The 144,179-nt window shown below is 32.3% G+C and overlaps 2 protein-coding genes across 7 annotated transcripts; both read right to left on the minus strand.

The window, feature by feature from the left end:
* Window positions 1-1,348: 1,348 nt before the first annotated feature.
* Window positions 1,349-11,216, minus strand: LOC127727897 (uncharacterized). The gene is made up of 9 exons (XM_052235060.1): window positions 10,994-11,216; window positions 9,105-9,222; window positions 8,637-8,737; window positions 7,054-7,195; window positions 6,318-6,412; window positions 5,359-5,464; window positions 4,925-5,009; window positions 3,316-3,517; window positions 1,349-1,568 (listed from the first exon to the last, which is right to left on the minus strand). The coding sequence occupies exons 1-9, from the start codon at window positions 11,129-11,131 to the stop codon at window positions 1,452-1,454; spliced, it is 1,104 nt and encodes a 367-aa protein (XP_052091020.1). The 5' UTR covers window positions 11,132-11,216; the 3' UTR covers window positions 1,349-1,451.
* Window positions 11,217-17,141: 5,925 nt separating this feature from the next.
* LOC127729219 (retinoic acid receptor RXR-like) lies at window positions 17,142-77,892 on the minus strand. Of its 6 annotated transcripts, none has more exons than XM_052236926.1 (8): window positions 77,767-77,892; window positions 43,330-43,720; window positions 35,994-36,151; window positions 34,029-34,079; window positions 29,263-29,411; window positions 27,321-27,447; window positions 25,994-26,218; window positions 17,142-24,805 (listed from the first exon to the last, which is right to left on the minus strand). In XM_052236926.1, exons 1-8 carry the CDS (start codon window positions 77,849-77,851, stop codon window positions 24,555-24,557), a joined length of 1,437 nt encoding a protein of 478 aa, XP_052092886.1. In that variant the 5' UTR covers window positions 77,852-77,892; the 3' UTR covers window positions 17,142-24,554. The 6 variants fall into 6 exon arrangements, with proteins under 6 accessions (XP_052092886.1, XP_052092885.1, XP_052092889.1 ...); XM_052236925.1 differs by lacking the exon at window positions 77,767-77,892 and adding an exon at window positions 56,905-57,088; XM_052236929.1 differs by lacking the exon at window positions 77,767-77,892 and adding an exon at window positions 46,624-46,726.
* Between the last annotated feature and the right edge of the window lie 66,287 nt (window positions 77,893-144,179).

Here is a 144,179-nt window from a genome sequence, read left to right on the forward strand (position 1 = left end):
AACAATTCGAAAAGGAAGACATGATATATGCTTTACAATAAATGTACAACCTATATGACAGACAGCAACAAACGTCAATCACTGAATTACAAGCTCCTGACCTAAGACAGGCACATTAATATTTGTACGGTGTTAAACATGTTTGTTTTGCACATAAATCAGGCCGTTGGTTTTCTCAGTTGAATTGTTTTACATTTTGTTAAGTCAAGGCATTTTATAGCTTGCTATGTGGTGTAATTTTTCTCGTTGTTGAAGGCCGTACGACGACCTATATTTATTTAAATCTACGTCATTTGGTCTCTGGTGGATAGTTGTCTCATTGACAATCATACCACATCTCCTTATTTTTGATTATAAGAGCTGAAACCTCCCCTTACATAAAACAGTGTTGTAACAGCACAAGATTAGAAAAAAAATATTGAAATGAAATATAAAAATCAGTTGGAAAAGTCTGTACTCATCATATCAGCACTAAGCATACCGACGACCCTAACAAAAAGACAGAAAACACCTTGTTTTAAATTACGGAATACATCTCCCTCATGCAAAGCTCTGATTCCTTTCCCGGCGTTGGCTATACTTTTTGTCATTGTTTGGTTTATAAGCTTTTCAGTTTTGGATTTGAAATATTTAGGTCTCGAGCATGACGAGACTTGTATTGTCGAAATACGTATCTGGTGCACCCAACTTGGTACCGTTAATGTAATTACATGGATCGTCTCTAACTTTCTCTGTAAACAGAATCACCGTGAAAATAAGAATGTGATATGCCGTTTGTATTTGTTTTATGTATTTTTGTCATATAGCTCTTCAACTGTTTCGGTACTTATACATTCCTCGGATTTCAGATGTTCGGCTTTGAGCGTTCCTGAAGAAGGTAAATCCAGAAAAGCGCTTCGGACGCATGAAATTATTAAACGTGTTGTTTTCAATTTTTTGTAATTGTTAATACAAGTTTGCTGAGACCTTGAAATATCTTTTGGTTTGGTATTGTTTGCTTTCCGTCTCATTGACGATTACCCAACATCTTCTTTTATTCAAAATGTGTTAAAGAAACTAATACTTTATTAATTCCGTGCGTAACTAAATCTACTAATGGAAAGCTCAAAATAAAAATAAGGAGATGTGGTTTGATTGCCAAAAGAGACAACTTTCCACCCAAGCTCAAATGAAGTGGATGTAAGCAGCTATAGGTATAGGCAACCGTACGGCCTTCAAAAAAGAGAAAAACCCATACCGTATAGTTGGCTATAAAAGGCCCCGTCAAAGCCAATTTATCAACTAAAAGATATATGTGTCGAATTTATCAACTATACTCAAGTTTGTTTGATATAAAAGTTTACTAGTATTTATGGCAACACCCTTTTATTGTTCTGTGTTTTACAAATTTAGTTTTTTCATATATACGCATGATTACACCTTTGCATTATACAGTTCCTATAGATATGTTGTTAGCTTTTTGTTCTCTCTACTTCTTCATGTTTATCCGTATGGGCATTCATATGAACTATTTCCCATTTTTTCATCCATGGCCCCTGAATAGTTGTATCAAACTCATCGTCTGGAACCTTCAAAACAATAATTCATTTATAGATAAAGAAAATATAAACATTTGCAGGTCAAGGTAATTGCAATCAAAGCATGGCAGTAAGACATATTTGACGTATGTTAACCCAACAACACCCTTGGATATATACCCATAGAGTGAGCGTGAGCTATTGTTTTTGGGATCCGTCGTTCGTCCGTTGTCGTCCGTCAGTATACGTTTTAAAAATATTTAATGAAACTTAACTTGGTCACGCTCATCTTAAGGAACCATATTTAAAATTAGTTCCTGATATTATCTGATCATTCAACATGGCCGTTGTCACTAGCAATAATACCTTTGGGAGGTTAAAACGAATAAAATGGCCCTTTTAATGGATTTCAATGTAAAGATTAAGTTTTTATCATATAGTTACTTGTTTATAATGAAGTATAAATAAACTGCCTATGTGTTGGCTAATTTCTAGTATAACCCTTGGACTTGGATATTTTGTAAAGATGAAATTTCACCCCAGCTTTCCGTATTGTTTTATGCATTGAGCTTATACTGGGTTGATGATTGTATAGTGATCATTTCCAGATCAGCTTTAGATTTCGTTCTGTTTGAACATACTTTCACCTTATTATGGCTATTGGACCTAACAAATTCATTTAAAGATCAGTAAACAAGTTCTCTACAAAGATAATAAAAATGTGACATTTGGTATATCTAAGCTGAAAGAAAATAAGTTTTCTGCTACGTGGTGAACCTTTACGACAAAAGAGATGATTTCAGCTTCCCAATTGTGAATTTTCCATTTCTATGTAGCAACATTCCAGCAGCGCCTGCATACGGAGTATATATCTCCCTATTGATACGATATTCCCGGGCTTGTATTTCCTATCATGATTTCCTTGATAGAGGATTGCTGCTCACAAGGAAGCTATTAAACCAAGAGTTCCAAATGGTGAAATCATCCCTTCGTAAATTTTACGGACGCCATCACGAGTTGGTTGACCGTTATAGAATAACCGTTTCACAGATGATATCGGATATGTTCCTTATGTCGTAACTATAATACCCTTCCCTTTTCACGAATGTGAACTAGCGAATTAGACTATTTACCGGATTTGTAATAACATAAGCAACACGACAGGTGCCACATGTGGAGCAGGATCTGCCTACCCTTCCGGAGCACCTGAGATCACCCCCAGTTTTTGGTGGGGTTCGTATTGCTTAGTCTTTAGTTTTCTATGTTGTGTCAACTGTACTATTATTTGTCTGTTTGTCTTTTTATTTTTGGCAATGGTGTTGTCAGTTTGTTTTCGATCTATGAGTTTGACTGTCCCTCTAGTATCTTTCGTCCCTCTTTTATAGCAGAACTAGATCTGATTCTTTGGAAATAATATGTAATGAGAAGTTTCAGATCTATTACGAGCGTCAGAATGGTTAAGCTGGAATTGACCTTGTCACAGAGAAGACTGGACCATCTTTTTTAAAAGGCTTTTTGAATTTATTGGGATCAAACAGTTGCAAATTAGTTTGATCGGCTGAATACATTTATCGAACCGGTTTAGGCTACGAAACCACTTCTAAATCAATTTGTTCACAAAGGTTCAAAAGGGTTTTTTTCGCAGTGAAGTTTCTTTATTTTAAAGTCCCTTTTCAGCTTCCAAATCAGCCTTCTCTGTATAAGATCAAACGAAACAATACACTAGTTGATATCATGAAATAGATATCAAATTAGAATAAAGGCTTATTGGAATCTGAAGCTTAAGCATTTCTCTTACCTCTACAAAATCTTTAATAGACTCTTTTTGTGCTGCTGTTCTATCTATAGAACAAAACGTGTCCCAGTCTGGTTTCAGTTTCGGATCAGTCGATGATCTCATAACGACCCCTGGTTTTAAATTCCATAGCCCAAAAGGTGCATCAGGTCGCTGCCAACGTAAATCCAAACTCCATCTTATATCGGTTGATACATTTGGAAGGCTAGATGAGAAGACACTTTACATTAAAAACAGAATTGTAGTTGGTCCCTAGTATGTCCATCAATAAGTAGCCGTTTTTATGCCATGAACTAGAAATTCATAGTGTGAAAAATTAGTGTTGACAGTAGAAGGTTTTAAATATCCTCTTTTCCGTCGTACGGCCTTTACGAATATCAGTTAATACGTTACTCTCGTGAATGTTCACCATATATGCGGACTCCGTTAGGGATGTAATCTTTACAATAATACAACAGATTAACAAGGAAGAACTTTGAAATTGACAATACATAAGTTTTATGGTATTGATTGACCCCATACGATGTGTATATATCTCATCTCACTAGCGGCTTTCGCGGTTTTAGATGTTTATATACCAGTAACGTCGTCTGATATATAAGATACCAGTAACGTCGTCTGATATATAAGATACCAGTAACGTCGTCTGATATATAAGATACCAGTAACGTCGTCTGATATATAAGATACCAGTAACGTCGTCTGGTATATAATAATACCGATTGTGTCCTATTTCCGATTGTGGTATTTTGATTGAGTATGGTTTAGCATGGATTAGCATGGCGGTTGATGCAAGCATAGAAGGAGATGCTTATCCTGTTGACGAACTGGACTCCCTCCTTTTGAAGTTCATGCGATTCACTCAGTTTTGTCTGTTATCTATTACTCGATTTACGATATTTAACATCGGTAAACTACTTGTGCCTTAATTTACCACAGGTAAATGAATTGCGACAAATCATGAGCGTCCTATACATTTTTGTCATTCTATGATTTTTTTTAATTTTTTTTTCCTTGAGAAGATATATCTAGAAAACATTTCACATCAGTAAATCTGTATTTTGTTTTCCATTCCCAGCATTTTTTTGGTCATAATTCATTTTTTACAGATTTCTTTTGTCATTTTTATCAGTACTATATTCGGAAGGATATGAATATTCATCAAATAAAGTTAAGACTATTTTGCAATAGACAAATGGGTGATCGGGAGTAAATATTTTCAAAAGAAATCTTTGGGAGTCGCAAATGTTTTTTTTTAATTTTTTGTAACTAACAACATATTTCTCTACACATAAACCAGATTTTTAATGTATAATATTTCATTTTTCACCCTGATCTAGTGTAGTTCAGTGTATTGTTTGAAGATTACATAAATGGTGGGAATGTTGTTTTTCATTAAAATTCTTTATGGTTGCTACTTATTTTCTTGAATATTCTGAATTGAAAGTATATTAAATTTAATACATCTGTCTTGTATAACAATGTGCAATCAGTATTCGGAATGACTCAATTATATAAAGTACACGTGGAAACATAAATATAAAACTACATGAGAATGAAAAGACTTCCTAATTTATGCTGGTTACAAAAATGTAGCTAGACAAACATTTACCTGCGATGAGGAGTCATATTGTTAAAAAGTATTATTCCACCATAAGGTACTTCGCATTTCTGCGACTCTTTTTCTATATTAACATCTGTTAAAATATTATATTTTGTCAATAATAATAAAAAAGAAGTTCAGCATCATTATATGTTTCTATAACCCGTTATCGTTGCACGAATTTTTGTGACTTTATAATGGTAATATAGTTTTATTCTAGGGTTGAAATGAATGTTTTATATTCGACTCATTGTACACTTTTCTTAAATGTGCTTCAACGATTTTTTTCAAACGTGTTTTCTTTCACCTAAAAGATTGAAAGATGCAAGCATTAGAACCAATATTCAACCGTATACAGCTAGATGTATTGGACTCTCTTAACATTTAGAACACAAAACATTATGAGTCTTAATAAACATGGCTATTCAAGAACTCGTTCTAACCAAGTGTCTTTGACATTTCTTCTTCATCCATCATCACATACCACGTGTTTCCATAGCAACACTGATGATTTCCTACTTTGCCTTTAGCATGTGCCTTCTTTACCATCTGAAAGGTAATTCGAAAAATGTTTAAGTCCAGCCTTTACTCTTTTCTATGTCCCGGATCCTTAAAATAAGTCTCTATCTAAGTGCCTAGCAGTCAGCCCTTCTGTGTTGACATGAATTATCATTAATTAATTGTCATAATTATAAGTTAAATGTTTACATAACTTTGAATTTTTCGAAATACTAAGGATTTTCTACCGTAGGAATAGATTACTTTAGCTGTACTTGGCAAAATCTTTCGGAATTTTGGATCCTCAATGTTCTTCAATTTCGTACTTTATTTGGCCTTTTTAACTTTTTTTTTATTTGAGCGTCACTGATGATTCGTTTGTAGACGAAACGCACATTTAGCATACAAAATTTTCATCTTTAATCCTGGTATCTATGATGAGTTAATTTCTCTCATTTATGTTTTGATAGTCTTGATTAATATCACAACTGACAAGACGGTAGAATACCAGATTTAACCAACAGGATCAGACGCATGCTATATTTGTCCAATTCAATTAGTTTTAACATGGGATCTACCATTTCATCATACCAGAATCAATATAGCATGAAGTCATTATCAATTTTTTATCATATACTGTGAAAATATTTAAGTTTCTCTGTTTGATTGTTTGGTAAAAGAACAGAGCCCATTATCATTGCTTGATCCTGTGATGTGTTAATGTGATAAATTCTAAAGGTGATCTCGAGTATAGGTTTGGAAAGTTTACTTATTAAAATAATTTAGAGGATGGGATCAAAAGGTGCTTCTAAACAGAAGGTCCTTGACAATTCAGCAAAGATAATTAGGCTCTGATATTTATACACATTTTCTTGAATGGTTTAATACCATAGTAAAAATTTACCTCCATGCCTCCATTAAATTGATTAGTATCCAGAAGAGGTATCCAAGCTGAAGGTATCAACACTTTGTACGAGTCATTGTCAAAGTAAGCACTATCTGAATAGGTAAGAAAATACTTAGATTTTTCAAGAATCATATAAATAAGTATATAAATAAGTAGTTATAGGTTTTCGATCTTTGTTTGTTTTATGATGTGAACGTAAACGTGATCGCACTGAATTAGGTGTGCGTTTGAATGAATTACCAACCAGGATGAGATTAGTCGTCGATATGGTAAGCATCCACAGAAATGAATTAATCGCGTATCATGCCATGCATGTTACATCTTATTTTGTAAAATCGTTTTTTCCGAAATCGTCTCGGTTGACTCGTAATAGCGTGCTCGCCTCCAACGCTCTTCAACTTTGTACTTGTTTGGCTTTATAACTTTTTTTATCTGAGCGTCACTGATGAGTCTTATGTAGACGAAACGCGCGTCTTCTGGCGTATTAAATTATAATCCTGGTACCTTTGATAACTATTGTAGCATGTCGTGGGTTAGATCCCTGGCCTGTTCAAACCAAATGCCTGGTAATATGTATTTGCTGCTTCTCCGCTAAGATCGCGGCATTTAACAGTAAGAACTTCATCATTATTATCATCATCATCATCTTTTTCTGAGATCATATACTAACAGCAACATTATTTTTTCTTACATAATAATATTCAAAACCAATTGTTCTTAAATCTTAAATAACCTTGATGCCAAGGAACAAGCGTTGCTTCATTCTTCGGCGTCTTTGTCCTGAGGTTCCACACCGGGGAACCAGCAATGTCTGGACCAATCAACTGCTCTATTATATTGAGTAAGCGTTCATTGGACCATAAGTCTCGGAAAGCCTGGAAATAATATATTTCTACAAGTTACTATTTTAAATAGTAGTACCATTTGACAAACTACCGTGCTGGAGCTTAACTTGAGACATGATATACTAACATAATCAGATATTTGCAGTAGGAGTTCGTACATAGACATTGCTCAAACTTTTCAAAGAGTTTAATGTTCGTATGCATGCCTGTTTCCTTCCATTTTGAGAAATGGTCTCCTACTTGCATTATCTATATGTTAATATTTGATGTTCTCTCATTACAGTTTTTAGATATATTTCAATACTAGTATTTGTATGACTTTTTTTCTGAAAAGAGATAGAAAACCCGTATTGAATGTTTACTACAACTATAAAGACATAAAAAATCTTAATTTTCTTAGAAAATCTGTGGTACTAGTACAGTTTCGTCAATGCAGCTGCTACTCAGACTTTATAAAACATCGCCAGTGTCTGTGCAAAAATTTGATGAAGCAGGGTTATGTCAAAGAACGTCTCGTCCTTTTTCTAAAAAAAATGTTCATTGGAAGATACCAAAACCTTGTTGGTAAATATTTCGTATCAACTTCACACATATTAAATGCTGGCCTTGAAGTATAGATTCTAGCTACTGACGTTGTTTATCATCTGAATTACGTGTTATAGTGTTCTTTTTATTTATCTTTATATATCTTTAACCATTACTGTTTAGTCCATTTTTTGGTAATATCCTTTTGGCATGGCTTGGTATCTATACATCCCGCCATTGGTTTATTGTGCTATGGTCATTTTTTGTATTCTTGTCTTTCATTTTTGCTTATTAGCTTTGTCTGTAGATTGTCTATATGCCTTTTTTTTCTTTGTTGACACAGTTGTTTTTTTTTATAGTGATTAAGATTATAACACAATGTTGACTGCTGTATCCCAATTTTTGACATTTTTACTTATTATGTCAAACATTGTTGTCAGTATAATGGACCATGTCAGGAATATGATGTATTTGAGCATTTGATTTTGGCATTTGACAAGGGACTTTCTGTTTTGAATTTTCCTTGGAGTTCGGTATTTTTGTTATTTTACTTTTTTCTGTGTCTGTTGTTTTGGATTTACATTCTTATTTTGTTGCTTGGTATTTTTGGAAATGTTTTGGTCAGTTGTTCCATCTTCGCGGTGGATAATCTGCTATATCATCTATATCCAATATGTTACTGTCACTGTTTATTAAAATTTCTTTTGAATTTTTTTAGTGTTGCCATTTACAAGTTTCAAGGGATATGTAGCGGAATTAAATCCTATTTTACCTGTTATTGGAGCTATTGGGATATTATTCATCAACATTATATCATGACAGAATATCTTCATGGATTTGCTGATAATCCTATGTCATTTTATCTCTGGTGGAGAGTTGTCTCACTGGCAATCATGCCACATCTTATAGATTTGCTATGTATGATTTGTATACAAAATAAGTTTACCTGAGGAAGGTTGCCTGTTTTGTGAAGAATAATATTTGCACCAGGGAAAGCCTCGTCTATTTTTATAAGACGCTGGAATAATCCATATTCACTGAATAATTCTACAAAACAAGACAACGGCAACATGGAATAATCCATATTCACTGAAAAATTCTACAAACAACGGCAATTTTTCTATACACATGTCAAATTGTTTTCGTGTATTTTGAAGCAAGGAAAAATTTGTTAATAAAACAACACTGTCCTTTAAGAGAATTATTGACCATTGTACTCAAATTATAAATCTTTGAAATGGAAAACATGTACTTAAATATCATTTGATGCGTTGAGTTGGAATCATTTGAGATTTAAATAAAATTAATTGACACATTCTGTAAATCTTGAACTAGTATTATAGTTTGATAACTAAATATAGCAAACATTTTTATTTCAAAATTAACATGTGTATTTATATATATATATCCAAACCTTTTATTTTGCCTGCTTTGTAGAGTTTTTGTGCTAGACCTTCAACAAGCTCATCTATTGCATCCCTGACTGGATTTAATTCTTCTGGCTTAAAAAAGTCTTTTATAATTATAAAGCCCTGGAAAAAATAAATAACACATGTAAGTTTTATTACAACTTAGGCTCGTTGAATTATATCTGAAAATCGGAAAAATAATGCATTTATCTCTTTTATTGTCTGAAATATTACTGATTGAATTCTTTCAAAATAGGTGAACATTTGTATAGAAAGCATATAAAATCCGCGAAAAACCTTCACAAATTTGTCTTAAAATCTTTAAATTTCCAATTTTTACTACATAGATTTTTCTTTAAAAACTATATGGTACATAAATTTCCTTTTTAATGATATAAAATAATCATATGGTCACCGACTTAGTTTTTGGTGTATTTACCAATCTGTTACCTTGTTGGCAGTGAATAACGTCAAAAATCGAAGTTTTACGGCCAACAACGCGACGACGGTACGACTATTTCGACGTTTTGTGGTATTTTTTCACCTACTACACCAATTTGAATGGTGACCCTATTATTATTTTGCATCATTTAAAAGGAAATTTGTGTACCAACGACATATAGTTTTTTAAGAATAATCTATGTATTTAAAAAATGGAAATTTGATGAATTTTAGACAAATTTAAGAACGTTTTTCGCCGATTTTATGTGCTTTCTATACAAATATTCACCTATTTTGAAAGAATTCAATCAGTGGTATTTCAGAAAATAAAAGAGATAAATGCATTATTTTTTCGATCTTTAATTGAAGTTCAACGAGTCAACGTTGTATGCAATATTTTAAGTAAATCTGTGACATAGCCCATTTACTGTGACTTGACCTTAAAACCATCAAGACTTCGCGATTAAGTACGTTCTGTTATTTGTCTTGGTTCAAGTAAGTATCCTATGTACCACATGTGGAGCATGATCTGCCTACCCTTCCGGCTCACCTGAGATCATGCACTCCCGGTTTTTCGTGTGACTTGTGTTGCTCAGTCTTTAGTTTTCTATGTTGTGTTTTGTGTACTGTCGTTTGTCTGTTGGTCTTTTTCTTTTTTAGCCATGTCGTTGTCAGTTTATTTTCGACTTATGAGTTTGAATGTCCCTTTGGTATCTTTCGCCTCTCTTTTTGATGACTCCTTTTGTATTTCTTTGTTCCAACAAGGAAGATGTACAGGGGCGGATCCAGACATTTTTATGGGGGTTGTCACAAATACAAATTATTTTAAAATGTTTAATTTGTTTCTTTCAATGTGTAGGTCAAGAAGGTCCATGTAGCTTCAAAACAAATAGTTACATGTGAAATATTAAAATGCCAATTTCATTTTTCTTGAATGTGATTGTGCGAAAAGTGTCAACATGATCTAAGTATAAACCATAATGCACGTGCATCAGTGCCAATCTATTGGGTAGATCTGACCAATTGTTGCACGTAAAAATATTTTCATTAACATGTGCTTATTATTTGAACGCTTACATTCGCAGCTGGCTATATTCATCATAATTTAAGAATGACAAAGATTAGTGGATGGTCAAATACCTTTCTTGACTCCTGTAAGTAAGTTCTATTGCACATGTATTTGTTTACTCCAACATGCAAGATCTTATGCATTTCTTGTCTCAAATAGGTATGTTCTATCGCTCCAGGGATTTAGCATTTTGGGTGACTCCACTAAGCAATATATATTGCAGTCCTTAACTCCAGTAAGTAAGATGCATTGCATTTCCTGGTTTCAGTAAGTTTGATATTGCATTCTTATTAAAAAAAAAGAACAACAAATTAATTTGTCATTGAATGTTTGCATCTATCACCTCAAACCAGAAATAAATACTATTCTACACTTATTACTTACGTCTTCAAAGAATCGTTTTATAGTCTCTGCAGGAAGCTGACCTAATTTTAGCTCCGTTGGTTGTGGTGGCATCGCCCGAATGTCAAATAATTCTGGATTTTCTTCATCAACATAGCCATAATAAGATTTAGACGACATATTTTACTGTGTTACGTGCTGGATGATTTATACGTGTATATATTTAATAGTTATCGAGATAAAATTTGTTTGTCCACCATGTCCTATGAACTAAATATAGATAAATAAAATACGATTGTCTTTGTTTACTTTAAAACGATCTCGTATTCTAAATAACTAAATATAGAAAATAAAACTTAACATAACGGAAAACTGCTGAATGATGTAATTTGTTGATAAAACTGAGAATGGAAATGGGGAATGTGTCAAAGTGACAACAACCCGACCATAGAGCAGACAACAGCCAAAGTCTTTTCATTTGCCCTCTTCAATGGCTAATTTTTATTTTATCATTAATTACTTGTTCAGAATGTAGCTCCTGTTCTTTATCTAATCTTTCGAAGAAATTTGTATCTGAGGCCCTTATTTATTCTTTAGAAGAAGAACGTATCTGCTGCCCTTATCACTTTAAACTACTATGAAAACTGTCATAATTTAAAGTTATCTTTCTATATATTTTTTTTAAATTGCAGAGTAAGGGCCCTAATTTGATGTAAATTAGAGATACTAATTTACTGTAAAAACAGATTAAATGCTCTTAGGATTACAATGATTTTTCAATGACATCAAATTAACAGATGAATGTTGTCTATTACAAATGTCAGTCGAGTAAAACAAATTGGTGGGGTTGATGAAAGATTTTCATGTGACCTATGTAACATAGTAAAATAAGTGTATTATCTATGGTCAGAAAATATAACTGCGAATTAGCGAGGTGATTCCTCCCATTCAGATAGACTTGTTAACATTTCAATGATTCTGCAGACTGAATGTAGTTACACTATTTCTCATAGTGACTAAGAAACTGACTTTAGCCAGAAAATTTAACTGAAAATGCGGTCAAGGTCACCCAGAGACATACAATACATTAGTATGTAGTATATGTCTCTGGATCAGCTAACCAATAATCCGTTATCCAAATATTATCGAACCAGTATTTGGGAGAGTTGCATGTCATGGCATTGTCAGTTTTTTCGACTAATGAGCGCGAATGTCCCTTTGATATCTTTCGCCTCTCTTTAATATAAGCACCAAGACCTTAAATTGATCATAAAACCATGAGAAGTCAGGGTCAAGAGACTCATGTCAGACGAACATGGACACCTTGAATAACGCGTCTGGCATTCTGAATTATAAGCCTTGTATCTAGTGTTTTACAAAGATTTAGGCTATAGATTGAGTTATTGTTGATAGTTCAATTTCATCAAAGATACCAGGCTTTTAACTTTTGGAAAGTGCGGCGCGCTTTTCGTCAACATTAAACTTAGTGGCGCTTGAATAAAAAAGTTGGAAGGCCAAATCAATATTTAAGAGTTAAAAAAGGCAAGCAATATAAAAATTACATACTGGCTACTTTAAAAGACCCCCCCCCCCATTTAAAGGAAAAACTCTTTAAACCATCCTCATGGAAACAATTGATGATTGTCTTGATCTGGTAAAGCTCTATCCTAATGAAAATGGTGTCAGGTTGTTTTAAAGTTCGAACTCCGTATTTGGTTTAGTCATTTCCTGTATTAATTCTTTAATGCATCTACGATAAAAACCATAACATTGATAAGGTTAAATAATTTTAAATGGAAGAAAGTATCTCCCTCGTGTATAACTCTGATTCCTTATCCGGTTTTCCAAATATTCTAGCCTCGAGTATCACTGAGATATTAAGTGTCGAAATTCGTATCTGGTGCAGTAAAATTTGTACCATTAGTGTTATTACCATTGCTGCGTCAACTGTTAGTCCCCGAAGGTATCACTACTATTGGCATGAAAATGTGGATATTGCATCTTTGAACTTTTCTGTTATGAAACGGGAAATTACTTTAAAGCAATTAATCTGTCTCCTTACTGCATAGCTATGATTCCTTTCCGATGTTGGTTATATTTTTTTTTGTCCTTTTTCGTTATGTCAACTCTCCGACGTTTGTTTGAGTTAACATCTCCAATTAGACAGACAAAACAGTGTATCTGTACACTCCTACTGCCATAACAAAAAAAAAACACACACCAAACATAACATCACACAAAAGTTGTTTTTTTTTGTCATTCCAAGTGGCTGGACGCATTCCTGCACATGTATTGTAAGTAACATACTGAATCAGATCAGAAGTAATAACATGATTGGTACCACAGCACAAGATTTACATTTCGACAATAAATATCTCTTCAGTGTTATTCACAGCCAAAGTATTTAAAAGTTAATTACCTACTAGTTATACAAACGTTTGAAGACCTGAAAAAAGGACCAAAAATAAAGCCAATCACAAACAAGGAATATGAGCTTTGCACGAAGGAGATACACTCCTTAATTTAAAATCATTTCATAACAGCAAATTTGAAAAAATAAATGGGGAATGTGTCCATGGGACACAGATGATGCCCCCGTTTGCATATAACGTTATAAAGGGCCATAACTCAAGAACGGTAAAAGTGACACTACCCAAATTTGAACTTGATTTGAGTTTTGTTGTAATAAGCATTGTATATAAGTTTCATAATATTTAGTTGACGTAAACTTAAATTAGAGAACAGAAACAAATATTTCAGCAATTTTGAGATTTGTAAAGGGGCATAACTCTAGAACGGTAAAAGTGACGCCAACAAAGTTCATACTTGATTTGTCACAGTGTATTGTGGTAATTAGCATTGTGCATAAGTTTCATAACATTTGGTTGAGGCAAACTAAAGTTAGAGAACTAAAACTAATATTTCAGCAATTTTTCCATTTGTAAAGGGGCATTACTTTAGAACGGTGAAAGTGACACCACCAAATTCAAACTTGATCTGTGTTTTGTGGTTATAAACATTGTGGATAAGTTTCATAACATTTGGTTGAGGCAAACTCAAGTTTAAGAATGGAACAAAAAAATCAGCAATTTTTTCATTTGTAAAGGGGCATAACTCTAGAACGGTGAAAGTGACGCCACCAAAATTCAAACAACATCTGTGTTTTGTGGTAATAAACATTGTGGTTAAGTTTCATAACATTTGGTTGAGGCAAACTAAAGTTAGAGAACGGAAACGAAAAAATCAGCAATTTTTCCATTTATAAAGGGGCATAACTCTCGAACGGTAAAAGTGATGCCACCAAAATTCAAACTCGATCTGTGTTTTGTGGTAATAAGCATTGTGGATAAGTTTCATAACATTTGGTTGAGGCAAACTAAAGTTAGAGAACGGAAACCAACTTTGGGACATACGTACGTACAGACGGACAAGGGTAAAACTTAATGCTCCCTCCACTACCGCGGGGGCATAAAACAAATAATCATCCGAACCAAAAAAAATTCATACTTGATCTGTAACTTGTCATGGTAAAACTATATACCAAATATCATATCAATATCTTCCAAGCATAACAAAAAAAGTGTGGAAAACTGATTATTTCCATGAATTTTCTAAGTCCAAGGACCATAATTCTGCACAAAGTCATCAGGCTGGAACAAAATTTAAACTTGATCTGTAACTGGTCATGATAATACAAAACAACAATTATCGAAAAAATATCTTCAAGCAGGAAGAAAAAAAGTGTGGAAAACTGATTTGCCAGGAAGGTTGGCAAATACTGGTCAATACTAGTATTGACCATGCCGGCGGTAAATACCGGCAAATACCGGCAAATACTGGCCAATACTGGCACATACTGGTCAATTGAAATTTTGATATGACTTTACTATAACAAGAGTGCACACGCTGAAATGTCTAGCCTTCTTTACTAACCATTGATTTTATGTTGATAGTCCTAAATACAAAGCTTTACTACAAGTAACACATAAACTTAACATGATCCAAGAAAATGAGGTCAAGGTCAGATAAACCAAACGAGAAATACATGTACACCTTAAAATCATTCAATAAACCAAACATAGTTGACCTATTGCTTATTGTTTCTAAGAAACAGTCTAAAATAAGAAAACTTAACATTGACCAATGAACCATGAAAAGGAGGTCAAGTTCAGATGAACCATGCCAGACAGACATGTACACCTTACAATCAATTTAGGCATTAAATATAGTTGACCTATTGCTTATTGTATCTAAGAAACAAACTTAACCATGAAAACTTAACATTGACCAATGAACCATGAAAATGAGGTCAAGGTCAGATGATACCTGCCAGACAGACATAAAAACCTTACAATCCTTCCATACATCAAATATAGTTGATCTTTTGTTTATAGTTGACGAAAAACAGACCAAAACACAAAAACTTAACACCGAGAAATGAACCGTGAAAATGAGGTCAAGGTCAAATAAAACCTGTGAGACTGACATGTACATCATAAAATATTTCCATACACCATTTATAGTTGACCTATTGCATATAGTATTAGAAAAAAAGACCAAAACTCAAAAACTTAACTTTGACCACTGAACCATGAAAATGAGGTCAAGGTCAGATGACACCTACCAGCTGGACATGTACACCTTACAATCATTCCATATACTAAATATAGTAGACCTACTGCTTATAGTATCTGATATATGGACTTGACCACGAAAACTTAACCTTGTTCACTGATCCATGAAATGAGGTCGAGGTCAAATGAAAATTGCCTGACGGGCATGAGGACCTTGCAAGGTACGCACATACTAATATCCTATTACTCATAATAAGAAAGAAATTAACATTACAAAACATGTTGACTTTTTTTCAAGTAGTCACTGAACCATAAAAATGAGGTCAAGGACAATGGACATATGACAGACTGAAACTTCGTAACATAAGGCATCTATATACAAAGTATGAAGCATCCAGGTCTTCTAGCTTCTAAAATATAAAGCTTTTAAGAAGTTAGCTAACGCCGCCGCCATCGTATCCGCCTCCGCCAGATCACTATCCCTATGTCGAGCTTTCTGCGACAAAAGTCGTAGGCTCGACAAAATCTAGTCCTTACCTCAGGTGAATTACTTGGTAAATGGATAGATATAGTCACAAGGCAGAAAGTCCCTTATTTACTATTGTACTAGGACAAAAAGTCACAATTAGTTAGTTCATGAACATGGTTTAATGAAGATTTATCAAATATTAATTTAATCATACAACAGATATAGTCATTAACACCATGAAGTTAGTCATTTAAAAGAGACTATATAACATCTGGTTTTCTTAACTGTTATTTTGAAAGATGCAATTAAAAAAATTTTAAAAATTGTTTTATATATATGTTATATATTTATTAAAAAAAAACCAATTTCCTGCATTTAGAAGATTTTTATCATGCTGTTGAACAGTCAGGAATTAATTCATTGTTTAAAACAATATTCATAAATCACTTTTATGACTTTTTTTTTTCCTGTTATGTCAACATTTATTAAGGGACAGTTGTTATAGTAATTAAACTTTTGACACCTGTTAGCCATATAATAGGTAATGCTCTGATAATCTATATTGCTAGTCACTTGTTATTCTATTTACCTGTAAAATTCAAATCTTTTCAAGAAAAAATAAAACTATCTTGATTTATACATGTTAAAATAACTGATATTGCAATTTTTTATGTATACCAAAAGTATGCAATATCACCCCTAAGAACTAAATTAGTCATTTTTAATGTTTTATTAATTAATAACATACCAATATCATTCATTTTTATAAACTGAATCATGTCAAAGGAAGTTTTCCCTCATCAACCAATTTTTTACTAAAATTGATAGATAAGTCAGTCATAAGAAGCATGAAAATTTCAATTGACCAGTATTTGCCAGTATTGACCACTTGGGGAGTATTGTCCAGGACGATAAATGCCGGTAAATACCACTGGTAAATACCGGGGGTGGTAAATACCGCCTAACCTTGTTTGCCGGACTGACGGATGGACAGACAGACAGAGGGACTGAGTGCAAACCTCAAGTCCCCTTCGACTTCATCGGTAGGAGACTTACAAAATGTAAATTCTTCTATTGTGTATTCTTTCAGATGTTGCCAGTGTTATGACGCTTGGTATCAGATGAAGACTATATAAAAAACTAAACGTAAATTCTTGTATCGTTTATTCTAGCAATGTCTGATATATATATATATTTTACTGGATTCCTGACATAAGACAAATATAGCACTCCCCAACAGTTGATGAATTAAGCCTACCACAATAAAACCAACATTTTATGATATATATACAATGATAAAATATATATTTCTACAATTGTGTAAAATAATTCTTTCTCAACATACATTATACATTTTATGTACATAGCACTGGACTATCAAAGCAATGAACAAGGCTTCAATAGAATCACTAACAATATCTATAATGTTTCATTTGGGATATGCCATTATTTGTGTAGTGGTGTTTGAACTAAGAAAATATGTCAGCTGTCTTTCCTTAATCAAAAAGGAGATGATAAATATCATTTGTATATCTTATTCGATACACTAAATAGTGGAATTCAATTTAATTAAGGAATGACCGTAATATTTTTTCTGTCTATGAAGAAATAACTTAAAAAATGTGGTGCACACTGAATAACTGGTGTAGCGGGTTATTTAAAAGTGTGCACCACATTTTTTACATTTATTTCGAATAGACAGAAAAAATATTACAGTCATTCCTTATAATTTAATTCTAAATTCCATTTTTAAAGAGTAAATTTTGAAAAAAACCTTGGTGACGTCAATTCACATGACAAAATTATGTCTATGAGCTGATAGACAAAACACTTTCAGCCAATCAGAAGACATGTTATATCCAAAATTAAATTATGATGAAATAATATTACATTCCCCCCTTAATTTAGAGCTATATTAATATGTGCCAATGAAACAACTGTGTATTAATTTATTTTCATGATTTTGAAGTAAAAGTTTTTTTGTGAGTATACCAGCCTATAGGAAGTTAGTAGTAGTTGAATACTAACAATTTTTAGGATTTGCCTTTAACCCTGAAATCCCTGCCATAACAGTAATATCAATCCATAAAAGTACTAAAACAATCGGATATTTAGAATAAGTCAATAATGAGGACATTATGTGGTTAATTTTAGACGATTCATAGTTTAAACTGACAACTTTCAACCAGGTCAGGTATTTTATTCAGGTAAGGCTGATAAATAATTTAGGGTTGGTTTTTTTCTTCACTATATTTATGTGAAATACATTTAAAACAGCTTTTACATTCAGATTTTTTGTTTGAAACTGGTTAAATAAATTTCTAATTTACAGTACAATAAAGAGAGTCAACCCCTGATGATTTTCATATGTGCCTGTAAAATTATATACATGGTAATGTCAAAACAAACTAGAAATCCATATACATGTAGCAAGTTCTGGTACCTAGCAACCAATCTACAACCATAAATTTACAATTCACACTTCATTTATGAATCACAACTGAAAATTCAAATATATACAGAAACCATACATAGAAAGGTACCCACTGGTCAGTAAAAACCATACAAATAAAGATACCCACTGGTCAGTAAAAACTATACAAATAAAGGTACCAACTGGTCAGTAAAAACCATGCAAATAAAGATACCCACTGGTCAGTTGAAACCATACAAATAAAGATACCCACTAGTCAGTTATACAGAAACCATACAAATAAAGATACCCACTGGTCATTTATACAGAAACCATACAAATAAAGATACCCACTGGTCAGTTGAGGCAAAAGAAAATATGAACAGATTTCAAACTGCAACATCAAAACAGAATAGTTCAATTTTCAAATAAAAATCTTAAAATTATTTTGTAATTTGTTAGTCTTCAAAAGTAAAATTTGTCTGATAATCTATTTTTAACATAAAAAAAAACAACATATGTACAGCTGAGTATGATGTTTTACACTGATATATTTCTAATTGATAATGTCATTTTTATTTCTCAAAGAAAACATTGTTTTTAAATGACATGTTTCCACATTGTAGTAACAGATGGGAAATTCTTTGCAATAATTTGACATATTGTAATGTCATGGAATTTTCTACTATCCCTACAGGAACAACTTTAAATATGCAAATAAGTGAAATCACAGTGGATACTGTATCTGTACAATAAAACCAAAGTGGATACTGTATCTGTACAGTGAAATCACAGTGGATACTGAATCTGTACAGTGAAATAAAAGTGGATACTGTATCTGTACAGTGAAATCGAAGTGGATACTGTATCTGTACAGTGAAATCACAGTGGATACTGTATCTGTACAGTGAAATCAAAGTGGATACTGTATCTGTACAGTGAAATCACAGTGGATACTGTATCTGTACAGTGAAATAAAAGTGGATACTGTATCTCTACAGTGAAATATAAAATGCTTCGCTGAGTGCAGCCTGATACGACCGCAGAGGTCGAACCCTGAACAGTTTGGGCAAATTTGAACACAATATTCAAGCTTGATACTGTCTGAATTTGGATTGTGATCAAATTTTTGACATAATATAGGTTTCTGACACAAAATAAATGTGGTCAAAGATCTTACAAATCTATTGCACAATACTGTGCAATTGAAGTTTTCTTCTTGAAACTTTTAAAAAATTCGAAATTTGAAAAATTATGAATCCCTTAAAAAAATTGGGGAAAAAAATCCCCCCCCCCCCCCAACTTTTTGAAACCCCCCTTGGAGAAATAACCCCAAAACTCAATCCCAGCCTTTCCTTTGTAGTATGGAACATTGTGGTACAATTTCAGAGAGATCCATACACTGAAACACAAGTTATTGTCTGGAAACTAGAAAAATGCTTGTTTTTAGCCCTTTTTTGGCCCCTAATTCCTACATGTTTGGGGCAATTAACCCCAAACTCAATCACAGCCTTCCCTTTGTTATATGGAACCTTGTGGTACAATGTCAGAGAGATATCCATACACTTACACACAAGTTATTGTCTGGAAACTAGAAAAATGCTTGTTTTTGGCCCCTTTTTGGCCCTTAATTCCTAAACTGTTGGCCCCATAACCCCTAAAATGAATCCCAACCTTCTACTTGTGGTATTAAACATTGTGGTACAATTTCAGAGCAATCGAAATACTTGTACACAAGTTATTATCCTGAAACTAGAAAAATGCTTGTTTTGGGACCCTTTTGGGCCCCTAATTCCTAAACGGTTGGGACCATCATCCCCAAAATCAATCCCAACCTTCCTTTTGTGGTATTGAACCTTCTTAAAAAATTTCATAGAGATCCATTCACTTAAATTAAAGTTATTGTCCGGAAACCAATGTGTCTTCAGACAATGACGCAGACGACATCATACCATTATACGATCCCAAAATATTTTTTGCGGTCGTATAAAAAGTAGAAACTGTATCTGTAGAGTAAAATCACAGTGGATACTGTATCTGTACAGTGAAATAAAAGTAGATACTGTATCTGTACAGTGAAATCAAAGTGGATACTGTATCTGTACAGTATAATCAGTGGATACTGTATCTGTACAGTGAAATCACAGTGGATACTGAATCTTTTAAGTGAAATCAGTGGATACTGTATCTGTACAGTGAAATCACAGTGGATACTGAATCTGTACAGTGAAACCAGAGGATCCTGTATCTGTACAGTGAAATTGAGCATTAAATTCATATGAATCAATAGCTGCACTAACATCAATTAAATAAAAACAAGTTATTATCCTGAAACTAGAAAAATGCTTGTTTTGGGACCCTTTTGGGCCCCTAATTCCTAAACGGTTGGGACCATCATCCCCAAAATCAATCCCAACCTTCCTTTTGTGGTATTGAACCTTCTTAAAAAATTTCATAGAGATCCATTCACTTAAATTAAAGTTATTGTCCGGAAACCAATGTGTCTTCAGACAATGACGCAGACGACATCATACCATTATACGATCCCAAAATATTTTTTGCGGTCGTATAAAAAGTAGAAACTGTATCTGTAGAGTAAAATCACAGTGGATACTGTATCTGTACAGTGAAATAAAAGTAGATACTGTATCTGTACAGTGAAATCAAAGTGGATACTGTATCTGTACAGTATAATCAGTGGATACTGTATCTGTACAGTGAAATCACAGTGGATACTGAATCTTTTAAGTGAAATCAGTGGATACTGTATCTGTACAGTGAAATCACAGTGGATACTGAATCTGTACAGTGAAACCAGAGGATCCTGTATCTGTACAGTGAAATTGAGCATTAAATTCATATGAATCAATAGCTGCACTAACATCAATTAAATAAAAACATACACAAAGTTATATGTCGATTAGGTACGATTTTCAGTTTTTCTTTGATATAGATTTGTCTAAGCATGCAACCGCTGGATTTTTTCAGACATCTGTTACAATCTATTCATTTAAAAAAAACTAATATATACATTATTATAAATTTACTTTTAATTAATTGTCTATTCAAAAATTAAAACTGTTCACATTTTTTAAAAAAGCACTTATAAAACATGAGTCAATCACAAATTGACATATCAAAGTTGTAGTTGAAACAACATGAAAAAAAACAATAGAAGGAAAAACAGAACAAATATCATAGTGACAGATGTCTTGATAGATTGCCTCTCTTGATACTAAAAAGTGAACTTATGAGACATTTTGTGCCTAAAAAACACTCAATTATATTACATACATCAGGAAAACTGCAATTGTGTGCAATGGTGATCCAAATATAGGCCTATCAAGACAAGTCCCTCTGTTTTTTTTGTTTTTTTTACTATTTTCACAAATTTACAGGTCTTCCTTCAATGTAAACCAACAAGCTTAGAATGTTATCTGTTCTTCAAAATATTAACTTTATAAGAGTCTTTCATCACAATTAGCAATTTGTTTTCTCCCATCACATTTTCATCAACACTGTTATTTACCTATATCACTTCTGATCAATGCCATCAACAATAAAACAAATAAACAAATCCTTGCATACAATACATATTACCCAAGCACTTTATAATCATATCACAGTATTATACATAAAATAAGAAACATTAGTTATCTACACATAACTAAGTTACCTGGGGGAGACAATACAAATCCATCTGTAGATTCGGATGATCATTCCCTTGATTTTACATATCCGTACATATCAAAATTTACAAATTATCAATAGCCATAGCTATTGAATTTTAAACAATTAACTATGGGAGTGCTTTGTACATTCTTTCTAGAAATAGAATTTTTGATATAAATAAAACTTTATTGAGGAGTGTAATATAAAGGGATGTAAAAATGGTGGCACAAAATCTGGTTTTGATATTCTAAACATGTAACATGGAAAATATCTGAACAGGGTACCAGTCAGGCCAGTTCTGACAAAATTGTGTAATTATGTTCAAAGTTAAAAAAATAGCCATTTACTCATTGCAACAAATAGTATTTACATAATATAACAATAGGGACTACATTTTGCCAATGTGTATGATTCAATGAATTTACTAGATCCTCTTTTTCAACATATGATATATGTAAAATTAGACACTAGGGATAAAAATTGGAATCAAAAGTAGTAAGAGATTTAGCTCATCATCACAAAAAAAAAACAAACAAATATATTGTGCAAGATCTTTACATAATTTTACACTGACAGTAGGAAAATAATTTTTTGTAGATATTATAAATGCTTTTAAATGCCTAATGTCTGCAAATGGCTGATAATGTAGGTTTAGGTTTCCACAATAGGTGGCCTCCTATACATTTAAAACCTCTGATTTGGTGATTTCTTTTTCACAATACATAAGCTGTCTCCATGGTGTTAAGTTGACATAATGGTGTAGATAAACTCATCATAGATAACAGGACTAAAATTTTGTACTCAGACTAGCGTTTCGTTTTCATTCAAAAGACTCATCAGTGACGCTTGAATCAAAAAAGTTAAAAAGGCCAAAAAAATATCAAGTAGATATGTACTTTGTGTAGATATTTACAATGTAATTCCTATTAGGATAGTCATATAGCTTAGTGGATTTGGAAAATCATTTAACTTCTTATACATGATAAAGAAGTATAGCCATAGGTAATATAAAATCACCTTAATGCTGGGTATCATGGAAGTTCTAAGCATAAGTGAAATTAAATAGAAAATAAATATCCAAATTGTTGTTAAATCTACAGGGAAAATATCTGCCTAAAAAAGTTCTATCTCTGACTGAACTAAAAAGAGAAACCAAAGAGACATCTTTGAGAAGAGAGGTAAAACAAACCTGTTTGAATTTTTTCATGTAAAAGAATAACGTGCAAACAGGTGTAATAGATCTAGGCTATAATGCCTCACTAACTTATCATGGACAAAGGACAAATTAAAATATTCTCAACATAAAACAATCTAAATCCTTATATATCATATGCAGAAAAAATGAACAAAGTAAAGTAAGGGTACAGTATAATGAAACCAATATCAATGTGGATAAGAAATACCATCTTGAACATTCAACATGACTGCTTACATCTAGTCTGCCATAACAAAGTACAAATACCTATAAATGTTACATATAAAACTATAAACATTACAAAACCTTTTGAGGACATAATTACATCTGAATGAAAGTGTCATCTGCCAATAAATGTTTTAATTTCATGGCCTCAAACAAGACAAACAGGACTACTTTAAAATATGTCGAGAATCATTGAGACAAATTGAAATTAAGAAGGTTGTCACTCATTTAGAGGTATTTTGAGAAATGTTTTGTGTTTTTGATATAAAGTTTTATCACTGAAAGAAAGGATTATTATTTTTACTCATTTTGCTTTTAAGTTTAAACAGTAGTGAATTTTGAGCCTTACAAATTGATTTTTTGTGAAAGGAGATGAAATGCAATCCCCTTTTTTTCCTGAATAAGCTACTCTGGAAAAATTTCACAGTGGATCATTCAAAACTCTATATTACTGCCAAATTAAGTAAGCCATCACTTATCAGAAACAACATTGTACATATTCAAAAAACAGCAGCATAATAATATCCTGTTAAGTAAAAAATTACATTCACTAGGCCTACAAATTGATTGGTACCTTGAGGGGGCAGAGTATGATCTGAAAATTAAAGTACAAAAGTAACTTGTACTACTAGTCGACTTTGAACTTTATACACAAACTGCAATGATTGAACAGCAGACATTATTCTTTCTTTCTTTAGAAATTACCTAATAATTAAGAAAAAAATATCAGTTTACATGCCATTTTTGTTTTCTGCAGGACTTAATTTTTAGTCAAAGAATCGGGTATAATAACCATTACCATTTCATAACAATATAATTCAACTACAAACATAAACAATTTCAGCTGAACTGCAATCTGCAGGTGGTCTTATCACACAGGTTAGGTGGACATAATAAAACTAGAATTGTAACTGAAAAAATGAGGGGAAATGATGAATGTTTTATACAAGACCATCATGATACAGCCCAAATTGTAACCACACTGGGTCAAAGCCAGTCTTCATGTCAATCAAGTGTGACCGATACTGTTCCAATAAATGACACATATGTGGTTCTCAAGTATTCGTTGGGCTTTCTAACATTTCCATTAGGAACGTGTCTATTGGTGTATCACCAATCAATTTAAAGAAAAACAAATGTTCCAGGCACTTTAGTCCAATACTTCGTAAGGCAGGTAGTCTGAGCAGTAACTTGGCAAATCGTCCTGGTTCCTCTGGATATCGGGTTTTACAGTATTCCTCCAATGAAGCATAAACTTTCTCACGCAACTGTTCCACTTCATGAGTAGCAGTAAGTCCTTTAGCATCTATTAAACATAAATTTTTAATTTTTTAAAAATATTTCACTTTTAAAGTGTGTAAAACATATAGAAATAGAAATAGCTGGAGTAACTTATCATAAATTTGTAAGTTTCAGTAGGTAACAAAGCGTTTGGGCACCGAGGAGGTGAATATTGCTGTCCACCTGTATTCTCTTAACAGAGAAACATATTCGTTATATTTTGAATTGAGTTATTTCCCTTTGTCCATCCAATAGAAGTTAGAACAGAGATTCGTGTAATTTTCTTATAAAATGGTTGGCTCGACTATTATGGTAATATACACTATTTTGCAAACCTGATATTCAAGCATATATTTTTCATAAATCACTTGACATGGGCATAAATAGGTTTTAACTAAAGAATGTTCTCCTGACTGCACTTTGTTCTTTGTACAAACAAAACATGTTAGAGAAAGGTGAAAATCATAGCTAACCATCCAGTTACTATAGGAATTTGATTGCCCCAAAATGAAATAAAACTTTACAATCAATTTTCTTTGTTCTTATAACACAGTGATAATACACCACCCATGATATTCTTATAGAAATATTTATCCACATTTAATGCAAAAAGAAAATAGCAATTATTTCTTTACCACATTTTGGAAATATGTGTAGCTATACGAGTATTTACTTTACATGAAGAAAATCACATTCTGCTGTAATTCAGACATGTTCTTTTTAAACATGGCACAGAATATTTCTCTTCCTATGATTAGTCAAATTCTTTGTCCATGTACATTGCTTCAAATTAGTTCAGGCTTTTAGTCTGGATAACTGGGGGAACTTGAGGGTATTTTAAGTAACTAACTGTTAACAGACTCATTAAAGTGGATACTTAATTTTTCATTGCACCCTTTCCAGTTGACTTCACAGCTATTTGTTCTTTTGCAACATTTTAATTTTCTTGATGTTTTTATAAAAGGGAAAACCGAAGTTTTACATATTCTAGGCGATTTGTATAACCGTTATTCTTCTATTCACGGATATAAATCCCTAGAAGAATTTAGTTGGTTTTCAGTATCCTTAAAATTGGATTAAAAGAGAAAATTCATAAATTTTTATGGGGTATGGGATCTTGTCCCCTGAAGACCACAATGTCTCCAACCTTTGAGTTAAGTTGGCCCTATTATCACACCCCCTTTATAAGTTTTGTATAAAAACTGTGTAATACCTGGGTTGTACAGGACTATAGCCCTTAGACAGCCAACTTCTGTCTTGTCCATTTTCATTTCTCTCATTTTGGCCACTAATTCTGTGAGGACTCTATCAAATATGGTTCCTACTCCCGCCTGGTGAGCACTACTTCTATGTACATGTAAACCTGTAGCCAGTAATATACCATCCTTAACTACAGTAGATCGGTGGGAAAATGCAGCGATTAACAATTCATTCCAGCCTACAATGAGACAAAATAAATAAACATCAAAATGTTCCTACGTACAAATGGACAAAATAAAAACTAGAAATTCACATTTTGTTTCATCTTACAAAAAATACAATAAACAAACATTAGCTATTTCTTAATTTGAAATCATAATTAAAGACATCTATATGGCTAGACTTTATTTGTCACAGCCAATTTAAACCTTGTTATATGCATCAGTTTAAAAAATATGTATCAAGAAAAATCTCTTCAACCTTAAAAACTCATTTGTATATACATATGTATAATAGTTCTAATAAAATTGGGTTTTTTTATTTTGTTTATTTGTTGTTGTTTTTTTTTTTTGTGGGGAGGGGGTTGAATTTTATAAAGTGCAGATCAGTATTTCCTGGATATTATATTTTATTTTTATTTATCTTTTTTTTCCAAAGCAAACTTAATTTTTAAATACTATGACAATCACAAATTTGTTGATTGAAGCTTCCCATAAAATCAACCAAACTCCATAAATAAACCATAGTACAACTACACTTGTATTTGTGAATTCACAAATCATTTTGATTAATCACGGAGTTCAGTCGGAATTTTAAGCATGCTAGTTTGCAAGGTAATAGTCAGCAGGAAGACAGATCACCCTACCTGGACACATAACTCTGACTTTGAGCAGACCTGTCTTTGCTCTAACTCCTAAATTATGTGTGCTTAGCCGAAAAGTAGCAAATAGAAATTCTGAAGTCATTGGTTTGACCTGGCCAGGTATTGAGCCCACAATCTCCCACACTCGAGTCAAGCATGCTATCATCAGACTTCTAAGGCATTGTGTACATAGATGGTCTACCTCACAAATATATTTGGCAGCCCACACTAAGGGTAAAATATATTTGTATTTTTATGCATTTTTATAAAATATATTCTTATATAAAAGATGAATATTCTTTCTGTAATTGTTCACCCATTTAGACCGGTTTTTTTTCTAGTTTGATAAATCTTTTTATTATCAAAAAGCATAATTATGTTATCTAAATTTTTGTAAGTTGTCTTTTCAAGTAAAGATTGCCCCTCCCATTTATCTTGATTATTATTGATGGAGGCAGTGTAATGGTAGAAGGTATACCAGCTCTCAGCAGTATCACTTGATCCTCCAATGGTAGTTCTACAAAGTGTGGAATTCTCTTGGCCCATTCTACTAATGTAATCAGCTGTTTGTCTGCAGCCTGACATATGTTGGTAACAGCATCTTTCTGCAATCAAATTTAAAACATCATATATATTTTTGTTTGGATGCTCTCAAAAGTTCTTTATATATTATATATGGAGCCATATAACCAGGTTGGAATCTTCCATTTTTGAAAAAAAAAATAAGAGATTTTTATCAGTCAATATTTTGATGTCTTTTAAGGGTGTGTCAGGTGTTATAACATGAACTATGTGTGTTGTCATTCAGTCTTGTCAAGGAGTTAATTATTCATAAACCATATGTTGTCATATCTAATATTGTTTTTATAGTAGTAACAAAATGGCAAATTTATTAAACAGCCATGAAGTCACAAAATTTATTCATATTCCAATTCCTCTGTTTAAAGACAAAGTTATGATACACTATTATTTTAGAACAGGCGGATTTTTGCTTTTCTCCTCTGTTCAAAGTGGGAGGGGAATAAAGTGGAAATAACTCTGGCATGTTCAATGAGAACTTTTTATAGTAGACATCATTAAACACATATTAACAGCTTTATGGAAAAAAAAATTTCATCTGAGTAATATATCCTTAGAAACATTCCCAGTGTTTGCTGTTATAAATTAACACTCATGAATTAAGTTTTAATATGAAATTCATTATCCCATCCCTGTATGCACTAACATTCAGAAATCACACATTTTCAAGTACATTTACTATTTAAGTAAAAGTCTATTAGCACCTTTGTTTTCCAGAGAACTTTTTAAAAAGTCATCACAAATAAAGTCAATGCCCTTCATCAAGTGTAAAATGCCTTTTTCCAATGTCATCTAAGTCAATTATTAATCATACTATTATGACTGTAATGTCATCTAAGTCAATTATTAATCATACTATTATGACTGTAATGTCATCTAAGTCAATTATTAATCATACTGTTATGACTGTAATGTCATCTAAGTCAATTATTAATCATACTGTTATGACTGTAATGTCATCTAAGTCAATTATTAATCATACTATTATGACTGTAATGTCATCTAAGTCAATTATTAATCATACTATTATGACTGTAATGTCATCTAAGTCAATTATTAATCATACTGTTATGACTGTAATGTCATCTAAGTCAATTATTAATCATACTATTATGACTGTAATGTCATCTAAGTCAATTATTAATCATACTATTATGACTGTAATGTCATCTAAGTCAATTATTAATCATACTGTTATGACTGTAATGTCATCTAAGTCAATTATTAATCATACTATTATGACTGTAATGTCATCTAAGTCAATTATTAATCATACTATTATGACTGTATATTGTATGCTTTTACTTCATACTTTATTTGGTCTTTCTAATGTTTTTGATTCAAGTCACTGCAGGGCATGAAGAATTTTTTGGCAGGCCACTTACCCAAGGGAAAGTGATAAAAAAAAATTCACTTTCCCGTGTGTAAATCCACTATAACCGGTTGAGACCCGCAAAGAGGGGTGAATTTGCTAGGGGGGGTTTGGGGGCATGCCCCCCCAAGAAAATTTTGAAATTTTAAGATGCAAAATCCTGCATTCTGAGCATACTTTTAAGAGTTTAACATTTTCTGAGCATCCGCAATATTTACAAACTGGTCACTTTCCCGTGTAATAATTTACTTTCCACAGGAAAGGGGAAATGGTAATCTTCATGCCCTGAAGTGTCACTGATAAGTCTTTTGTAGACAATGCATGGCGTAGAAAATTATATGCCAGATATCTTAGATGAGTTTTTGAACAATTCCAACTCATCTGAGTATCATTAAAGGATATAAACTAAGTTTTCTTTTCAATTATTTTTTTTTACTTCCCACTTCTTGCATGAACTATACCAACACACCTGAGTATCAATATATGTATCAGTATTGGGATCAACGGCTAGCTCTGCCTCTAAGATCTTTTCTACTGGCATATCATTGTTAGCTCCACTAGTACTTTCTACTTCTCCCTCCCCTTTTTCTTTATTTCTTTGCCTTTCTTCCTGAACAGCTGGAAAATAAATAATTCATTTTAAATGTAAGGCCCACTAATTAATGATTCTCTTCAAACATTCAAATAAATCGTTAAACCTCTAAGTTTTCTCATTTCCATCTGCAAATAAAAAAAACAAATTAGATCTAAATTCTTGATTTCTGTGAGTATAAAAAATTAAGTTGCTCAAGCTTCATCAAACATTAGAATTGAAAGGAGAATTCATTTTTGTTTTTTTCATGAAAATATTTCAGTATTGAAGAGAGCTATCACTTTCTCCCTCAAATGAAAATACAGACAAATATACATGAGCTGCGTCGGATAGAAATCGACCTTATGCAACAAATATCAATACATCTGTTATCCTATTTCGGGTTGGAAAAATCTCTTTGCAAAGTCTGTAACTCTTTGAAAATTGAGTTGTTATAACAAACCTACAAAACAAATTAAAATTTATCTTTCATTTCGTATTTGAATGTTCCAAAATGAATCAAAGTCTTATACATGTACATGCACATAAGGTCGATTTCTATCCGACGCAGCTCACATGTAAATTAATGAAAGACATTCAGATTTGTTTTCCATAAAAAGATTTTTTTTCAGAAAACAAGGAACTACCGGTATGTTTTTTCATACAAAATTGAAAGGAAAGATAAAACTTGTGCATTCAAAAACATAAATACAGCATAGCAGCATTATCATACTTAAATAAATTAAAAATAGAAAATTTATACCCTTCAAAGAATGATCCCCAAAGAAACAGAAATTGTCCACTTTGACAATCAGAAGATAGGATTCAATACCCATGATACCATAGTTAATAATTCTAAATCCCCTTGGCTAGGTTTTCAAAATTCTACCTGTTAGTATGGTGTCACGTATGCTTATTTTTGAATCTGTATTAAGTTTCACCATAAATATTTCCATAAATACAGAACTTTTTACCCATGTTACCTACAGTTAAAAAAATTATAACTCAGTTACCACCTTTTGACCCATTAATTGCTTCCAGTAACATGAATTAATTTTTTTTTTTTCAAATTTTCTACCTGTGTACTTGATGTGTTACAAGTAAAATCAGCATCAACAACATAAGATGTTTTCTGTGATATCAGTAGGGTTTTATTTTTAACTTCAATGTTTCTTTTTTTGAAAAATGTCTTCATGGCTCAATAATTAAGGGAGTTTTTAATTTTATTTGCATAGCTCCATATTGCCTGTCATGAAAGTAAGAGCTTGGTGAATACTGCATGTTTTTACACGCCACACTGAAGCAAGATAGTTACATTGTTCGTCAAATGTTTGAATACTCTAGAAAATATTTTGAATCTCTTTTTTCAAAATCATGACAACTGACCAATACCAAAACTTCAAAATGTTTAACTTTGTAACCATGGTAACAAATTGAACAGAACTATAAAAATAAAAGCAACAATAATTATTACTATCTTCCTCCGAGTCGTCCTCATCCAGATAATACTGATAGAGTTCTGCGTCGACCTCTGAAAGTAAACAAATTGTATGGTTCTTCCTTTTTACTGAACCCAGAAATTGCTTGCTTGCTTGTTTTGGTATTTACATGCAGTAAATTAAAAAATGAATGATAGTGTATGTTTATTATTTTGTGAAAATACAATATTTGTAATTTGAATAAAAGCTTCTTTATGCATTTTAGACTCTGATTTGTCCATCATGTTGACTTAAGTTCAAACAAAGCTTACAATGTCCTTTTTAGAAGTTTTAAAAAAATTGAAAAAAACCTTTTATCAAGAAAAAAAAACTCAACACTTCAACACTGAATATACATGAACATAAATTTGTTTTATATAGAGCAGCATGGTTAATTAATTTTCATGTTGAAGCCTTAAGTAAGACTAGAAAATCAATTTAGAATAACTTTCTGTAGACACTAGTCATGACATTATAGCATAAAGTTGGATTTGTAGAAGAAACTCATTTTTTAGTCTGGTAGTTATTTTTGGAGTTTTTGTGATGCAAAGTCAGTTCTGTAGATGCTTAACAATGGGAAATATGTATTGTGATCTTGACATTTGAGGGCCTTGTTCTTCCCAATGGACATTCTCAAGCAAAGTTAGTTGAATGTTGGACATATGATTCAACAGATATAACCTTAAAGTCAACACTTTAACCCTATTTGAGACTATCAATTGGTTATGTGACCTTGACCTTACTGACCCAAAATCAATATAGGTCTTTTTCATCCAATGGGACATAACTGATGTTTGGTTAAAATCTGCTTGCTTTTTTTTTACCAATCCAAGTTTTACTTATGTTAGTTTTTCAGCTTTTAATAATCTTGTTTATTATGGAAACTTCAAGTGTGTGTTAATTTTCTAATATTTAGAGGTAACCAATTTGATTTTCTTTTTTTTTAATGTTATCATCAATTGCACATAAAGACTTCTTTTACACTTTGTATGTTTTTAGACATATAAATATAAAATCATTAGAGAAAGAAAGCAGACAATATATATCCTACCAGTCACATCTCTGACATCTCGTTTCATAATAACATTTTAGTAATCTAATTAATAAGTTGGTGTATTCTCAGATTTGAAATCAATATTTACAATTGACAATATAAATAATTCTGTTATCGATATTGATTATACTGGACTATGACAGCTGAATGAATATTTCTACAAACAAATACAAATCAAAAACCTAATTAACAATATACAACACTGGCAGAGATGCTTCGTCTTCATTACATCGAGAAATTTACAGCTTTTAAAGATCAATTACATCTTTTCTGTGCAGAACTAAAAAAAAATGGAAAAAATCGTTAATTTCTTCCTTAAAAAAACTAAGAAACAAATACAGTGAACTATTAAGTGAACAATCAATGATAAGAGTTAGCAAGCTTTGATCTCTACAGAATAGTACACATTGTCTTGCCAAGTTGATCTAATTATAAAAGCAATGCTACATGCCAATCAATTAGCATGCAATCGTAAACTTTTTAAAATTCAATTCCAAATTCATTTCATTTCACTTATAAAAGAAACAAAATCAAAATTTCTTTATTTAAACAGAAAATTCTGATGATTGAACTTGATTTGTAATTTTCATCCTAGTGGAATGTCAAATTTGTCCATCTTAGTTAAATGTCAAACAGTGTAATAATAAACAATAAAGTTAGAAGAGACACAATTGTTATACACAGGAGGGACAGAAAGTCTAGAGGTTTGACTTCACAAACAGTGAAACCTGTAATTGATTATCAAAGCTTGCTATTCTTATTTCAAATCTTGCTTTTATCCTTCCCTATCTCCTGCTAAATCCCTTGATATTATATGGTACGGTTAGAATCCAATTGACAGTGAAAGAGTATTACAAATCTTTGTTTTTTTCATTTTCTTTAACAAACTGATTCCTTTATTCCCACCCAACTGAAAATTAGCAGCTGGTCATTCTAACCAAAGAGAACAAGGAAACTTCAAAGACAAAAGTCTTAATACATTCACTTATTCTCTGAAATTGAAATGAGGACTAAAAAAATTACCAAGTTATAAATCTAAATCTGAATAACATGAAATGTATCAAAATTGTGAGTGTACACCATTTACAAGCAGTACACTATTAAGTAATTAATCAAAAGCTGTAATTATTTTTTTTTACCATCAAATATTTGGAAAGAATAAAAATGTATTTCATCAATGTACATGTAGTCCATGTAGTCGGAAGACGACTGTAAACAACAGTAAAAATAATAATTAATTTACTTAATTAATGACTGAAATAAAGCATGACCTATTTGATTAAATTGTTAATCACAAAAATAGCCACATATGAGGAGGTAAATAAAAGACCATCTTGATAATCAAATTAGGAAACACTGATTGAGTTGTCATGGTAACCCTTTCCCAGATGTAAAAAAAATCCAGAAAATGTTAAAAAGTCTAACTTCTTAATGAAGCAGATATACAAAATAATTTGAATCTAGATATGTGTGGATTGATTTCTGATTAAAAGGGTTACCCAAGAAATCTAATATAACTAGCAATAGAAAATATTTCACTCTCAAATGCTTTCTAATGAGCTATTTATTATATACACAATTTTTGTACAATATATGAAACAGTAAAGAGTATCTAATTCTTCCTTATAAACTCACTTATTAAAAGGAAATATTGTCATGAAATTAACTACGTCGACTTTTTTTATACAAAGAGTTTTTCCATTCTAAAAATTTACATACATGTAATACTATTTATAAAATATTTTTTGAATTGATTTGATATTCTAATTTCTATAAAAATTCTAGAAGTCTGCATGATATATCATGTATATGTATACATTAAAAAGAAATATTGAATTTATAAATGTTCTATTAATAAACTTAAGTGTATAGAAAACATTCTACATGCATGTTTTTAAGCTACATTTGTAGTTAAATATGTATAATGTACTTCAACATTTTGAAGAAAAAAATTAAATTGTACTAAAACAAAACTTATTGGATAATTTTCACTGATATTCAATTTTGGTTTTCAAGGCAAAGCAATCTAAAAGCCAAGCCTGAGGCAGGTATAGGAATAACTAAATACTCGATACTATTTGCAGACCATGCCATTTTTGTGTGAAATATTTAGATTTATTGGTCCTATTTACCACCCCATGATGATCCGCTGTTATCTGCAGGAGGAGCAACACTTTTCACATCTGTAAATGATAAACAGTATTCTGAATGCTAACAATATACAACATTTGGACCACTGTGAACTTGTGCATGAGTCAATAATTCATCAACTGACAACAGTAAATCCTCGTTTCAGCTTGTGATTTTAATTTGCTTTATCACTAATTTCTTCCCTAATCAATCTGTTTAATCATTCTTATTAATCAAACTTGAAGTTTTGCTGGTTTGATAATTTTTCATTTTCTCTGACCAACTATACCTGAAGACTGTCAAGCTACAAGTACATGTACCTGGACAATTATCCTCCTGAGCTCCGTTCTATATGCATCAGTTCACTTACATTTATCAATCATTTATTTCAGTAACTGACTGTCTTATCTTTTAACATGAATGTGATGGAATGAAGCATTCCAGGAAGTGTTCAGCATCATCAACCACAAGTTTCATGGAAATATTTTTAAGTATATATGTCATCAATAATTTAAACTTGATTGATTTGACAGGAAATTTGAATATAAAGAAAACTGATCTGTCAGAATAATGTCAATTTCATATAAAAAGACATATGCATGCACACATCTGTTTTCGTTAAAAAAAAACACAAAGAAAAACTACAGTTAATATCAATTACATCTTATAAACAGCAAATAACTGTCACAAATTGATTTTTCCAAAGGCATTTACATCAAAAACATTGCTGAGCTTTCTCAAAATCAATTTAAATTTCTAACTTTCTGAACTGAAACAAATCAATTATGTTTTCTTTTAGTTTCTGAAATGTAACATTTATTGAATAAAATCAAGCCTAGGCAGAAAACAAGCATTAAACCAGGACAATTAATCATTTTTAATCGTATAAATGTGCATATATTATTGTGTCTATATATATTTTGCGTATACAACATTGTAGAGAACGTTTTAAAAGGTATCTTTGTCTAGATCTGCACAATTACTGAAATCCAGGATATCAATATGAATTGACTCTTGGTAAATGTATGTCAATGTATGTGCATCATGTGAGGTGGAAAAAATGACATTTTCTTTTATCGGACAGGGGATAAACCAAAAGCTGTAAAAGTTAACTTAAAAGTCAAAGGAGCTGTCATCCATATAAATTTGTACACTGTTTATCTAGTGTACATGTAGATCACCGTTTCTTTAGTTTCACAATTGTGCAATGCATGCATGTTCATTTGTTTCACACATTGTGTGTTCATTTGAAATTGTATCACACATGTATGTTCATTTGTACCACATCGCACACTGCTTCAACTCTTCAGTAAAATTAATTCCAATGAAACAGAACAATTCTAATCATCTTTTTTCTTTTCTTCTGATCTGTTTTGTCCTCAGGTTTTCAGATTTAATTTTAGGTAAAATCCAAAATAAATTAATGCAGATCTAGAAACCAAAAATTCCAATGTGACAGCAACCCAAGTTCACAGGTGAATTAAACAATAAACAGGCCTTCAAGGTCATTAAAAAATTCAAAAGGGTTTACTGACCAACTTCTTTGCCTACTGCATTAAACTTGCATTTTTTAACATAAGATTTTTTTAAATGAAACTGTTGGTAATTCAATATATGCACAAGTTTATATATATGTGGGTAAACTTTTAGCAAATGAAGTGTTCTAACACACATTTTCATTTTACTGGTTACACAACCAGTTATCTCAGGACAACATACTGTGTGACTATCTTTAATCTTTGAAAAATATTGGATCATGTCAAAATTTTCAGGTGTACCAAAGCTGAAGCACTTTAGTAGCCCTGCGCAAAATTTGATAAAATAACATGAAATGTGTACATAAACAGTTATTTCAGTTTATGTTTGATACTAAGTCCTAAGTAATTTTAATCAAAATCAATTTTAAAGTAATAGCGTTCAAATATAAACAATAATGACAGTGCTACAGAAAATGTTGAGGAATTTACCTTCTCGCTTCATTCCCATGGTTAAACATTTCATGTAGCGGCAGTACTGACATCGGTTTCGCTGTCGTTTATCGATGATACAATTTCTGTCATCTCGGCAGGCATATGTCAGATCTTTCCTCACTGTTCTTTTGAAAAATCCTTTACAACCTTCACAACTGTAAATGTAAAAAATACAGAACTTGTTAAAGTCCAACATATTTCTGAAGATTAAAAAAATAAAAATATGTGGTTATCTCATACATATGTGTTATTGGTCCATACATATGTGGTCCATCAGATTAAACAAGTTCTTTGGCTTTCTTTTACAAATGACACAAACTGTACATGTATTTTACTAAAGTGTGTATACTACTGATCTATATCAGTTCTGAAAAAGAATTTTCTTAATTGTAGACATATATGTGAGAAAGCCACAGGTCAGATGTTTTCAAATGGGAACAATAACAGCTACTTTTTCAGCACACACATCTGAAATACTAATGTAAAAACTCTTTAAATTAGTGGATCAAAGGAGCCTGAAAAGCAAAATAACAACAAACCTGGTTTTTATTATATTTATTAATATTAGTCAATTTTGTTTCATTGTAAAAGCAATGAAGGAGCATAACACCTGAACAGAAAAGGTGAAAATCGTCCATTTAGTTTTTGACCTCAATTTTGTCATCAGCAACAACATATATATATATATATATATATATATATATATATATATATACTAAAATTTAAAAAGTATTGGTTGAACCGTTTATAAGTTATTGAATAGAAACAACTGGAGCCGCCCCCAGGCCTGTTGTACAAACCAAAATCAATAACCAGATGTCCATTGGAAAACTGATTATAAACCATATATTTTGCATGTCAGACATACACGTTGTATAATATTTGAATGCACTATGCACCAATGTTTACCCCAGGCATGCTTAGCATGGATAGACGCCATGCCCTTTTTCTGTCCTAATAAATTACGCCATGCTCCCTTTTCACTTCTTTGAATGATGCCATGGTCTCGTAAATGATTGAATACATGAAAGTGGATGTTTAAAGTCCAGAATTGGCTTGGGTGTGTTTCTCTACTTATTTCTTCTTTATTATTTTCACTTGATGATATTTATTTCAATATCATAATTCTCCTCAACCTTAATTGAACGATTAAAAGATTAAAAGATGGATTCATATGGTGATCCAAATCTTTCAACAATGTAAACTAGTTAAAATTATCGTACTTATTTGAACAAAAAATTTGTAAGCATTTCTAAGTACCGCCGATTATTAATTTCACCTTTATTATAAATCGACATCCTTTTACTTTGTTTAATAAACATAAATTGCTTCGCCGAACGCAGCTGGATACGACCGCAGAGGTCCAACCCTGAAAAATGGACACAATATTCGCGCTTGAGACATGTCTGAATTTGGATTGTAATTAAATATTTGACACATAATAGGTTTCTGACACAGAATAACTGTAGTCAAAGAACTTAGAATTGGTTATATGATTTGGATCTATATTCAATTTTTTGCTTTTGTGCAATACACTATGCTGTTGCGAATTGACCCCCCCCCCCCAAAAAAACAACTTTTTTTGCACCTCCCCCCCCCCCTTCCCCCCTTTTTCCCCCCAAAAAAAATTCTTTCCCTCAAGATATGGTCATGATCTCAATTCAAATTTCCAATGGAGTTTGCAACCATAATTACCCATTTAAATACATCATAAAAGTCTTAAAATAGAAAATGACATACATAATCATGGCTAAAATTAATATTCCTTAATCAGCATTTTCAAATAGTAACTTCTAAAAATAAATTGACAACTAATCACCTCAAGACAATACAACATTTCTTTATACATAATTTAAAAGCATTGTAAGGGAGGTAATCCAAACATGACATTGTACTTTTTTTTAATTGTCAATTAACCAGTAAACCCTTGTTTTTCCCCCTTTGAGCCATAACCCCCAAAGCCAATCCTAATCATCCCTTTGTGGTATGGAAACTTGTGGTATAATTTCAGAGAGATCCATACACCATTCCACAAGTTATTTTTTTTGAAACTAGAAAAAAGCTTATTTGGGCCCCTTTTTTGCCCCTAATTCCTAAACTGTTAGGACTATAACCTCCAAAATCAATCCCAACCTTCCTTTTGTGGTTATAAACCTTGTGTTTTCATAGATTTCTATTTACATTTACTAAAAGTTATTGTCCAGCAACCAAATGTCTTCGGACGACTACAACGTGATACCAATATACAACCGCAAAATTTTTTGCGGTGGTATAAAAATCAATGGAAATACTAAGTTCCTTTATTTGATTGTTTAGATTTTGACAAGACGCAATTTTGTGAAAAGATTTTAAACTGGTACTTCAACTAATGTCCTTTTAACCTTTGAATGCATTCAAAAATAGTAAATCAGTAAACCGGAAGTAAACTTGTTTTTCTTAGTATAAGCCTCCTTTAATTAGGAGCACCTCCATATGGAATTTTACCTTAACTTAAAAATTTTAAGAAAAACATTTATCCAACATATGTACAGCAAATATGAAAATAAACGATAAATGCGTCATGGATGGCATATTTACAGGGACCTTTTTAATACAAAAACAGGAGGGGAAATTTAATAAAATGCTCCGCTGGGGCGCAGCTTGATACGACCGCAGAGGTCGAACCCTGAACAGTTGGGGCAAGTATGGACACAACATTCAAGCTTGATACAGCACTGAATTTGGATTGTAATTAAATATTTGACACAGCATAGGTTTCTGACACAGAATGAAAGTGGTCTAAGAACTTAAAAATTTTCAATTTACCTATTCATACATGTGATGGACTGTGAAACTCAGATCAGGAGATTGGGAAATTTTGGTCAGGAGATTAGGACTCAGATCAGGAGGTTTTTAATCGACATTAATTTTGTTGTAAATGTAACCGTGTGCTGTAAAAATGGTCTTTTAAAGTGTGTTTTCTTTAACTTTCCATCCAATTTATTATGTTTATAGTACCCTTGTACTTATAAAGTTTCTCCATCTTTATATTCTACATGTTCAATCTAACATTGTATTTTTCCAGTATGTTCTTTAAATTTTTTACTTCATATTCTATAAAACAATCATTGCAACCAGAACATTTGTTTAGCTATCTGCAAATAGTTTTTATTTTTTTTTTTCTCTTGCAAATAGTTTTTATTTGCAAACTCAGAAAATCATTTTATCTGTAAAATTAGGGTCATAGTTATTATATAAATTTCAATTTAAGCCTTGAAAGGAAGTCTAGAATCCTCAAATAATTTTCAAATTATCATTTTTTTATTTGTCCTAAGACATTTAAAATCATTTAATAACCATCCTTTTATGATTATTTGTTCAATTTATATTTTATTTATATTCTTTTAAAAATTGTCATTATTAAAAGGAAAGTAACTCAAAACAGGATAAATCAAGGGAAGTAACCCAATAAATACACAGTTTTTGTTACACAACGGCAGTTAGCCTGAGGTAAAAATCGTTGATTACCTGTATGTTTAACACCCAAGCTGACAAGTGAAGCCATATAATTATGCATGTTAATTGATTTACAGGTAAAATATAACTTCAGGTAATGTCAGTTACACCAGATGCCTGAGATGATATGTTGGGCAGAAATTTTTCATTCATGAAAAATTTCATACACGGGATTTTTTCCTCTTCAACGGGAGGTCGGGAGGAGACCCCTGAAAACGGGATTATTGTACTCCCATCGGGAGGTTCACATGTATGCCTATTCAAACCATATCATTATTATTTGCTTTTATATATAAATCAGAAATAACCAATTTAAAATGGAAAATGTTAAAGAAAAAAAAGGAAAAAAAAATCCCCCCCCAATTTTTTGAACCCCCTTATGATTCATCACCCCCAAACTCAATCCCAGCTTTCCCTTTGTGGTATGGTACCTTGCAGTACAATTTCAGAGAGATTCATACACTTGAACACAAGTTATTGTCTGGAAACTAGAAAAATGCTTGTTTTTTGGCCCCTTTTTGGCCCCAAATTCCTAAACGTTTAGGGCAATTACCCCCAAACTCAATTCCAGCTTTCCCTTTGTGATATGGAAACTTGCAGTACAATTTCATAAAGATCCATACACTTACACACAAGTTATTGTCCTGAAACTAGAAAAATGCATGTTTTTTTTGCCCTTTTATGGCCCCTAATTACTAAAATTTTGAGGGAAAACCCCCAAAATCAATCCCAGCCTTCCCTTTGTGATATGGAACCTTGTAGTACAATTTCATAAAGATCCATACACTTACAAACAAGTTATTGTCATGAAACTAGAAAAATGCTTGTTTTTTGCCCCTTTTTGGCCCCTAATTCCTAAAATTTGGAGGAAATTACCCCAAAAATCAATCCCAGTATTCCTTTTGTGATATGGAACCTTGTAGTACAATTTCATAAAGATCCATACACTTACAAACAAGATATTGTCATGGTCGTATAAAAATGCTTGTTTTTTGCCCCTTTTTGGCCCCCAATTCCTAAAATTTGGAGGCAATTACCCCCAAAATCAATCCCAGCATTCCCTTTGTGATATGGAACCTTGTGGTACAATGTCAGAGAGATCCATACACTTACACACAAGTTATGTCTGGAAGTTACAAAAATGCTTATTTTTGGCCCCTTTTGGCCCCTAATTCCTTAACTGTTAGTACCATAACCCCCAAAATCAATCCCCACCTTCCTTTTGTGGTATTGAACCTTATGGTAAAATTTCATTGAGATCCATTTACTTAAACTAAAGTTAGAGTGCGAAAACTAATGTGTATTCGGACGACGACGCCGGACGACGACGACGACGCCAACGTCATACCAATATACGACCACAAAAATTTTTTTGCGGTCGTATAAAAACTTGAAATATTTTAAAGCATTGCACTTTTATCATGTTTATTGATTGCTATCTTGAGCTCTGATTCCATCAACAACTGTCAGTCCATACTTTTTTATCATTGCAATATAACCATTCATTGCCTTTTCTTTAATTCTTAGCATAATCTATGTGCTCTTTTGTTAATCTTTTGCGTTCTCTAGGTGCCCTTTTTTCTTGAAGTTACCATGCCCTTATTGTGTGAAACAGGAAACACTATGAACATGCAGAAAATTCACAGTTGGTCTTTTGAGGAGGAAGACATTCTTAACAGACTTATAATCATACAATTATAAATCATATACCTGCACACAATCTTTTATATTTGCCCTTGAGCATGTTGGGCAATAAGAGTCCAATATTTTGCGAAAATTTAAACTATTCTACATTGTATTTCTAGAATAAGACATACATGTACATGATCATTTGGTTAATATACTTGTCAAATTTTAACAAAAAAATACATTTTTTTAAATCTTATTAAAAACACTTGTAAATTGGTTTGATAAATTGGTTGTTCTTTGCATAAAGCTTTAAAATGGCAAATACATTCATGCAAATCCAGGTCAAGAACAAATTAACAAGTCTAATAGATTGATTCAAAGACTGCAGAGTTCCCGAAATCTTTTCTTTCCCTAGTGGTCCTCGAGGAAAATCTGCTGGCCCTCACTATTCTTTCTATTGCAAAATACCAAAATTGTGTCTGTCCTTTGAAAAATTTAAGTGGTTAAAACCTTCAGACCACCTATTTTCGAGAACTCCGCTGAAAATGAGTTGACCAAACTGAGGCCAAAACAAAATATATGTCTGTTTAAGGTTACATACTTTTAAAAAATAGGGTAGGTATGTAGGTATTTCCATTTTATTCTATTTTTTAATTTTATTTTTTGTGACATGATTTTGAGTCATGCGGTTTCGTCTTGTCCTGGTCCGAGTTGATCATGGGCCGAGTTTACCTGTATTTTTAATGATTGGATTATTTCCCTTGGTAATTGGTTGGAAAAAAATGGCGGCAAAGTGTTTATTTCTTCACACGAGTTGCAAATTTCCTTAAAACAGCTGTCATATTCACGATTGTGAACATTGGGATGTATCAGGCAATTGATTTATATTATTTGCAACACTAACTTTGCTTTTGACACGAGTTCAGTTTATTTTTCACTTTACGATGGAAATAAAATAACTTAGGGTCTGCGCTCAAAAATAGGGTCAGTCGGGTAACCTTAAACAGACATATATTTTTTTTTGGCCTGAATGGCAGGATATCTGGATATTACTGGAAAAAGAAGATACATGTATGTTGGTTAGGTGTAAAAATATAGCTTTGAAACAGACCACCTACATACAGTACATTGTACATACCCTTTGAATTGTTAATAAAAGGGTTTCATTTGCTTGCAGGGAAAAAGCACAAATTGGATTTTTTTTGGTAAATTTTTTCATGCACTTGCATCATCATTTTGATGGCAAACATGTATATACCCGATACTTTTACACCATGCTTACAAGTTTAACTTATATACATGACCATGATGTATTTAAGATTCCTGTAGCATGTTAGGATTTTATTTGTACAGGATGTGCAGTGTGACAACTTTCCACCCAAGGCTTCAATAAAAATCATGTAACTTGTCATTAAAACTACCCTGGATCACCCACGACTAATGTAGGAACATAAGGAAGGATTAAAAACCATCTCATTTTACAGCAAACATTTCTTTTATCAAATTTAATTGTGGTAAACAATAGGAATTATGAACTTTTGCAAGCTAAGTTTTCATGAAAAGTTGTCACGAGGAACTTTAATAAGGTCTAGATGCTATTCAGATTTTGAACTTGAGATAATTAAACCAAGAGCATCTATAATAACGATTATGAAGATGGTTAACTACAATGTTCTATAAAATGGTGTTCATAAATATCAAATTGTAGATCCTGAGAAAATTGCAAAAAAATTTCATGGGGCATATGAATGACACTTACCAGTATACTCCCTCCTTCTATATATATATTAAACTTTATAATGTTTACTGAAAGCTCTAGATCTGTCTCCACATATACAATGAACATGTATATTGTACAACTTACCTATAAACTCCATAATGTTTACTGAAAGCTCTTGTCTACACATATACAACTTACCTATAAATTGCATAATGTTTACCAGAAGCTCTGTCTCCACATGTACATTGTACAACTTACCTATAAAGTCCATTATGTTTTCCAGAAGCTCTGTCTCAACATATACAACTTACCTATAATCCGGATAATGTTTTACAGAAGTTCTGTCCTCACATAATTACATTGTACAACTTACTTAAACCCCATAATGTTTACCAGAAGCTGTCTCCACATAATTACATTGTACAACTTACCTAAACCCCATAATGTTTACCAGAAGCTGTCTCCACATAATTACATTGTACAACTTACCTATAAACTCCATAATGTTTTCCAGAAGCTCTGTCTCCACATATAGCACATATATGTTTAGTAGAAAAAGCATTGGTTGGAGATCCAATGGATCCAGGTGAGCCTACAGACATCATAGACGATGGAGAAGTAACTGACGATGATGGTGACAATAAACCTGGTGACTGCATGGGAGCAGATCCTGGTGATGGCTGAGTGGAAGGCATTGGCATCTGTAAACCTGGAGGAAATCCAGTAAAGAAGTTGTGACCAGGCATCTGTAGTTGTCCAATATCTGGTTTTATATCAGGAGGAGAATCTAACCCACCCATTGAGTTCATGGACCCCATCTGGGAAGGCATGCCCCCTGATGACATTCCAACAGAACTCCCAACACTGCTGTCAAGTGAATCTATAAAGAAAATAAAATGCTGAAGTTATTGATTGTCTGATCTCATAAAATGATTTTATTTTTATTGCCAATTAAATACATTTAACTAAGGGGATCTACCCAAATGTCTGTTAATGTGTATTTTTCACTTCTGAGATCATTTTCTTGTCGGCGGTGCCATTCATGCATCTGTAGTTATTTTCATAAGAATATGGATTTCCGTCATAGTTGTTTCACGTCCTATCTGTTGTTTGTATAAATATTTCATTTGCGGACAAAGAAAAAACTACAAAAAATAAACAAAGTTTGTCAAGCAATTTCCAAAGGAATAAAATATTTTTAATTGAATTAATGTTTGAAAAATTAATTACAGGCGACAGGCAATTTTCATCACATTCTAATGAAGTAACAAATTTATATTTAAGAAAATCAGAATATGTTGATGTACGCTCAAAAGTAACAAGTATTGGATCCCAGAAGTGAAAGAAAATACTTCATGAAAAGTTGTTTCTTTGAAATAACATTCAACGAATCTCTAAAGTCAATGATTTCACCATGTTTCTAAAGAAAGAAATTATTTATGTCTTTGATTATTGGATGTTTGACATTGTTATTGTCATTAGCTGATATTTTAGTTACAATTTGTATGACTGCATAAGTAAAATGCAAACCCGAAACAGACTGGAAGTAGCTATATATATATTGAAATGCTTTAATTCAGGAAAAGATACAACAAATGGTTTAACAAAATCCCAATCGACTGTCCACATCACTTAGACTGACCTACTGATTTCTGACTTATTCCAATCATAGGACTAAGGAACATTAATAACTGTTACATTAGCTGAATCCTATCATCAACAACATTATCTATTCGCTATTTATTTAAACAAAGAGATTGGTACTCATTTTAAGCACGATGAACGTGCTCCTTGTAAATATTTTTACCATAAATAGACTTTTGATTTGATTAATTGCTTGCAATAAAGGTAAAATCCAAGAGAGAATCGAAATAAATGATGATTGATATAATTGATCACTTGATTGTCTTACACCATGTACACTAATGCAATAAAACACGATTAAATCAAATTTTGTTTTACATTTTTTAGACACATGTTAAAGTTTGACCAGCAACTAAGTTGTCAAAAGAAGCCAATTAATTATCAAAGATTGGAAACACACATATTAAAATTGATAATTACCTTATGTTATGCACTGGTTATATATTGTAAACAACTGCAGATTAATTAGGGGATAAGGTCAACGTCTAATTCAATATATTAGGAACATTGATACTGATAGAGAAAATGTTGAAAACAAAGTCAAACTTGAAATAAAATAGGAAAATATAAAGTTAAAAAAACAAACTGCAAGTGATTTAATCTACACAAAACTTAATTACTTATACATTTTCATTGTTTGCATTTTGATTGGTTTATCATGTATATAAAAAAAAATACATTCCAATTGTTAGGTAGTTTGAAGTAATATTAAGGGACCTGAAGCGGCAGAAGAGTGATAAATATACAATTGAAAACAAAGTGTTTACAATTTAAAGCTGTGACAGAATAGTTTTGCTAACACATCTCTGAAATAAACAAGTACAATGTACAACAACTTAGCCATAAAATTACTTTTTTTCTGTCACACAAAAATCTTATTGGTCAGACATACATGTATATGACACGACTATCGACTGAATGTCACAGAAACTCTTGACAGTTTGGCATAGACTGAAACATACATCTACAAATGTACCGATGAGGAATTAAAAACAATTATTTAGGCAGTTTAAGTATCTTCTTTAATCTGGCATCAACGGCAATAAGTGATAGGCCAAAAGCAGTCGTTTAATAATAATTGTTACCATGGTATGGTGTGTTGGCACCTCTTTGAACAATTGAAACATTTACTGCTTCTGGAATATAATTTTATCTTATTGATGATTATAAATTGACATTAAAATAATTTTTTCTTTCAGTATTTTAAATTTTTATGCAAGCAACAACCTTGCTAAGTTTAGAAAGGCAGACCTTAAAACTATTTCAACATTTATAAGGCATATTTTAAAATATAATTCAACTGTTTTTTGCTTCAAAAACATTTTCATGATTTGGGCAATTAAAGTAAAACATATTATAATTAATAAATATGATTCATATATTATATAACAAAATGAAGAAAACAACTCACTTATCAAGGAAAAGTACCCTGAAATTTACACGTTATGAAATCAGAGGGAAATGACCCATAAAAGACTTTTACTAAATAGAATTTAGGTAATTGTACTACAACTGTTTTTATAACCAAGTCACAACTCCTTCAGTCAAAAAGTTGACCCCAGAAGATTTTAGTTAATAAATTCATGAAGGAATGATCCAAGGGGTGTATTCTTAAGCACCAGTAAGAATGTTTTATAATTACATATTCAATGCACATTGTATTTATGAAATTCTTATGTACAATTCCTTGAGTCCACTTTATTTTCTTTCCATTCTACAGCATGTTGACAATTACATATTTATAGTCAAATTAAGACATAAGTAATGAGACTTAAGTTATAAATGAAATTATCCGATCTATTATTATATCTATTATAATAGTGATAATTATTGTGTTCAATAATAAAGTTGTCCAATAAAGACTATTTTTCCTGTTAAAAAAAACTCCATTCTTTGTCGACAAGTAACTTTCTTACCTGCACTTCTTAATTACTATAAAAACCTCCCAATTTATTACAAAATCATGAAAGTACATGTAACTCCTCCGAAATGAACCCAATTTTCAGTACGTTCAACCTAACAAGATGGCGACCAATACACAACATGTTGAATTCAGTACGCATTCCATTGATTAACATACACTAAATAATCGAAATATGCATTAGTAGGGGACGATGAAAAATCATCTTTAGTCCTTACCCATCTCCGAATGGTCCATACTGGCTGTTTCACCATAAATGGTGCCAACGAGGTGATTTGTAAACACAGGGTTAGTTGCCCTACTTACAAAATTTTCACCTTTACGTAGATTTACCCACAATTCCTTGCGCAGAAATTTTTCTTCTTGTAGATTTTGAGCTGTACAAAGATGATTACAAACATTTAATATGTTTTTATTCTTTTCATTTATCTGACTTTTAAGAGAATGATATTTACTATTTCAGTACATATTTTTGTTTATTTCATTGAACAAGGATTGAGGTCAACAATTAAAAGGTCAAAAGTTCACAGACTTCAGATCAAGGACCGAGCGGCTAGTATTGTCTGACGTAGGGAATTATGACGTAACATGTCAATAAATAGATATTATTAATAGGCGACAAATTAACGGTCTGCATAATAAGACCAAACAATGTATTTGATAGAAAATTCATAAAGATAAACTAATGACTCAGTAATGAGTCAAAAAAAAAAGTAAAATCACAAAAATACTGAACTCCGAGGAAAATTCAAAACGGAAAGTCCCTAATCAAATGGCAAAATCAAATGATAAAACACATCAAAAGAATGGACAACAACTGCCATATTCCCATAGGCGGATCCAGGGGGGGGGGGGGGGGGGGGGGGGGGGGGGGGGCGGGCATGCTGAAAAGTTCTGGATCCGCCACTGTTAATTCCTGACTTGGTACAGGCATTTTCAAATGAAAAACATGGTGATCAAGTGAAGATCACAGATACCCACGCACACGGTGCAAAAATACTCTGACAGTAAATGGCAAAACAAAGATCAAATTGAGAATGACATTTATAATGTGTAACTGTTAAAATATAAAAATGAGTCACCTGAAAGAGGCAATGCTGCAAAGAACTTCGAAGCATTGAGTTAATTGATGTTTTTTTTTCTCGTTGTTTTTTTGTTTTTTTGTTTTTTTTGGGGGGGGGGGGGAGGCTATGGGAAGCTTGACGAGAGAAATGGGAAGCGTGAAAATTTCAAGATATTTTGTTTTTGTTTTTTCCCTTCTGTTTGTTGTTGTTGTTTTATTGTTATATCATGAATCAGTTTGTCATGTTTTATATAAATCTTTGGTTTTGGCAAGCAAGAATATTCCCGAGAAGTTCTGGTCATTTCGTCGTGCCAGATCACACTTATAACGTGACTTTCAAGTCCAATGTACAAACTGTTTAGTGCATTTAGTTTAGAAATAATATGAAATGGTGAAATTTATTGAATTTGTTTTAATTAGATAATGTATCACTTGTTTGCCAACTGATCGGGGTGATAAGACAATATGAAGTTCTAACAAAATAAATTAGTTTGACACTTACACGCGCTATATTAGTTGATTTATCTGGTGCCGGAAAACAAATCTCTGACATCGGCAGCAAATATTTTGGAAAGACATATGTCATCATACCAGATTGAGTAAGAATAACAATCAAATACACGCAAGGGACTCATTCGACATATCCTAGTATAATAATATAAGATACTTTTGTTCTACTTAAGGGGTCCATGAAAAGCAAACTAATATATGATTTACATGATTAATCTAAAACACTAAATTGATTGATTGATTGATTGGTGTTAAACACCACTTTCAGCACTATTGTGCTATTTCGTGGTGGTCAGTTTTTATTGGTGGAGGAAGCCGGAGAGCCCGGAGAGAACAACCGACCTTCGGTAAAAAAACTGACAATACTAGTCAATTAAGATTGTAGTCGAGCGCACCTAACACGTGCGGGATTCGAACCCACAACCTCAGTGTTGACAGTTTAGTGACACAGTAATTCGACTACGTAGACCACTCAGCCACCGAGGCCCCATCCGTTTTGAATAATACGATGGTATGGTCCAATAACTATTATATTGAAGTTACTTGGAATTAATTGTAAAAAATTCTAGACATGTTTGTACATATTTTTCACTCTCTCTGTACCTATGTATCTGGAATGGTTATGAGAATAAAGATATATATATATATTATGGATCGTTTAACAATTTTGAGAAGCATATCCAAACCAAGCTATCAACATTGATCATCATTTTTTTTTTTTTTTGGAAAAACAGATGGATAAATTTTATGAAGGTAAACTGAAGACATATCAATTATATAAATAAAATTTTGGTTTTGAGAACTGTCTCACATTGATAAGAATTTTGAGCTTGTATGAGAAGATGTTTTACAAGGGAACTTATTAGCACTAAGGTTACAAATAAAGTTGGCTAGATATCAATGCCTTCCCCGACACAGAAGAATATGTAATAAATGTACTTCCAGTGGTGTCGAAGATGAGACTAATTTTCTTTTTGATTGCAATACATTAAAGGATGACAGGAATGAAATGTTGTCTGCATTGCAAAAGTTAATATGCTTAGTTCGATAATTTGGACAGACAAAACAAAATCATTTTGCTATTTAGTAAAACAGGTAACTGGAATTTAACAACGGCAGACATACAAGCACCCGCAGAAGTACAGTCTGGTGCAACAACATGTAATGGGATTTCACAAAGGCAGGTATACAAGCATCCGCCGAAGTAAGGCTAATTGGTGCTACAGGTAAATGGGATTTCACAAAGGCAAGCATACAAACACTCGATGAAGTAAAGTCTGGTGCAACAGGAAACAGGGATTCCTTAAAGGCAAACATACAAGCACTAGCCGAAGTTAAGTCTGGTGCAACAAGTATCTGGGATTTCACAAAGGAAAGCATACAAGCACCCACAGAAGTAGAGTCAGAGGCAACAGGTATAAATGGGATTTCATAACGACAAACATACAAGCACCCTCAGAAGTAAAAGTCTGGTGCAACAGGTAACTGGGATTTCACAAAAGCAAATATATAAGCACCCGCTGAAGTAAAGTCTGGTGCAACTGGTAACTGTGATTTCACAACGGCAAACATACAAGCACCCTCATGGGTAAAGTCTGGTGCAACAGGTAACTTGGATTTCAAAAAAGCAAACATATAAGCACCCGCTGAAGTAAAGTCTGGTGCAACTGGTAACATTGATTTTACAAATGCAAGCATGCAGGCACTCGCGGAAGTAAAGTCTTAGGCAACAAGTAACTGGGATCTCTCAAAAGCAGACATACAAGTATCCCCGGAGGTAAGGTCTAGTGCAACAGGTAAATTGGATTTCACAAAGGCAGACATACAAAGCACCCACAGAAATAAAGTCTGGTGCAACAGATAACTGGGACCTCACAAAGGTAGGCATACAAGTATCCGCGGAAGTAAGGTCTGGTGCAACAGGTAACTGGGATCTCACAAAGGCAGGCATACAAGCATCCACGGAGATTTCACAATGACAGGCATACAAGTATTCGCGGAAGTAGAGTTTGTTGCAACAGCTAACTTGGATTTCACAAAGGCAGACATAATGGAATCCGTGGAAGTAATGTCTTGTTTAACACGATTACCGAGATTTAACCAAACAGGTATATAAATCTCAATGAAAACTAAATCATTGGCAATAGGTGCTTCGGACGGACAGTTGCCCTCAACCAGACTAGTGATTTAATAAATAAGGTCAGCAATTAAATTGTATATTGGGATGACAATTCGGAAGTACTCAATGTCTCCAAAAATAAACCAAACGCTAAAAAAGAAATGAGGATTATCGATGGAACAGAAGGCAAATTCATGTAATACTTATACGTATGGCATGATTTAAAGAAAAAGGAATACATGCAGTATATAAAAATATTCATTTCTTCAGTTTCTTTCTTTCTATAACATGTAATTGTGAAAAACTATCAAAGTTAACTGAATTGCAAAAAAATAAATTAATATACAATTAAATATCATGTTTCCTTTACCATAACATGAAAAGTAGAAAAAAAATAATAACAGGATAGATAAAGAAGAATGAAATAATACTAGTTACACATATTGTGAGTTAATTACTACTTTCAATTTCCAAACCTTTGTCCAGAGTAATAAAATTGATCCATCATCATTCCGACTTTTACCGGTATGATATACAGAAGAACTTTCGGACTCAAGATTACCGGTATGATATTCAGAAGAATTTTCGGAATTAAAGATCAGGAAATATTTACTTACCTTATATGAAATAACGCTATAGTTTTGTAACACTACATCATGTTTGACACTTGAAGGTCTCCCAGTACTTCCACTTGCTAATGACGGACATTAACCTACCCGTATGCGTGGGTTGTGTCCAGCAAATAAACACAACGGGAGGTCAGTGTCCTTTTACTAGTGATTATTGGGTAGTATTTGATGTACAATAGATCGATTATTTCGAAATAAAATGATAGAAAGCTTGAGGGGTTGTTTTTTTTTTTAATTATTTAAGTCCGTTTGAATTGTGATATTTATGATTTAAAAAGATACCCGCCTTTTGTATTTGAGTTTTGTCAGGGTTAACATACTTTTTACATACCTTTGCATTTCAGTATAATTTTGTATGTAGGTCAAATATTACAAGTCACTTGTAAGTGCATATTACGTATGTTTTAAACTGAACTATCCGGACTGATATGAGTTACGACATCCAATCGTAGTATTAATTTATCGTAGAACATGTAGAAAAATCCGTCCGTTCGGAACAAATATTAACTTAAGAAGCTTTATGCAGACAGTGATACGGGCCCTGATAATTAAAATTTGAAGACGGACGAACCCTATTTATAATAAACTAAAGGTAACAAAAACATCTCCACTGACCCGAGACGAGACTTATAGTAGAGGGTGGTAAAGGGTTATTTTCGTGCAACGTGTTTTGCCATTTTTATTTCACGTGCAGCCGTCACGAAAAAGGTTGTTATTCACCGTGTTTCGTGAAATTGGTAGAAGATCAACGTGCAAGAAATTTTTAATTTTTCGTTCATCGTGATATGGCAATTTTATTTCGCGTTCTTCCGTGCAGATACCCACCCCCGTACGCCCCTCTTAGTAGCTTTACTATGTTCTATTAATGTCCATAAAATTTCCTAAGGCATATTTTTAAAATGCCTTCAATAATGATTTCGGGTCAAAATTTTGTTTACAAATCGTTTTTAAAAAGAATATGACATCATAGCTTGCTACAATCCCTCGTAAGTAAACGGAGAGTGTGGATATGCTGTCACGTGATTGATAAGTAAAGTAAAGTCTCTTAGATAATACATAGAGATGGCAATTTTCTTACCAAAACCAACATTAATTAAGTGAGTATTTTTCAAGATTCTACAGCAGGGTTTGCCAAAACACAATTTAGAGCTATAGGATCATCGGATACCATCGGATACCATCGGCGTCATCTGAATCGGAGTCATTTGAATCGGATACCATCGTCGTCATTTGAATCGGATCCGCACACACCTTTGTGTCTTATTTTTTTCTAACCATAATACACGCAATCTGATTAAAATTCAGATCTATCGGACCTCGAGTGCTTGTCGAATGAACATAAACAAAATCAGAGATCTGTAAAAATTCAGATCTATCGGAACTCGCGTGCTTGCCGAGTGAACATAAACAAAATCAGAGATCTGTATTTCAATTACATTGTAACAGACATATAACCATGTGAATTTTGGTGTGCAAATGTATGCATCTTGGTAGGGATCATTAAATGTTGAATACGATTAAGCCATTAATTTTATAGGTGATAGTAAAGAAAATACTTATGATAGATACGTGCATTCTATATAAACTTCCATCATCTTCGGAATTTTAATTGTATTGAATGAAGGATAAATACATTATGATTTTGATGTTTAGTTAAAGTACATTGTATTGATCAAAAATACACAATCAGTGGTATGATATAACTGGACCTCCTTTAATTTACTTGAGTAACATAAGCATTAAAAATTAAGTTTTCCCATTGTTTTTTTTTCAAGGCACATGAACATGACTGGCGGGGTTGAACAAGATTTTTAAGGTTCCACCCCCTTTTTTAATGTTGATATGTGCAAAATAAAAAATTTACATTAAAAACGTGAAACAAAAATCAGAACTTGGAAACTGAACACTTATATCAATAATACGGGTATAATAAAAACCACAAGAGCACACACAACAAATATAAACAATACCGCATCAAACAATACAAAATCATTCCATACAAACACTAACATACTTTGCTTCATTATCAAAATGATTTTTTTTAAAAAGACATGTTGCCAACCATCTGGCTATATACATTCTTGATACATTTTACATGATTCGACGCAGTTTGCAATCGGTTTAAGTCCCCTTACTCTTCATTGAATTTGTCATAGAGTTGACCAAGATGATTGATACAGGACTTAATATAATGGACGATTAGAATTTAAATGGTTCAGGGGCAGAATAAAGAGTGTGCACCTTCAATTCGGTAAAAACATCATTTTCGGGGGCATGAAATCCGTTAAAATAGAGATTCGCTCTATCTATTCGCCCAAAACTACGAGGGTCGGGTCCATGACCATAAATCCTGGATCGGCCCATGGTATATACCTAAATTTTTATATCTTAAAAAATGCTTTAGATTCAGTTACTCATGATATGTTCATAATGGTGCTTAATTGCATACATTGTATTTTAATATTTTCTGACAAATAGTGTGTATGGTTTAGTTCTTATTTTGACAACATAATTCAAGTTGCAAAAGAGAAGCAAATATACCGATATGTATGCAGATAATTCATCACTGATCACACCTACCGAAAGTACAGAAGAGTTGCATTTTGTGTTCAAAACAATGTTTATACTATGAAAATGGAATGGCCCTAAGCATGTGTATCCAAGATTCTTAGATTTAGACAAAAAGTTGCTAACATGTCAAATTCTCTGTTGGTGTATTTTTTAATGATATTATTGAAATTGTTCAAAGTGAAGAACTTGTAGGTGATACAATATTCACAAAAGGTTGCGTTGGAATGAACAAGTAAATTAGACAGGCTCGCCTATTTCAACGAAGACTCAATTAAATGTGAAAAATGAAGGAGAAAAAAAAATCACATGAGATAGGATTGAGAATGGAAACCGGGAATGTGTCAAAGAGACAACAACCCGACTATCAAGTAAAAAGATAAAACTGCATGGCGTTAGACGTCCAGCGCTATCCGTCATTAGTTACACAACAAAAAACGTTAACTACCAAACCAGAGGACAAGACCAAAAGACACCTCAGGATAGCGCCTGACGTCTGACCAAATAGAAGAATGGAGCTGAATAGTGAAATATGAGTTTTAGATAAATATGCCTAAAGTAATGAACATAGAGAAGTTCTCGCCCGCACACACACACTCAATTATCTTGTATATTATAAGAGCACACGCCTTTTTTTTCTTATATATAACATATCATCCATATGCATATAGTTGTACTATTTTAGTGAATGTAGCTGACATCTTGTATTGACATATAAAAATATGACATATACCGAAAAGTTCAGCCAGGGAAGTTTTAGATGAAAAGGATTGTAGGACTCTGTCTCAATGTGCAACAGCTTATTATAATAGTTTACAAATCAACCGAAACAAAAGTGTATTAACATAAATAGTAGAACATTTTATATACGTTATACATTGTAAATATTACTTACGGTCTTAACAAAATAATTATACGTTATACATTGTAAATATTACTTACGGTCTTAAAAAAATAATGACTTAAAACTTCCAATACCAAAATAAAATTTTCTGAAACAAGATTCCTTTATTCAGGATCTATCAAAGTGTAAAAAGATGTATCAGAAGAAAGTGATTTATTTTCATAACTTATTGATATAGTTTAATACATCTACATGTATAATAGCATTACATATCAGAAAATGATTTATGTTGTTATGGCGTTTGATTTGAATATTAGTTCCGTCTGTCTGTATACATTTGTTTATGCCTTTTCGAGGACCTTATGAAAGAGTAGTTTATAACTATATATGTTGATTGATTGGTTGGTTGGTTGGTTGATTGATTGATTGATTGATTCGTTTATTCGTTTATTCATTTATTTATTTTTTTATTCAATATTAAGTTTAAGTAGACTATTAAAGATAATTACAAGACGTTGCCCGTTCAACGTTCATTGGCATTCGAATCAATTGAATTTCATTCCCACTACTCATGGTAAACTATTATATATATTATGTGTTTAAGAAATTGGGACGAGGCGTACTTTGTTATCGTACCTCTTACATATTGAGACGAAGGAATTGTTTCAGAAAAGGAAAAAAATATACCATGTGACCATCAAAAACAATATGTCAAAGAAAGTCATCAACATGACCAATAGATAAACACCAGTCAGTAAACAATATGTCAAAGAAGGACATCAACATGCCCAATAGATAAACACTAGTCAATAAACAATATGTCAAAGAAGGACATCAACATGCCCAATAGATAAACACCAGTCAATAAACATTATGTCAAAGAAGGACATCAACATGCCCAATAGATAAACCCCAGTAAATAAACAATATGTCAAAGAAGGACATCAACATGCCCAATAGATAAACCCCAGTCAATAAACAATATGTCAAAGAAGGACATCAACATGCCCAAAAGATGTCAAAGAAGGACATCAACATGCCCAATAGATAAACACTAGTCAATAAACAATATGTCAAAGAAGGACATCAACATGCCCAATAGATAAACACCAGTCAATAAACAATATGTCAAAGAAGGACATCAACATGCCCAATAGATAAACCCCAGTCAATAAACAATATGTCAAAGAAGGACATCAACATGCCCAATAGATAAACACCAGTCAATAAACAATATGTCAAAGAAGGACATAAACATGCCCAATAGATAAACACCAGTCAATAAACAATATGTCAAAGAAGGACATCAACATGCCCAATAGATAAACCCCAGTCAATAAACATTATGTCAAAGAAGGACATCAACATGCCCAATAGATAAACCCCAGTAAATAAACAATATGTCAAAGAAGGACATCAACATGCCCAATAGATAAACCCCAGTCAATAAACAATATGTCAAAGAAGGACATCAACATGCCCAAAAGATGTCAAAGAAGGACATCAACATGCTCAATAGATAAACACTAGTCAATAAACAATATGTCAAAGAAGGACATCAACATGCCCAATAGATAAACCCCAGTAAATAAACAATATGTCAAAGAAGGACATCAACATGCCCAATAGATAAACCCCAGTCAATAAACAATATGTCAAAGAAGGACATCAACATGCCCAATAGATAAACACCAGTCAATAAACAATATGTCAAAGAAGGACATAAACATGCCCAATAGATAAACACCAGTCAATAAACAATATGTCAAAGAAGGACATCAACATGCCCAATAGATAAACCACAGTCAATAAACAATATGTCAAAGAAGATCATCAACATGCCCAATAGATAAACACCAGTCAATAAATAATATGTCAAAGAAGGACATCAACATGCCCAATAGATAAACACCAGTCAATAAACAATATGTCAAAGAAGGACATCAACATGCCCAATAGATAAACCCCAGTCAATAAACAATATGTCAAAGAAGGACATCAACATGCCCAATAGATAAACACCAGTCAATAAACAATATGTCAAAGAAGGACATCAACATGCCCAAAAGATAAACACCAGTCAATAAACATTATGTCAAAGAAGGACATCAACATGCCCAGTAGATAAACCCCAGTCAAAAAACAATATGTCAAGGAAGGACATCAACATTCCCAATAGATAAACACCAGTCAATAAACAATACAAAGGAATCTTAAGATTGTGCAAAACTAAAACCAATTCAGTAAGGGTACGCAATTCCAGCCCCATTGCTGACACCAGTCATGTTGTTCTTTTAAGTATAAATCTCGTTTTGAGTGAAATCGATAATGTTACAAACGAGGAAAGGTTTGTGGAAACAAATACTTAAGTTTCACGAACACAACAAAAAACCCAATAAAACAAGAAGTAAATATTAAGGACAATAACTCCAATAAAGAATCGAGAATTAACAATTTCGGACAAATGGAAAGAGTGGTAGATAATGACGTCCTGGTTGTTTTGATGTGACAATTTTTGAGATAATACCTTAAACATTATTTGATATTTATATTTTATTTTTAGCTACATCGGCCATCTTGTTTTGGTTATCGAGCATACCTCAAGGATGTGGCCTTTTAGAGGAGACATTTGTTTTCTAACTCTGAACCAGAAAGTATTGCTCCTGTTGATACCGATAATTTTAACAGACTTTTTTAATCCAAAGTCTACAAAAAATATTAACAATAACAAAACTATATATTAAGACAATCTATGTAAGTACTCACAGTAATTTGTCATGTTTGAGATATCATTCACCTTTTCTGTAGACTCATCAACACATTTGATAGATAGGCCACATTTATTCTCTTGATCGGAAATCATAGCTGACTGAAATTTGAGGCGATTTGATATCCCCTTTATACAACAGAAATATACATAATCATGATTTCAAAACCAGAATATAAAATAACAGATAAAGAAATTTGTGGGACACTAGAAAAAGGAAACACGTGACAACTGTTTTCTAATTTACATTGCTTCTAAAATGCAAAAAGCAAAAAAATCCAGAATTTTATAAAGTAACATTATTATCGAAAGTTTGCACGGGTTATTAATTTAAAATAAAATTTTCAGTTTATTAATGCACAATATAAACTTGAAAATCCTAAAAGTTTTACATGGATGATTCTTTAAGTACAATAATTATATATTGCATTTTTGATTCATATTTGATATGTGTAAGAAATCGATCTTGATTTTATTTATGGTTGAGCCTTTCTAAAGAGGAGAAAGAAAGCAGGTGTGGAGGAGGGTTTACAGAATAGAGAATAATGGGCAAAAATTATAAAGAATAGAGAAAAATGGACTAAAAAAATAAAGAATAGAGAAAAATGAGGTGCAAAATATAAAGAATAGAGAATAATGGGTAAAAAGTATAAGGAGTAGAGAAAAATGGCATAAACAAATGGGAAATGTGTCCATGGGACACAGATGATGCCCCCGCTTGCATATAACGTTATAAAGGGACATAACTCAAGAACAGTAAAAGTGACACTACCCAAATGTGTACTTGATCTGAGTTTTGTGGTTATAAGCATTGTGTATAAGTTTCATAACATTTGGTTGAGGCAAACTTAAGTTAGAGAACGGAAACGAAAATTCAGCTATTTTTCCATTTGTAAAGGGGCATAACTCTAGAACGGTAAAAGTGACGCCACCAAAAAAAATCAAACTTGATCTGTGTTTTGTTGTCATAAGCATTGTGTATAAGTTTCATAACATTTGGTTGAGGCAAACTAAAGTTAGAGAACAGAAACGAAAAATTCAGCTATTTTTCCATTTGTAAAGGGGCATAACTCTAGAATGGTAAAAGCGACGCCACCAAAATTCAAACTTGATCTGTGTTTTGTGGTAATAAGCATTGTGTATATAGTTTAATAACATTTGGATGAGGCAAACTAAATTAAGAGAACGGAAACCAATTTTGGGACGAACGGACGTACAGACGGACGGACAGACGTACAGACGGACAAGGGTAAAACTTAATGCCCACTCCGCTACGGCGGGGGCATAAAAATGAAAGAATACAGAAATTGAGACCCCCCCCCCCCCCCCCCCCACCCCGAACCCAGACCCTCATGAAAGAATGACAATATATTATTTACCTAACAATTTGTTTCAAGTAAGTTTTTCATTGCAAACCTCTTCCATAATTTTAAAATACAATCGGACCGCGAATAACCTGCCTTCTAAGACTCAAATACGTGTAGTAAATATAAAAATGAAGAGATGTGGTTTGATTGCCAAACAAAACAACTATCCACAGGACACCAGACAGACGAGGATGTAAACAATTATAGGGATCTGTACGGCCTTTAACAACGAGCAAAACATATACTGTAGAGTAATCTATAAAGGCTCCAAAGTAATAATCAATTCAAAAGGGAAAACAAATGGCCTCATTTTTTCTAAAGCAACGAACGAAACACAAATAAGACAGACAGCAACCAACGACAACCATTTAAAAAACTGGCACATACAGAAAGTGTCAGGGTAAACATGTTTGGGAGTAACTATTCCCTTACCTTGCACAACATAGGAAAAAACAATAAAAATTGATTGGAAAAGCCTTGACGCAATAGATTGGAACTAAGAAAACAAAAACACGTTTCCATAATTGTATTAAAATGATCGTAAGATGACATTCTCACGATATGCATTATGAGAAGAGAGAAGAATTGTGAATTTGTAATTACGTTAAAAATTGAAAACAACACGTTTAATAATTTCATGCGTCCGAAGCGCTTTTCTGGATTTACCTTCATCAGGAACGCTCAAAGCCAAACATTTGAAATCCGAGGATGTATAAGTACCGAAACATTTGAAGAGCTATATGACAAAAATACCTAAAACAAATAGCCAAATTCATCTAAGGTCAACTTTGTTAAAATCTGCACATATTTGATCGCTTTTTAAATATACGAAGAAACGAAAGAATATGTGAGAATGCTCATCTAGCTGTGTTGGAAGATAAAAAACATTTCCTAACTTCATGTGACAAATTTAAATCTGATAGAATTGTTCTCTGATTTTTTTTTTATAAAAATAATTCAAAATTTTTCAATACTTGACAATCAACGAACACACATTCATTTATTTAGCAGTGAAGACAATAAGGTCCTAAATGAAGTAGGAAAATTTGTTAAAGATAATTTGGTTAAGGTTAATTACATTTTTTAACTATTATTATATGGCATTGTATCGTGTATTCCTGGGACATTGATACAGCCTATCTGTCGACGTTATAGGCATTGTATCGTGTATTCCTGGGACATTGATAGAGTCTATCTGTCGATGTATTAGGTATTGTATCGTGTATGCCTAAGACATTGATACAGTCTAACTGTCGATGTAATAGGCAATGTATCGTGTATGCCTGGGACATTGATACAGTCTATCTGTCGATGTAATAGGTATTGTATCGTGTATGCCTGGGATATCGATACAGTCTATCTGTCGATGTAATAGGTATTGTATCGTGTGTGCCTGGGATATCGATACAGTCTATCTGTCGATGGAATAGGTATTGTATCGTGTATGTCTTGGACATTGATATAGTCTAACTGTCGATGTAATAGGCATTGTATCGTGTATGCCTGGGACATTGAAACAGTCTAACTGTCGATGTAATAGGTATTGCATCGTGTGTGCCTGCGACATTGATACAGCCTATCTGTCGATGTAATAGGTATTGTATCGTGTATGCCTGAGACATTGATACAGTCTATCTGTCTGTGTAATAGGTATTGTATCGTGTGTGCCTGGTATATTGATACAGTCTATCTGTCGATGTAATATGTATTGTATTGTGTATGCCTGGGACATTGATACAGTCTAACTGTCGATGTAATAGGTATTGTATCGTGTTTGCCTGGGACATATATACAGTCCATCTGTCGATATTCTAGTAATAGGTATTGTATCGTGTGTGTCTGGGACATTGATACAGTCTAACTGTCGATGTAATAGGCATTGTATCGTGTATGCCTGGTACATTGATACAGCCTATCTGTCGATATAATAGGTATCGTATCGTGTGTGCCTGGGACATATATACAGTCTATCTGTCGATGTAATAGGTATTGTATCGTGTATGCCGGGACATTAATACAGTGTATCTGTCGATGTAATAGGTTATTGTATCGTGTTTACCTGGAACATTGAAAAAGTCTTTCTTTCGATGTAATAGGTATTGTATCGTGTATGCCTTGGACGTTGATACAGTCTATCTGTCGATGTAATAGGTATTGTATCGTGTTTGCCTGCGACATTGATACAGTCTAACTGTCGATGTAATAGGTATTGCATCGTGTGTGCCTGGGACATTGATACAGTTTATTTGTAGGTGTAATATGTATTGTATCGTGTATGCCTGGGACATTGATACAGTCTATCTGTCGGTGTAATAGGTATTGTATCGTATGTGCCTGGGACATTAATACAGTCTAACTGTCGATGTAATAGGTATTGTATCGTGTATGCCGGGACATTAATACAGTGTATCTGTCGATGTAATAGGTTATTGTATCGTGTTTACCTGGAACATTGAAAAAGTCTTTCTTTCGATGTAATAGGTATTGTATCGTGTATGCCTTGGACTTTGATACAGTCTATCTGTCGATGTAATAGGTATTGTATCGTGTTTGCCTGCGACATTGATACAGTCTAACTGTCGATGTAATAGGTATTGCATCGTGTGTGCCTGGGACATTGATACAGTTTATTTGTAGGTGTAATAGGTATTGTATCGTGTATGCCTGGGACATTGATACAGTCTATCTGTCGGTGTAATAGGTATTGTATCGTATGTGCCTGGGACATTAATACAGTCTAACTGTCGATGTAATAAGCATTGTATCGTGTATGCCTGGGACATTAATACAGTGTATCTGTCGATGTAATAGGTATTGTATCGTGTATGCATGGGACATTGATACAGTCTATATGTCGATGTAATAGGTATTGTATCGTGTGTGCCTGGGATATCGATACAGTCTAATTGTCGATGTAATAGGTATTGTATCGTGTGTGTCTGGTACATTGAAACAGTCTTTCTGTCGATGTAATAGGTATTGTATCGTGTATGCCTGGTACATTGATACAGTCAAACTTCGATGTAATAGGTATTGTATCGTGTGTGCCTGGGACATTGATGCAGTCTATCTGTCGGTGTAATAGTTATTGTATTGTGTATTCCTGGGACATTGATACAGTCTTTCTGTCGATGTAATAGTTATTGTATCGTGTATGCCTGGAATACTGTTTCAATGTCCCAGACATACACGATACAATACCTATTACTAGTACATCGACAGTTAGACTGTATCAATGTCCCAGGCATACACGATACAATGCCATATACTAATACTTAAAATGTAATTAAACTAAACCGTATTATGTTAACAAAATTTTCAAAATGTCTTTTTTGTTGGGGAATGTAAAGATACGCTGCCACGTCCGGTCTGTGTTTTCGTTAGGTATTTTCTGCTTTGTAACGATATGATGAGTTAAGAACTTTTCAACTGATTATTATAGTTTTTTCTTATGTTACACCATATTCCCAAGTTAGGGGAGGGTTTGGTGCCAGCAAACTAGTATAACACCGCCACATTCTATATGTGCCTGTCCCAAGTTAGGAGCCTGTAGTTCTGTAGTTGTCGTTGGTTCATGTCTGTCATATTTGTTTTTCGTAAATTGTTTTGTTATAAATAAGGCCATTAGTTTCCACAATTGAATTGTTTCATATTTTTCATGTCGGGGCCTTTTATAGCCGACTATACGATATGGGGTTTCTCTTTGTTGAAGGCCGTATGGTTGCCTATTATTGCATACATCCACTTTATTTGAACTTTGATGAATAGTTGTCTTATTGGCAATCATACAACATCTCCTTATTTTTATAGTAAACATTTACAAGTTTGTATCAGGAAGCACAAATATAACCCTTTAAACAGATACCATTTAATACTTTAACTTATCCTTTATGCTTTAAAATGAACACAAGTTTATTTTTAAGTGAATGATCAATTCGATAGATGTTAGAGTATTTGTAAAAATTGGTGATACCCGCTCAGTTTTCACCATTCTGGTCCTTAAAAAACCCAGACAATCCCGTAAGTACAATAGACTCCATTACAGAAAAAAGTCGTGTGGTAGTAAGACAATTTTAAGAGACTTCCTCAAATGACAATGCACATCTCATTGTATGTCCTACATTTGAGAAAAAGGTCATATAAAGTAACTAAACTAACTCGCATTTTTTTTTAAAAGCTCTCACAATAAAACATTCAAGACTCGCTGTTTTATAAATAATCAGCTACTTTGTGTTGTTAATTTTTAAGAAAAAAGTCTTTTCACAAAACAATAATTGTTAATTTTGGATGTTAAGATATTAAAGGGTGTTAATTGGGCTGTTTTCTGCTCTTTGGTCGGGTTGGTGTCTCTTTGACGCATTCCCAGTTTCCATTCTCAATTTTATAAATTTGTTCCCTGACATAACAATCCAACCCCCCCCCCCCCCCCCCCCCCAAAAAAAATCAACCCCGAAAATAAAACAATCATGAGAATCTTCATTGGAAAATTTCTTTCAGGTATTACAAGTGAAATATAATGTTATTTTTTGTTTTACACTAGATCCATTTGGATATTCATGTATATGTGAAAATGTCTCAAAATATATCAAACATCAATCAGACTATTTGGATTCAGATTCAACCTTAATTTCGCTTTGTTTCGTTATTTTTTTCTTTTTTTTTTATCTCCCCATTTTCTTTTTTCGTTTCAATTTGTTCTTTTTTCCCCCTTTTCCCCTTTTTAGTGCATGTACATATTTTTTATTATCCGGTAACACTTGTTTACCTTTTATGATATGACTTATATTTATAATGTCTGCTTATGGTAATATGCAAGACAGGTTTTAAAATGTTATCTAACCTATTTGCTCTGTTTATCATTTTATAGTTTTCCTATTTGTCAGTTTTCTTCATTGCATGTATATTTGCCAAAATATCTAAGAAACGAATAAAACCTGAACAACAATTATACAAGGCTACTAAGAGCTGCTAGAAATTGAAACATTAGGCAAAAACTTAAAAGTTAGTAAAATATTCATTATAAGGGAACCAGACAATAGTTTCTGTCATATTGGCATTCTTAAAGATCTTAAATACCAGTCGTTTTTGCTGTAGACAGGTTTTACGTATCAATTATATTTTAATTATGAAGATTAGCCGCAAATACTCGAAAATTGGTTCTTTTAAACAAATCGTCTATTAAGGGTAATAACTCCTAGACGGAGTCATCTGATAGCTAGGATCACTTATATATATATATATATATATATATATATATTATAAAGAATATGAGAAGGAATTTGCTGAATGTCACAAGCACTAAAGCATTGTCGTTTACATTTTTGTTGTTCACAGTTTCTACTTGTTATAGATTTCAAGGTAATAGGCAAAAACTCGTAAATTAGTCAAACATCGGCATTTAATGACAATAACTATTATCTGGGGTCATCCAATGTTTTCGGACACTGATTATTTTAAAAGGTCTTGTATTGATAATTTGTTTTGCTGTTTACAATTTCTATCTTTCTATTATAGTTTTCATGATAAAAGGCAAAAACTTGACAATTACCTATTATTATGTGGAAAATAATAATAGAGGGTAAAAATGTATAAACTACTGGTCTTGTAATACCGTATGGGAAAGAGCGAGAACACATTAAATAGTGAAAATAAGTTAAAATATATATGTATGATATTAACTAACTGAAAGAACAAAAAAATATTTAAAAAAAGGGGGGTCCACTCCCCAAGCGCCTGTGACTACGATTTTACAATTGATGACCTTAAGAATACGTTTATTCAATACACCAATAAGTTTACAAATCATCACTAGTATTTGATCAAAACAAAGAAATTCGGATATCTTTCCTTCAGTTTGAAACGTACCGAGGGAACGTCATGAATTTTCAAGTGGAAGAAGTACCTTCCTAACATTATTTTTACAGGAATCAAATAAAAGCTTCTAAATGTTATAATATATGTATTTGTTATCATAAGAGTAGTTGCACATTCACATAATTGCATATGATTGTCATATAAACAATCAAATGATGATGAAAATGAACACACTTACAAATAAACCCAATCTAATACAAATTATAAATTGAAATAAAATAAATAAATATAAAATGTTTTCTCATTGCATAGTGCTTTTATTGATTACATACTGCCGTTGAATGATGTGTTAATGACTACGTTTCAAACAGTTTTAACGTTAGTCAATTTGTATTTAATTTGTTTAAGGCATTTTTTTAACAAATGTATCAAGTGTTATACATACTTAAAGAAAGAGAGGGAGGGACGAGATTAGACGAGAAAGCAATATCAAATATAAACTGAAAGTATTTAAAAATTTGTTTAACATTTGATACAAAAGTTTTAAATAAACATGACGTGTATTAATGTATGCAACAGCTAAATATTGTTTTATGAATAAGGCAACTTGAGTTTCTCAATATCCATAAGAAATATCTGTCGCTTTGTAAGTCCTGGTTTTATCATATTATAATCTATAAATTTGCATATTTTTAATTAAATGTTCTTTAAGTACATCTCAACATGTTACATCTAAACTAAAGGTGCACCTGGGTACAGCAATTCTAAACTCAACAATAACTGTCATAAATATGAATATTTAAGATACCAATTGTTCGTACAAAAAATAAAACACTGTGGAGATATCGAGTTTTTGTGAGTTCTATTTGATCGGACCCATGGCGCCGACATGAACATAGTTGTAAAAAATCGAGTTTCTCTGCTGGTGTAAAATTCTACCATATCTCCTTATTACAAGACCTTATAGCGACAAGTCAGACACATACATTCTTTTCATTTATTAGACTAGAAAGAGATTGGGTAAACGTTATAACCCCCCCCCCCCCTCCCCAAAAAAAAAGCAAGGTTGAAAGCTGAGCCTGTTTTTAGACCGATAGTGATCCATATCGTATACCAATTGACGTATTCAACATCAAAAGAAACAAAAGCAAGGTTGGGAAGCTGGACCTGGACGTATTCAACTTCCAAAGAAACAAAAGCGAGTTGGGAAGTTGGATTTGTTTTAAGTACATAAATGAAACATGTTAGATAGCAATGGAAGTATTTACCTTAAAAGAACATACGCGAGTTGGAAAGTTTGGTTCGATTTAATTTGATGAAGTTATTCATGCTATATAGCAATTGAAGTATTCACTTTAAAAAGAAAATAAACATAAACAAGTTGGGAAGTTGGGTTCGTTTTAAGTAATTAAGTGATCCCTGTCATATAGAAATTGGAGCATTCAATTTCCAAAGAAATTGTGGTTTGTTTTAGGTACTTTAGTGATCTATGTTTAACAATTGAATTATTAAATTGCCAAAGAAAATAAGCAAGGTGTGAGTTTGTAATAGATATACCATTGATACCTATTGTAAACCAATTAAGGGTTCAATTTCCGAAGAACATAAGATACAACACGCCATTTAACATTTGTCTTATGTTTGTATTCGTATTTCAAATATTTAAAAGTCGTCTCGAATTAATGCATCAGTTTGTGCAGAGAAGTGAAATTCATAATAGCCGAATAGTATTTACATATTTATTAAGGTTAAGAAATCTCAGCAAAAATCAACAAAATGAGAATAACTGTACTAATTTATTCCTTGTTAACGGAAGACTGATTCAAGAACTTTTAAGAAAGGAAAAAAAAACTATAATGTAATGACAGACGAATAGCAATTCATCTGTGAAATCCTATATTAAAGAAATATCACTGCAATCTGTTGCATATAAAATAAACGGCGGACAAGTACAATACAGAATACAAAAGAGGATTAGCATCAGGTACATGGATGGATGCATTTAATAGTGATTACATTTATATGTTCATTGATGAAGAAGCGTAACAACTGAATTAATGTCAAGCAAAACAGAGACATTACCATGTTTTCCCTGCATTGTTTCAAATGATAGAATTTTGATAGTTGATAAAAACTTGTTTGGGTTGAGTGTATTAAATTGGAAAGGGGAAAAGGGGGGGGGGGGTAAACTGTTAAAAGCTTTTCGAGGAGTTTAAGGCTACATTTAAGCAATTTGCATATACTTTGGTTGCATGTTAAAATAGTAAATATTAGTAAAGAATTAAATCCTAACACTCAATTGAAATATATTGGTGAAAACTAGTAGGACGAAGAAACGAACAAACATCCAAAAGCAGGAACCATGAGAACTATGTACTTTAATTTCCAGTTGAAGATAAAACATAAAAGATATTTTCATTAATAATCATAAAATCTACTTTGATATATAAATTTGTCTAGAAACAGAAAAAACATAATCAAGGCCACCAACTATCTGAAGTGTGATATCAAACACATTAGGAAAACCGCTAGAGACCGCTGATCATATAGGCACAGGCAAAATCATGACCGTTATTAAACATTTGAGACCGCTGATCATACAAGCACAGACAAAACTATGACGGAGATCGCTGATCATATAGGCACAAACAAAATCATAACCGAATTCAAACATTATACCACTGATCATACAGGCACAGCCAAAATAATGACTGCAGTCAAACATTAGAGACAGATGATCATACAGGCACAGACAAAACTATGACCGTATTCAAACATTATACCACTGATCATAATTATAGGCACAGACAAAATCATGACTGCAGTCAAACATTAGACAATTGATCGTATAGGCACAGCCAAAATTATGATCGTTTTCAAACATTAGATACCGCTGATCTTACAAGCACAGACAAAATCATGACCGTAATCAAACATTGTAGACCTATAGTCATACAGGCACTGACAAAATCAATGACCGTAGTCAAACATTGTAGACCTATAGTCACACAGGCACTGACAAAATCAATGACCGTAGTCAAACATTGTAGACCTATAGTCATACAGGACAAAATCAATGACCGTAGTCAAACATTGTAGACCTATAGTCATACAGGACAAAATCAATGACCGTAGTCAAACATAATATACCGATGATCTTATAAGCACAGAATCATGACCAAAGTCAAACATTGAACCTTACATGAACTAAGCATGCTTAAAACATTATCTCCAAGTTAAAGAAAATGAAAAAAATATATATACTACATACCATATTTCATGTTGTCCCTTTCTTCTGCAATTAAATGGTTGGTGAATTGTAATTAATATTTTCTGTCAGGACTTTTGAAGACAGAAATATTTTCTTTGAAATCGTTACGATGAAAAACGTTTAGGGTAATTGCAATATAACTTGAGTGTAGAAGAACTATGAGGTTTTCAAAAGCAAATACTACGTCAAACGATTATTCTTTTGACCAAATATCGCCATAAAATGATATATATCAGAAATTTAGCTAATGTGATAATTTAAAATTATCAAAATCTTATGACGAGACGCGAAAATGATAGGAAAATGACATACATTGTAACTAACAAAGGTTAAGATAATGTATAAATATACATTATTGCCTTATGTCATTGTCTTTTAATCAACAGCGTTAATCAAATACACCCATGCAAGAATATTTCACCATATAAGGTTAATAGATAAAGTAGAGTTGTCACACTTCTGAAATATGTGATAAAAACTTCTCATGTTATTTGAAAAGACTCTTGCATTACCACAGTGTTAACTTCTCATGTTATTCGAAAAGACGCTTGCACTACCCTTAAACATTCCGCTACATAGTTCACGTTCTCTCACTGAATGATTCGAAAGTTGTCTATTGATTGGCTGCGTTAATCACACATATTCTACTGGACGTGCAAAAACATATATAATAAGTATGCCTTGCTTGTTATTCAGACATATATCCGAAAATTAACAGTGAGGGGCATTTGAGTATTAAACTTTACGACAAAATAGATGATTTAAATTCCCCGTTTACGGGATGCTGCTTGACAGCGGATATTTACTTGTCAGTAATCTTACCCATCGAAGCCCCAAAGTTGAACCCATTTAATTTTGTGTTTGTATATCTGCTTTGGATCCTGTTGCCCACTTTTAAGTTTAATGTATATTGTTTTATGTACTGTTGTCTTTCTGTGCTTTTTTCTTTTTCTTTTGTCATGGTGTTTCTGCCTATCTTCGATTATGATTTTTGAGTGGATTTTTTTTTTTAATCACTGGTTTATATTGGTTTGTCTTTAGTTTTTTGTCTTTCAAATTGAGTTACTTGTTTGTATAATAATCAAATTTGTAGTATTTCCAGTTAATCAAAGATCCACGGATTGGACTATTTACCTAACAAATTGATAGCTAAATAAAGCTAGGCATTGATAAGGATACATGATTGCATTTTGCATTTGCTATTTGGTATATTCCACCCTTTTCTATCTCCGACTCTCATCGGCACCTGTGCTATTTAAACGATTATAATATTGAAATTACGACCTATCAACCAAAGCCAACAATTCCTGAGCACTTGACCATTCCATCACAAGTATCTACATTTCTTGGCAAATCAAGAGGACTTGAGTAAAAAACAAAATTTATTTAAGATCCATTGTTTAGTTTTATCAGTGGTGCATACATGACAACTTATTGTGATATATTTGAAGCATGATTTGTTCTATATTAAAATTACTTAAATATCCGAATAAGAAATCATGTACTAGTATTCCAGTTTTACATAAATTCCTTGTAATGCAAAATGCACGGCCAACTGATAAAACTCCCAACCTCCATAGCCAAAAAAAAAGGAAACAGAAAATTTAAACAGAAATTCATTTTAGCGACTAAGCCCTACAGAAATTCGACGAAAACGAGTTTCTTGATATTCTGATTATCTTCCACAATATGCTTTACACACTCGGTGTATACAAACTTCGCAGAGATTGGATAATTGTGATAATAAGTTCTTATTTATTGAGTTCTATGTGCAGTCATAAAAAATTAAAATTTTTGGCCTTTTTTGCTCATTTTTCTCATCGGTCGTCTGGCTTTTCTTAAATATATTTTTGTCTTGATATTGTTAGATATGTTTCTGTTTATAAAATTTATAAACTATCAATTAGATCTTTAATATTAGATTGATTATGTCTAAATTAGCTGATACCCCTATTTTTTGCACTAATAAATGATTTTTTTGTTTGTTTACAAGTATCAATTTCTATTATAATTTTGGTGTCATCCTGGTTTGCCCACTTTTAATTACATGAATATGTAAACATAGGGGGAATTGTTGTTTTAACAATTATAGTTTATTTCTGAATTATAGTCAAATATTTTACCTATTTTTTTACCTGTAAAATTTTATAAAAGATACTATATTCTGCTAATAAATCAAGGAAAATGTGCCAAAATATTTTATATTTTATATAGTTTTGAGCAGGAAAATGTATTTAATTTGACAAATATAAAATAAAAAAAATAAACAAATATGTGTACAAAAATGTTTATTATTTTTACAAATTATCAATAAATAGTTTTAATTATTGGTAAATTCTGAAAAAATGTAAAATAATGAAACTAAAGATTAGAATAAATGTCATTAAAATTTCTTTTTATTTATTCAACTTATTTATTTTTTTAATTCTAATAAATATACTGTTCTTAAATTTAATATAAAAATATCCAATTAATTTTAACAAATAGAATAAAAATGCAACTGTTCAGAAGCCAAGCTTAACATTTGACACAACAACGTCAGTTACAACTTCCAACCAGAAACAGTATTTATTGATTACGAGACAGAAACCAATAACGCAGCACAGACAGTGTTCCCAGGGGTAACCGTGAAAGGATGCTTCTTTCACTTTACCCAGTGTATTTGGCGAAAGGCACAGAAATGTGGACTACAGTCGTATTATAAAGATAAAATGCTCTGTGGGCACAGCTTGATACGACCGCAGAGGTCGAACCCTGAACAGTTGGGGCAAGTATGGACACAACATTCAAGCTTGATACAGCTCTGAATTAGAATTGTGATTAAATATTTGACACAGCATAGGTTTCTGACACAGAATGAATGTGGTCTAAGAACTTAAAATTTTTTAATTTACCTATCATGGTTAGATTCAGCATATCAAAGAACTCCAAGAATTCAATTTTTGTTAAAATCAAACTAAGTTTAATTTTGGACCCTTTGAACCTCAATGTAGACCAATTTAAAAAACGGGACCCAAAATTAAAAATCTAAATACACGTTTAGATTTGGCATATCAAAGAACCCCAATAATTCAATTTTTGATGAAACAAACTAAGTTTAATTTTGGACCCTTTTGACCTCAATATGAACCAATTTGATAGCGGGGCCCACAAATGAAAAATCTAAATACATGGTTAGATTCAGCATATCAAAGAACCCCATATATTCAAATTTTGTTGTAATCAAAGAAAGTTTAATTTTGGACCCCAATTTGGACCAACTTGAAAACTGGGCCCAAAATCAAAAATCTAGATACATGTTTAGATTCAGCATATCAAAGAACCCCTAGAATTCATTTTTTGTTAAAATCAAACTAAGTTTTGTGACTTTTGAAATATATATATATATATATAAAAGATTGTATTTCCCATCATTATACATATGGTGCCCCATATGACTTATTTTACATTAGTGCTTAAAGTTTGTTTATTTCATTATGCAATAAAATTGAGAATGGAAATGGGGAATAATTATGTCAAAGAGACAACAACCCGATCAAAGAGCAGATAACAGCATTTATAAACTTGGTTATTATATTATTTAAATTATGTTTGCAATAAAAGACAACTTGTATTGGTGTATTTATATCATGAAAATCATTCAAAAACTAATGAATAATAAGACACTTTTATAACTGAATGTCATTGTTTTGTCATTACATGTAGTTGTACACATATGTATCGATGAATGAATCGATTGATTTGATATTAAGTTATTGAGAGAAAAGATATTTGATTTATTTATTATTTTTCCATATAAATGAAAATGGAATTACAAAATATAAAATACCTTATATATAGAAAACACTAATAAACTATATATACCTAAGTTGGAACAGACTATACAATTGTATGCTCATTAAACCTTTTGTCTTTTTTGTTTTCTTTACTAATAGATAATTGGTATAATTAAAAGTGGGCAAACCAGTAGTAAACCATAATTTTTTTATTGCTTGTGGACGTTTCGTCTCAAAGGGTATCACCAAATTATAAGCCTGATATCTTAGATGAGCTTTTACAACCACTGGGGTCGATTACACTGCTGATGGGTGTTTTTTCCCCAAAGGGTATCACCAGTACAGTAGTCGGCACTTTCGTGTTGACATTAAATATCATAGATATGTTCATTTCTGTTATTTACTGTTTATAAAATTGCAAATTATTCGAAACACTACGGTTTTCCTACCGCCTGGCGTAGATTGCATTAGCGGTATTTGACACAACTTTCCGGAATTTTCCGTTTTTATGCTGTTAAACTTCGTATTTGACTTAGCCTTCCAACTGTTTTGATTCGAGCGCCACTGATGAGATATTTGTAGACGAAACGCCCGTCTAGAATACCAAATTTTAAGCCTGGTATCTTTGCCGGATGAGATGCCTCGGTGGCCGAGTGGTCTAAGTAGTTCAGCTACTGTATCACACTGAGGTTGTGAGTTCGAAACCCGTACGTAGCCAGTGCGTTCGATTCCAATCTTAATTGACTAGGATTGCCAGTTTTCCTGCCGAAAGTCGGTGGTTCTCCCCGGGCACTCCTGTTTTCTCCACCAGCACAAAAAGGCCACCACGAAATAGCCAATAGTGCTGAAATGATTTTTTTTATTATTCGATAGAAAGCTCTTTAGTAGTTATTTTGCAAAGTTTGCATGATAAAATAAGGTGTTCTTATTTTTTTTACTTATGCTATTTTTAATTATAGACGGGCTTATATAAACAAATGCATGCAAAATCTCGGTTAAAATTACATTTTATGATAATGACAAAATATTAAAACAAAAAATGTTAACAAATCATTTGGATTTCCGCGTTAGTAAGAAAAATATATTATTTTTATGCAATATAAACAAGCTGTTGTATAAACTGCGTATAAGTTATTGCAGAAAATTTATGGGGATAAAATTTCATTCATTTTTCTATTTTAGGTATGAAATTGTTTAACATGGTTGATCAGTGGTTTTGAAACCAGAATTTAGTTCATATATTCACATATTTATTGGTTTGTAAGCAATTTTTACACAAAAATGTAGTTAAGTTAACCGATTTAAAATCGGAAATAGTCATCTACTGCAGCCCAAACACACGTAAATGGATAGTTTGCTTTAAAGATGGAAAGATAATAGGGACCATAAAAACCTTAAGTCAACGAAAAAAAAACCAACATCATAGCTACATGGTTTACAAAAACTACTTAAAGAGGACGTGGGTGCCCTGAACTTGACCGACTATATTGAAACCAGTCTTGTTACTACTGATAAAATCAGAAGATGAAAAATATCCGGTGGTAAGGCAACATCCTAAATCGGACTTGTATAAGTCTCATGTCTAACACTAACATTTAAATTTTCATTTTACACGACCGAAAATGATAGTTTTAATCAAAACAATGTTCTGGACAAGGAGAATGAATGTAGAAGCATTGCCGTTACCGGCAGAAAAAACACGGACTTTGGAAAATAAGATACACAACTACGGGTGAACAAAGGTGGCCTGAAAAGATCATCATTATCTGCTTTCTTGTGTTACCCGTCGTATTGATTACGTCAAGTAAAACCCCGCGTGACCGACAAATCGCATTCAGTGATATCAAAGAGAGGGGATAAGAAGATGGCTTTGTTAGGGATAATGCAAGCTTCTTTTTATTTTTCTTGAGAAGCGAATGTATGAAGTGTGCCTGGTACAACTAACAGGAGAAAAAGACAAAAAGAAATGCACAGTTAGTTCCAATAGGAACCCCGACTGTCTGCTGAAGGCTACGTCCACCAATCGAAACACGTAAGTTGTCATCAAAATCTCAAGCATATTAATGATGTTATTTTGTTGAAAACATAGCGGTTGTAATAATTTAAACATAAATTATATAATCATAATTACAGAATAATCCCAAAATATTTAGCATATCAGTTCACAAAAAAATCTAATAATGTTAAAAAGTAAATTAACAAAAATACCAAACTCCAAGGAAAATTCAAAACGGAAAGTCCCTTATAAAATGGCAAAATCAAAAGCTCAAACACATCAAACGAATGAAATACAACTGTCATATTCCTGATATTTCCTTATATAGAACATGGTGGATTAAACCTGGTTGTATAGCTAGCTAAACCTCTCTTAAGGTAAAAGACCTTATTATGTCTGAGACAACTAACTAAAGACAATGGCAGCACATCAAAGTAGTCATCAACCCTTAATAAACACTGAATCAGCTAACCAACGATATAAACTAAGAAACAGGTGACCAACGTAAGTCAATAACACACAGATGGAGAACCCTTTATATAAGCACTAAAACACAGAGAAGTCAACATATAACAGAATCTTAGATACAGACGATACATTCAACAATATACTAAGAAACACTTTAAATATATCCTCAGCTGTATTTGTCAAAACCTTCTAGAATCTTGGGTCCCAGATGCTCTTTATCTTCGTACTTCATTCGTGTGTCACTGACGAGTCTTTTGTAGACAAAACACACCTCTAACGGATGAAATTATAAGCCTGGTATCTTTGAGTAATATATATAGATAGACACTAAGACACAACTGATTCATGCCATAATATGCACTTACAAACACCGGAATCAACAAGAAATAGACATTGAGATACAGCTAAGGCAACCAACAAGGGGAGAAAGGGACACTCAGACAGCTCAATCAACCAATAATCATCACTAAGAGACAGATGAATCAATAACAGACCCTATGCAACAGCTGATTCAACTCATACCGGTAATAAACAATACGACACAGCAGAAAAACATAGTCAACAACCCATAATAGGTTCCATGACACATCTGATTCAAATCATAATAGACACTAAGACACAGCTGATCAAACCCATAATAGACACTAAGACACAACTGAACAAACCCATAATAGACACTAAGTCAGGAACCTGATGTTCAGTGGTTGTCGTTTGTTGATGTGGTTCATAAGTGTTTCTCGTTTCTAGTTTTTTATATAGATTAGACCGTTGGTTTTCCTGTTTGAATGGTTTTACAATAGTCATTTTGGGGCCCCTTATAGCTTGTTGTTCGGTATGAGCCTAGGCTCCGTGTTGAAGGCCGTACTTTGACCTATAATGGTTCTATACTTTTACAAATTGTGACTTGGCTGGAGAATTGTCTCATTCGCACTCATACCACATCTTCTTATATCTGTCTAAGACACTGCTGATCAAACCCATAATAGACAATAAGACAAAACTGATCAAATCCATAATAGACACTAAGACACAACTGATAAAAAATATAAAAAAGATACTAAGACCCAACTGATCAAATCCATAATAGACACTAAGACAAAACTGATCAAATCCATAATAGACACTTAAGACCAACTGATCTCATCCATAATAGACACTAAGACCCAACTGATCAAATCCATAATAGACACTAAGACCCAACTGATCAAATCAATAACGGACACTAAGACACAACTAATAAAACACATATAGACACTAAGACACAACTGATCAAACCCATAATAGACACTAAGACATTACTGATCAAATCCATAATAGACACGAAGACACAACTGATCAAACCCATTATAGACACTAAGACACAACTGATCAAACCCATAGTAGACACTAAGACACAGCTGATCAAATCCATAAAAGACACTAAGACATAACTGATCAAACCCATAATAGACACTAAACACAACTGATCAAATCCAAAATAGACACTAAGACACAACTAATCAAACCCATAGTAGACATTTAGACACAACTGATCAACCCCATAAAAGATACTAAGACACAACTGATCAAATCCATAATAGACACGAAGACACAACTGATCAAATCCATAATCGACACTAAGACAAAACTGATCAAATCCAAAATAGATACTAAGACACAACTGATCAAATCCACGATAGACATAAAGACACAACTGATTAAATCCATAATAGACACTAAGACACAACTGATCAAACACATAAAAGACATTAAGACACAACTGATCAAATCCACAATAAACACTAACACACAACTGATCAAATCCATAATCTACACTAAGACACAACTGATCAAATCCATAATAGACACTAAGACCCAACTGATAAAATCCATAATAGACACTAAGACACAACTAAAAAAACACATACTAGACACTAAGACACAACTGATCAAATCCATAACAGACACTAAGACATAACTGATCAAACCCATAATAGACAATAAGACGCAACTGAGTCAACCGAAGCTAAGAAACATTCTGAGACAACGCATAACAGACAACTGAAATAACCATTGCAGATACTAAGACAAATAATTTAACAGACATTAACACACTTTTCCGACCCCATTCCGACCGGACATGGCTGCGTATTTATACATCCCGTATAGCCAAACGGACGCCTCACTTTATCAAGGGTTTTACAGGCAGAAAGTGAGAAGTCATAGGATGACCATATTTCTATACCCCCAGCCAATCCTTGGGGACATTCGATTATTGAAGAGAAAACCGACAATAGACATAGACTTAGCTAAGAAAATCCGGTCTAAGTTGAGATATTAAGACCTAACTGACACATTCTAAAAATATGCTAAAAAAGGTTAACAAACAAATTGCATAGAAAACTAAAAGACATTTGGAACCATGAATTATTTATACTCAAAATAGTATTTGATCTGCTCCGCGAAGACCGTTATACTATTTCGTCTTCAAACGCTGTACACAGTTAAAGTTGAATAGAATCGGAATAATCAGCATCAATGTAACATAGAATATATATAATAATAGTATCTCAAAATCTAAATATGAAAGTTTTTCTTCGGCAGTTTCTATAAATATTATTGTTCAATTCTTCAAAACAGCAAACTACCAAACTCAGGATTCATTTTTATAAACTTTGCACTAACCAGAATTGTTTGGTTATGTTATATCACAAAGTTAAAGTACTTCAATAAATGATTTTTATCAATAATGTTTAATCCATAGGTCTTCTATAATTTTTAATAACTTCATTTCATCACGTGATTTTTAATTCTGTTTTCATAATATGATGATTCATAATATGAACAAAAAATTAAAACATTTATTTAAAAAATACGGAAATATCATGTTACCTAATATTTCATTAATTTTTGAAGCTGTAATGTGCAATAAAATCACGTATTTCCGACATGACTTCTCATTTGAAATTGCTACAAATGATGCGGTTCTTTATTTAATCAGCTTGCTCTTAACCGAGATATATTTTTAGATATATTTCAGTGAGCTCGTAAATCTGGTAAGCATTTTCTATTTTTAGATTTGGTGCGACAATCATATAAAGTTTATCGGAATTATGTAATAAGGGGTCGTTTTTTTTCTATTCCGCCAGAATTTTGTATTCTAATATTATTTGACAATACACCATTATTAATGCATGATTTTTTTTTAATATTAAATAAATAAATAAATAAATAAATAAATAAATAAATAAATAAATAAATAAATAAATAAAGAGGTTGCAGTATTTATGCAAAGGGGGGGTCAATGAACCCCTATCAACCAAACACACGAGGCTTATAATTTTGTACGCTAGACGCTCGTTTCGTCCATAAAAACTCATCAGTAACGCTCAAATAAAAAAAAATTAAAAGGCCAAATAAAGTACGAAGTTGAGGAGCAATGAAAATTATTACAATATTTTACATGATAATTAAATACCAGCCTAAATCTTTGTGAAATTCATGTTAAGACATCTAGAGCTTCATATATTACTTTATCAGGTTCTATTCGTTATAACTGACCTTTTCAATTAAAAAAATATAAGTCAAGCATTTTTATTATTGTCATAATTATTGTTATTATTATTATTATTATTATTATTAATTATTATCATTATTATTATTATTATTATTATTATTATCTAGAAGATAAAACTGTGAAATAATATTATTGTTTACACGGGTAAAGCTTACAATGTAATTGCGATCACATTTGAACATCCCGTGCATAAACTATAATATTTTTGAAATTGTAAAAACTTGGGTTTAAGTTTATGAAACATTAAATTGAAAACAATGTATATATGTGCATTATACACAATGAGAAAAATTTATGGGATCAACTGATTAACTTGTGTTTTGTTTTTCTTGCTATATCTTAAATTGGCACATAACCTACGTAACATCAACAAAGTAATATATTTATTATTGCATTTGAACTCGTAAGGGTTTTTATTTTTTGTTATAAAGTTTATTATTGAATATCTGGATAAATGCACACAATTTTAAATTGTTTCTTACTTTGTAAGTTGAATAAAAGTAAATTAATTTCATTATGCCATTCTGTGACATCTGGTGGCAGCTACAATATCAGGGTGTATCTAGTACAAAATATATATATATATATATGTATAAACAATGATGATACTGACCTGTGATCGAGGGGATATACAACCCGAACAAACTACTTTCAGTCTCGGTTGATTTAAAATTCGCCACCATACTTTGCGGTTTCATAAAACAACTACTCAAGTATTAACTATCATCCGAAAATTCACCGAATAGACAGAAGAAAAAAAAACAGTTAAGAAACATATCTTGATGTTTTCATTGGTTAGCATTGACTTGAGGTCACGCAGTACAAGTACTGTATGAAGTCGAATCTTGCTGTTTTCTATTTCGATCACAACAAAAAATTAGAATAAGAGAAGAACAAAAATAAATGTTGACATTTTAATACTTTGTTTCTGTTTGATTAGAAATAAAACATGCATTCTTGATAGGTAAGAAGCGCAAAAATGATATTTTAAAAGAAACTGCATGATATAGCGTGAGAAATCCTCTATACAGTTATATCATGTTACGAGCTAAGGCTGAGTCAGTACACATTCTTAGATATAAATACATCGAATGAGATGCACCCAATCACCCACAGAAGGCAATACAACACGCTTTACAATACACCGGTTTTACGCTATTCAACACAAATGCCAAAATCTAACCTAGAGGTCTCATACGCAATTGTTAAACAAATTATTATTGATAGAAAACCCTATGATATTCCCAAAAAGTGTGGTGAAGTTTGTTATTAAATGCTAAAAATATCAATTAAATATTTAAATCTGACACTTTAAAGAATTAATCATATCAAATTGAGTGTCTCGAATATAAACTCGTTTCTTTAGAATACCACATCTAAATGTCATCATCTATTTATTTATAAGGTAACAAATAAAGATAAAGATATTGTATTACATTTCATTTCCATTTTATAATTGTAAATTCATGACCATTTACTGTGTAAACATATCTGATGTTCACGCTTAAAGAAGTACTTAAACTTTGGGAACATCCTTTTTTGGATAATGATTGTATCTGCGGGATACATTCATGAAACTTGTTGTTAGACGCTCGTTGGGTTTAATCACGTGGTTTTAATTTTCCCTTTAATCTTTATACGATGAAAGCTATTCCATAAATATGTACGTGTCATACTTACTGAAATCAATTTATAGAACTTCTAGATTGTACTTGAGAATAAACAGGGACCTATTTCACTATTTTTTTCTTAATTACATACACATAACTAAGGGGAACTGAAGGTTGTTTCAAACATCTTGCATAATAATGACCCATCAGTTGATAGAAAATGTATCAACTGATGTAAAAATGTAAACCATGCAGTGACGTTGAAGCAGTATCTATGATATGCCATGATGTCAAAGACATCCAACACTGTAAATCAAGACTAATCATCTTATCGATCACCGAAATATATCATAGTCCTGGTTAGCAAATTACTCTACTGCAATTTATACAGAGGTTTGAATTTTTCTTGGCAAAATTCACCGCAACCATAACAGACTAGGGTTAATGATTAGAGCAGTTGATAATTTGGCCTTCTCAAATCGAAAATGTATTTATATGCAGATAGTATGTAGTTTTAACTATGTGATACACAGCTCTGCCATTGTCAACAACCAGTTTCCCGAGGATAACCAGTTCGCGTATCTTTGCCATACTCACTTACAATTTGAATGGTTATTTTGAAAACGAGGTCTTTTACAAAAAAAAAGGAGGCGGATGAAACACGTGAGACACACAAAAAATTCAAAAGTCGATGATAAACCGACAACTTTAAGGCAAAAAAAGAAAGATAAACAACCGTCTACAAAACACGCATAGAAACTGAAGACTGAGCAACACGAACCCAATCATTATCAATGGGTGATCTCAAGTGCTCCGAAAAGGTATTAGCAGGTCTAAAGTTTGTTCATAATTCCTTACGAAAGATTAGTTCCACCATGGAAGTATTATATTGACAATATAATACTTCCATGGTTCCATATGGTGGCGTTTTCGCGTTTTCGCGTTTTCTCCTTTCACTTTGCAAACGCGAAATCGAGAAATCGAGAAATCGGGAAATCGGGAAATCGAGAAAGCGAAATCGAGAAATCGGGAAATCGAGAAATCGGGAAATCGGGAAATCGAGAAAGCGAGAAAGCGAAATCGAGTAATTGGGAAATCGAGAAATCGAGAAAGCGCAAACGCGACATCCGACCAATTTTTAAAACTGGGTCAAAAATAAAAAAAATCTAAATACACGCTTAAATTAAGCATATCAAAGAACCCCACATATTCAATTTTAGTTGAAATCAAACAAAGTTTAGTTTTGGACCCTTTGGACCTTCATGTGGACCAATTTGTAAACCGGATCAACAATAAAAAATCTAAAAACACGCTTAGATTCAGCATTTCAAAGAACCACCATAATTCAATTTTTGATGAAATTAAACATAGTTTTATTTTGGACCCTTAGGACCTCAATGTGGACCAATTTAAGAACGGGCCAATTATCCTTAAGCCAAATGCACGGTTAGATTCAGCATATTAAAGAAGCCCAAGAATTCAAGACCTTGAATTAAACCCCACTGAAATTGGTTAAAAAATAAGCAATTCATACAAAGTATTAGAAAGTATTGTTTTTGACCTCTTATTCCTAAACGGTTAGGGCCATAACCCCCAAAATCAATCCCAACCTTCCTTTTTTTGTTTGGAACCTTGTGTTTCAATTTCATAGAAATCCGTAGACTTATATTGTTATAAGTTGTCCCAAAAACCAGAAAATCCTTGTCTTTTTCCCCTTCTTGGCCCCTAATTCATAAACGGTATTGGCCATCCCAAAATCAATCCCAACTTGTACTCATGTCTTCAATGAGACCTTAAACTTGTACTCGTGTCTTCGATGCGACCTTAACATTAATTCAAAAAAATATTGTATAATAGTGCATGCTTCTAAGTTACATTCCAATAAAAGTGAAACATTACACCAATCTTTTCTCCCTGCAACCATATGATTTAGCTATCAAATTGTCTTCCAGAAACCTGTCAAAATACCGAGAATAAACTGACTATATTTAGCACAGTGTTCCAAATATGGCACGTTGATTAAGGTTGGAAATCTGAAGAAATGATTCTGTGAAAATATTACAATCAGCAATATTACCAAATAGAGCTCAATTTCCCAGTTTAGATTTGTTTTTATTCATTTATTTGAACAAAACAAAAACAAGTGCATTTTTCCTTTTGTGTGAGAAAAAAGTGAAGCATATGGAAAATGTTAAATGTAATTAATAGCCATGAGATTAAAAAAAAGTAGAAAATTTATCACTCATCACTACTGCGGAATATATATGTTGGTTTCTTCAAAATTTCTGTATTTATTGTGAACTGAATTGAAAGCACCGGTTGTTTGAGAATAAATATGGTCATTAACCATATTTTTGTAAGGAAAAAATTCATTTATCAGTTACTCCGAACTCGACAATATTTTACAGTTTTCAGAATTTCCTAGATTTTTATTTGTTTGTTCAATTTTGATTTTTTTTAATGAAGAAATTTTTAGTGGCAATTCTGGACTTATAGACCATTAATGTACGACTCACTTAAAGCTTTGCTGACAGCTGTACGATTGTTACAGATTTCTATAACTTTTTTGATAGATTTCCCTTAATTTGTCCTTAAATATATTTTTTTTGAGACTTCGCATCGACCTTTACCTATATACAGCTGCGGTGTTAAACTACAACAACGAACTCATCAATATTCTTAGATTTAGCAGCTATATAATAAGTGGTAGAAAACCCGGATACAAATCAATTAAATGTGTTTGTGGTCAAGTTTGATTCGAATTGGTTTATGTGATTTTTCAACAATAAATTATAGATGGACAGACACCAGCTAAACACAAAATATTATGCTATTCCTTTAGACAAGAACAGGTAATTAACGCTGGCTACTAGTATCATCATCTGCAAGGTCTACCTATGTTCTTTACATATGGTAAGTTTAATGCAGATAATCATATCAAAAGAAAATGAAAAAGGGAAACAAGTGCAAGGACAAACAGACAGATACAGGTTTTACAACTTAATATGGAAGTTCTTAAAAAATCCAAAATTACATAACAAGCTTGCCCTGAAACCCATCCAAACGCGACACGACTTTTTCTGAATACTTGCTCCTGGCACACAGTATTTCGCTTTCTCGATGTACGGAAGATGACCAGGCAAGGTGAAAATTTATAAATTTCGGAACAACAGCAAACTAGAACTTGATGCTACGAATTACGGTTTAGCAATGGTTATATATTAACAGTTCATGTTCATTAGAAAAATCAAATATAGAAAATGCTAAGTAAAATCGAATATAATGGATAAGATCTTGCCAAAAAAAAAACATAAAAATAACAAAAAATAGACAAACTAGGGGTATATGCCAAAAAGAAGAAAGAACATTGAAAAAGATTACATGGACAAGCAGAAACAAATGGCAAAGAAAATATTGAATTTATAAGTGATATATTTTACTGAACTGAACTGTTTGGAGTTTTTTCAGTAGATTCCAATTAATAGGAACACTTTATAAGAAAAGTTTCCTAGTATAATATTAAGTATAAGATTGTTCTTAAGTCACGCTACATACAAAGAATTACAGACGAAGTTAGACAGCATCTGAAATATCTTATCAACTGAACATTCATTTTTTTTTTAAAGAATTTTGTTTTTTATTCAAACTTCAAATCAAATAGCTCAAGTGTGTGTGTTTAGTCCACCCAACCACGCATACAACGTGACACATTTTCCAAAATATGAAATCATGCAGTATAAATATCACCTCACCAATTCAGTGTGTTATAAGAGAGTATGTCACATAAGAGATAACCAATTATCTGTTTCATCCTCAGACTTAAAGTGCGATGAACACTTATCTCTATAGCAACTGTTTAACGCTAAGACATATTCATTAGATCAATTCATTACCTATTGCACAGGTGGCCATAGAAAAGAACAGATGTATTCCGAAAAGACAGTAGGCATTTCCGGTATTCCGAAATACTACAGCATCAATTAATATATATGCGTGAACTCGCTAGGGGCTCACGCAATAAACACAGAATGTATTATATCATAAGGTATGTTAAAAGAAATACACTCGTTTGTCTATTGTGTGTATGTTTTAATGTCTTTTACAGGGGGAGTAGCTGCCTGGTAATGTTTACCCAACATTTCCTTTAATCAGCGCGAGATCATTTCATGCCATACAGTGTGCCATATTTAATATGATAACGCGTTAAATAATGCACAGCCCTGTACTTATTTCGTAACAATAATATTGAAGCCTGGAAGTCTTGATATGTTTTTTTATATAAGGATTTGTTTTTAATATATATATTTTGTTAAAGAAAGGTGTTATGATAAGTCAATTGAAAGGTAAAGTTCGACGCGTAAGAATTTAAAGGGCCTAAACATCGAACATGTCGAAGATGTCTACTAATGTCGATTATTACGAGAGTATAATAGTTGCATGTGTTAGTTTTGGTTTTATATTATAGCGCCACTAAAGAATAACTTTGATTATAATGAAGTCCATGACATAAAACAGAAAAAAAAACATGTAGTGGGGGTCAACTCATTTTGGGGTAAATCACCTCTATATTTATCTCGATCAGTGGAATAACACAATGTATAAAAATAAATGTACTGTGGCATATTGCTCACTGATGAATTATCCCCACTATAAACGAAGTTGATGAGCAATGGTTGTGAAAACATATACTAGAATGTAGGATACTCCTACACATTAAGATTGAAACCTCTAATTTATAGTTCCTGAGAATAAATGATACATCAAATGCCGGAAAATTTACTATGTGTATTTCAGTTCCGATCAACTGTCATTAATTCATGCTCGTTTTATCATGCATATATTGCACACTGAAATTCAATATTGGAATATCAATTATTAATACGTGTTTATTTGCTTTGTTAATCTGCAATATGCACGATTTGTTTTGCTAAACAATGTTCCTATACAATGTTTACAAAAATGCATTATCTGTATTTTATAACTTCTGCCAATGTAGGCACACCTCCAGAGTCGTGTCTATTTGTAAATGTTTTAATTTTCAACAAGTAAAGTGAACAAAATTTTAAAAGCATAGGTGTATAACGCACACTGTTAAAGTAGAACAACATCATTTTCACTGAAACTAAATATTTATTGCTGTTTACAATTATATGTTATTGCTTCGCATTGCAAGCTGTATGGTAAATCAACAACCACATGCACACTTATTACCTTAAATTAGGATACAGCGAAGCACTCCACAGCTTTTTAGAAAGCTCAAACTTGTAATATATATTTTTAACCAGCATGAAGCGTTGAATATAAAATTGAGAATGGAAATGGGGAATGTGTCAAAGAGACAACAACCCGACCATAGAGCAGACAACAGCCGAAGGCCACCAATGGGTCTTCAATGCAGCGAGAAACTCCCGCACCCGGAAGCGTCCTTCAGCTGGCCCCTAAACAAATATGTATACTAGTTCAGTGATAATGGACGTCATACTAAACTCCAAATTATACACAGGAAACTAAAATTTAAAATGATACAAGACTAACAAAGGCCAGAGGCTCCTGACTTGGGACAGGCGCAAAAATGCGGCGGGGTTAAACATGTTTTTTGAGATCTCAACCCTCCCCTATACCTCTAGCCAATGTAGAAAAAACAAACGCACAACAGTACGCACAGTAAATCTCAGTATAAGAGAAGTCCGAGTCCGATGTCAGAATAGGGAACAAAAGAAAATAAACAAAATGACAATAATACATAAATAACAACAGACTACTAGCAGTTACTGACATGCCAGCTCCAGACCTCAATTAAACTGATTGAAAGATTATGTCTTCATCATATGAATATCAGGCACATCCCTCCTGTTAGGGGTTTAGTATTATACCGTCATAAAATATATGAGAAGAACATAACCCGTGTCATGCCAACAACTGGTTTTAAAACAAATGTGTTTAATTTCGATGCAAAGACCCTATAAGTGAATCAATATTAAAGCCAAAATTTGCAATCTTTAATGACCTGACAACAGTATCGTAACTATATCCCTTCTTAATAAGTCTGTTTAAAGGTTTTGTTAGCTTTTGAGGTGAATACTGACATTTTTGTGCTTTGTAAAGAATATTACCATAAAAGATTGGATGTGAAATACCCGAACGTATAAGATGTCTGCATGTTGAGTTATATTTACGAATGATGTCCTTATACTGATGATAAAATTTGGTAAATGTTTTGACTAGTTTATGATATCGAAAACCCTGATGTAATAATTTTTCAGTAATAAATAAATTTCTCTCGCTAAAATCTAATACGTTGTTACATACACGAGTGAATCGTACAAGTTGAGATATATAAACACCATATGATGGTGACCAGGGAACGTCACCATCTAAAAATGGATAATTAACGGTAGGAAATGAAAAATCATCTCTTTTATCATAAATTTTTGTATTAAGCTTCCCGTTAATGATATAGATATCAAGATCGAGGAAAGGACAGTGGTCATTGTTAGTATTAGCTTTATTTAAAGTAAGTTCAACAGGATAAATTTCTACTATTAGAATATACTACTATTATAACAATCAAATAATGATATTATCTGAAAAAACAGTATTGAAGTGTATTCAAATAATCTGAAAATACAGATTGGAACGGTACCATCTAACTAGTTCAACCCCGCCACTTTTTGTATGTGCCTGTCCCAAGTCAGGAGCCTGTAATTCAGTGGTTGTCGTTTGTTGCTGTGTAACATAATTGTTTTTCGTTCATTATTTTGTACATAGATTAGGCCGTTAGTTTTTATCGGTTGATTTGTTTTACATTTGTCATTTCGGGGCCTTTTATAGCTGACTATGCGGAATGAGCTTTGCTCATTGTTGAAGGCCGTACGGTGACCTGTGTCATTTGCTCTCTTGTAGAGAGTTGTTTCATTGACAATCATACCACATCTTCTTTTTTATAATTAATAACGAATAACGGGAACCCAAAGCAATAAATGAACTAAAATGCACACTTATTAGGAATCAATACCAGTATATTAAGTCTCAGTTTAATTTTTTTTAGGGTTGCATATATTTATCAATTTGCAGGTTCATTCAAGAAAAATCTAACCATAGAACGTAAGTATAAGGAAGATGCATTATATTTCAGCGTACTAAATTGTAGAAAAAAACCACACGGCTCGATAAAAATGGAAAACAAGAGGAATGAACAACATCCGTTATCTAACTAACAGGTACTTTTTGAGAGGTAAAGGTTTATGACGCCATTCATCTCTTCGCTTATCAGCCATATATGGTTTCAACCACATAAATCCTTTTAGAATGTAAAGAAACAAAATTTGGCCAAATTGCCGACAATGCAAATTTTTGAAATCGATATTTTCTGAAATGGTGCTTTAGATAAAATATCTAAGGAAACATTATTCTTAATTGAAATAAACTAATGATTTTCAACAACAACTAGCGGCTCCATGGAAATTTTGATCAGAACAGAAACAATGAATTTCAATAATATACTTTTATGGATAAATTTGATGAGTTTTCATGACCATACGCAGGAGAAAAAAGATGAAATGATAAGACAACTAATCACAGAGAGTCGGCTGCCACGTTCCCTTCACAAGATGGCTGCACCTATGACACGCTTTTGATTCATTGTAACAATGATACAACAATATGTTCATTTATTCACATTTTGTCTAGATTCCGGTCTATTTATACCTTAACATATATGGTGTAGACACTTTTTGTTATTTGATACCTTATATTATATGGTTTTATTTAATTGTCTGATTAGTATTTTATTGACGTTTTATTGACGTTTACTTAACATAAATTTCATTCATTCGTAACAATTCATAGAGTATAGGATTAATATAAGTGTTCTACATTTCAACCATACAAATATTGCAAGATATCATTGTTTGAATATCTTTTTAAACAAAGGTAGCAAACACGAAATGACTACTCAATATATTGTTATTGGTAGCAAAACATTGAATAATACTTCCATACATTAACTTGGAAAAAAAACATGCAATGATACGTCCATACATTTCTCTGAATATAAAATATGATAGAAATGTCCATACATTTCTATGGGTATCAACCATGGAATGATATGTCCATACATTTTTATGTGTAAGACATGAAATGATAATTTTGTACAATGAGTTGATAAGCAAAAAACAAAATAATACGTCCATTCATTGCTATGGGTACCAAACATGGAATAAAACGTCCATTCATTGCTATGGGTTTATAACACGAAATGATACGTCCATACATTTCTACGGGTATCAAACAATTAAGAAATAGTACGCCCATACATTGCTATGGGTATCAAACAAGAAATGATACGTCCATACATTTCTATAGGTATAAAAAAAGCACTGATACATCCATACATTTATGGGTACCAAGCATGAAATGATACGCCCAAATATTTTTATGGGTATCAAACCTGGAATAATACATCCATGCACTGATATGGGTATCAAACATAAAATGATACGTCCATACATTTCTATAGGTATGGAACATTAAATGATACGTCCTTAAATTGTTATGGGAATCAAACATGACACGATACGCCCATTCATTGCTATGGGTATCAAACAAGAAAAGATATGTCCATACATGTCTATGGATATCAACAAGAAATGATACGGTCATTCATGTCTATGGATATCAAACAAGAAATGATACGTCCATAAATTGTTTTGGGTACCAAGCATGGAATGCTATGTCAATACATGTCTATTGGTATCAAACATGAAATGATACGCTCATTCATTGCCATGGGTATCAAACAAGAAATGATACGTCCATACATGTCAATGGATATCAAACAACAAATGATTCGGTCACCCATTTCTATGGTTATCAAAAAAGAAATGATATGTCCATACATTGCTATTGGTATCAAACATGAAATGATACGTCCATACATGTCTACGGGTACCAAGCATGGAATGATACCGGTACGTCAATACATTTCTATGGGTATCGCACATGAAATGATACGTCCATTCATTGCTATGGGTATCAAACAAGAAAAGATATGTCCATACATGTCTCTGGATATCAAACAAGTAATGAAACGTCCATAAGTTACTATGGGTACCAAGCATGGAATAATACGTCGATACGTGTCTATGGGTATCAAACATGAAATGATACGATTATTCATTGCCATGGGTATCAAACAAGAAATGATACGTCCATACATGTCAATGGATATCAAACAACAAATTATACATTTCTATGGTTATCAAAAAAGAAATGATATGTCCATACATTGGTATCAAACATGCAATGATACGTCCATATATGTCTATGGGTACCAAGCATGGAATGATACGTCAATACATCCATACCTTGCTATGGATATCAAACATAAAAAGATACGTCCATTCATTGCTATGGGTATCAAACAAGAAAAGATATGTCCATACATGTCTATGGATATCAAACAAGAAATGATACGATCATACATGTCTATGGATATCAAACAAGAAATGATACGTCCATTCATGTCAATGGATATCAAACAACAAATTATACGGTCATACATTTCTATGGTTATCAAAAAAGAAATGATATGTCCATACATTGCTATTGGTATCAAACATGCAATGATACGTCCATAAATGTCTATGGGTACCAAGCATGGAATGATACTTCAATACATCCATACCTTGCTATGGATATCAAACATAAAAAGATACGTCCATTCATTGCTATGGGTATCAAACAAGAAAAGATATGTCCATACATGTCTATGGATATCAAATAAGAAATGATACGGTCATACATGTCTATGGATATCAAACAAGAAATGATACGTCCATTCATGTCAATGGATATCAAACAACAAATTATACGGTCATACATTTCTATGGTTATCAAAAAAGAAATGATATGTCCATACATTGCTATTGGTATCAAACATGAAATGATACGTCCATACATGTCTATGGATTACAAGCATGGAATGATACGTCAATATATTTCTATGGATATCAAACATGAAATGATACGCCATACATGTCTTAAGATATCAAAAAAGCAATGATACATCCATACATTGCTATGGGTATCAAACATGAAATGATACATTCATACATTTATGGGTATCAAACATGAAATGATACGTCCATACATTGCTATGGGTATCAAACATGAAATGATATGTCCATACGTTGCAATGGGTATCAAACATGAAATGATACGCCCATACACTGCTATGGGTATCAAACATGAAATGATACGTCCATACATTGTTATGGGTATCAAACATGAAATGATACGTCCATTTATTGCTATGGGTGTCAAACATGAAATGAAACATCCATACATTTATGGGTATCAAACATGAAATGATACGTCCATACATTGCTATGGATATCAAACATGAAATGATACGTCCATTCATTGCTATGGGTATCAAACATGAAATGATACGTACGTCAATACATGTCGTTAGGTATCAAAAAAGCAATGATACATCCATACATTTATGGGTACCAAACATGAAATGATATGTCCATACATTGCTATGGGTATCAAGCATGGAATGATATGTCAATACATTTCTATGGCTATCAAACATGAAATGATACGTCCATACATTCCTATTGGTATCAAACCTGAAATGATACGTCTATATATGTCTATTGGTATCAAACATGAAACGATATGTCCATATATGTCTATGAGTATCAAACATGAAATGATACGTCCATATATGTCTATGGGTATAAACATGAAATGATATGTCAATACACTGCTATGTGTATCAAACATGAAATGATACGTCCATAATCGCTATGGGTCCCAGACATGAAATGATATGTCCATACATTGCAATTGGTATCACACATGTAATGATACGTACATACATTGCTATGGGTATTAAACAAGAAATGATACGTACATACATGTATATGGGTATCAAACATGAAATGATACTTCCATTCATATCTATAGGTATCAAAAAAGCAATGCTACATCCATACATTATGGGTACCAAACAAGAAATGATATATATGGCCATTCATTGATACGGGTATCAAACAAAAAATGATACGTCCATACATTTATATGGGTATCAAACATTGAATGATACGTCCATACATTTCTATAAGTATGACATGAAATGATATATTTATACAATGAGTTGAGAAGCTAAAACGAAATTACGGTCCATACATTGTTATAGTTTAAACCATGGAATGAAACCTCTATATTTTGGTGTGATAATAAAACATGAAATGGTACGTTCATAAATTGATATGGGTATCAAACGTGAAATGATACGTCCATACGTGTCTATGGGGTTAAAACATGAAATGAAACGTCCATACATTTTTATGGGTATGACATGGAAGTGATTCCTTCAATTCAAAAGTTACCATTGTCTCAATATAATTTTAAACAAAGGTAGCAAACACGAAATGACTACTCAATATATTGTTATTGGTAGCAAAACATGGAATAATACTTCTGTTCACTGCTATGGGTATCAATATATAAATAACACATAGCTGAGAGGGTGATAGAGCAGATTGTAACCAAACATGCAATAATACTTTACTATAATGCGTTGAGAATCAAATATGAAATGAAAGTTTCACGTATAACAATAGAAATAAAACAATGATACTTTAGAACATTGTGTTGAGAAGCAAATTTGAAATGATTTCTTTTGTATATTGCGTTGAGAAGCATCCATGAAATGATATTTTAATACATTGCATTGAGAAACAAACATGAAATGCTAGTTTAAAACATTGATATAGATAGCAAAAATGAAAAGAGAGTTTCGATAAATTGCTTAGGTTATCGAACTTTGAATGATAGTTTCATACAAACATCAACGTTTAGTTGTTGATTATATGGCCATATTATTACAGGAGACCTAAACATCGTTCAGGACCGATAGGGTATAAACTTCCTTAACAAAAGACAAAAATATTGTCCTCTTTCGAACATAGATTGAAAAGAGTGTCTTCATGTCATTAAAGATGCTTTTTCATCCTATTGTAAAAATTGGTGTAAAAGAAAGAAAGTTCCATGGATACTATTTGAATGAATGTCTGAAAAATGGGAATATTCGCATACAATTTTTCAAACAAAATTTAGAAGTAAATAAAAGGGTTGGTAATACGCCCATTTCTTAGATTAAAAACTAATTTCAAGAACTGGCAAAGCATTTTGTTTTCTTACTGACCGGAAAAGCAGCTAACATTAGGGCTTTGGCATGACGTAAACACTACACGGTGGTTTTTAAGAATGACAGTTATTTTTTTTTTCTATATTTCTACATTCAAGGCTATGCCTTCCACAGAGAGTCAGCAAGTAATAATAATGTCACTAATACATCTCAGCTTAAGGCCTCCTTTGAACATTTGAAGGTTCATGAATTGGCTTCCTAAACTACACAAAAAACGCCAATGAAAGTAAAACTTTATTAATCTCGTGCGCTCAAAACCTCTTAATAATTTCTTAATTTATCAACGGAGAAATTTTGAAAAATTGTTTAAATATCATGTCAGTGCCTAAGCACGGACTACTGATTCAATATCGTTTTTTCTCAGATTATATATAAACAAGTCTAAATTGAAAACAACGTTCAAACCTATGATTGCGTTGGAAAAAAACCGCAATTTTTATACGTGTGCATGCAAAACAAATTTCTTGTTAGAGGGGTCTAAATACAGCACAAACAACATTTTCCAAAAGACCAAAAGAGTGAAAAAGTATATTTTAACAAAACGCATTTGACTAACAGGTCGAACAACAAATGTTCTTAAATCCTGCTGACTGCCATTGGCGATTGCCAAATAAACGGATCACAAGGTGTAATAAATGGATCTTAACTATAAATTTAATACCAAATAGAAAACAAAAAACTTGCGGCAAAGATGGTATACCGCAAACAAAGGTGCAAAGATTTTTTGTACACCATATCCGGATTTCGACAATTAATGTCTCTTCAGTGATGTTAGGAATCGAAACGGTTATTGGAAGGCCACATAATTTACCTCGATTTAGGATAGACTCTTGAATTTTGAGGAGTCAAAATAGGATGAACGGATCATATAAACCAGAAGGCAAATATAATACAAGCCCAAACGAAAAAATATAAACAAGTCTAAATTGAAAACAAAATTCAAACCTATGATTGCGTTGGATAAAAACTGCAATTTTTATACATGTGCATGCAAAACAAATTTCTTGTTAGAGGGGTCTAAATACAGCACAAACAACATTTTCCAAAAGACCAAAAGAGTGAAAAAGTATATTTTAACAAAACGCATTTGACTAACAGGTCGAACAACAAATGTTCTTAAATCCTGCTGACTGCCATTGGCGATTGCCAAATAAACGGATCACAAGGTGTAATAAATGGATCTTAACTATAAATTTAATACCAAATAGAAAACAAAAAACTTGCGGCAAAGATGGTATACCGCAAACAAAGGTGCAAAGATTTTTTGTACACCATATCCGGATTTCGACAATTAATGTCTCTTCAGTGATGTTAGGAATCGAAACGGTTATTGGAAGGCCACATAATTTACCTCGATTTAGGATAGACTCTTGAATTTTGAGGAGTCAAAATAGGATGAACGGATCATATAAACCCGAAGGCAAATATAATACAAGCCCAAACGAAAAAATATAAACAAGTCTAAATTGAAAACAAAATTCAAACCTATGATTGCGTTGGATAAAAACTGCAATTTTTATACATGTGCATGCAAAACAAATTTCTTGTTAGAGGGGTCTAAATACAGCACAAACAACATTTTCCAAAAGACCAAAAGAGTGAAAAAGTATATTTTAACAAAACGCATTTGACTAGCAGGTCGAACAACGGATGTTCTTAAATCCTGCTGACTGCCATTGGCGATTGCCAAATAAACGGATCACAAGTTGATGGTCCTTTCTATTCGGATGATTAAATCTGTAAATATCCACTTTGAATGTTTAAGAAATAAAGTTTATCCACATGTTGTTAGTATTCCTATGGGTACCAATTAGGGGTTGAATGCTCACAAACATTGTAAATTCCGCCACATTCTTAATGTACCTGTGTCCAAAGTTAGGATCCTGTCATTCAGTGAAAGAAGCCGGTTGCTGTCTGTCATATTGTTAGGAGCCTGTTATTCAGTGATAGAAGCCGGTTGCCGTATGTCATATTGTTAGGAGCCTGTCATTCAGTGATAGAAGCCGGTTGCTGTCTGTCATATTGTTAGGAGCCTGTCATTCAGTGATAGAAGCCGGTGGATGTCTGTCATATTGTTAGGAGCCTGTCATTCAGTGATAGAAGCCGGTTGCCGTATGTCATATTGTTAGGAGCCTGTCATTCAGTGATAGAAGCCGGTTGCTGTCTGTCATATTGTTAGGAGCCTGTCATTCAGTGATAGAAGCCGGTGGATGTCTGTCATATTGTTAGGAGACTGTCATTCAGTAATAGAAGCCGGTTGCCGTCTGTCATATTGTTAGGAGCCTGTCATTCAGTGATAGAAGCCGGTGGATGTCTGTCATATTGTTAGGAGCCTGTCATTCAGTGATAGAAGCCGGTTGATGTCTGTCATATTGTTAGGAGCCTGTCATTCAGTGATAGAAGCCAGTTGCTGTCTGTCATATTGTTAGGAGCCTGTCATTCAGGGATAGAAGCCGGTGGATGTCTGTCATATTGTTGTGAGCCTGTCATTCAGTGATAGAAGCCGGTTGATGTCTGTCATATTGTTAGGAGCCTGTCATTCAGTGATAGAAGCCAGTTGATGTCTGTCATATTGTTAGGAGCCTGTCATTCAGTGATAGAAGCCGGTGGATGTCTGTCATATTGTTGTGAGCCTGTCATTCAGTGATAGAAGCCGGTTGATGTCTGTCATATTGTTAGGAGCCTGTCATTCAGTGATAGAAGCCAGTTGATGTCTGTCATATTGTTGTGAGCCTGTCATTCAGTGATAGAAGCCGGTGGATGTCTGTCATATTGTTGTGAGCCTGTCATTCAGTGATAGAAGCCGGTGGATGTCTGTCATATTGTTGTGAGCCTGTCATTCAGTGATAGAAGCCGGTTGATGTCTGTCATATTGTTAGGAGCCTGTCATTCAGTGATAGAAGCCAGTTGCTGTCTGTCATATTGTTAGGAGCCTGTCATTCAGTGATAGAAGCCGGTGGATGTCTGTCATATTGTTGTGAGCCTGTCATTCAGTGATAGAAGCCAGTTGCTGTCTGTCATGTTGTTGTGAGCCTGTCATTCAGTGATAGAAGCCAGTTGATGTCTGTCATATTGTTGTTAGCCTGTCATTCAGTGATAGAAGCCGGTGGATGTCTGTCATATTGTTGTGAGCCTGTCATTCAGTGATAGAAGCCAGTTGCTGTCTGTCATGTTGTTGTGAGCCTGTCATTCAGTGATAGAAGCCAGTTGCTGTCTGTCATGTTGTTGTGAGCCTGTCATTCAGTGATAGAAGCCAGTTGCTGTCTGTCATATTGTTAGGAGCCTGTCATTCAGTGATAGAAGCCAGTTGCTGTCTGTCATGTTGTTGTGAGCCTGTCATTCAGTGATAGAAGCCGGTGGATGTCTGTCATATTGTTGTGAGCCTGTCATTCAGTGATAGAAGCCAGTTGCTGTCTGTCATATTGTTGTGAGCCTGTCATTCAGTGATAGAAGCCAGTTGCTGTCTGTCATGTTGTTGTGAGCCTGTCATTCAGTGATAGAAGCCAGTTGCTGTCTGTCATATTGTTAGGAGCCTGTCATTCAGTGATAGAAGCCAGCTGCTGTCTGTCATGTTGTTGTGAGCCTGTCATTCAGTGATAGAAGCCGGTTGCTGTCTGTCATATTGTTAGGAGCCTGTCATTCAGTGATAGAAGCCGGTTGCTGTCTGTCATATTGTTAGGAGCCTGTCATTCAGTGATAGAAGCCAGTTGATGTCTGTCATATTGTTAGGAGCCTGTCATTCAGTGATAGAAGCCGGTTGATGTCTGTTATATTGTTAGGAGCCTGTCATTCAGTGATAGAAGCCGGTTGATGTCTGTCATGTTGTTGTGAGCCTGTCATTCAGTGATAGAAGCCGGTTGCTGTCCGTCATATTGTTTTTCGTTAATTGTTTTGTCATACATCAGACCGTTGGGTTTTTTTTCATTTGAATTATTTCACATTTTATCCTGGTGGAGCATTAGTTGATGTTTGATGCCAAAGTCTTCTACAAACTATGGCGCGGGATCATGGTCAAAAATACTTATTTAAGCATGTTTGACAATGTTCTCGTGCCATAACAAACATAGGAGATCTGATAAAATATCAGTTTTATAATGTTTAAAAATACTACATAATTTTGTTGCAACAGTACATTCAAAAAGCGGTAATACCGTTGAAATTATCATAATGCGAAATAAATCCAGGGAAATTAGCCGTACTCTTTTGATAAAAATATGCTCAGCACACGATGAAATCTCCAATAAACCATTGGTTAACATAAATCATTTCTGAACCAAGTTTTTTCAATGCAGTAACACACTCATTTATCTTTTCTAAATCCTGTCTCGATGCATAGCGAAATGCCTGTCGACGTACAGTTGGTCTTGTCTGCAAATTAATGCGATAGTAAAGTCAATCTTTCTTTGCCGTCCCCCAAGGATTGAGTCATCACGAATTCTAAACACTTGAAACTGATTCCCTAGTTGAACAAAATATACCAGAAAACATTTTTGCAAAAATGAAATAATTCCTGAATACTGTTCGAATATGACAGGATTTTCTTTAAATTTTAGCATTTGTACTTAAGGGAGAAACAACAGACATTCGCGCATTTTGCTTTGAGCATGAGGGAGACGGTATAAGGAAGTCATCATGATAATTTACAGAATTCATGAAAGTATTAACTGTAATTTTATTTGCTGTTAACAAGAATCTTAATTTTAGTTCTTACATCTTAAGAAATGACACATAATCATCTCTATAACTATAGATAATTTAATATTCAGATATAATCCAATAAAACTGTATTTCTATAAACTTCTTCTGTCGCAAAATTTGAACGCTGATTGAATTAGTTCTTCAGGCAGTTAATTGTTACCATGGAAATTTAAAAGAAATTTCTTTATATCGTCAAATTGTGTTTCAGTTTCAATGGAGCAAAAATAAAATTTAACTTCATTTATATCTATGCCAATTGAAAATGTCACACTATTCAAGGGTTTTCTTTCCAATTGTATTGCCCTTAATTTCAGTTACACTATTATTTGTTATTTAAACATATTTTAAATATCTAGTTTTCTAGAAATTTTTGCGACTAATGAAATTTGTATTATTTCCAGCGTTAAAATTCTGTAAATAGATTAGATAAACTGATACAAAAATGTAGAATTTTCTCCTTGAAATAATACTATTAAAAATTGTCTTACTTCCCTGTTGTATACAGGTCCGAGTACACAGTTATTTCGTAGTGCATTTCTTTTAGACAATAAATGAAAATTAAAAAAATCCCACCTGCGCTTTCTCAATAATATTTTTACAGTGTGTTGTACTACTTTTGGGACAAATTATATCAAAATTATAGAAAACTTCATCGGCTCTAACTCAAAATATGGACAATTTCATGCTAAGGGGGTCTTCAAATCTTTTGACAGCCTCCGAAGTGCTAATTTTTAACATTTTTCAGCTGGACCAAATCACTACTTTACTTTAAAATTCATGACCCAAATTTTTTTACAGTGTCATTTCACCCCCCTACTTACTATTTGAGTCATAAAACATGGAGAAATAAATTCGGAAGGGGTATAAAAAAAATCGACAAGTAACACACTGTCCACACTAGGGACTATATTTGTGGACAACGAAAATCAAAGGACGATAACTGTGTACCCGGACCTATTGGGTAGAAAAAGTTGACCAATCTTAATGAAACTTGGTATGACCAAAGCTTATTAAATTATAAGACTGCTTACAAAGTTTCATGGCAATAGAATATATATTATAGACAATATGACTAATTCTATATTCAACTTTGAGTGTTAAATTTAGACGTTAAAATTGAAAATTTTCAACTATCAACATTTGGGGCTTAAAAAATTAAAATATTGCAAAAAAATACTTTTGAAATGCCTTAATATATAATATATTATGTATTAAAAGCAATAGAGTACTCATTTGATTTATCAGACTTATTATAATTATTAAAAAGTCAAATTTATATGAGCCTGTGGCTAAAAATGGAGGTTTTCCAATGAAGGGGGGCCTTACATGAAGATGTAATATTTTCCAGCAATTTTAAATTTGTAAAGCTTTTTGGTTATAAATAATCCTTACATATGTATTTAATGTACTTTAAATGGAAAGAAAACTTACAAATAACATATCACATTAGTTTAAAAGGGTCTTAGGCCAAGTAAGACTGAAAATAATTTAGGGTCAATTTAGGCCGTATCACATATTTACATTTAAAAATGCATATTGAAGCTATATGAAATAAAATTTTGTGTCTTTTCTATCATTTCTATACTCAGGTGACATGATACAATAAATCTGAGCACAAAAAGACTCTTGCATTCAACTTTTTTTGCAGACAGTATGGTCTGATACAAAGATTTTTCACTTTTTAGTGAAAAACATGCATGCAATTTTAGTCTCAACAGGCTTATATTTGAACCACTTGCTATCCTACAGAAGAAAAGAAAGATATTATGTGACATAAAACAGGCACAAAAGACATTGTTAAGTGCTTTTTATACAAATTTAGTGAGGTCTTTATAATGGACTTCAACTTTTATGTTCCAAGCTCCTCACATTTAACTTGATCCAAACAGGGCGTTAGACGAGGACCATATATACAACACATTTTGCACATATTGTCTGAGATAATCTTCTTTTCTGTAGATTCAGAGTTCACAAATGAGTAATACAACTGGATTGAAGCATAGAAACACAAATATTGACACATAAAAACCTGTCAGATAGAAAGTCAGAATGCCACTTATGCATCAAAATTGAAAAAGCTATGAAATGCTTATTTTGACCATAAAATGCCAAAATTGGTCATTTTTGCAGAAATTCTATCAAATAAAAGTTTAAATCCTTTAGTTTTATGCTATTTGATAAATTGACACCATCAAATCATTCAGGGAAGTTGCCAAAGTACAGATTCTATATTTCCAGATTTCACCTCTTAGGTCCGAGTACACAGTTATTTCGTAGTGCATTTCTTTTAGACAATAAATGAAAATTAAAAAAATCCCACCTGCGCTTTCTCAATAATATTTTTACAGTGTGTTGTACTACTTTTGGGACAAATTATATCAAAATTATAGAAAACTTCATCGGCTCTAACTCAAAATATGGACAATTTCATGCTAAGGGGGTCTTCAAATCTTTTGACAGCCTCCGAAGTGCTAATTTTTAACATTTTTCAGCTGGACCAAATCACTACTTTACTTTAAAATTCATGACCCAAATTTTTTTACAGTGTCATTTCACCCCCCTACTTACTATTTGAGTCATAAAACATGGAGAAATAAATTCGGAAGGGGTATAAAAAAAATCGACAAGTAACACACTGTCCACACTAGGGACTATATTTGTGGACAACGAAAATCAAAGGACGATAACTGTGTACCCGGACCTATTGGGTAGAAAAAGTTGACCAATCTTAATGAAACTTGGTATGACCAAAGCTTATTAAATTATAAGACTGCTTACAAAGTTTCATGGCAATAGAATATATATTATAGACAATATGACTAATTCTATATTCAACTTTGAGTGTTAAATTTAGACGTTAAAATTGAAAATTTTCAACTATCAACATTTGGGGCTTAAAAAATTAAAATATTGCAAAAAAATACTTTTGAAATGCCTTAATATATAATATATTATGTATTAAAAGCAATAGAGTACTCATTTGATTTATCAGACTTATTATAATTATTAAAAAGTCAAATTTATATGAGCCTGTGGCTAAAAATGGAGGTTTTCCAATGAAGGGGGGCCTTACATGAAGATGTAATATTTTCCAGCAATTTTAAATTTGTAAAGCTTTTTGGTTATAAATAATCCTTACATATGTATTTAATGTACTTTAAATGGAAAGAAAACTTACAAATAACATATCACATTAGTTTAAAAGGGTCTTAGGCCAAGTAAGACTGAAAATAATTTAGGGTCAATTTAGGCCGTATCACATATTTACATTTAAAAATGCATATTGAAGCTATATGAAATAAAATTTTGTGTCTTTTCTATCATTTCTATACTCAGGTGACATGATACAATAAATCTGAGCACAAAAAGACTCTTGCATTCAACTTTTTTTGCAGACAGTATGGTCTGATACAAAGATTTTTCACTTTTTAGTGAAAAACATGCATGCAATTTTAGTCTCAACAGGCTTATATTTGAACCACTTGCTATCCTACAGAAGAAAAGAAAGATATTATGTGACATAAAACAGGCACAAAAGACATTGTTAAGTGCTTTTTATACAAATTTAGTGAGGTCTTTATAATGGACTTCAACTTTTATGTTCCAAGCTCCTCACATTTAACTTGATCCAAACAGGGCGTTAGACGAGGACCATATATACAACACATTTTGCACATATTGTCTGAGATAATCTTCTTTTCTGTAGATTCAGAGTTCACAAATGAGTAATACAACTGGATTGAAGCATAGAAACACAAATATTGACACATAAAAACCTGTCAGATAGAAAGTCAGAATGCCACTTATGCATCAAAATTGAAAAAGCTATGAAATGCTTATTTTGACCATAAAATGCCAAAATTGGTCATTTTTGCAGAAATTCTATCAAATAAAAGTTTAAATCCTTTAGTTTTATGCTATTTGATAAATTGACACCATCAAATCATTCAGGGAAGTTGCCAAAGTACAGATTCTATATTTCCAGATTTCACCTCTTAGGTCCGAGTACACAGTTATTTCGTAGTGCATTTCTTTTAGACAATAAATGAAAATTAAAAAAATCCCACCTGCGCTTTCTCAATAATATTTTTACAGTGTGTTGTACTACTTTTGGGACAAATTATATCAAAATTATAGAAAACTTCATCGGCTCTAACTCAAAATATGGACAATTTCATGCTAAGGGGGTCTTCAAATCTTTTGACAGCCTCCGAAGTGCTAATTTTTAACATTTTTCAGCTGGACCAAATCACTACTTTACTTTAAAATTCATGACCCAAATTTTTTTACAGTGTCATTTCACCCCCCTACTTACTATTTGAGTCATAAAACATGGAGAAATAAATTCGGAAGGGGTATAAAAAAAATCGACAAGTAACACACTGTCCACACTAGGGACTATATTTGTGGACAACGAAAATCAAAGGACGATAACTGTGTACCCGGACCTATTGGGTAGAAAAAGTTGACCAATCTTAATGAAACTTGGTATGACCAAAGCTTATTAAATTATAAGACTGCTTACAAAGTTTCATGGCAATAGAATATATATTATAGACAATATGACTAATTCTATATTCAACTTTGAGTGTTAAATTTAGACGTTAAAATTGAAAATTTTCAACTATCAACATTTGGGGCTTAAAAAATTAAAATATTGCAAAAAAATACTTTTGAAATGCCTTAATATATAATATATTATGTATTAAAAGCAATAGAGTACTCATTTGATTTATCAGACTTATTATAATTATTAAAAAGTCAAATTTATATGAGCCTGTGGCTAAAAATGGAGGTTTTCCAATGAAGGGGGGCCTTACATGAAGATGTAATATTTTCCAGCAATTTTAAATTTGTAAAGCTTTTTGGTTATAAATAATCCTTACATATGTATTTAATGTACTTTAAATGGAAAGAAAACTTACAAATAACATATCACATTAGTTTAAAAGGGTCTTAGGCCAAGTAAGACTGAAAATAATTTAGGGTCAATTTAGGCCGTATCACATATTTACATTTAAAAATGCATATTGAAGCTATATGAAATAAAATTTTGTGTCTTTTCTATCATTTCTATACTCAGGTGACATGATACAATAAATCTGAGCACAAAAAGACTCTTGCATTCAACTTTTTTTGCAGACAGTATGGTCTGATACAAAGATTTTTCACTTTTTAGTGAAAAACATGCATGCAATTTTAGTCTCAACAGGCTTATATTTGAACCACTTGCTATCCTACAGAAGAAAAGAAAGATATTATGTGACATAAAACAGGCACAAAAGACATTGTTAAGTGCTTTTTATACAAATTTAGTGAGGTCTTTATAATGGACTTCAACTTTTATGTTCCAAGCTCCTCACATTTAACTTGATCCAAACAGGGCGTTAGACGAGGACCATATATACAACACATTTTGCACATATTGTCTGAGATAATCTTCTTTTCTGTAGATTCAGAGTTCACAAATGAGTAATACAACTGGATTGAAGCATAGAAACACAAATATTGACACATAAAAACCTGTCAGATAGAAAGTCAGAATGCCACTTATGCATCAAAATTGAAAAAGCTATGAAATGCTTATTTTGACCATAAAATGCCAAAATTGGTCATTTTTGCAGAAATTCTATCAAATAAAAGTTTAAATCCTTTAGTTTTATGCTATTTGATAAATTGACACCATCAAATCATTCAGGGAAGTTGCCAAAGTACAGATTCTATATTTCCAGATTTCACCTCTTAGGTCCGAGTACACAGTTATTTCGTAGTGCATTTCTTTTAGACAATAAATGAAAATTAAAAAAATCCCACCTGCGCTTTCTCAATAATATTTTTACAGTGTGTTGTACTACTTTTGGGACAAATTATATCAAAATTATGAAAACTTCATCGGCTCTAACTCAAAATATGGACAATTTCATGCTAAGGGTGTCTTCAAATCTTTTGACAGCCTCCGAAGTGCTAATTTTTAACATTTTTCAGCTGGACCAAATCACTACTTTACTTTAAAATTCATGACCCAAATTTTTTTACAGTGTCATTTCACCCCCCTACTTACTATTTGAGTCATAAAACATGGAGAAATAAATTCGGAAGGGGTATAAAAAAAATCGACAAGTAACACACTGTCCACACTAGGGACTATATTTGTGGACAACGAAAATCAAAGGACGATAACTGTGTACCCGGACCTATTGGGTAGAAAAAGTTGACCAATCTTAATGAAACTTGGTATGACCAAAGCTTATTAAATTATAAGACTGCTTACAAAGTTTCATGGCAATAGAATATATATTATAGACAATATGACTAATTCTATATTCAACTTTGAGTGTTAAATTTAGACGTTAAAATTGAAAATTTTCAACTATCAACATTTGGGGCTTAAAAAATTAAAATATTGCAAAAAAATACTTTTGAAATGCCTTAATATATAATATATTATGTATTAAAAGCAATAGAGTACTCATTTGATTTATCAGACTTATTATAATTATTAAAAAGTCAAATTTATATGAGCCTGTGGCTAAAAATGGAGGTTTTCCAATGAAGGGGGGCCTTACATGAAGATGTAATATTTTCCAGCAATTTTAAATTTGTAAAGCTTTTTGGTTATAAATAATCCTTACATATGTATTTAATGTACTTTAAATGGAAAGAAAACTTACAAATAACATATCACATTAGTTTAAAAGGGTCTTAGGCCAAGTAAGACTGAAAATAATTTAGGGTCAATTTAGGCCGTATCACATATTTACATTTAAAAATGCATATTGAAGCTATATGAAATAAAATTTTGTGTCTTTTCTATCATTTCTATACTCAGGTGACATGATACAATAAATCTGAGCACAAAAAGACTCTTGCATTCAACTTTTTTTGCAGACAGTATGGTCTGATACAAAGATTTTTCACTTTTTAGTGAAAAACATGCATGCAATTTTAGTCTCAACAGGCTTATATTTGAACCACTTGCTATCCTACAGAAGAAAAGAAAGATATTATGTGACATAAAACAGGCACAAAAGACATTGTTAAGTGCTTTTTATACAAATTTAGTGAGGTCTTTATAATGGACTTCAACTTTTATGTTCCAAGCTCCTCACATTTAACTTGATCCAAACAGGGCGTTAGACGAGGACCATATATACAACACATTTTGCACATATTGTCTGAGATAATCTTCTTTTCTGTAGATTCAGAGTTCACAAATGAGTAATACAACTGGATTGAAGCATAGAAACACAAATATTGACACATAAAAACCTGTCAGATAGAAAGTCAGAATGCCACTTATGCATCAAAATTGAAAAAGCTATGAAATGCTTATTTTGACCATAAAATGCCAAAATTGGTCATTTTTGCAGAAATTCTATCAAATAAAAGTTTAAATCCTTTAGTTTTATGCTATTTGATAAATTGACACCATCAAATCATTCAGGGAAGTTGCCAAAGTACAGATTCTATATTTCCAGATTTCACCTCTTAGGTCCGAGTACACAGTTATTTCGTAGTGCATTTCTTTTAGACAATAAATGAAAATTAAAAAAATCCCACCTGCGCTTTCTCAATAATATTTTTACAGTGTGTTGTACTACTTTTGGGACAAATTATATCAAAATTATAGAAAACTTCATCGGCTCTAACTCAAAATATGGACAATTTCATGCTAAGGGGGTCTTCAAATCTTTTGACAGCCTCCGAAGTGCTAATTTTTAACATTTTTCAGCTGGACCAAATCACTACTTTACTTTAAAATTCATGACCCAAATTTTTTTACAGTGTCATTTCACCCCCCTACTTACTATTTGAGTCATAAAACATGGAGAAATAAATTCGGAAGGGGTATAAAAAAAATCGACAAGTAACACACTGTCCACACTAGGGACTATATTTGTGGACAACGAAAATCAAAGGACGATAACTGTGTACCCGGACCTATTGGGTAGAAAAAGTTGACCAATCTTAATGAAACTTGGTATGACCAAAGCTTATTAAATTATAAGACTGCTTACAAAGTTTCATGGCAATAGAATATATATTATAGACAATATGACTAATTCTATATTCAACTTTGAGTGTTAAATTTAGACGTTAAAATTGAAAATTTTCAACTATCAACATTTGGGGCTTAAAAAATTAAAATATTGCAAAAAAATACTTTTGAAATGCCTTAATATATAATATATTATGTATTAAAAGCAATAGAGTACTCATTTGATTTATCAGACTTATTATAATTATTAAAAAGTCAAATTTATATGAGCCTGTGGCTAAAAATGGAGGTTTTCCAATGAAGGGGGGCCTTACATGAAGATGTAATATTTTCCAGCAATTTTAAATTTGTAAAGCTTTTTGGTTATAAATAATCCTTACATATGTATTTAATGTACTTTAAATGGAAAGAAAACTTACAAATAACATATCACATTAGTTTAAAAGGGTCTTAGGCCAAGTAAGACTGAAAATAATTTAGGGTCAATTTAGGCCGTATCACATATTTACATTTAAAAATGCATATTGAAGCTATATGAAATAAAATTTTGTGTCTTTTCTATCATTTCTATACTCAGGTGACATGATACAATAAATCTGAGCACAAAAAGACTCTTGCATTCAACTTTTTTTGCAGACAGTATGGTCTGATACAAAGATTTTTCACTTTTTAGTGAAAAACATGCATGCAATTTTAGTCTCAACAGGCTTATATTTGAACCACTTGCTATCCTACAGAAGAAAAGAAAGATATTATGTGACATAAAACAGGCACAAAAGACATTGTTAAGTGCTTTTTATACAAATTTAGTGAGGTCTTTATAATGGACTTCAACTTTTATGTTCCAAGCTCCTCACATTTAACTTGATCCAAACAGGGCGTTAGACGAGGACCATATATACAACACATTTTGCACATATTGTCTGAGATAATCTTCTTTTCTGTAGATTCAGAGTTCACAAATGAGTAATACAACTGGATTGAAGCATAGAAACACAAATATTGACACATAAAAACCTGTCAGATAGAAAGTCAGAATGCCACTTATGCATCAAAATTGAAAAAGCTATGAAATGCTTATTTTGACCATAAAATGCCAAAATTGGTCATTTTTGCAGAAATTCTATCAAATAAAAGTTTAAATCCTTTAGTTTTATGCTATTTGATAAATTGACACCATCAAATCATTCAGGGAAGTTGCCAAAGTACAGATTCTATATTTCCAGATTTCACCTCTTAGGTCCGAGTACACAGTTATTTCGTAGTGCATTTCTTTTAGACAATAAATGAAAATTAAAAAAATCCCACCTGCGCTTTCTCAATAATATTTTTACAGTGTGTTGTACTACTTTTGGGACAAATTATATCAAAATTATAGAAAACTTCATCGGCTCTAACTCAAAATATGGACAATTTCATGCTAAGGGGGTCTTCAAATCTTTTGACAGCCTCCGAAGTGCTAATTTTTAACATTTTTCAGCTGGACCAAATCACTACTTTACTTTAAAATTCATGACCCAAATTTTTTTACAGTGTCATTTCACCCCCCTACTTACTATTTGAGTCATAAAACATGGAGAAATAAATTCGGAAGGGGTATAAAAAAAATCGACAAGTAACACACTGTCCACACTAGGGACTATATTTGTGGACAACGAAAATCAAAGGACGATAACTGTGTACCCGGACCTATTGGGTAGAAAAAGTTGACCAATCTTAATGAAACTTGGTATGACCAAAGCTTATTAAATTATAAGACTGCTTACAAAGTTTCATGGCAATAGAATATATATTATAGACAATATGACTAATTCTATATTCAACTTTGAGTGTTAAATTTAGACGTTAAAATTGAAAATTTTCAACTATCAACATTTGGGGCTTAAAAAATTAAAATATTGCAAAAAAATACTTTTGAAATGCCTTAATATATAATATATTATGTATTAAAAGCAATAGAGTACTCATTTGATTTATCAGACTTATTATAATTATTAAAAAGTCAAATTTATATGAGCCTGTGGCTAAAAATGGAGGTTTTCCAATGAAGGGGGGCCTTACATGAAGATGTAATATTTTCCAGCAATTTTAAATTTGTAAAGCTTTTTGGTTATAAATAATCCTTACATATGTATTTAATGTACTTTAAATGGAAAGAAAACTTACAAATAACATATCACATTAGTTTAAAAGGGTCTTAGGCCAAGTAAGACTGAAAATAATTTAGGGTCAATTTAGGCCGTATCACATATTTACATTTAAAAATGCATATTGAAGCTATATGAAATAAAATTTTGTGTCTTTTCTATCATTTCTATACTCAGGTGACATGATACAATAAATCTGAGCACAAAAAGACTCTTGCATTCAACTTTTTTTGCAGACAGTATGGTCTGATACAAAGATTTTTCACTTTTTAGTGAAAAACATGCATGCAATTTTAGTCTCAACAGGCTTATATTTGAACCACTTGCTATCCTACAGAAGAAAAGAAAGATATTATGTGACATAAAACAGGCACAAAAGACATTGTTAAGTGCTTTTTATACAAATTTAGTGAGGTCTTTATAATGGACTTCAACTTTTATGTTCCAAGCTCCTCACATTTAACTTGATCCAAACAGGGCGTTAGACGAGGACCATATATACAACACATTTTGCACATATTGTCTGAGATAATCTTCTTTTCTGTAGATTCAGAGTTCACAAATGAGTAATACAACTGGATTGAAGCATAGAAACACAAATATTGACACATAAAAACCTGTCAGATAGAAAGTCAGAATGCCACTTATGCATCAAAATTGAAAAAGCTATGAAATGCTTATTTTGACCATAAAATGCCAAAATTGGTCATTTTTGCAGAAATTCTATCAAATAAAAGTTTAAATCCTTTAGTTTTATGCTATTTGATAAATTGACACCATCAAATCATTCAGGGAAGTTGCCAAAGTACAGATTCTATATTTCCAGATTTCACCTCTTAGGTCCGAGTACACAGTTATTTCGTAGTGCATTTCTTTTAGACAATAAATGAAAATTAAAAAAATCCCACCTGCGCTTTCTCAATAATATTTTTACAGTGTGTTGTACTACTTTTGGGACAAATTATATCAAAATTATAGAAAACTTCATCGGCTCTAACTCAAAATATGGACAATTTCATGCTAAGGGGGTCTTCAAATCTTTTGACAGCCTCCGAAGTGCTAATTTTTAACATTTTTCAGCTGGACCAAATCACTACTTTACTTTAAAATTCATGACCCAAATTTTTTTACAGTGTCATTTCACCCCCCTACTTACTATTTGAGTCATAAAACATGGAGAAATAAATTCGGAAGGGGTATAAAAAAAATCGACAAGTAACACACTGTCCACACTAGGGACTATATTTGTGGACAACGAAAATCAAAGGACGATAACTGTGTACCCGGACCTATTGGGTAGAAAAAGTTGACCAATCTTAATGAAACTTGGTATGACCAAAGCTTATTAAATTATAAGACTGCTTACAAAGTTTCATGGCAATAGAATATATATTATAGACAATATGACTAATTCTATATTCAACTTTGAGTGTTAAATTTAGACGTTAAAATTGAAAATTTTCAACTATCAACATTTGGGGCTTAAAAAATTAAAATATTGCAAAAAAATACTTTTGAAATGCCTTAATATATAATATATTATGTATTAAAAGCAATAGAGTACTCATTTGATTTATCAGACTTATTATAATTATTAAAAAGTCAAATTTATATGAGCCTGTGGCTAAAAATGGAGGTTTTCCAATGAAGGGGGGCCTTACATGAAGATGTAATATTTTCCAGCAATTTTAAATTTGTAAAGCTTTTTGGTTATAAATAATCCTTACATATGTATTTAATGTACTTTAAATGGAAAGAAAACTTACAAATAACATATCACATTAGTTTAAAAGGGTCTTAGGCCAAGTAAGACTGAAAATAATTTAGGGTCAATTTAGGCCGTATCACATATTTACATTTAAAAATGCATATTGAAGCTATATGAAATAAAATTTTGTGTCTTTTCTATCATTTCTATACTCAGGTGACATGATACAATAAATCTGAGCACAAAAAGACTCTTGCATTCAACTTTTTTTGCAGACAGTATGGTCTGATACAAAGATTTTTCACTTTTTAGTGAAAAACATGCATGCAATTTTAGTCTCAACAGGCTTATATTTGAACCACTTGCTATCCTACAGAAGAAAAGAAAGATATTATGTGACATAAAACAGGCACAAAAGACATTGTTAAGTGCTTTTTATACAAATTTAGTGAGGTCTTTATAATGGACTTCAACTTTTATGTTCCAAGCTCCTCACATTTAACTTGATCCAAACAGGGCGTTAGACGAGGACCATATATACAACACATTTTGCACATATTGTCTGAGATAATCTTCTTTTCTGTAGATTCAGAGTTCACAAATGAGTAATACAACTGGATTGAAGCATAGAAACACAAATATTGACACATAAAAACCTGTCAGATAGAAAGTCAGAATGCCACTTATGCATCAAAATTGAAAAAGCTATGAAATGCTTATTTTGACCATAAAATGCCAAAATTGGTCATTTTTGCAGAAATTCTATCAAATAAAAGTTTAAATCCTTTAGTTTTATGCTATTTGATAAATTGACACCATCAAATCATTCAGGGAAGTTGCCAAAGTACAGATTCTATATTTCCAGATTTCACCTCTTAGGTCCGAGTACACAGTTATTTCGTAGTGCATTTCTTTTAGACAATAAATGAAAATTAAAAAAATCCCACCTGCGCTTTCTCAATAATATTTTTACAGTGTGTTGTACTACTTTTGGGACAAATTATATCAAAATTATAGAAAACTTCATCGGCTCTAACTCAAAATATGGACAATTTCATGCTAAGGGGGTCTTCAAATCTTTTGACAGCCTCCGAAGTGCTAATTTTTAACATTTTTCAGCTGGACCAAATCACTACTTTACTTTAAAATTCATGACCCAAATTTTTTTACAGTGTCATTTCACCCCCCTACTTACTATTTGAGTCATAAAACATGGAGAAATAAATTCGGAAGGGGTATAAAAAAAATCGACAAGTAACACACTGTCCACACTAGGGACTATATTTGTGGACAACGAAAATCAAAGGACGATAACTGTGTACCCGGACCTATTGGGTAGAAAAAGTTGACCAATCTTAATGAAACTTGGTATGACCAAAGCTTATTAAATTATAAGACTGCTTACAAAGTTTCATGGCAATAGAATATATATTATAGACAATATGACTAATTCTATATTCAACTTTGAGTGTTAAATTTAGACGTTAAAATTGAAAATTTTCAACTATCAACATTTGGGGCTTAAAAAATTAAAATATTGCAAAAAAATACTTTTGAAATGCCTTAATATATAATATATTATGTATTAAAAGCAATAGAGTACTCATTTGATTTATCAGACTTATTATAATTATTAAAAAGTCAAATTTATATGAGCCTGTGGCTAAAAATGGAGGTTTTCCAATGAAGGGGGGCCTTACATGAAGATGTAATATTTTCCAGCAATTTTAAATTTGTAAAGCTTTTTGGTTATAAATAATCCTTACATATGTATTTAATGTACTTTAAATGGAAAGAAAACTTACAAATAACATATCACATTAGTTTAAAAGGGTCTTAGGCCAAGTAAGACTGAAAATAATTTAGGGTCAATTTAGGCCGTATCACATATTTACATTTAAAAATGCATATTGAAGCTATATGAAATAAAATTTTGTGTCTTTTCTATCATTTCTATACTCAGGTGACATGATACAATAAATCTGAGCACAAAAAGACTCTTGCATTCAACTTTTTTTGCAGACAGTATGGTCTGATACAAAGATTTTTCACTTTTTAGTGAAAAACATGCATGCAATTTTAGTCTCAACAGGCTTATATTTGAACCACTTGCTATCCTACAGAAGAAAAGAAAGATATTATGTGACATAAAACAGGCACAAAAGACATTGTTAAGTGCTTTTTATACAAATTTAGTGAGGTCTTTATAATGGACTTCAACTTTTATGTTCCAAGCTCCTCACATTTAACTTGATCCAAACAGGGCGTTAGACGAGGACCATATATACAACACATTTTGCACATATTGTCTGAGATAATCTTCTTTTCTGTAGATTCAGAGTTCACAAATGAGTAATACAACTGGATTGAAGCATAGAAACACAAATATTGACACATAAAAACCTGTCAGATAGAAAGTCAGAATGCCACTTATGCATCAAAATTGAAAAAGCTATGAAATGCTTATTTTGACCATAAAATGCCAAAATTGGTCATTTTTGCAGAAATTCTATCAAATAAAAGTTTAAATCCTTTAGTTTTATGCTATTTGATAAATTGACACCATCAAATCATTCAGGGAAGTTGCCAAAGTACAGATTCTATATTTCCAGATTTCACCTCTTAGGTCCGAGTACACAGTTATTTCGTAGTGCATTTCTTTTAGACAATAAATGAAAATTAAAAAAATCCCACCTGCGCTTTCTCAATAATATTTTTACAGTGTGTTGTACTACTTTTGGGACAAATTATATCAAAATTATAGAAAACTTCATCGGCTCTAACTCAAAATATGGACAATTTCATGCTAAGGGGGTCTTCAAATCTTTTGACAGCCTCCGAAGTGCTAATTTTTAACATTTTTCAGCTGGACCAAATCACTACTTTACTTTAAAATTCATGACCCAAATTTTTTTACAGTGTCATTTCACCCCCCTACTTACTATTTGAGTCATAAAACATGGAGAAATAAATTCGGAAGGGGTATAAAAAAAATCGACAAGTAACACACTGTCCACACTAGGGACTATATTTGTGGACAACGAAAATCAAAGGACGATAACTGTGTACCCGGACCTAATAACAGACACCTTTTTTTTTTACAAATATCATTTATATTTTATTCATCCATTTTCATTTTAAACCTTTGAAAAAAAACTGACCAAAGGTACCAGGCTTATAATTTTGTACGCCAGACGTGTATTTCTTCTACATAAGACATATCAGTGAAACTCGAATAAAAAAGAGTTTAAGGCCAAATAAATTACGAAATTGAAGAGCATTGAACTGATTTTTTTTTTTTTTTTTTTTTTTTTTTTTTTTTTTTTTTTTTTTTTTTTTTTTTTTTTTTATTTTTTTTTTTATTTTTTTTTTTTTTTTTTTTTTTTTTTTTTTTTTTTTTAAGCCTGTGGCTAAAAATGGAGGTTTTCCAATGAAGGGGGGCCTTACATGAAGATGTAATATTTTCCAGCAATTTTAAATTTGTAAAGCTTTTTGGTTATAAATAATCCTTACATATGTATTTAATGTACTTTAAATGGAAAGAAAACTTACAAATAACATATCACATTAGTTTAAAAGGGTCTTAGGCCAAGTAAGACTGAAAATAATTTAGGGTCAATTTAGGCCGTATCACATATTTACATTTAAAAATGCATATTGAAGCTATATGAAATAAAATTTTGTGTCTTTTCTATCATTTCTATACTCAGGTGACATGATACAATAAATCTGAGCACAAAAAGACTCTTGCATTCAACTTTTTTTGCAGACAGTATGGTCTGATACAAAGATTTTTCACTTTTTAGTGAAAAACATGCATGCAATTTTAGTCTCAACAGGCTTATATTTGAACCACTTGCTATCCTACAGAAGAAAAGAAAGATATTATGTGACATAAAACAGGCACAAAAGACATTGTTAAGTGCTTTTTATACAAATTTAGTGAGGTCTTTATAATGGACTTCAACTTTTATGTTCCAAGCTCCTCACATTTAACTTGATCCAAACAGGGCGTTAGACGAGGACCATATATACAACACATTTTGCACATATTGTCTGAGATAATCTTCTTTTCTGTAGATTCAGAGTTCACAAATGAGTAATACAACTGGATTGAAGCATAGAAACACAAATATTGACACATAAAAACCTGTCAGATAGAAAGTCAGAATGTCACTTATGCATCAAAATTGAAAAAGCTATGAAATGCTTATTTTGACCATAAAATGCCAAAATTGGTCATTTTTGCAGAAATTCTATCAAATAAAAGTTTAAATCCTTTAGTTTTATGCTATTTGATAAATTGACACCATCAAATCATTCAGGGAAGTTGCCAAAGTACAGATTCTATATTTCCAGATTTCACCTCTTAGGTCCGAGTACACAGTTATTTCGTAGTGCATTTCTTTTAGACAATAAATGAAAATTAAAAAAATCCCACCTGCGCTTTCTCAATAATATTTTTACAGTGTGTTGTACTACTTTTGGGACAAATTATATCAAAATTATAGAAAACTTCATCGGCTCTAACTCAAAATATGGACAATTTCATGCTAAGGGGGTCTTCAAATCTTTTGACAGCCTCCGAAGTGCTAATTTTTAACATTTTTCAGCTGGACCAAATCACTACTTTACTTTAAAATTCATGACCCAAATTTTTTTACAGTGTCATTTCACCCCCCTACTTACTATTTGAGTCATAAAACATGGAGAAATAAATTCGGAAGGGGTATAAAAAAAATCGACAAGTAACACACTGTCCACACTAGGGACTATATTTGTGGACAACGAAAATCAAAGGACGATAACTGTGTACCCGGACCTATTGGGTAGAAAAAGTTGACCAATCTTAATGAAACTTGGTATGACCAAAGCTTATTAAATTATAAGACTGCTTACAAAGTTTCATGGCAATAGAATATATATTATAGACAATATGACTAATTCTATATTCAACTTTGAGTGTTAAATTTAGACGTTAAAATTGAAAATTTTCAACTATCAACATTTGGGGCTTAAAAAATTAAAATATTGCAAAAAAATACTTTTGAAATGCCTTAATATATAATATATTATGTATTAAAAGCAATAGAGTACTCATTTGATTTATCAGACTTATTATAATTATTAAAAAGTCAAATTTATATGAGCCTGTGGCTAAAAATGGAGGTTTTCCAATGAAGGGGGGCCTTACATGAAGATGTAATATTTTCCAGCAATTTTAAATTTGTAAAGCTTTTTGGTTATAAATAATCCTTACATATGTATTTAATGTACTTTAAATGGAAAGAAAACTTACAAATAACATATCACATTAGTTTAAAAGGGTCTTAGGCCAAGTAAGACTGAAAATAATTTAGGGTCAATTTAGGCCGTATCACATATTTACATTTAAAAATGCATATTGAAGCTATATGAAATAAAATTTTGTGTCTTTTCTATCATTTCTATACTCAGGTGACATGATACAATAAATCTGAGCACAAAAAGACTCTTGCATTCAACTTTTTTTGCAGACAGTATGGTCTGATACAAAGATTTTTCACTTTTTAGTGAAAAACATGCATGCAATTTTAGTCTCAACAGGCTTATATTTGAACCACTTGCTATCCTACAGAAGAAAAGAAAGATATTATGTGACATAAAACAGGCACAAAAGACATTGTTAAGTGCTTTTTATACAAATTTAGTGAGGTCTTTATAATGGACTTCAACTTTTATGTTCCAAGCTCCTCACATTTAACTTGATCCAAACAGGGCGTTAGACGAGGACCATATATACAACACATTTTGCACATATTGTCTGAGATAATCTTCTTTTCTGTAGATTCAGAGTTCACAAATGAGTAATACAACTGGATTGAAGCATAGAAACACAAATATTGACACATAAAAACCTGTCAGATAGAAAGTCAGAATGCCACTTATGCATCAAAATTGAAAAAGCTATGAAATGCTTATTTTGACCATAAAATGCCAAAATTGGTCATTTTTGCAGAAATTCTATCAAATAAAAGTTTAAATCCTTTAGTTTTATGCTATTTGATAAATTGACACCATCAAATCATTCAGGGAAGTTGCCAAAGTACAGATTCTATATTTCCAGATTTCACCTCTTAGGTCCGAGTACACAGTTATTTCGTAGTGCATTTCTTTTAGACAATAAATGAAAATTAAAAAAATCCCACCTGCGCTTTCTCAATAATATTTTTACAGTGTGTTGTACTACTTTTGGGACAAATTATATCAAAATTATAGAAAACTTCATCGGCTCTAACTCAAAATATGGACAATTTCATGCTAAGGGGGTCTTCAAATCTTTTGACAGCCTCCGAAGTGCTAATTTTTAACATTTTTCAGCTGGACCAAATCACTACTTTACTTTAAAATTCATGACCCAAATTTTTTTACAGTGTCATTTCACCCCCCTACTTACTATTTGAGTCATAAAACATGGAGAAATAAATTCGGAAGGGGTATAAAAAAAATCGACAAGTAACACACTGTCCACACTAGGGACTATATTTGTGGACAACGAAAATCAAAGGACGATAACTGTGTACCCGGACCTATTGGGTAGAAAAAGTTGACCAATCTTAATGAAACTTGGTATGACCAAAGCTTATTAAATTATAAGACTGCTTACAAAGTTTCATGGCAATAGAATATATATTATAGACAATATGACTAATTCTATATTCAACTTTGAGTGTTAAATTTAGACGTTAAAATTGAAAATTTTCAACTATCAACATTTGGGGCTTAAAAAATTAAAATATTGCAAAAAAATACTTTTGAAATGCCTTAATATATAATATATTATGTATTAAAAGCAATAGAGTACTCATTTGATTTATCAGACTTATTATAATTATTAAAAAGTCAAATTTATATGAGCCTGTGGCTAAAAATGGAGGTTTTCCAATGAAGGGGGGCCTTACATGAAGATGTAATATTTTCCAGCAATTTTAAATTTGTAAAGCTTTTTGGTTATAAATAATCCTTACATATGTATTTAATGTACTTTAAATGGAAAGAAAACTTACAAATAACATATCACATTAGTTTAAAAGGGTCTTAGGCCAAGTAAGACTGAAAATAATTTAGGGTCAATTTAGGCCGTATCACATATTTACATTTAAAAATGCATATTGAAGCTATATGAAATAAAATTTTGTGTCTTTTCTATCATTTCTATACTCAGGTGACATGATACAATAAATCTGAGCACAAAAAGACTCTTGCATTCAACTTTTTTTGCAGACAGTATGGTCTGATACAAAGATTTTTCACTTTTTAGTGAAAAACATGCATGCAATTTTAGTCTCAACAGGCTTATATTTGAACCACTTGCTATCCTACAGAAGAAAAGAAAGATATTATGTGACATAAAACAGGCACAAAAGACATTGTTAAGTGCTTTTTATACAAATTTAGTGAGGTCTTTATAATGGACTTCAACTTTTATGTTCCAAGCTCCTCACATTTAACTTGATCCAAACAGGGCGTTAGACGAGGACCATATATACAACACATTTTGCACATATTGTCTGAGATAATCTTCTTTTCTGTAGATTCAGAGTTCACAAATGAGTAATACAACTGGATTGAAGCATAGAAACACAAATATTGACACATAAAAACCTGTCAGATAGAAAGTCAGAATGCCACTTATGCATCAAAATTGAAAAAGCTATGAAATGCTTATTTTGACCATAAAATGCCAAAATTGGTCATTTTTGCAGAAATTCTATCAAATAAAAGTTTAAATCCTTTAGTTTTATGCTATTTGATAAATTGACACCATCAAATCATTCAGGGAAGTTGCCAAAGTACAGATTCTATATTTCCAGATTTCACCTCTTAGGTCCGAGTACACAGTTATTTCGTAGTGCATTTCTTTTAGACAATAAATGAAAATTAAAAAAATCCCACCTGCGCTTTCTCAATAATATTTTTACAGTGTGTTGTACTACTTTTGGGACAAATTATATCAAAATTATAGAAAACTTCATCGGCTCTAACTCAAAATATGGACAATTTCATGCTAAGGGGGTCTTCAAATCTTTTGACAGCCTCCGAAGTGCTAATTTTTAACATTTTTCAGCTGGACCAAATCACTACTTTACTTTAAAATTCATGACCCAAATTTTTTTACAGTGTCATTTCACCCCCCTACTTACTATTTGAGTCATAAAACATGGAGAAATAAATTCGGAAGGGGTATAAAAAAAATCGACAAGTAACACACTGTCCACACTAGGGACTATATTTGTGGACAACGAAAATCAAAGGACGATAACTGTGTACCCGGACCTATTGGGTAGAAAAAGTTGACCAATCTTAATGAAACTTGGTATGACCAAAGCTTATTAAATTATAAGACTGCTTACAAAGTTTCATGGCAATAGAATATATATTATAGACAATATGACTAATTCTATATTCAACTTTGAGTGTTAAATTTAGACGTTAAAATTGAAAATTTTCAACTATCAACATTTGGGGCTTAAAAAATTAAAATATTGCAAAAAAATACTTTTGAAATGCCTTAATATATAATATATTATGTATTAAAAGCAATAGAGTACTCATTTGATTTATCAGACTTATTATAATTATTAAAAAGTCAAATTTATATGAGCCTGTGGCTAAAAATGGAGGTTTTCCAATGAAGGGGGGCCTTACATGAAGATGTAATATTTTCCAGCAATTTTAAATTTGTAAAGCTTTTTGGTTATAAATAATCCTTACATATGTATTTAATGTACTTTAAATGGAAAGAAAACTTACAAATAACATATCACATTAGTTTAAAAGGGTCTTAGGCCAAGTAAGACTGAAAATAATTTAGGGTCAATTTAGGCCGTATCACATATTTACATTTAAAAATGCATATTGAAGCTATATGAAATAAAATTTTGTGTCTTTTCTATCATTTCTATACTCAGGTGACATGATACAATAAATCTGAGCACAAAAAGACTCTTGCATTCAACTTTTTTTGCAGACAGTATGGTCTGATACAAAGATTTTTCACTTTTTAGTGAAAAACATGCATGCAATTTTAGTCTCAACAGGCTTATATTTGAACCACTTGCTATCCTACAGAAGAAAAGAAAGATATTATGTGACATAAAACAGGCACAAAAGACATTGTTAAGTGCTTTTTATACAAATTTAGTGAGGTCTTTATAATGGACTTCAACTTTTATGTTCCAAGCTCCTCACATTTAACTTGATCCAAACAGGGCGTTAGACGAGGACCATATATACAACACATTTTGCACATATTGTCTGAGATAATCTTCTTTTCTGTAGATTCAGAGTTCACAAATGAGTAATACAACTGGATTGAAGCATAGAAACACAAATATTGACACATAAAAACCTGTCAGATAGAAAGTCAGAATGCCACTTATGCATCAAAATTGAAAAAGCTATGAAATGCTTATTTTGACCATAAAATGCCAAAATTGGTCATTTTTGCAGAAATTCTATCAAATAAAAGTTTAAATCCTTTAGTTTTATGCTATTTGATAAATTGACACCATCAAATCATTCAGGGAAGTTGCCAAAGTACAGATTCTATATTTCCAGATTTCACCTCTTAGGTCCGAGTACACAGTTATTTCGTAGTGCATTTCTTTTAGACAATAAATGAAAATTAAAAAAATCCCACCTGCGCTTTCTCAATAATATTTTTACAGTGTGTTGTACTACTTTTGGGACAAATTATATCAAAATTATAGAAAACTTCATCGGCTCTAACTCAAAATATGGACAATTTCATGCTAAGGGGGTCTTCAAATCTTTTGACAGCCTCCGAAGTGCTAATTTTTAACATTTTTCAGCTGGACCAAATCACTACTTTACTTTAAAATTCATGACCCAAATTTTTTTACAGTGTCATTTCACCCCCCTACTTACTATTTGAGTCATAAAACATGGAGAAATAAATTCGGAAGGGGTATAAAAAAAATCGACAAGTAACACACTGTCCACACTAGGGACTATATTTGTGGACAACGAAAATCAAAGGACGATAACTGTGTACCCGGACCTATTGGGTAGAAAAAGTTGACCAATCTTAATGAAACTTGGTATGACCAAAGCTTATTAAATTATAAGACTGCTTACAAAGTTTCATGGCAATAGAATATATATTATAGACAATATGACTAATTCTATATTCAACTTTGAGTGTTAAATTTAGACGTTAAAATTGAAAATTTTCAACTATCAACATTTGGGGCTTAAAAAATTAAAATATTGCAAAAAAATACTTTTGAAATGCCTTAATATATAATATATTATGTATTAAAAGCAATAGAGTACTCATTTGATTTATCAGACTTATTATAATTATTAAAAAGTCAAATTTATATGAGCCTGTGGCTAAAAATGGAGGTTTTCCAATGAAGGGGGGCCTTACATGAAGATGTAATATTTTCCAGCAATTTTAAATTTGTAAAGCTTTTTGGTTATAAATAATCCTTACATATGTATTTAATGTACTTTAAATGGAAAGAAAACTTACAAATAACATATCACATTAGTTTAAAAGGGTCTTAGGCCAAGTAAGACTGAAAATAATTTAGGGTCAATTTAGGCCGTATCACATATTTACATTTAAAAATGCATATTGAAGCTATATGAAATAAAATTTTGTGTCTTTTCTATCATTTCTATACTCAGGTGACATGATACAATAAATCTGAGCACAAAAAGACTCTTGCATTCAACTTTTTTTGCAGACAGTATGGTCTGATACAAAGATTTTTCACTTTTTAGTGAAAAACATGCATGCAATTTTAGTCTCAACAGGCTTATATTTGAACCACTTGCTATCCTACAGAAGAAAAGAAAGATATTATGTGACATAAAACAGGCACAAAAGACATTGTTAAGTGCTTTTTATACAAATTTAGTGAGGTCTTTATAATGGACTTCAACTTTTATGTTCCAAGCTCCTCACATTTAACTTGATCCAAACAGGGCGTTAGACGAGGACCATATATACAACACATTTTGCACATATTGTCTGAGATAATCTTCTTTTCTGTAGATTCAGAGTTCACAAATGAGTAATACAACTGGATTGAAGCATAGAAACACAAATATTGACACATAAAAACCTGTCAGATAGAAAGTCAGAATGCCACTTATGCATCAAAATTGAAAAAGCTATGAAATGCTTATTTTGACCATAAAATGCCAAAATTGGTCATTTTTGCAGAAATTCTATCAAATAAAAGTTTAAATCCTTTAGTTTTATGCTATTTGATAAATTGACACCATCAAATCATTCAGGGAAGTTGCCAAAGTACAGATTCTATATTTCCAGATTTCACCTCTTAGGTCCGAGTACACAGTTATTTCGTAGTGCATTTCTTTTAGACAATAAATGAAAATTAAAAAAATCCCACCTGCGCTTTCTCAATAATATTTTTACAGTGTGTTGTACTACTTTTGGGACAAATTATATCAAAATTATAGAAAACTTCATCGGCTCTAACTCAAAATATGGACAATTTCATGCTAAGGGGGTCTTCAAATCTTTTGACAGCCTCCGAAGTGCTAATTTTTAACATTTTTCAGCTGGACCAAATCACTACTTTACTTTAAAATTCATGACCCAAATTTTTTTACAGTGTCATTTCACCCCCCTACTTACTATTTGAGTCATAAAACATGGAGAAATAAATTCGGAAGGGGTATAAAAAAAATCGACAAGTAACACACTGTCCACACTAGGGACTATATTTGTGGACAACGAAAATCAAAGGACGATAACTGTGTACCCGGACCTATTGGGTAGAAAAAGTTGACCAATCTTAATGAAACTTGGTATGACCAAAGCTTATTAAATTATAAGACTGCTTACAAAGTTTCATGGCAATAGAATATATATTATAGACAATATGACTAATTCTATATTCAACTTTGAGTGTTAAATTTAGACGTTAAAATTGAAAATTTTCAACTATCAACATTTGGGGCTTAAAAAATTAAAATATTGCAAAAAAATACTTTTGAAATGCCTTAATATATAATATATTATGTATTAAAAGCAATAGAGTACTCATTTGATTTATCAGACTTATTATAATTATTAAAAAGTCAAATTTATATGAGCCTGTGGCTAAAAATGGAGGTTTTCCAATGAAGGGGGGCCTTACATGAAGATGTAATATTTTCCAGCAATTTTAAATTTGTAAAGCTTTTTGGTTATAAATAATCCTTACATATGTATTTAATGTACTTTAAATGGAAAGAAAACTTACAAATAACATATCACATTAGTTTAAAAGGGTCTTAGGCCAAGTAAGACTGAAAATAATTTAGGGTCAATTTAGGCCGTATCACATATTTACATTTAAAAATGCATATTGAAGCTATATGAAATAAAATTTTGTGTCTTTTCTATCATTTCTATACTCAGGTGACATGATACAATAAATCTGAGCACAAAAAGACTCTTGCATTCAACTTTTTTTGCAGACAGTATGGTCTGATACAAAGATTTTTCACTTTTTAGTGAAAAACATGCATGCAATTTTAGTCTCAACAGGCTTATATTTGAACCACTTGCTATCCTACAGAAGAAAAGAAAGATATTATGTGACATAAAACAGGCACAAAAGACATTGTTAAGTGCTTTTTATACAAATTTAGTGAGGTCTTTATAATGGACTTCAACTTTTATGTTCCAAGCTCCTCACATTTAACTTGATCCAAACAGGGCGTTAGACGAGGACCATATATACAACACATTTTGCACATATTGTCTGAGATAATCTTCTTTTCTGTAGATTCAGAGTTCACAAATGAGTAATACAACTGGATTGAAGCATAGAAACACAAATATTGACACATAAAAACCTGTCAGATAGAAAGTCAGAATGCCACTTATGCATCAAAATTGAAAAAGCTATGAAATGCTTATTTTGACCATAAAATGCCAAAATTGGTCATTTTTGCAGAAATTCTATCAAATAAAAGTTTAAATCCTTTAGTTTTATGCTATTTGATAAATTGACACCATCAAATCATTCAGGGAAGTTGCCAAAGTACAGATTCTATATTTCCAGATTTCACCTCTTAGGTCCGAGTACACAGTTATTTCGTAGTGCATTTCTTTTAGACAATAAATGAAAATTAAAAAAATCCCACCTGCGCTTTCTCAATAATATTTTTACAGTGTGTTGTACTACTTTTGGGACAAATTATATCAAAATTATAGAAAACTTCATCGGCTCTAACTCAAAATATGGACAATTTCATGCTAAGGGGGTCTTCAAATCTTTTGACAGCCTCCGAAGTGCTAATTTTTAACATTTTTCAGCTGGACCAAATCACTACTTTACTTTAAAATTCATGACCCAAATTTTTTTACAGTGTCATTTCACCCCCCTACTTACTATTTGAGTCATAAAACATGGAGAAATAAATTCGGAAGGGGTATAAAAAAAATCGACAAGTAACACACTGTCCACACTAGGGACTATATTTGTGGACAACGAAAATCAAAGGACGATAACTGTGTACCCGGACCTAATAACAGACACCTTTTTTTTTTACAAATATCATTTATATTTTATTCATCCATTTTCATTTTAAACCTTTGAAAAAAAACTGACCAAAGGTACCAGGCTTATAATTTTGTACGCCAGACGTGTATTTCTTCTACATAAGACATATCAGTGAAACTCGAATAAAAAAGAGTTTAAGGCCAAATAAATTACGAAATTGAAGAGCATTGAACTGATTTTTTTATGTTCTTTTTCTGATAATTAACAACCGCAGGATTGATCAAAATATCCGCACATCTTGGAAAGCACGCGCAAACCGGCGCACTCGAAAACAAATATGCGAAGTCGAAGTACAGGATATGTTTTCGCATGAGAAATACTATAACTTTTATTGTAAAAATATGTATGGACAATATTTTATTCGGCAAATTTAGCTGTTCCAACTGAGTTATGAGAAAGAAGGACTGAAATCGACTCTACATAAGTTTTAAGGTCACCATTGAGAATTGTGTGATCATTTCGATGTGTCGGTGTCTCAACTCACTAGAGACTTGAGATTTGATCATCGAATACTTACTGTCACCTTAATTTAGATAAGTTGCAATAGAGTATTTTCCTGCTGACTTTCGATAAAGACGTGATCCCCGAAAAACAATGTCTTTGAAAATACTTGTTGTTGAAAGGTACCTCTAAAAGAACTTGCAGTCTGTAAGCTATGACATCGAACATATGGTAGGAATATACAATCATAAGTCTTCTTTTTCCTCTGGCAACGAAACGCATCCGGTCTCGATCTATTTGTAATCCTTTAAATCTGCGGAAAACCCACAATTATATTGAAATGGCAAATAAAACAAACTCGATGTATATATGACACCAACGAAAATGTTTCCGTCTGTGTACATGTGTCTAAACGGACCAACATAGTCTTCTGTGTCGAATTTTGCGTTGATAGCACCATTTCACAGTAGCAATGACACTCAAGTTTTATGCTCGATAGTTTCCCCGGAATAGATGAATATTTTTTCTGCACGGTAACTCCGGGAACCTTCATTTTGCAGGTCTTGAAACAAATACTTGGCGAGTTGCCAAATTGTTTGTACCGGCGTTTTGTATTTTGAATACACCTTCAATAACTAATTTCTTTTATATTTTACCATTAATATTCATTTATTTATTGTCAACTTATTTCAAAATGAATCAGACCTACACGTTAGTTGGTATTTAAAGAGTATGTATGTATGAAAACAATGGTGGATGACAAAAAAGATCATTATACGTCGACCAGAATTATCCAAATTAAATGAAAACACTTTTTTTTAAATACTGAGGGAATTATATCATAATCACAAGACTTAGAAAGACAGACATCGCCATGACAAAAAAGACGAAATTATAAGTCCATAAAACATATTTATGATTCAAATTGTTGATGAGTAGATGTGGCTGTTTCATCGTCTTAATTTCCTAACGGGACAAAAATTGATATGCAACACAATAATCCGTTCCTATTAAAAGGGACCAAAATTGATATGCAACTCAATAATTCGTTCTTTAAGATTTGCTACTCAAATATAAAAGGCATATCTGCTTTTAATTATGGAAGTATTTAAGAATATTAATGAGTAAAGCAGTATGTTTGCTGCTGCAAACGTTACTTGTTAGTGAGTCTACTCCTTAATCGCTAAATAATAATAATAAACAAAAAAACAATATCCATTCCCTGTAACTGTAATGACTCTGTGGAGATACCGAACACCAAACTCAACTACTTTGAATATTTTGTTCCAAGTCAAAGTTTGCCGTTAATAATAGGTAGTTTCTGTATAACACTTCGAATTCAACTAGCTATTGTTAAACAATAAACATCAAGTACTGGTAGTTATTCCTAAGTGAACAAAGCCAAATACATTTACTGAGAACATACAATGCTACTTATGCACAATTACGTTTTAGTACTATTACTTAAGAGTAATAAATTGTATTAAAATAGTGCTGAAGCCCGATTTTCTCTCTGTGTTGAAGACCCATTGTGGCATTGGGCTGTTTTCTGCTCTTTGGTCGGGTTGTTGTCTCTTTGACACATTCCCCATTTCCATTCTCATTCTCAATTTTAGTATTATAACTTAAACGTACTAAAATGTACTACTAGACCTTTTCAATAATTATCTACACCTACAGTTGACAACGTCTACGACAGGTAAGATGTAAGTGGTCGTCTCAAAGTAGTAATGGTTGGATACATAATTGTTATCAGTAACTGAATTGAAAGAAAAATGTTTGCCTATTTGTATTTACCATAACGATATTTTTCTTGTTTTAATTATAAACCATTTACTGATTTAAATTCTTTAATTTTATTTTTAAATTGAGTATGAATAAGGGTTTGGATGCGGTTTACAGAATAGAAATAAATAGACCAATACTACAGAATCATGGGCAAAAAAAAAAGAAAGAGACAAATAGGCCAAAAAAAAAAAAATAGAGAAAGAGAATATCGGGGTGCTAAATTATAATAAAGAATAGAGAATAATGGGAAAAAAAGAAGAATAGAGAAAAAATCTTTTAAAAAAGAGAATACAGAGTTGAGGGACCCCCATCCAGACCCTCATGAATGAATGAAAGGGAAATCTTTAATTTTCTATTCTATATTTTTAGAAGATGAGAATATGTAAAAAGACAAGTATTTTATGTCTATTGGCAAGGGCGGCACATGTCTATACAAAGTCCGTAATTATTTGCCTCGGATGCCTTCACAATGTACTTTATATTTAGTAGGTTTTTTTTCTTAATTCACTCATGCTATATGTTCAACTTAAATGTGTATTCAGTGACAATTTGTACAGAACATTTAGATAAAGAGAATGTCCTATTTCATATTTTGGTTATATTTTTTCAATTCAAATAACACAAAACAGACTTTCACAATAATGAGAAAAGGCAGGCACGGACAATGGACACAGCACGAAAAAAGCTTAAAATCACACAATGCAACACATAACACTGACATTTAGAGTTACCGTGTGATTTTTCGAATTCAGTACCAAGCAGCGAGATCTGAACGGCTCCGACAAAACAAAGAGATAAAAACCAAGGCCGCAGCATAATATTGTAAACTAAAAATTCTAAAGAGAAAAGAATTTTCTATTGACCAACATATTCCAGGGTTTGAAAAGGGCAAAACTTATGCGGCGGGGGTTTTACTTTAAAATATATAAACGGATCCAAAACCTCTCTCCATGTTTGGTCAAAGGTGAAATAAAAAAAAGACCATTGGGACGCAAAGTAAAACTAAATAAGAGAAGAAAACCGAAGCGAAGATCAACAAAAAGGAAAATAAGGAAAAAATCGAGGGACAAGAGAAAAGTGCAATTTTCTCATAGAAGACCAAAGTTATATAAGAAAACACGGACTCCGTTAAACTGGTATCAACGCAAGTGCACTGGCAGGGTAAGCAGTTCGAGCTTCTTACAACGCCCTAGGCGTGTTTCCCGTGATGATTATGCCCGGGAACGGAGAAAATGTATCAAGACAAAAGGACAAGGTCTGATTTATTCGGGTACTTATAACAGTCAATTATATTCAATATGTACCATAAGTATAGTGAAGATCTGCTGAGACGCAACCTCTACAATGTCCACAAGTGTGTTTTGGACGCGTTACGACAGACAGATAGTCCCGTTGCAATGTCCTAACCGTAACTTGTTACTATGGGGAGGATAAAATGTAGAGTCATATAATAACATTCCAAAGGGCATAAACATTACAACATCAATAATTTTCATAATACAATACAAACAATGAGATAAAAAAAAATTAATGAGAACAATTTAAGTTCTTAAAGAATATGTAGATAAAGAATCTATAATATTTTTTAAATATCTAATACATTTTAATGCAAGTGTGATTGCTATAGATAACAAACAAACAGCCAAAAATAGATATCCATATACTATTATTACTAGTATTACTGTGTATCATCGCCACCGGAAATTGGTTACTAACGAAGCGGAGAGAAATGGAAAAAAAAAGTAAACAAGGTAAGAATTCATTCAATTTAAAGCATTTCTACTGATTTGACGAGGGTACCGCTTAAGAAATGATTTTCTGATATATAATTCTTTAAATTATTAGGCTGATAAGTACAAAATTAAGACAATATTGTGTTATACTCCAAAGCTTGCCACTTAGTACCTGAACATTTCGAGGTCGATTGTCCTCTGTCGCCCCATTGGCAAGATATTCAACTGTTTTTCATTATTTTTCCAGACACGTTTTTAGATTATTATAGTGTGGCATCATATTTACTGAAATTTGTTGTCAAAATGATGGTTTTTAAAGAATATAGACCATAAAAAATAAAGTCTAGGGTACGGCAACTTGCTCATGTTGACAAATTTACTGTATGGCAACTTGTTTTCAACTGTATGGCAACTTGCTAATTTCAAAATATTTATTTGCCGTCTTTTTAAAGAAAATAAAGTATAAGGTTCAAATATCTAATTATGCATTTGATAAAAATACAATTCGCTTGACACCATTTAAGATGTATACACAATATAAGGCTTGAACACAGTCCTATTACATCTTTTACATACCTGATGTATACAATATGAATACGGCACATACAAAAGCTGGCAAATTTTATTACTTTCGGAAAGGCATTCACTGATTTACTGACCTGTTGTTATGCCCCTGGCGTAGCGTTAAATGTTACACATGTCCGTCCGACCCGTCTCTCCCGTCCGTCCAGAAAGTCCCAATAATTGGTTTCTGTTCTCTAACTTTAGTATGCCTTAACCAAATTTTTTAAAACTTACACGAAATGCTTATCACCACAAAACACAGATCAAGTTATAAATTGGGTAGCGTCACTGTTACCGTTCTTGAGTTATGCCCTTTTATAAATGAAAAAAAGCTAAAGCTGTCGTTTCTGTTCTTAAACTTTAGATTGCCTCAACCAAATATTTAAACCATACAACATTCATTAGTCAGCATTTGCACATAAGTGATGAACATTTCGGGGATGGGTTGTGGGTGGAGGGAAGGAAGGAGGTAAGGGCAGGAGAATTTTTCCGCATTGAATATTTAGAACCATTAAGTGAATGAATTCTCTTTCAACTTTCAGATAAAATGAAATATAAATGAATTGTCATTCTCTGCAAAAAAAATGTTGTATTGCTACACCACGGCACCATGTTAAGGGAGGTTTGAGTGCTCACAAACATGTTTAACACCGCCTCAATATATATGTGTCTGTCCCTGGTCAGGAACATGTAATATAGCGGCTGTCGTAAGTTGCTGCCTGACATATTTGTTTATGATTTTGTCATAAATCAGGCAATTTTGATACGGTATGGGTTTTGTACATTGTGAAGTGTATAGTAACCAATAGTTGGTCAAATCTATTTCATTTGGACTTTGTTTGAAAGTCCTCTCAGTGAAAACCATTCCACGTCTCCTTTTTCAATTAATGTTATTGTCTTATTTGTAAAAGGCAGATACAGCCAATATATTAGAATAAAGAACATTAATTTTCTAAAAAAAAACTTCATCTCTATATAGTAAGAAATGAACAAGCTCGGTGGCTAACACTGTTTGAATTTAAAAAAAAAATTAACCTTAGATTAATCATTTTTGGAAAGAATGAAAGAAGAATCCGATACAAGGGATACAAATCCGGCTGTGGCTACGGCATAAACTATTTATATAAACTTTCTACTTGAGAATAAAGATGACCTTGTATGAAGTTTTTTTGGTTGTCATCTTAATATTATATACTTATTAATACAATTCACAGAAGCTAGCATCTTCGACTTGTAAGTTTAAAGAATTATAATGAAATAACATCTTATATGGACAGGTTGAAATATTTTTGAATCCTGATGGTGCATACTCATAAATTCTTTTGGAATAATCCACGTAAATTTAAATGTTGATTTGATAGCGTTTATTTATTTATTTGCCCTCGTAAACAGTTTTGTTAAAATACCGAAATCGGTAAATTCTTATCGTGAACGAATAAGTCGGGTACACCTTTTTACATTCAGGCGTGCTTAAGTTGCACTTTTTTTAGCATCTATCTAAAGATTAGATTATTTACACACACATAAAAATAGGGCTTACTGTTGATTTTGAAACTCTATGAATTCACATTTATATTCAACCAAACAGATAGGCCGAGATCCATACCTTTATAAGTTTCAAAACAGAGAAGGTGTGTTTGGAAACAAATAATCACGTACTGCTATATCTTTTAAGGCAAATGCAAGTCTTACTTGTATTAATTATATAATTTTAATTGGCACAAAATCACATTAAAATTTACTGAGAAATATTATACATAGTAATCATGAAAATGTACTACTGTAACAATGAAAATTCGGACGAATACACTCCTTAAGTTTTCACTACCCCTCCATCTACTCATTTAAGTTTAGGCCAAACAGCCTTAGCAACAGTCTTTTATTATTTTTTCCCTGTAAATAAAAAGATTGATTGAATTTACTTAAACTAAAAAAAAAATACAATCTTATTTTCAATAAGAAACAAGAAAATTAATTCGAAACACAATTCATGATTTATTTCTCCTAATTTTCAATGAAAACAAAGTATTTTCTTCACTTTTCTTTAAACAAATTATTCATTTCAGAAATTTAAAAAATAAACAATAAACAATGTTGAAGACCGTACCTTGACCTATAATGGTTTTACTTTTATAAATTGTGACTTGGATGGAGAGTTGTCTCATTGGCACTCATACCACATCTTCCTATATCTATTTAACCCAGCACATTCTTTATGTGTCTGTCGAAAGTCACGAGCCTGTAGTTTGGTGGTTGTCGTTGGTTCATCTCTATCATATTTATTATTTTTCGTAAATTGTTTTGTTATGAGTTATGCCGTTAGTTTTCTTGTTGAACCCTTCCACAATTTTCATGTCGGGGCTTTTTATAGCCGACTATAAGGTACGATTTTTCGTTGTTGAAGGACAAACGATAGCATATAATTGCTAACATACACTTTATTTGACCCTGGTGGATAGTTGTCTTATTTGCAATCATACAACATCTCCACTATTTATATTTGAAAAAAAAAACAACAAAAAAAACAGCACCAACAAAAGATGAATAGTCGTTTTTTTTTATTGAACTTACCAAAATTTCACCCTGACAACAAATAAGACAACAGTCGTTAGTATTATAACGATATATGAATGTATTTAGGATAAGATACAATTTCTATCATCCTCAAATTTGTTGCAATCAAATAGAAAATGAGCCTCGTCTTCGTCAATATTGGAAGAACATTTATTGCTTATTCTGTTAATTCGGGGAATACCCTGATATCTACCTAGTTCTATTTGTAACTTATGAGAAGATACACGGAACTTTGTAAAACTTCATCTTAGCTCAAAATTCTTGATCAATGTTAGATATTTTTCAAAACCAAAATTTGTTTTATATAAAAGGTAGGTTTTCAGTTTAATGTCTGAAAATTTATCTAGTTGTTTTTCCAACAGCTAATAAACAATATTAATAGCTTGGTTTGTATATACTTCTTAAATTTGTAAAAGGATTCACAAAATGGAGCATTTATAGCATTTGTATAGTCAATTCCAAGTATTTTAAAAATAAGATTTATTGAACCATACCATGATGTTTTATTCATCTGATGTAGTGTCTTTGATTGTATATATGCCTCTTTTAATAGAAGAAAATTACTATCTAAATTCTGTAATCTATACCAGTACAATAACATTCCTTTTATAATATTGAAATATATTGGAAATCTTCCAAGTTCAGATAACTCTGCAGCATTTGTTGTTTTCTTGTGTACCCCAAGTATAAAATTTTATATGAAGTTTCTCACAGGGTAAACATGAATACAATTTTTCAAAAGATATATCTTCGAGCATACATTTAGAGGAAAAAGAATTAAACATACCCCATATTTCGCTACCATATAATAAAATAGGTTTTACAGTGTGGTCGAAAAAAACATGAATACTTGTTTTTACGTTAGGATTAAGTGATAAAAGATCTTTCCTTAATCTAAAATAAGCTTTCAAGGATTTCTGTAATAGTTATACACTGAGGGATAGGTGTGTCTGGATAAGAAACCCGGATGGCCGGAGGCCGGAGGGGTTTCTTATCCAGACACACCGTATCCCGAAGTGTATAACTAACTTACACCCGATGCTAAACCCTATATTTGTTTACATTGAATATTAAATGAAGAAGAAGGGATATCATTTTTTTTGACAATATCAAACTATGATTAATAAGAATTTTTTTTTTAAATGAAACCCCACTAGTAACCTTCCTTTGACGATCTTCATTCGAACTTTGACAAGTGAGTAGATTTTACAAATGTCAAAGTTGCCGTTTTGCATATTCCCGTTAAATCCATGTGCTAATATGGATCATCAGGTCAAGGTTGGCCATATCGTGCATTCTTAATAAAAAAAAAATACATCATGCTCCTTGTATGCAGGGTATGAGACGGACGACATTTTGAGTCAGGCGTTGGATTTGGCAGAATAGTCTAAAGATAACACAATATTTATAACCCATAAAGGTAATCATAAATTTATTTTACATGTAACTTACGGTTTTATTAAAAAAAAAAAGCCCCCCCCCCCCCCCCCCACCTCTTCTCAACATTAATCAAACAAACAATCATTTCGAACATACTGAGGAATAGGTGTGTCTGGATTAGAAACAGGACGACCGGACACGCTTAACATACAAAAATACAGATTGCATATGTAGGAACCCCCCGTTTTGGGTGCAATCCAAAAGGGGGTCCGAGCGTTGGAATCCCCCTTTTTACGATCAATTCTTTTGAATGGGGGCATATGGCTGGAACCCCCTCCTCTCCCCCTAAAAATCCTGGGTTGGCACCCCCTTTTAAAAATGTTGGATCCGCCCCTGGGTGCCATCATTATCTTCAACAATCCAAAAATTAGTCCAAATGTAAACTATATGTTTTCATGTATAATTTACATAAAAGTTCTTTTTATGTATGTATTTTAAGACATTTCCATATGGGATTAAAATTGTAGCTTCAAGCTAAGTAGTATTTCTATGTTTTTTTTTTATTCAAAATAAATACTAAAGATTTTTTTCGCTATTGGAATTTCCTGAAATATGTTTTTTTTTAATATGTCTTGAAACAACTTGTAGTGAACACTATTCGTAATTTCTTGTGTTCATGCTATTAAAAAAAACCTATTGATATTGTAATGAATAACAATGGACTGTGTTTTCGGGATGTAGAAGCAGGGGTTTCCAGAAACCCCGCTCGTCATACCCTGTGGTCAAAATCCATTGTTATTCGTAACAATAGATCTATTCAATTTACACTTGTTTCAGAAATAGAAACTGTGAAGTATAACAATAGAACTAAATCGAATTATTACAGACGAGTGTCAACATGCACTTTCACTGCACTATTATAGTAGAATAGTAGAATAGAATGATATACACATGGATGAAAATTATATATACATGTAACTGGTATATACAAATATAAACAAGTCTAAATTGAAAACAACGTTCAAACCTATGGTTGCGTTGGATAAAAACCGCAATTTTTATACGTGTGCATGCAAAACAAATTTCTTGTTAGAGGGGTGTAAATACAGCACAAACAACATTTTCCAAAAGACCAAAAGAGTGAAAAAGTATATTTTAACAAAACGCATTTGACTAACAGGTCGAACAACAAATGTTCTTAAACCCTGCTGACTGCCATTGGCGATTGCCAAATAAACGGATCACCGATGTAATAAATGGATCTTAATTTTAAATTTAATACTAAACAGAAATATATAGTATGTAACATTGTTGGGCTGATGTTTAGACGAGTTGTGTATATATAGTATTAAAGTATTATAGTAAGTATTATACTACTAATCGTTCTGCGCCTTTAGCTAGTTCTATTACTAACATTAAGTAAGCTGCTATTAACTTTTGTAATAAAGAATGTGAAAATAATGAAAATAATTATTTTTGGAGTATAGAATAAGAATAATAAGAATAAGACTATTTATTATTCCAATCAAGGGCTCTTGATGGGCAGCATGTCATGTACACATAAAACAATACATCATGATTTGTAACAGAAAAACATTTTTTTTATACATCACCAGATGTAACAAAATGGATCTTAACTATGAGTTCAATACAAAACAGAAAACAATAAATTTGCGGAAAAGATGGTATACCGCAAACAAAAGGTGCAAAAATTAGTACACCATATCCGGATTTCGACAATTAATGTCTCTTCAGTGATGTTAGGAATCGAAACGGTATTTGGAATATAATTTACCTCAATTTAGGATAGACTCTTGAATTTTAATATAATATATAAAAACAAACCAGAGTATATTGATTTGTATCACTACAATATAATAGTTATTACGGTGAGGCTGAATTCCCTGTCATTTATTCATCATCCACGCACAAACTTGTCTCAGAAAAAAATATATCTCTGTTCATTAACCTCACTTTCAGGTATAGAGATGCGATTGTTTTTTCTGAGACGAGTGCTTGTGACCATCCACAATTAAGAACTTGCGGTCATCCGATGTTCAGTACTTCAGTACTTTGATTATCTTTGATACGACCCATCTGTTTCTCCTATAAACTGTAGGTGTCAATAGTCGGTGTAGTGAGTTGTTGAAAAGGTCTATTATAATGTACTATTGATTTAATACATTGATTTAATTGTACCTTTTAAACCATACATAGGTATAGCATTTGTAATACAAATTGTAAGTACCAGTTTTATACGTTTATCATTAAGTATCTTATATGATCAAGATTCCAGACTGTTTGTACCAATTCAATACGGTTTCGTTTTTAGAACTTCAAGAAGATAATTATATGTATTGTACCTTTATACAATGTATATTACAAAATGAAATGAAAAAACTATTAATTCTCATTTATACTAGACATTTAGTATTTTACAAGTATGGTTCTACGTTAAATAGTTTGGAAGTGAGTGTTGTATATGTACTACATTATTAAGGCACATTTAAAGCGTCTTAAGATATATTTCTGAAAAAGTGTATATACATTTTGATTTATTTTTTTACGATTCATCTTATTACGTGTAAAAGTTCTGAAAATTCGGTTCTGTAGTCATGACATATGGTTTCAAAGAAAAAGTGTAATCACGAGAACAACTTAATGACTTGTGAACCATCAAATTCATTGCACTAGGTGTCAATGATCAAGAATTATGTCTGACTTAAAAACCACCAAATTCAATTTAATGAATGAGTGCCAATGATCATCAAATTCAATGTACTGGGTGTCAATGATTAAGAATTGTGTTTGACTTAAAAACCAACAAACTCAATATCATTGGTGTCCATGATTTAAAACAATGTCTGACTTAAAAAAACATCGAATTCAATGCAATTGGTGTCAATGAATAAGACTTGTGTTTTGCAACATTTTTCTGAAAACAAACCAAAAAATATTGTTGCATAGATGAAAAGTGTGATATCACAATTCCTACATGATAGCTGAAAAAAGGAGTAAAGTAGATTTATTTTTGTCCAACTTTGTCACTCTTATATTTGATTAGATGAAAATGGAGAGAAAATATACCAAGGGGCAACCATAAATTATAAGTCCATTAAAAACAGACAACACCATGGAAAAAAAACGACAAAAGACAAACAACAGAAACTAAACATCACACAGAAAACTGAAGATGTAGCAACTCGAAACCCGCCAAACTCTGGGGGTAAACTCGTGTGCTCTGGAAGGGTGAACAGCTCTTGCTCTACTAGTGGTTTCCGTCGTGTTGCTCATGTAAGTAGAATCCCCTGACAAGTCGAGTTCGGTAATGTCACGACCAAGCACAAGAGGACGGAATTGTGGTTACGAACAATGGAGCATATCCGAGGTCATCGGTGACTCAGATATTCCATAACTGTTATAATAACCAAATAATGATGGCGTATGTAAGACTTCGAAAGCGGCCGTATAAACCACCTTCAACCCCTCTGCAGTTTTCAATTAAATCTAGAAGTTGTTTATTGTGTCAAGGATTTGTACTTTTCTTTAACCTAAAAATATAGCTGTAATGCTGTTACTTCCCTCATTAAGTGACACAGACATCGATAAAGTCGCCCACATAAAATAATGTCTCCGATTGTCTTTATTGATTTTCTAAGAAACCCACAAACTATATGACTGAAATACCTTTACATTCACAACTATTATATTTCTCCAATATGACAATTTCAGGATAATTTTCAGGGTCTAAATGGCATAAATTTCCTAAAATTATTCCTGCCATTAATGTCGTTCTCCAGCTGCATTTTTGATTGAAATGTCTGTTGATGTGTATACAATTACATATGTGTTCAATTGTACACAGAAGTCGCGTTGAAAAAGCAAAAATAAAAAAAAAAATTGGGATTGTTGAACAATGAACACACATGCTGTATTAATTATTGCGATTTCTGGAAATGCTGCATACAAATAGTGTATCTAAATTTAAAAAGTGAGTTTGTATGTTTACAAAACCTATCCTATCGCAGAAAAGACCAGGTATGTCACTAAGTAAAACTGATATTTGAAATGTCCAAAATGCACAACTTTTCTATTTGGAGTGGTATTTTTTAGTCATTTTTACATTCGTTAAAAAGTATTCGTGAACGTACGATGGCAATTTAATCAATTTAATATTGTGTTTTGTTCTTGGTTTAGTTATGTGTACTCACATCGTTTATTCATAGTCATCTTATTTTCAAAAATATGTTATTTATAGGGCCCCAAGTACTAACAGTATCCGATATCTGGACGAAACCCTTTTTTTTTTCTTCAAAAGTCTGTATTTCGAGATTTACCAGAATCCATAAGCGATTTGATGTTTACAAGCTATCCGTCATTAGAGACAGTAAACGAGTATTTGCGATCATCAAATGAAAAAAATGTCCGCAAATGTTCAACTACAATACAGTTATCTCAATTATAATACAACTTAAAGAAAATATACATTTTAAAATCTTTTACATGACATCTGTGCTGGCGCACACAACCGTGTTATTTTTGCTCTGAGAGTTGTGGCGTTAATGCAGTCACATTTGCCAACTTTTTTTGCTGTTATCTTGTATGACATTTATATACCCTTGACAGTGTCAATCAGCAATTACTTTCAATTACAAAGTCTGCATCTGTATTTATTGAATTTGTCTTTTTCAATTAGAATTCCCTGACCAGCTTTCATATTTAGGTAAGAAAATGTTTCAACATAAGCAAAGTAATTCAATCCATCAACAAGCTTAGATTTCCTAATCCTATATATTTAGAAGACTTGCTCAACAAACATAAGACGTTCGCAAAGTGTGTTGAAAATACCGATTACACGTTTCAAAGTAAATAGACAATTAATTTATGTACACGTAAATCTTTAAATTTCCCGAGAGAAGTGTGAAATGAATATCCATGTATACGTAGTTATCTAGCTCTCTGAATTTGACATTTTTTGCAAAGGTATCTCCCCTGGTGTAATTAATAGTTCTCTGTCCATGAATAATTCTGCAGTGTTGATTTCCCCACCAGATTACTGATATAAAATTTAGACTGAAGTATGGTGCTTTATACAACTGCATTAACAAGAAATAAGAAGCAGCTTTATCTTAATGTTTGAAAATTTTAAGAGACATGATAATGACTACTAAATGTTTGCAGGATTTTTCACAGAAAGCGGCTATATGTACCGACATTATTTATATAGTCAATTCGATATGACCAAATCAGGTTGCAGTATAATCTAACCGTATACTAGTATTCAAGATAGCATTTGTGTATAGATATATTATGTTCGATTGGATTTTCTTTTTTTCTATGTGTATAAATAAACACTCATCATGAAAACCAGGATTAAAATTGTGTACGCAGAACGCACGTTTCGTCTACAAAAACAACTTCATCAGTGAGGCTCGAATTAAAACAAGTTTAAAAGGGCATATAAAATACGAAGTACTATAGTACTGTACTTTCTATCCGCCAGACATACCCAGTAAAATACCTACTAATACACCACTTTCGGTTTTTTATCCGCCCTAATTAATGCTAGATTTAGCCAGGATCCTGTTCTACCAGAACAACAAAACGACGTGCTATGATCGATAACGGAACCATCACGAACGAAGCAAGTTCACACAATGTTCGGGCGCGCACTTGTTTGCGTATGTCGGAATCAATCATCATTGATCACTATAATAAGCTTCATCGTAATAAATCTGTTATACCTAATATTCCGTAATTGGATTTTAATGAAAATTGTGTGCACTTTAATGAATAAATGATGAGCCTATAGTTATTCAATATTGCTACGGACATTTTATACCTCTGAAACTGATATAAAATAGAGTCAAGATATTTCAATCCCAGTGTCAGTTGCAACATCATACGTACAATAGTGACACAATGTACTGCACACTCTCTTCATGGAAGTACATTGAGTCAATAAAGTTATTTTATTTTTTGCTCAAAATTCTAGTCTAGTTTTTATTTGTAACATCAGTTTCATTGTTCAGTCGCTGTCGTAGACGACTTCATAACTCCATTTGTTCATTTGAAATAATGAAACATTAAGATAAAATGCAATGTGCTTTTAAAAAGGTCGCACCCACGTGATCGATATGGCAATACTTATTGTTAGAATCTCGTATATTTGATCTCCTCCTGTTCATATCACCTACAATAAAATCCATTCATAAACTACATCATTCCAATATCTACATGACACATTTTAGCTTATGATCTATCATTGCCGAAGGAAAAATATTTCAAATTATGTCAAATTAATAGATAAATAAATAAATTAATTAATAGATTAATAAGTATAAATGGATATACTTTACCCCTCAATCTGAAATTAAACATCTCTTGAACACGTCTTGGTATAATGCTCTTGTGAATTGTGGCTTAACAAAGGCAACAGATAGCTTGATGCTGTATAATCAATAAATAAAACTATTTGAAAACAGAACTCTACACCAATATTCCCTTAGCACAGAACTGTCAACTTCCTTGACGAAGCTTTATGATCTATTTATAAGCTAGTGGTACTTATCTTTTTTTTTCAAAAGCCAATTGCCATTTTCAGTATACAATGTAAAATGTAATTGTCTACCCTGACGTGTCGCGCCACGTTATGCAATGTTTTCACTATAAAATACTTCATCAATAATATCATAATAAATATATGAGCAAACTTAGAATTACTTCACTTAAAACTCGTCGATCCACATCAGAATTAATGTGCCACATCATTTTTTCTTTTACTTTACAGGTAATGAACATTTCAATTAAATTTACACTTCTAATGCATAAATTATGAGAAAATTAGTACTATATGAAGTAATTATTTGAATTATAATGCATGACAATAAAATGGGTGGTAAAGATACTAGGGAGAGGTTTTCTTTCAAACAGGACTTTGACTGTCTAAAAGACTGCAAAACAAATGTAATACATCAGTCCTTATCATTTGAAAAAACGTCACTGTCTACGTCAACTAACATATATATGTCCAGAAAAATGGACTTTGACATTGATCATTCTTTTTAGAAGTGTAACATTCATTTGATAATATTTAGTGTCATATATATATTTATAAGTTTTACTGAGTGTGATATACTATTTGTATTCTAACGTTTTTTTAATTTCAAGAATCTTAATCATAATTACAGGAGAGAGAGAAAAAAAATGTACATGTACATGTATATGGTATATATAAAGGCAACAGTAGTATACCGCTGTTCGAAACTCATAAATCGATAGAGATAAAAACAAATCCGGGTTACAAACTAAAACTGAGGGAAACGCATCAAATATAAGAGGAGAACAACGACACAACAAAAACACAACATTAAAATGTAACACACACAGAAACGAACTATAATATAACAATGGCCATTTTTCTGACTTGGTACAGGACATTTTAAGAAAATAAAAGTGGGTAGAACCTGATTTTGTGGCATGCCAAACCTCCCGCTTTAATGGCAACGTCAAACACAACACCAAAACGACAACATCACATGACAGGACCACAATACAAATAAATGGGAGAACATATAGGACAAAGAAACACCCGAATAATAGCTAACAAAAGGTACTAGGCTTAAAATTCAATACGCCAGACGTGTGTATCATCCACACAAGACCAACCAGTGACGCTCAGATGAAAAAAGCTTGAAAGCCAAAACAAGTACAAAGCCGAAGAGCACCGAGGACCAAAACTCCCAAAAAGTTGCGCCTAACACGGCCAGGGTTTTCTGCCTGGGACAAGAACATCCTTATTATTTAGAATAATTTATAATTTTGCAAACAGTACATTTTATAAAATGACTATATAATAGATATACATGATAAAACCGAAGTGGGGACTAACTACAGAATAAAAACGGATACATTACATAAAACAACTTAATCCAACACGTAAAAATACACAGCCGAGTTAGCCAAAGCCTCAACGCACAAATTGACGTCACATTTGAAATTCTAAAAAAACACAAAGTGACGTCACATTTGAATTTGTAAAAATATTTCCCAAAAATAAGATAGGATTAGGATTGATTCAAGATTAGATTTGTAATACTGACATTACATTTATTAATAACAATGAAAATTACAATACTTATTAATATCAAATTGTGGTAGTAATTAGATAATTAATTGTGTTATTTAGCTATGTCCGTGTTTCTTCTGAATCAAACTGTAAACCAAATATATCGTATAAATTTCGTTGAACCAAACTAAAATCTAATAAATGAAGGGGTGAATAATTATCTTTACCATAACACACGAATATATCAGAAAAGACGTTAAGACATTTGACAAAATCCGACGAGAATAACAAATATAACATCAAAATTAAATACATGAATTTGGGATAGAAAGGTACCGTGACACGTCTTATAGCAATGCGGTTTCACACTCAGCAAAACAGTCACAATGGGGAATAAGTCACGTTCGGTAATTAAAAGATCAGACGACGTAATGACAAACCACAATCTAACACGTGGTAAAAATGTCCTTAGTTAGTTTGGACAAAGACACATCGTATGGACTAACCAATTCGTGATGGTGTCCGTAAAATTTACGGAGTGTCATTTTTAATCTGTCCTCCTCATAACTTTGTTGGAGCAGTTTCTGTGTAAGGAGCACACTCCTGTATATGAAGTCCGTATAGTGTGAACAAGCACGAGAATAACGTATCAATTGAGATATGTAAACACCATACGAAGGGGCAGAGGGTATGTTACTGCTGAGAAATGGGAAATTGATAATTGGGAAGTTGAAATCGTCCCGTTTATCATAGATTTTCGTGTGAAGTCGTCCATCTGTGTCAATATTGAGGAAAAGATCAAGGTATGAAGCAGTCCTTCTAGTATCAGTATTATCCTTAATTTCAAGTTCACTGGGATATATGAGATGTAAGTATTGGCTGAAATATGGGTTATTCAATGATAGAACATCATCAATATATCGGAAAGTAAAATTAAAGAATTTCGCAAGGTGCTTTTTCTTTTTGTCTTTTAGAAGGTTCTGAATGAATTCTGCTTCATACGAGTACAAAAACAAATCGGCCAGTAGGGGTGCACAATAACTTCCCATTGGAATACCGACTGTCTGTTGAAATATAAATCCTCCAAACTCAACAAATATATTGTCGATCAAAAAGTCCAGCATTTTGATAATATCATCTTCAGTATATTTTTTCTGGTAGATTCAGTGTGGTTTTTTACAAAATATGAATTATTGTAACCCAAAACAAGAAATTTGTATCTACGATTCCCATTTTTATAGAAAAAGCTCTGTTTAATGAGATGGTGAAGTCGATCTTTCAACTGAGCATGGGGAATAGTAGTGTAAAGCGTAGAAAAATCAAAAGTCTTTATGTTGCTGCAAAATTGCAAAGATTGTGATCGAAGATTAAGCAGTAGATCTTTCGAATTTTTGAGAATCCACATCTGTTTAACACCACTGGTAGAATATATCGCATCACAATATTTTTAATGCCTATCTTTAACTGTAGAAAGAATAGTAGTCAGTACTTTAGAAAGATGTTTAGTCGAACATTTTGATGACCCAGCTATGTATCGTTCTTTATATGGAGTTTTGTGTAGTTTTGGTATCCAGTATAATGATGGTAAATTTTAAGGTATATGTGGTTCTATGTTTAGAGCGGAGGAGACCGTAGATGATAGAAGGAATCCTATGATATACTTTTCTAACACTGAATATGCATGCGGTTGTTGATGAGGGGGAAGAGTGACTACAATACATGTAGTAAGAAGATAATGAACAATGAAAAATAAAGAAAAGATTTGATAGTAAGAAGATAATTCGAGAGAAACAATAAATATTAAAGGTATAGATTGACTTTACCTTACTTTGCCGGAACCTTTTTGAAATTAGTGGTTTAACTGCTTTTCAACTTCGTATTTGATTTGGCCTACAAACTGTTTTGATTCGAGTGTCATTGAAGAGTCTAGTGTAGACGAAACGCGAGTCTGCCGTACAAGACTATAACCCTGGTATCTTTGTGGGTTTTTAGAACCAATGTGTAGATGCCACTGCTGGTGGACGTTTCGTCACCAAGGATATAACCAGCCAAGTATTCAGAACTTTTTGTATATCATTGATATGTTTATTTTTCTGTAAATTTACTGTTAATAAAATGCTGAACTACTCGAAGCAATAAGGTTTGTCTACCCCGAGGTAAAGATTGGCTTCACCTTTTTGGTGGAAATTGTTGGCTTTTCAGTTTTGAATGCTCTTCAGCTTCGTATTTGTTTTTGCCTTCCAACTGTTTTGATTCGAGCGTCATTGAAGTGTTTTATGAAGTGGAACAGCACGTCTGCCGTACAAAATTATAAACCTGGTATTTGTTTGAGTTTTTCAAACCATATTCATTAAGTAGTGTTTACTTACCGATAAATAAAATGATTTTTTCTTTAATATGAATAGTTAATAAAGCACTAGACTTTTTTTCAGCAAAGCCTTCACACATTGGTGGCGATCATGACGTTTTTTAATAAATATTTTCATTGGCTGATAATAGTTGTTGCAGAGGCGTTTCAACCAATACTACGACAAATGAAACATACGCAAGGACATATGTCATTGAAGTGTTTTATGAGAGGAACCGCGCGCCTGCCGTACAAAATTATCAACCTGGTGTTTTTATGAGTTTTTTCAAACTATATTTATAAAGTAGTGTTTACTTACTGATAAATAAAATGAGTATTTCTTTAATTTGAATATTTAATAAAGTACTAGAATTTTCAAGCAATGTTCTCACACCTCGGTGGCGATAATGAAGTTTTTTTTTAATAAATATTTTCATTGGCTGATAATAGATATTGCAGAGGCGTATCAACCAATAGTACGACAGATGAGCAAGTACATACACACCGATGTGACGAAATGTCTTTATTACTCCTACAGCTCTTGGTAACAGTTATTTTAACTAACATTGCATCAATACGATCCCTACAATAAATCATCCCCAACAAAAATGCACGGTGATAAACATAAAAACAAATGTTTATATGCAGTTTTTTTTTTATATCGCAGAATATTGTCAACTATGTAACGATATTTACTGAAATACTAATGTAGCTGACTGTTATGTAGTAGAAGCATTTGCATGTTTTCACAAAATTCTAACTTCTAATACAACTTCAAGGTAACCCTTGAATTATCGTAGAAAGTGTGCATCGTATGCATTTTCAAGGTACTTCAGGTTGTAAGAAATATGTTGAGTTGACACGTTATAAAGTTGACGTGTTGCAAAGATACGGTAACATCAAGACTTTCAAAATTTAAGGTTTAAATAGTTTTCTCATAGTGCTACCTTTTCAAATTGTTTCGGTGCCTATGTCTTTAAAAAACCTTTATAAATAACAAAATACTACTGTGTTATATACTCGAAACCTATTCGTGGTACAGCCAATACCTTTAAAAATGATACACATTATTGAATAATTAACGTAACAGGATTCCTCAATATGTAACATGCAAAATTTACTAAGATCTTATCACATAACATGGAAAATACTAATTTGAATTATATTTTTTTCTTAGGGTACGGCCATTTGAATTTCTGATTGGGGTTGAAATAAATACCCTGGCCTTCCCATTAAATCGTTGGTTTATCATTTTACTTGATAGTCGAGAAAACTGGCAAATGTGTCATTTAGTTTTCGTTTTATAGTAAATTGACGTCACATAGCAATTAGTTTTTGTTACGTTACAGTTTTCGTTCCCTGTTGTTATTTTGTCTTTTTTGGGCGGTAATGTTCATTTGGCGCCTTCTAACGGTGAGCGTATGCTCGTATCTCAAGTGACGTTTAACGTAATCTATGTATAACTGGTAAATTACTAAGTAAGGTACTTCGTTGCAATAAATTGCTTAAAACTTTTACTAAATTCTTTCATAGATTTGAAGTATGATTCTTCCTGTAGAGGTTATTAAATCGGGATTTCATTTCCTAATGTTTATGGTTATGTTTTATATAAAGCCCATTTATGTAGATACGATCCTTGTTATCTCATTGATCCATTTAATAAACATAAATTACGTTCATCAAAATCAAAACACGACTACAGACACGGGCGTAGCTAACAAGTTTCGAAATATACACACCGTAAGGGGCAAAAGGAACATAACCGTCAAAATAAGGAAAATTAACAATAGGGAACGAAAAATAAGATGAGTCTTTCTTTAATATGAATATTTATAAAGCACTAGACTTTTTCAACAAAGCTTTCACACCTAGGTGGCTATAATGAATTTTTTTAATAAATATTTTTATTGGCTGATAAAAGATATTGTAGAGGCGTAACAACCAGTACTATGACAAACGAAGAATACGCAAGTACATACACACCGATGTGACACACTCTTGGTAACAATAATTCTAACTAACATTGCATCAATACGATCCCAACAATAAATCGTCCCCAACAAAAATGCACGGTGATATACATAAAAACAAATGTATATATGCAGTTTTTTTTAAATCAGAGAATTTTGTCAACTATGTAACGATATTTACTGAAATGTTAATGTAGCTGACTGTTATGTAGTAGAAGCATTTGCATGTTTTCGCGAAATTCTCACTTCTAATACAACTTCAAGGTAACCCTTTAATTGTCATAGAAAGTGTGCATAATATGCATTTACAAGGTACTTCATGATGATAGAAATATGTCGAATTGACACGTTGTAAAGTCGGCGTGTTGCAAAGATACGGTATCACCAAGACTTGCAAAATTTAAGGTTTAAATAGAGCTTTCTTACAATTTGACGAAAGGTACTTACGGTTGACGAATCATACGCAAGACCCAGCTGAGGGATCATCTATTTTGACGCTTTCAAAATATGACATGTCTATGTTATTGTGATTAAGGCTGTCATGGGACTTAACTGGCGTTTTACCTCAATGTTTGCCTTACAAGGACCATTACACTGCACCCAACGACACAGGTCAAACTTGAATTTTCGTGTGACATAGGAATTTTGGGACATACGAGGTAAAATATAATACCATCGGGGAAGGAGATAACTCGACAGAATTTTCTAAACCATATCCAGAAATCAACGCCACTTTGCTTATTTGAATATTATACTAAAAAAATCGGATACGGGTCACGGAAATTATATTGAAATGATAGGGAATTTTGAAAAAATGTCTGTTTTAACTTTGATTTAAGTGATAGACAGGTTGCCGGGGCAGAAAATAAATATACACAACAATATACACCATTTACACGAAATATAATGACTGTCGTTGCAAAAATCAAGGTTCCTGAGCTATTTTAAAAATCGAAGCGAGAGGCTTTTAAAATTGCAGTATAAAATACAGGCTAAAATGGCTGAAACGTCAAATTTGGAAACTTCGTGTTGAAAATTGGCTAACAAGGTCATTAGAAATACAGGTTGCCGGGGTGAAACTTGAAACTTGAATGTCCAAAGAATAAGCAAGTCCAAACCTTGTATGTGTAGTCGTTGAACTCTAGGTTCCCACGTAATGTTAAAATGCCTCTATTTCAGGAAGAATAAACTCACGAAAACACGAAAAATTCACTAAATTCGCGTTCATTGTTTTGATTTTGACCGCCTGACAACTTTACGGAAATATCAGAGTGATTATAAACAAGGACTCTGTGACGGGCAACTTATAATATCCGTGTTTTAAAGATTTTAATGATATCAAGCCAGTCCAGTTCAAACTATTATCACGTGGTACAATTCTCATTTGCATATTATGAATATTAATTAGCAAAAGTACTACTAATTTCTGGCTATGCAAAGGCCTCGTCAGAAGAAAAAAATACCACTCAAATAAAAGATTGTGCTCAAACCCCCTCACCCCCTCCCTTTCCCCCAGGACTTTGACTGTCTGAAAGACTGCAAAACAAATGTAATACATCAGTCCTTATCATTTAAAAAACGTCACTGCCTACCACAACCAACATATATCTGTCCAGCAAAAAACTGGACTTTGACACCATTATCATTCTTTTAAGAAGTATAACATTCATTTGATAATATTTAGTGTCATATATATATATTTACAAGTTTTACTGAGTATGATATACTATTTGTATTCTAACATTTATTTGTTTCAATAATCTTAATCATAATAACAGGAGAGAATGAGAAAAAATGTACATGCGTGTATATGGTATATGTTGTTCTATGTTTAGAGTGGGGGGAAATGAGACCGTAGATGAATTACTCGACGCAATAAGGTTTTTCTACACCAGAGGTAAAGGTTGCCTTAACCTCTTTGGTGGAAATTGTTGGCTTTTCAGTTTTGAATGCTCTTCATCTTCGTATTTGTTTTTGCCTTCCAACTGTTTGAATCGAGCGTCATTGAAGTGTTTTATGAAGAGGAACTGCGCGTCTGCCGTACACAATTATAAACCTGGTATTTGTATGAGTTTTTCAAACTATATTCAATAAGTAGTGTTTACTTACTGAACAATGAGATAAGTCTTTCTTCCACATAAATATTCAATAAAGTACTAGATTTTGTTAGCATTGTCCTCA

The sequence above is a fragment of the Mytilus californianus genome, unplaced genomic scaffold, assembly GCF_021869535.1.
Source record: "Mytilus californianus isolate M0D057914Y unplaced genomic scaffold, xbMytCali1.0.p SCAF_2, whole genome shotgun sequence".
Classification (NCBI taxonomy): domain Eukaryota; kingdom Metazoa; phylum Mollusca; class Bivalvia; order Mytilida; family Mytilidae; genus Mytilus; species Mytilus californianus.

What these genes read in the sequence shown, in the direction of transcription:
- LOC127729219 (XM_052236925.1), bottom strand. Translation starts at nt 57,001, where the DNA reads ATGATTTCCGATCAAGAGAATAAATGTGGCCTATCTATCAAATGTGTT. An exon ending in CAGCGGATCATCATGGGGTG is followed by an intron (nt 29,412 to 34,028) that starts GTAAATAGGACC and finishes TTTATTTTCCAG; the next exon opens with CTGTTCAGGAAGAAAGGCAA. An exon ending in TATAGTCCTGTACAACCCAG is followed by an intron (nt 24,806 to 25,993) that starts GTATTACACAGT and finishes TATGTTTAATAG; the next exon opens with ATGCTAAAGGACTTACTGCT.
- LOC127727897 (XM_052235060.1), bottom strand. Translation starts at nt 11,131, where the DNA reads ATGTCGTCTAAATCTTATTATGGCTATGTTGATGAAGAAAATCCAGAA. An exon ending in AAACAGGCAACCTTCCTCAG is followed by an intron (nt 7,196 to 8,636) that starts GTAAACTTATTT and finishes TATTATTTCCAG; the next exon opens with GCTTTCCGAGACTTATGGTC. An exon ending in AATTTAATGGAGGCATGGAG is followed by an intron (nt 5,465 to 6,317) that starts GTAAATTTTTAC and finishes ATTACCTTTCAG; the next exon opens with ATGGTAAAGAAGGCACATGC.